Source organism: Seriola aureovittata, chromosome 10, assembly GCF_021018895.1.
Source record: "Seriola aureovittata isolate HTS-2021-v1 ecotype China chromosome 10, ASM2101889v1, whole genome shotgun sequence".
In the NCBI taxonomy this organism is placed as follows: Eukaryota; Metazoa; Chordata; class Actinopteri; order Carangiformes; family Carangidae; genus Seriola; species Seriola aureovittata.
This window is the reverse complement of record NC_079373.1, coordinates 637,351-781,529: the sequence shown is the minus strand read 5'-3', so window position 1 is coordinate 781,529 and position 144,179 is coordinate 637,351. Positions and strand designations below refer to the sequence as shown.

General features: G+C 40.1%; 3 protein-coding genes across 3 annotated transcripts in view; 2 read left to right on the top strand and 1 right to left on the bottom strand.

The window, feature by feature from the left end:
• Positions 1–479, bottom strand: part of LOC130175730 (olfactomedin-4-like) — a 5,749-nt gene extending 5,270 nt beyond the window's left edge. Inside the window, exons 1-2 of the mRNA XM_056386245.1 lie at positions 349–479; positions 97–222 (exon numbers count right to left, since the gene is read on the bottom strand). Coding sequence (XP_056242220.1) covers positions 97–222; positions 349–402 — 180 coding nt within the window. The 5' untranslated portion in view covers positions 403–479. The remainder of the gene's footprint in view (positions 1–96; positions 223–348) is intronic.
• Positions 480–13,700: 13,221 nt separating this feature from the next.
• On the top strand, positions 13,701–17,909 carry LOC130175729 (olfactomedin-like). The gene is made up of 5 exons (XM_056386244.1): positions 13,701–13,840; positions 14,048–14,206; positions 14,557–14,769; positions 14,987–15,119; positions 16,877–17,909. Exons 1-5 carry the CDS (start codon positions 13,808–13,810, stop codon positions 17,722–17,724), a joined length of 1,386 nt encoding a protein of 461 aa, XP_056242219.1. The 5' UTR covers positions 13,701–13,807; the 3' UTR covers positions 17,725–17,909.
• A 34,230-nt stretch (positions 17,910–52,139) lies between these two features.
• On the top strand, positions 52,140–135,756 carry smpd3 (sphingomyelin phosphodiesterase 3). Its single transcript, XM_056387261.1, has 10 exons — positions 52,140–52,419; positions 88,272–89,023; positions 98,078–98,329; positions 98,459–99,416; positions 117,622–117,697; positions 121,034–121,195; positions 121,951–122,040; positions 126,696–126,759; positions 128,200–128,368; positions 130,103–135,756. The coding sequence occupies exons 2-10, from the start codon at positions 88,722–88,724 to the stop codon at positions 130,202–130,204; spliced, it is 2,175 nt and encodes a 724-aa protein (XP_056243236.1). The 5' UTR covers positions 52,140–52,419; positions 88,272–88,721; the 3' UTR covers positions 130,205–135,756.
• The last annotated feature ends 8,423 nt before the right edge of the window (positions 135,757–144,179 follow it).

Here is a 144,179-nt window from a genome sequence, read left to right as displayed (position 1 = left end):
TACATACAAGAGTGTAGGTTGAGTCAGTTTTGCAGCAGCAGAGGAGGGAGGATCACTTCTTTACAGTCAGGATTAGAAAATAACATTACTAGTTACCTTCTGGGGGGTGATCTTGCTGTTACATTTTGATGCATTGTCCTCTGCTGTGCTGAGTTTGCCATGCGGGAATGCCTTCTCAGAATTAGTCAACTCACACACACACTTAACTTCACGTGAAGGTGCCTGAAATCAATGAAAAACATATATTAATTCCACATGTAAATATATCTACAATTGGCATGGGCACTGTATGGTATAATACAATCTGAGGAGCTAAAAGTCATTTTAAAAAAGGTTGTGTTTTCTTACCTGTTGGGTGAAAGTGAATAGAACACACAGTGGAACAATCATATACAGCATCATCGTGAATCAAAGAGCAGTGATGAAATGAAACTGTCCCTGACCACAGTTTTAATTTCACTGCTTCTCACTGTAGCAACAGCATCTAACTTGTCAAGAAACCCGCTCATTCCTGCAGAAGTGAATGAATGTGCGATGTGTCACATCAACTTCCTCCTTGTGGTTGGGATTACAGAAACACAGAATTTTTACACCACAACGGGAAATGGAGTCAAATATAGATACTTACAGATGGTGCTTAAGTAAAAGTTTAAGACTCCTGACAGGTTCTACGAAATAAACACATTTTTTTTTATCTATAATAAAAATACTATATAAGCAAACCTGCATTCATAGTTTTACTTAGGTAAATGCGGCAGTATTATTCGCAGCAAAATGCTGCCTTCAATTGTTTTATATAATTGGCAGATCAAACGAATGTGTGTAATGTGACAGATGTCATTCATAGTGACTGTTCCCTTATGACGCCCCTTTGTATCTTCAAGATTATTGTTTTATAACCAGCAACTTTTCATCGGTCTCATTTTCCAGCAACATTAGACATCTGACAAGACGTCTTTACCCTGGTGCCCAATGTATGTTTTCTAGGATTTTAAATAACATTTGGACTGAACTTTATTGGTAATTTTGTTTGTTCCGTTTTCGTTTTTTTTGATTGCATGTAGCCTATTGAGGCTAAATCACATTTGAAATTACTTTTGCTTTGTGTGGGTTGCTTTGCATGTTTTCTTTTTTTGTTTGATTATTTTTGGTTAGTTATTAGTAGTAATTTGGTTTAATTGTTTTGCATGTTTAGTAGATTGATCATATCTAGATTACTTTTGAGCAATTTTGTTTCTTTGTCAGTTTTCTTTTGTTTGCATTTGTGTGGTTTGCTTAGCTATATGTGTTTAATTGATTCAACCCAATTTTGCTAATTGCTTTTCCTTTGTGTATTTTTTTTGGATTGCCTTAGGGATGTGTGTGGGTATGAATGTGTGAGTGTGCAAAACATTTTATTGAGAAATTGTTAAAACAACAGACTGTTAATAAAAATTAATTGAATTTGTACTCTGGATCCAGTCTCAAGACCTCATTAGCAAACAAACTTGTGTGTTTTAATCAATGTGTAAAGGGTTAACGTAATTCTCCAGGTGAAATTCCTGGAGTAGCGTTGTTGTAATGCCCCCCCCCCCTTCCAGAGGCTGATGCAGCGACTGTTCGGTGACCAACAATGTCAGTCGCTGCTCCTTTACCTAGATGACATTGTGGTTTTCTCCTCCACAGTGGAGCAACATCTGGAGAGGCTGGAGGTGGTGCTGGGGCGGTTACAGGAGCAAGGCCTTAAGGCCAAGCTCAACAAATGTGCGTTCTTCCAGCGGGAGGTACGGTACTTGGGTCATGTGGTCTCTGACCAGGGGGTATCCACAGATCCCATCAAGATAGAGGTAGTTGCCAACTGGCAGACTCCCACCACCATCTCTGACCTATGCTCCTTTCTTGGTCTCGCCAGCTATTACCATCGCTTTGTGGAGGGTTTCGCCAAATTGGCGGCTCCTCTACATAAGCTGGTGGCAGAACTAGCTGGTAGGAAGTCCTGTGGCTGGGCATTGGTCAGAGGAGTGCCATCGGAATTTTGAAGCGTTGAAGACCAAGCTTACTACTGCACCTGTGCTTGTCTATGCCGACTTCTCCTCCCCTTTCATCCTGGAGGTTGATGCAAGCTATGGTGGCCTTGGAGCCGTGCTCTCTCAGGAACAGAATGGGAAGGTCAGGCCTATAGCTTATGCCAGCAGGGGGTTGAGGCCCACAGAGTGTAATATGTCAAATTAAAGCTCCATGAAATTGGAGTTTTTGGCTCTCAAGTGAGCTATGTCGGAAAAATTCTGGGAGAACCTGCTTGGTCACAAATGCATTGTGTACACCAAAAATAATCCACTCAGCCATTTGTCTTCTGCCAAGCTCGGGGCCACCGAACAGCGTTGGGCAGCCCAATTGGCAGCTTTTGATTTTGAAATCAAATACCGCTCTGGGAGGAGCAACAAAAATGCCGATGCTCTATCTTGGAAGCACCCACCTGGGCCACAGGATCTAGAAGCGATGGTTCCTGGTACCTCGCTTCCCGAGCCCTTACGGCAAGTCCTGCAGTGTGAAAACACTTCCGCCAATCAAGCTACCATTGCTGCTTTGCCCCACCATGCACCTTCTGACCTCCAGGTTCTCCAACAAGCTGATCCTGTCCTCCGGGAGGTTTTGGTGTTCTGGGGGCGGCAGCAGCGTCCAAACTATCAGGAACAGAAGCGCATGTCCCCTCCAGCACTCACCATCGTAAGCCAGTGGAGCCGACTAGTGGAGCAGGATGGGATCCTCTTCTGGCGCATCTTGTGTCCTGATGGCGCTGAAGCAGTGTTTTAGCTTCTCTTGCCTGATGCACTAAAGCAAGAGGTGCTAGCTCAGGTTCATCCAGGACATGGGCATCAGGGTGTCGAGAGGACATTGGAGCTGCTGCGTCAAAGGTGTTACTGGCCAGGTATGTCCTTAGAGGTGGAACAGTGGTGCAGAGAATGTGAGAGGTGTCAAGTTGCCAAGGACACGCACATACCTGCTCCTAGTTTCATGGGGCATTTGGTGGGTTCCTGTCCAAATGAAATCTTGGCCATTGACTTTACCTTGCTGGAACCCAGCCAGAATGGGTTGGAAAATGTCCTAGTCATGACTGACATTTTCAGTAAGTATACCTTGGCTGTTCTTCCTGGGACCAACTAGCCCCCACTGTGGCTCAGGCTTTGGTTTCTGACTGGTTCTATAAGTTTGGGGTCCCTGCTCGCATACACTCTGATCAGGACCGCAACTTTGAAAGTTCCCTCATTCAACAGCTCTGTGTCCTTTACGGTGTTGCAAAGTCTCACACCACTCCCTACCACCCAGCCGGTAACGGCCAATGCGAACGCTTCAACCGCACTCTCCACAACTTGTTGCGCGCCTTGCCTGTGTCACGGAAAAGAGACTTGCACTCCTCTCTGCCACAGGTGCTCTACTCATATAATACAACTCCCCATCGGAGTTGATAGACAGACAGACAGACAGACATACAGAGAGAAGTACTTAATTTATCCCCTTGGAGAAATTCATATGTTCAGTAGATCATAAGTAATAATAATAATTTTAGTTAATAATACATAATAAACAATAATAGTTAAATTAGGCATGCATTAGATCTAACAGGGTTTTTCCTGCATAGAGAATTTGGAGGCAGAATGTGCTGGATTTTCTGCCTGCAGAAGGAGGCGGTTACCTAATTTTGTGGTTGTTCAAACAAGTGAATAGGGTTGCCACCCGTCCCATATAATATGGGATCATCTCGTATTTGAAAATGAAATGCTGCGTCCTGTATTGAATCAATACGTCCCGTAATTTTGTTATTTCCTCAAAATGATTTGAATAATGTAATATCAAGTAAAACCAAACCAGCTGCTACCTTTTCTTTTTAAATTTTTTTGCAGAAATGTCTGAAATCACAGATTATTTTGAAAAGAGAGTTTGTGAGAAGGAGAATCGCGAGGACAGGTGAAAGTTCAGAAAGTTCAGACATCATTAGTTCTTCTAATATGGGAAATAAAAGTTAATTCATGTTACTGATGAGATACGGTTAATGTGTCAGGACTGACAGTAGGCCTGGTTCTCAGCCACAAATGGAAAGTCTTTAGCAGTGTAGTAACAACTGTATTAAAGCTGACGTTTACATGATTTTGACATCAGCTTTTCTTAATGTAGCAGCATAGAGGGCGCTGCTCTTGATTGCCAGCTGGTAGCGGATAATTGGTCCAGCTTGGTATAAAAGTGGTAGCCTGTCACCTCCTCTTTGTCATGCGCTTCCCCTCCATTTCGTCATTTCCGGACCGGACGATTGTTTGCTCTCAGAGCGACGACGGTGGGCTGTGCTTCTGTTGTAGTTGGCGTCTTCTGTATTGGTAAGTGTCCTTCTCTCTCTGCCATTGTTATTGTCTCCGCTGGCTAAACGATGGTGTGGTTACAGGTAAATGCCGTTAGCCGTTAGCCTCACTCCCCATATGCCTGTGGGAACTTTTCAAAAGGTAGGCATTTGCTATCACTGCTTCCCGAAATTTATTCAATTTTAGCCTAGCGATGCTAATTTAGTTTTTTTTAATTAGGAAGTCTCATCAGCTTACGGAGTCCACCAGTGGTGTGACGTCACCATCAGCTGATTTGAGCAGCTGCTGTTTCGTCTCCTGCTTGCTTCGTCTCCTGCTTGTTTCGTCTCCTGCTTGCTTTGTCTCCTGTTTTCGTGCTTGATGTCTTGCTCCTCTGCTCGGTGTTTGCTGCTGTTTGTCTGCGCTGCTGCTGGCCTCTCCATCCTCGCTCAGTTCCTGGCTCGGCCTTGGTTGGTCGACCGCTCCACGCTCTCCCTCCTGCTTTTGCTGCGGTGCTTGCTGAGGGTGGCTGGCTGCTGCCATACACAGCCATTGGGTGGTGAACAGGACTGGCACTAAATGTGGTAGCAATACTGTGCAGAGTGTTTGTTTGTTTTTACATTGTTTGTTTCATCTTGAGCATTTTTAGTTTGGTAATTACCTGCCCATTTTATTCATTTTGTATGTTCATTTTGTGATTATTTTGTAGTAATTTGTTTTTTTCTTTCTTAAGTTGTTGCAGGCCGGTGGTGGTGCTGGTGACTCGGGTGGTGGTGTCCTTCCCCTCTGTGTGCTGTGTCCTGGGATTGTGGGTGATTTCACATTGTGTGTGTGCTTGCCGCGTGTGTTTGAGTGTTTGATTATTTTGTCCTTAATATTATTTCGTATTTGGTAGACCCCCCACTCCTCACTAGTTCCTGCTCACACCTGTAGGCCTCAGCTCCTGAATCTTGTTTTCCCTTTTTCTTTATTGTTTTGTATGGCTGAAGTTTGTAGCCTTTTTATAATGGTATTGTAATAAAGTAAACCTTGTAAGTACTTTGAATCGCGTCTTGTGCCTGAGTATAACGAACCTGTGTGTCCCATTTACTGATAATGGTGAATAATTCATTGGGTGAAATTCCCAAGGTGGCGTTGTCAGGCAATTAAAATAGAATTTGGATTGGTGTGACCCACTGCTCGACGCCGCGACATTAATATTCCCAGATGTTCTGAAAAGCATAGAGTGACTGACTTTGACCCGGAGTGACTGGAGAAGTAATGAAAATATAATTTTCCCGCCACCCCGGTCATACGACTTAGTACATTGCCTACTTTTCGGCCAGGAAAAACCTTGATCCAAGTAGTGTTTAAGTATGTTACAGCTGAGTTACTTTATATATCTGAGGGTAGTTTATCTTCATACTTTATGTTTAATATGCTTATATGTAAAATCTTTAGAAAGATTAGATAGACTTAACAAGAATGATCTGGCGCATCAGTTTTATGTATCATAAAATGAGAAGGTGTGTATAGTATACAGTGGTGGGAAAATGATGAAAAGTATACATTACTGTTCTTCTGAAAACCAAATGCATCATCAGAAACAAATGCTGAAACAAATTTTAAGGAAATCAAATGAGGAAGGGAAGCAGTGACTAATATGTGCCTTTGGGCTGTTATGACTCTGTGGTTACAGGATTCAGGAACAGAAAGTGACAACTTTGTCCCTAAATAGTCACTGAGGAAATCACCCATTTAAATTGAATGTTTTGTTCTGTGTGTTGTGTTATACATGTAATATTCTGCCCTAAATAGGATATAGGTATGATTTCTGGCTTGGCAGATAGCTAACAGGTCCCTAAATAAACATCCAGGAGACAGCATTTATGATATTTACTTTCAGACACACTGTGAAACTGAAATACAGAAAATACAGGTGTGCGCTGGAACTCCTTTACCAAGACTGTTTCATCCAATGAGTCATTTGTGTTAGCCTTTGGAAAGTGATGAAGAAGCTCTGGAGCATCAAACTTCTCTTTGATATGGGGGCTATTAATGCAAGGGTCAAACAGAGATGAACGGCCATTACTTAGCACATTAATTCGGTAAACATTGACGCAGTCTGGCTTGTGTGCTCTTCCAAGGCAGACCTCTCCCACAATCACCCAGCCCAGGCCCAGTTGCTGGCCATATGGGACTCTCAAACTTTGTGGGCCCATGGTATGTCTTGGCCAAGGAAGACAAGGATGGCTGCAAGAGGGATTTAGAGCTGGGATCCTGTCCGCTACACGCTTGAGGTGGGTATAACGTCTTTCCTAGAATTTGTTGCTCTGCTTGTCAAGGGCAGCATAGGTTTTGACCACGCTCCCCTTCTGGCCTGCTGGATAAACTATAACAAGACAGATTTTTGAGCCTGACCTCGACCTGACTGAAGTCCCACAAATGTCATTGCATTTTGACATGATGGCTAGAGGAACGCCTTCTCTTTGCTCCTTGCCTTGATCTCTTGTGGTTACAGATGCCCCAGTTATCCATGGTGCCGGCACTGTATCTAGTGCACTATTGCACTCTCTACATTGCGCATTTCATTCACAGTTTTTAGCTAGGTGGTTGGATGATGCACAGCACCTATAGCAAATCATCCAAAGACTTACTCCTGAAACCATGGCATTTTCTCAGGGGGTGTGGTTTGTTGTGCAATGGGCATTGCTTGTCTGGGTCGAACACCCTTTTTTCTGTGGAGTTGTCATGGCTTCTGTTCGAGTCCATTGAGACCTCTGTCTTTTTGACAGAAACTGGTGTTCTCATGTTGTATTTAACTGCCTGTGAGTGGAGCAAAGCTTGGGTCATTGAGTGTCTTGGCTTGTTCAGAAACAAAGTATGCAATGAAGGAGAAAAGGGGGTAAGATATGCTGTGATTTTCCTTCTAGGGAGATGCTAGAGAGACCTACTTGTCATGCAGGGAGTATGGCAGCTTTAGAACAATTTAAATAATGCGATGAGATGTATCCAGGTAATTAAGGCCAGATAGAAATACATCTGCTTTGGCAGCTTCTTGCTCCAGAAGAATGTCTCCCAGCTCTCTCAACTGTTGATTTTCTCTGTTTGTGATTTTTGGAAAAAATTATCAACCTTCTTAAGGAAGGTTGATGTTTTCTATTGCCTCTGGTGGTCCATAGCAGTCTTCAACCCTTTCCCATACCATGCTCACACCCACTACTGCATTATGGATGTGGACTGCCCTTATTCTCTTTGCATGTTCGGAGGATTTTGGCCTAAGCCATTTGCACAAAATCAAGCTCTTCCCTTGGTGTCAGATTTAAGCCCTCTGTAGAACTGTGAAGAGATGCTGGGATACCTTCCAGACCCAATAATTTTCTGGATGGTCATCGAACTTTAATAGCCTGGAGCTCAACATTTCACAGCGTATTAAATACTTGGCAAAATCTGTTGCAGTTGATGAACCAGACTCGTTGGCTCTGGGAGCAGCATCAGAATGTGGCTGAGGAGGTTGATAGCTGTTACTGAATGGCATTGTATTGTATGACTGATGTAGATGACTGAAGGTGACTTTGGTTGGACTTAAACTGTGCGCATACTCTTGCTTGAGATGGGTGTTCTTGGATTAGCTTTGAGCATGAAAATAATGCAGGGTGGCATTTATCTTCTGTGGGAATGTGTGCTGAGCAGGTAATCTGCAAAATTCACAGTTGCTGATCTCACTTGACTCCACATTACCTTTGCCCATGTAGTTTTCAGTTGGCTCCTCGTTGTCCATTGCTGTCTGGAGCACTGTTTCAGATGTAGGTTCTGGTCGTCTCTTCACTATTCTACCCTTACTAAGATGTAGGTATGATTTCTAGCTTGGCAGATAGTTAACAGGTTCGTCAATAAACATCCAGGGGACAGCAAGTAGGTTTACAATGCTTACTTTCAGACACACTGTTAAACTGAAATACAGAACTCAAGATAAAGTTACTATTTATATGCGTTTACTCTTATTTTCTCATTAACACTCTTATTTTTATATTAACAAACACTGAGTTATTATCTGGCATACGCAACATAAATACGCATCCAGTGTTGTGCAAGTTCACACTTAAAAAGAACTAGCTCAAAGTTCACTTCATACAGATGAAAATGAACTAGTTCACATTCATTTGTTCTGTTTTTTTCAAATAAATAAAGGCCGATATTCTTTTTCAATAGAACCTCCTTCTACCATCCATCACCAGCCCCAAACATTGCCACTTTCAACTAAATTAATTATTGTACACCACTCAAGAATCACAGACATTTAAAATACATACATACATACATTTAAAATCCATATGCGAATATAATCCTTCTATGTCTTCGCTTGTTTGTTCATAAAACTGCTTCAAATGCTCAAACAAATTGGCTATAGCAGTACTAGATGTGTCTGTACTGCCTGTAACAGTAGCACCAGCCAAGCTGGGCCATGTTTATGGAGAAGTTCACATGCATAACACCGTACGCATCAATATGTACTATAATATTCACAGATCAACTAACGGTTAGCTAACGTTTGATAAGCTTAATGCTAACTTAACATTGGAAATTCATAGCCAGGCTAACACAGTGAGGAAGAATATACATAGTCTTCAGTGTATTACCCTACTGGGTTGGCCCCTTGATCCTTTCATCAAGGAGAACACCCCTTCTTCCCTCTTACATCACAAACACTTTATCGTCTTAACAACAACTTACCTATAGATATGTTGATTCAGTCTAAGGGCCCTTCCTGCCGTATCTGTGGATATGCCAATCCAGCCTAAGATGCCTTCCTACCCCCTTGATAACTTGAACCTAGGTGTTACACTTCAAGACCTCTAGAGAACGTTACCTTTTGTTTCTAACAACAACTTACCTATAGATATGCTGATTCAGCCTAAGAGGCCTTCCTACCCCATTGATAACTTGAACGAGATGGCGCCGTTGTGTGTGGCTGGCCGTCTACCTCTGCTACCTTTTTTGTGTATTGTGCTGTGTCTATCACTTTTATCACAAAAAGTGTCATCACTACTGGTGTTTGATCGCCTGAGTCCGCGTAAAAATCTGCGTTTCTGTGGATAAACTACTGATCCAGGACTTTAACGTTCAGACAAAGCCACCGCCACCTGTTCTGGCGTCTGTACCCTCTTATCTGTGGCGTCTTCCTGGTCGGTTACCATGCAACAGCCGTCGTCGCAGAAGACGAGGAAAGAGAGGTGGAGTAATATGCCGACTGAAAGATCGCCTGGCTTCATCCTCCACGTACAACGCTCGCCATCCGCTGTTCGGTTCCTCCAGTGACTCCGCCAGTTACAACATCCGAGGCTCCGTGGTTTACTCCTACCGATGGCTGCTGCCGGTAGTACCGGAGGCCTCACAACAGATGGACCGGCATCTGGTTCGCATGGCTCTTATCAACACCACATCTGTTGCAAATAAGACGTTTATCCTAAATGACTTTTTTACTTCACATTCCTTAGATTTTCTCCTATTGACTGAAACCTGGCTGAAACCAGGTGAAAACAGCGCCTTCTCCGAGCTCCTCCCACCCAGCTGTTCTTTTTTCAGCTCCCCGCGGCTGTCGGGGCGAGGGGGGGGACTTGCTGCTGTGTTTAATGACAATTTTAAATGCCGGCTTCTTCCCACAGGTACATACTCCTCGTTTGAACTGCAATTGTTTGCGGTGGAGTTTGCAAGTCCTGTGTTGTGCGCAATTGTTTATCGGCCTCCGAAATATAATAAGGGTTTTATTCATGAGTTTTCCGAGTTTCTGGCTGACATGCTCTCAAAATATGACAAGCTCCTGATCTGTGGGGATTTTAATGTTCATGTTTGTTGCCCATCTGACCAGCTCGCCACTGACTTCAAAAGCCTGTTGGCAACTTTTAACTTGATTCAATCCGTGGATAAACCAACGCACCATCTTGGGCACACATTGCACCTTGTTATATCTATCGGGCTCTCAGTTTCCCTTAAAGAGATTTCTGAGACTGCAATCTCTGATCATCTCCCTATCATTTTTGAAGTGTTAGCCCCCCAACCGGCCAGCAAACCTCTTGCTTCATCTTGTCAACGGCGTATCTTCACTCCCTCTACGCCTGCTGAATTTACTGCTGCCTTCAATGACTCACAGTTCCTTCCCTTGATCAGCCTGGCTCCCCCTCTTTGTCCTGATCATTTTCTTTCCTCCTTCCACTCCACCTGTGCTGGGATTCTGGATGCTGTTGCTCTTTTTAGGCAGAAATCTGCCAAGCCAAGAACGGACCCCTGGCTGAACACCACCACCCGCACCATCAGGCGACTTTGCAGGCAGGCAGAACGGAGATTTAAGAAGGACAAACTGCATGTGTCGCTGGAAATGTTAAAGGACTGTGTCACTGATTATCATAGAGCTGTACGCGAAGCAAAATCTCAGTACCTCTCTAATATTATTTCTAGCAGCAGTCATTGTCCTAAGGTGTTATTTGATACAATTAACGCTGTTGTTAACCCATGCACTTCTGCTGTGACTGATGTATCAATAGCCACTTGTGAGAATTTTCTTCATTATTTTGTTGACAAAGTGGAGTCTGTCAGAAAAGTCAATAATGAGAGTGTTATTATGAGTACAAATAAGGATCTACCTGTTGCCCCAGCTCATTCTGCCGTGTTTGATCAGTTTGAGCTGGTTTCCTTTTCTTCTCTCTGTGACGTTGTGAAATCTCTGAAACCTACAAATTGCCCAGTGGATATTGTCCCGGCCAAATTGTTGAAAATGGTTTTTAATACTGTGGGACCCAGTCTCATGGTTTTAATAAATTCCTGCCTTAGATTAGGAACTGTCCCAAATGCCTTTAAACATGCTGTGGTCAGGCCCCTTCTTAAAAAGCCTAATCTTGACCCCTCAGTTTTATCAAACTTTAGACCTGTTTCCAATCTGCCCTGTCTTTCTAAGGTTTTAGAAAAAGTTGTTTTTATGCAATTAAAGTCCTTTCTTGAGGATAATTCTGTTCTTGAGAAGTTTCAATCTGGGTTTAGGGCTCGGCACAGCACCGAGTCTGCACTGTTAAAGGTGCACAACGACATTGCTCTGTCTGTGGATGCCAAGTGCCCTGCTGTCTTGGTGCTGCTTGATCTCACAGCAGCATTTGACACGGTGGACCATGCAGTCCTCCTTTCACGTCTCAGTAACTATGTTGGCATCCACTGCACTGCATTGAAGTGGTTTTCGTCTTACTTGTCCAGTAGAACCTTCTCCGTTATGGTTGGTGACCTTGCCTCTTCCAGCGCTCCCCTCTGTTCTGGAGTCCCACAAGGATCTATTATTGGCCCTTTACTCTTCTCATTGTACATGCTACCACTTGGGTCAATTATAGCCAGGCACAACCTTTCTTTTCACTGTTATGCAGACGATTCACAAATCTACCTGCCAGTGAAGCCTAATAGTAACAGTGCACAATGTTTTCTGTTTGACTGTATTGCTGACATTAAGGAGTGGTTGGCACAAAATTTTCTTCATCTAAATGATGATAAAACTGAATGTATTGTGTTTGGGGATACTGTGACAGCTGGCTTTGGCACCTTGTCTTCAAAGCTCAGTCCAACGGTCAGAAATCTGGGAGTGACCTTTGACAGTCATCTGAGGTTTGACAAACAAATTAACAATGTTGTCAGGACTAGCTTTTTCCAGTTGCGTCTCCTGGCCAAAGTTAAAATGTTTTTAAGCCGTCACGACCTTGAGAAAGCCATCCATGCACTAATAAGCTCAAGGTTAGACTACTGCAATGCGCTTTATGTCGGTGTCTCCCAGTCTTCTCTCGGTCGCCTTCAACTTGTGCAAAACACTGCTGCCCGTCTTTTAACCAACACTAACAGACGGGTGCACATCACTCCTGTTCTTAACTCTCTTCACTGGCTGCCTGTCCGTTATAGAATTGATTTTAAACTTTTATTGTTTGTTTTTAAAGTTCTCAACGGCCTTGCCCCATCGTATTTATCTGATCTTTTAACTGTCCGAAATCCTGGTAGACCTCTGAGGTCAACAATTCAACTTTTGCTGGACGTGCCCAGATCCAAATACAAACACTGGGGTGACCGAGCCTTTTCTGTTGCTGCCCCTAGGCTCTGGAATAAGCTCCCCACCGAGATTCGTCTTATTCCTGACCTGGGCCGCTTCAAAGCTAGCCTAAAAACCCACCTATTTAGGATGGCCTTCAATACACAGTAGTATGACAACACTTTTCACAATCTTATCTTAATCAATTTTGTTGTATTTTATTGCTCTTATTGTTCTTTTATTATTATTATTTTTATTTTATTTTTTTATTTTTATTGTTTTTCATTTATTTATCTCTTCACTTATTATCTGTTGTAAAGCACTTTGGTACACCGAAAGGATTGTTGAAAAGGGCTTTATAAATAAAGTACATTTACATTTACATTCTAATTTCCTTTCCTGTCTGACCAAATATCTGTAACCCCAGGTATATGCACATACAGTTGTCCATCCCATTGTCTTGAACTGTATAACTGTCCCCCTGCCCTACACTTTGGGTCAGTCTACTGCCTCAGACCCGCTCTGTGTCAGTTGGCTCACCGTATCCTGGGATACCAATAAACTTGCATCAGTTGAAACAGACCAAATCATATTTAACTGAACAAGAGACAAGATATTATATTCCTTCCAAAGAGACAAAAAGGTTGCGAATGTACATGAAAAACAGAGGTTTGCATCAAATCGCCCAACGGTCACATCTGGTGTCAACATGGAGGTCTACTGAAGAACCACTTTTGTGAAAAAAGAGACTCCTGAGAAATATGTCAGGCTTAACTACAGCAGTTAGTGAGGCTTTTCACAGAATATCATGGACTGCTCAAGTTTCCTGCCATTAAACTGTTAAAGTAACTGTTAAACAGTTCCTTAAGAATTTAAGCAAGAAGGTTCTGGGTTCGAATCCGGGCCTGGGGCCTTTCTGTGTGGAGTTTGCAAGTTCTCCCTGTGCCTGTGTGGGTTCCCTCTGGGTATTCTGGCTTCCTCCCACAGTCCAAAGACATGCACATTAGATTGATTGGTGACTCTAAATTGCCTGTAGGTGTGAATGTGAGTGATTGTTTGTTTGTCTCTATATGTCAGCCCTGTGATAGACAGGCGATGTCCAGGGTGTACCCTGCCCTGAGACTGTCTTCTTAATTGATTTAACTTTTAATTTAGGTCTGCTGCCATCTCACATATTCAGACATTACAGTGTTTTATGACACCTACTTGCTAACATTGGGTGTTGCAAAGCATTTTTTTAAACGGGAAATAACACTGTAGAAGGTATTGCAAAACCCTTCTGGTTGACCACAAGGGTGGTGAAGTTTTCATATTTTTAGAGTTTCACATCCATGTGAGTGGTTTAAGGCTGTGTCAGCAAAAGGTGTGCTGTAATTAAGTGTATTAGAGGAAAGAGGATGGCTGGTAATTCCAGTACTAACAGTCTGTCATTGTCAGTCCACTGTTCATTTCTCCAGCTCTAAATATGCTGCTGCTCCTACTACTGCTGTCATTTACCGTGAGTTAATCTCGATATCCTTCTAATACAAACTAATGATAAAAGTGGAAGATATAGCACTTCATTACATTGGTTTAAGACTTTTTTGGTTCTTTTTTTGTTGCAGTCTCTTTACTAACCTTTACCATTTGTAAATCTATATACAGCATCGGTGTTATTTTATATTATTTGATTTATTTTATATATTTTCTACATGTGTGACTGCAGGATGATGGCCAGGCTCAGCGTCTGTGGGGTCGGAAGAACAATGACTCATGTGTGTGTGCGGTAAACTCCAGCATGTGGTCGTTCCCTGTTGTGAAGTACGAGGCCGTGCATCAGCAAGTTCTGTCCTGCGAAGGATCTTTGAACAACCTGCAGGAACAGGTAGGAACCAAGGTCAACCAGCATCATTTTACATTGTGGTCTTTAATACAGACTCGGTCCAGTCCAATTCGACCTCTGACTTGATTGGTTATATGGATACACTGACAGATACAGTACTGTGCTGGTTAGAATAATATATTCCAATGTGACATTTTGGATTCAGTAATTGCAATTATTATAACTACTATCAGAATTTCAGACTCTTCAGGAACTGTCTTGTGACTGTGGGAAGAAAAAGTAGCTGATGAAAACGAGGAAAAGAACTTATAGGAACCTATATGAACTTGAAAGTGGAATCCTATAAATACACTGACTTGTCACGAAAGGTCACAGGAATCTGTGCATTGCAGGTGAAGTTGTCGAGTCAACGTCTCCCTCAGATCTATGCTCTGGTTGAGAATGTGACGGCTCGGCTAGAGCCCTACCAGTATCTGCACGACCAGGGCGTATACACAGCCTTGTCTTTGCGCCTGTTAGGACGGGAGCTCAGTCAGCTGGAGACAGACATAACTGCCATCCACAGCCAGTTAAACAACGGCCAAACACGGAAACTCTCCAAAGAGGTACAGCACAAACAGCAATAATAAAATAATATAATAGTATGAATAACAATCCTTATAATTATGTTTCGTTATGGTGTAATTTCATCAAGCTAAAACATAAAATACCCAACTGATGTTTTGTGATACATCAAGAGAATACATATGAAGAAACATAACTGAGAACATATGCACATATGTGCTCTGCCTGTATGCAATGTTGTGTGTGTGTTTGTGTTAGGTGGTTAAATTGCGTGGAGATGTAGACAGGATGACAACGTCAGACACAATTAACATGAAGACTGTTAAAGACAAACTGCGCTACCTGAAAAACAGTGCTGAATACTGCAAGTCAATCCCCAAAGACTTCAAAGGTAAGTGTGTGTGTGTGTGTGTGTGTGTGTGTGTGTGTGTGTGTGTTGCAGTGTAGAGAAATTCCCCTTTAAAGAAATTGAAGTTGATTTGGCTGTATCTCTGTCCATTAATCACATGAACATTCAAAATATTGTCCTGCCATTAAAATGTTACAGGAACTGATTATTTTTTTAAGATTCAAAGCCAATTCAAAAGTCATTTCCATCCATAAAGCTGACTGAAAATGTACACCTGGCCAGGTGTGTATCCTGTGGTCCATACCTGGCACCTCTTATGACACTGGTTCTCAAATCAAGGTCTGAAGAAAATTGAGGCTTGATGCCTGACAGCCTTTCAAGATTCAGGTCATCAAAAAACTTATTCAACACAACAAGTATAATATGGACAGATGTTTGACAGGGAAGAAAAGGAAAATGGGTGCTGCCTGTCAAAAAAGCATGATTGGAATTGTGGCGGGAGAATCTAAGGAAATATCTTCTTTTTTTTTTTGTTTATTCTTGCGGCATGCAAGAATAAACAAAAAAAAAAGTCACAAGAAATCACAACATGTGAAATAATGAATGCGATAAACCTGTAAATATGTGTATGACAACTTTCTGCAAATGCTTAGAAGAGCTTTATATCTTTTATGTCTAAGGACTCTGACATCTTCTGGCTTGGATTTGTAATTTCCCCAATATATTATAAAAAAAATTTACTGGTTTACAAAGGAGGCAGGGGAAACAAACTTAGTGGTTTTTATTCAGGCTTTCTTACAAGTTTGAACCAAGAAAACCTCCATATTTAATTTCTTGAAAATCATCACTGTGTAAGAAGCAGGGGCATAATTTCCACTTTAGACTTACTTTTCTTTCTAAACAGTGTCCTTGGACTGTGTGACTGTGCCAAAATCCAGAAGAGAGAGGAGAAGAGTTAATAACTAAAAATGTTGATATGCTCTATCTGAGTCACCATCAGTTATTACTGTACACTCACAGCAGCAAGCGTAATGAGCAGCAGCAAGTGCTGCATCCAGTGCTCTGAAGACTTTTTGCTGACAACCTGTAGCCAGTAATCAGGGTGAAAAAGAACATCCACCTTAGCTGTGTGTTTCTGTTGAGAAAAGCATTTCGTCCATGTTTTCATTACAGTTACAATTCTCTTATAAAGATGCTAGAACACCAAAAATGGGCATAAAGACAAAGAGACAATAATATTTATCTAGACCTGCCTAGAATAGAGTCGAATAGAATGCCTTCATGTGTCACTGCACAGCTGTACAATGAAATTTAGTGTGTCTCAGTGGTATGACAATTAATAATATAAAATAAAAATAAACACACATGTGGCACATTATTCATCACATTAATAAGATACACTGAGTATAAAACAAGTCTAAGTGTAAGAATATGCATATAAAATAGTCTATTGCACTAGTTGTGGTCAGAGTTCATCTGTACATTATTGCACTTGGCCAGGATAATATTTCATAGATTTATTTGACAGAGTTCAGTTCTTTGATGGGTACAATTTGTTCAGTGTTTTGGAAGTGCGGGTCTTAATAGACCTACAGCGCCTTCTAGAGGGCAGCAGAATGAAAATGTGGTTGCCAGGGTGGGATGTGGCCCATGGTAGGCATCAGGATCTGTATGAGGGCAGGTCAAGTGAAGGTAGCAATTAGCGGTAGTGATTATTTTGTGCTATTTAATGATTCTCTGCAGAGCTGTACTGTACATCACCTCATCCTAAGTCTCTTCTCATCTCTCTCTGTTTCCAGGACAGCAAAAGTACTGCCTCAAAGGTCTGATGACCAACATCAGCGATCCTGTCATGACTAAGGTCAGTCCCTACGGTAAGAGCTACATCTCTGGTTCATGGGGAAAACAGGCCCAGATGGACAGCTTGGCACAGATGAGCAGCTACTGGGTTCTGCCTCTGCTCAGCGGCCACATCTGGGGAAACTCTCTGCGCATGTACCAAACCTACGAGGACTTCATGGCCTCTGTCAACAACAAGGACTATACCTTTGCTCCATCATACACCCACGCCGACGCCATCGAGGGTCCCAGCGCCGTCCTATACGGGGAAGCACTGTACTATCACTGTTACCGCTCTGCAGATGTTTGCCGCTATGACCTCAACACCAACATCGTTAAACGTGTAACACTTCCAGGCATCGGAGTGGGTTTCAACAACAAGTTCCCCTATTGCTACTATGAGTGCCGTGCCAATAGTGATGTGGACATAGAGGCAGATGAGACAGGACTATGGGCCATATATGCCACCGTGGGTAACCATGGTAATCTAGTGGTGAGCCGGCTAGTTTGGGACAGTGAAGGTGAGGAACTCAATGTGACACAGACGTGGGCGACGAGGCTATTCAAGAAGGCAGCAACTAATGCTTTCATGGTGTGCGGCGTGCTGTATGCCACTCGATATGTGGACGAATACCGTGAGGAAGTTTTCTACGCCTTCGACACAGCAACGGGTAAAGAGGACAACTCACTAGCACTGCCACTGGAGAAGGTTGCTAAAGGAGTGGCCAGTCTGAGCTACAACCCCACCAACAGACAGATCTTCATGTACAATGATGGATATCTACTGGCGTACCAGGCCCACTTCTGACATGAAGGCGTTGTAATAGGCCATTTGTTGCAATTTCAATGTTAGCCATATTTATGTAAGACTTACAACAAGAAAAGGGCAAAGATGGAAACAGTCCATGAAAACCAATGTAATGAATGTAGCAACACTGAATGGTATCACAATGAAAATTCAATAAAAATATAATAATATGATAAAGACTTCAATGCTGAGTGTCCACTTGGTCGCCTCTTTATTCTTACCATATAATAAAGGTGTGTAACGATGGATGGGAATGTGGTTCTGAAATAAATAGAAAAATAAAGGGACTATAAAGCATATATAACAATTGGTAATACTAATACATACATTACAGAAAAAAATATACCCTATTATTATTAGGCAAAATGATGAGCATAACCTATAGCAATGAATAGTTCAACAGCAACTACTATGAACAAAATTATATTATGCTGTCACTTATCCATCATTACTACTATGCACAAACATAAAGAAATAAATTGAGTGGTTTATAATGACTATTACCCCTGCCTGGGGAATTCCCAGGATGGTTTTTAACTTCTATAATTAAGGGCCCATGCATGCCAAGGCTTAATTAGTAACACTTTCACAGTCATACAACTCTGCCCCACCATTCGCTGTGAGCAAAGGCAATTAAAGGCACTTTATGTAAGAACATGAAGCAATGTATTAATTGCTTTTAAAATTATTTTTTAAAATAATTTTTATCATTACCTATTCATATTTTTTTTCATTATTTATTATTATCTCTCTGTCTGACTCTACACATACAACCTATGTACTGATCTATTCCTGAAAGGAGCTGCTCTATGCCTGTAACAATATTCCTCCTCAAACTTACAGCAGATCTCACACAGACATGATAAATCATTTGTTCAGTGACTTGCTGCTGCTACCTCTTCACACTTAATGCACAGGTTTAGTTTCCACACGTCTGCATATGTGTATAATGCTGCAATGTCAAAACTGATCTCAGAATGGTAGAAGATCCCAGGATTATCATCAATGTGCATTCCCCACAAAAAGGCTTCTGTGCTCTCTGCTTGATAAGATCCAGCCTTTATCAACAAGACTCGGTCACACACACAAAAATGACAGAAACTATAGATACAACAGCTGGAAGTGAAGCTAGCTTCAGAGACAACACCCTGCTGCCACCACAAGAGGGCAGTAAATCACATGACGAATGCAAACAGGCATCAGATCCTTAATGAGACAGAATGCTGTTCTGAGATCAGATGTAAGGAGAGATATCACTTCACTTCAGTATCATTCTAATTGATCTATTTATCTATATAAAATCAACAGTCCAAGTGAGTGTGTGTGTATCAGTAAGTCGTTAGACACAACACAAAAGTGTTGAAAATAAGCCCAAGTTAGTAAAGTAATAGACAGTAGTTTTCCTTAGCTGTGAAAAAAAGCCTTACAAGAGCTGTCTTGTGTATTCAACTGGCAGAGAGTTAGTTGTAGGAGCAGTTAGCTTTAGAGCTATTTCATGACCAGCAATTACTGGGTTTACAGTTTACAAGCAAAAGTTTCATTTAATATGGTTGCCAATCAACAACTTGTGTTTTAAATTAAAAATGTGTAAAAATGCGGTTTTTCCACTTAAACAATTTTCTCTGATAAAGCCAAACTACTCCAAATTCTGTCCTATGGACCTTTCAATATGGGAGGTATTGAAACTATGACTTATTTTTCATATTGATCATACAGTACTACAGTATTAGGTGCATGTGTATGGAAGCAGTTTGTAGTAGTACTGGTTGTATACTGTAGGGGGCGGTGTGATCTCACACTTAGTCAGTTCGACAGATGTTTCCCCTGCTGTGGCCTGGTTTCCAGTTTCTGGCTGGCTGCCTCTCAGACACACCCAAAGCCCTGCTCACATAATGACAGACCTGCTGCCCTCCAGATTTACAGAAGCCAAACAGCAGCCGGCTGGATCAAGACGAAACTTTACTGCCTGCGCTTTACCACATATGTGGTCAGGCTGATTTCATGTTTCTGCACAGGGAAAATAGGCTGGGGAGGATCAAGATGTTCTGTAATGATATACAGGGATAATGTAACATTTTGGTAACCTTCAGTCATAATTTATCTTCAAATCCTCTCTTTCATCATTGCTACTCAGTCTCCTCCTGTAGAGATGAATGGATCGATTTCTGTAAAATTGTCAGACAGAAACATGGTATGAAATGAGTAGGAAGTGTGGTAATAGATTTAGAAATGCAACAATAGATGTTATATCTGAGTTCATTTGAACTCAGAGTGAGTGATTGATAGCTCATGAATCGGTAGCTCTTTTTTTTCATACCATCTCTGTACCATCACTGCAGGGCTGAATTAATCCACTAAAGCACCATGGATCAAAAATTATGTGTGGGTCCCTGTTGAGAAACATTCCTCCAACTAATTTTGCCCAGAGAGCAACCAGTATTTGTAGACTGGAAAACCAGCCAGTCTCTGGTTTTTAATCACATATTTACTGAAGATGCATCATGTACACCCAAACGTTAACTGAAATAGTAAAGGTATTAAAACTAAATTTTGACTCAGGGCACTTCTCTAAAACAGGGCCTTTTGGTTTTCAGATTACCACAAAGTGATGCAACACAGATCCACTTATGCTTGGTCATTTCATGCGCCTAAGGTCCATCTTTCTTAAGTGTAAATGTATCCTAGAAGCATTCACTATGGATTGAAATCTGAGGTGTATTCTAGCCATATGTTGAAATAGAGTAAATCCATCCATCTCTCTAGGATGCACTCATAACGTTTACTCCACCCATAGAGTAACAACATTACATTTCTTAATAAGTCTATGGTCTGCCTCCTCTGTTCTTGTGATAACGGCAGCTAAAGTTACACTAAAATGACACTGAAGTTAAGCATCTGTGTCTGTCTCAGTAGAGCAAGATGGAAAAAGAATCCAGTGATTTTTACACATTCAATCAAATACAAGCATTTCAAATACTAGTGATCACCCACAAGAAGTTCTGTTTGAGTGAGAGAGCACTGATCTGTATGGATGAAAGAATGGTCTGAGTTTGAGCCCATGAAGATGAAAAAACTTTTGTCTTGCTCATAGTTCATGAATATGATTCCTTCATGGGTTTGTGTTAGATTACGGGTATCTGTTAGTTATCTAATCCTGGCTAAATGGCTATTGTAACTAACTTTCTCAAGTGCAGACGTTACTCTTCTTCTGGTGTTTCTGGCAGTTTCAGGTGCATTACCAACTTCTTCTGGACTCCAGGAGGGCCGGCCTTGATTTACATGTAGCACATCAGATTTCTGATGTGGATTTTGCACAGACACTTGACATAGTCTTAATTGGGCCACAGACAACCTGGCACCTTCTGGGCCCCAGGGCAGTTGACCCTTTGCCCTGTGAGTAGTGCAGCCTAATGCCACCGGGTCCTGCCATTATGCTAAAACATATTTGTCTCATTCTGGCAAAATCATCACCTATTTACATGCACGATTTTATTTTAGTGTCTGAATTCTGAGTGTGTAAATTTAAGAAACTCAAAAATTCATTGTGTCCATGGCATGTCCATAGCATGTAGACTGCTTTTTGCTGAAAATCCAACAATGTAAGTCATGTCACTCTGAAGCTGTCAGTGATGACACAAAATAGCAAAAGCCCAAAGTGTATTGTTTCTGTATTTGCTTTTGTAGATTTTGAACTTGTATCCATCTTAACTGTAAAAGTATGAGAGCTGCAGAATTAGGTTCAAAGACTACAGACTACAGTACGTAACAAATATTGCACCAACTCCTATGGAATAATTGTACTGCTCCTTAACTCAACTTCAACCGAAGTTAAAAAAGTTTTAAAAAATTTAGCAGTCTTTATCAAGACATTCCTCTGTTAAAATGAATTATCACTGAATGGTATGGCTGAGCCTGAGTGACCACTTACAGTACATCCTCATAGCACATCCTCATAGTCAATGCCAGGAAGTCCATCCTGTTTTGTCTCCGAGGCAGGATGATACAATGATGATAGCTTGACAGCTTCACCTTTACACACTATCATTACCCATAAATACGTAATGGTCACATTAAAGATTCAATCTGATACACACAGTCATTATCACTTGCTGCTGGTATCAAGTACAGATGATTACGAGTGATGACTGACATCAGCTGACCCTACAATAAGCTGTCAGCCCATCTACCCTGAAGCTGTACCAGGCTGGGTTTCATGTAAAAATAAGCCTGGTTTATCCGCTTAAGTCCAGAAGAGCGGGCCCTGTCCACACACTCACTATGTACATTCTCAAAACCTTAATTTTTTGCCCTTATTTTAAAAATGAGAATATTCCTACTAAGCTGTTTACATAGCTAATTAAAATGAATATTCCACTAATATTCTCATTTACATGCATCCGTGCATACTCTGATTAACTCAGATTAACAGGTTGCGTTGCAGTATTTGCACATATGCAAAAAGCTGTTGATATCCAGGTCTTTCAAAATGCGTAAAAACAGGAATGTTTCTCCTTCTGTCCAGGACTTTTCTTTTGGGCATGCATCTCCACCCCAACCTTGCAAACTGAGCTGACCACAAATAGGCAACAGACATTGTGTTGCAAACTGCTGTACAAACTGCAATTGAGATGCATATTCTAGATGCGCTGAATGCATGTCCAAAGAATGCTCCTAAAACCCAAGTAATATTGGCATATCCCACGTCTTGAAGGCCACATTTGGAAATCATGAACTGTATCAAATTCAGAATATTGTCAACTTCGTAATAACAGCGGTATTAGTATGTATGTAAATTCTCAGAATGAGAGATCTCTTAAGTTTTATTGACTTGATCCCAGTTTTGCACATTTTATTTTTATATTTATTTACATCTTTTTGCACTTATTTTAGTGTAGCCTCTATATCTCTTCATGTGTGTGTATACACATATACACATATATACGTTTTATTTACCTGTTTTATATGATTGCATGGTGTTGTATTTCACATTGATTTTATGTTACTTGCAAAGGGGATCAAGTTCATGAACTCAAGAGAGATAGGTGTGACTAATGTCGCTGACACCCCCTGGCTGACCCTGCTGGTTGCTAATGGTTTGGAGATTCCCCATGTGAGCTATGCTTTGGTTGACTGTACAGTAGGAAGTATTTAAGTTCCTGGAAAAGGAGTGATAATTCTTAATGATGAATGCCTAGGACCAGATAAGGGCTCCCATAGCAGGACAGGTCTAGGAACAAGCTTTCACCGAGTGCCAGCAAGTCACAATCAGAGCTTATCATTCCACCTCACCCAGAAATGATCTTGTGGACACAGGTGTTTGAAGGTGCAGCTAACCCCTCTTGGAATGTAAGACTCTCTCCAACAGTGACACAGAATGGCGTGGTGGACCCTGGCCACACAAAATGGAGGAAAGTTCCTTGAAGGACCTACAACCCCAACCTTACCAGCTGGAAGTGACTCAATGCCAGCAATTGGCCCATGTGACAGAGGTGGCAAGGGCCAACATACAGAAAGAACAAGAGCTGCTTCTCAGTAGTATGGTGCCTAATGTGGTGGAAGTGACAGTAAGGCAGGTAGGGGTTGTAGAAAGAGTCAGTGGTATCTAGTCACATCCTGTCATGCCCTTACAGGGAGACAGGCTGACCCCTGACCAACAGGGAGCAATGACCAGCCTGTTACGGAAGTGTTTTCGAGCCATGGTAAGGACACCAGATACCAACTGGTGCAGCACCTCCAAGTCTTGAGAGGTACCAACTGGTTCCTCCATGCAGCTAGGCAGCCCCTATCGTGCTTGTCAAGAAAAAAGATGGAAACTGGTGGTTGTGTGTGGACTACAGGAAGTTAAATGCACTCATGCATAAAGATACCTACCCCCTACCCCGTATCAAGGAGTCATTGACTGGGCTCAAAGCAGCCAGATGGTATTCCACACTGCACCTGGCAAGCATCTATTGGCGAGTGGAAATGGATCCCTCCGTCAGAGAGAAGACGGCCTTCACCACACCATTTGGCCTCTAGGAATTTGAATTGATGCCATTAGGCCTATGTAACGCTCTGGCTATGTTTCAAAGGCTGATGCAACGCTGCTTGAGAAACCTGGCAAATGACTCATTGTTGATCTATCTTGATAATGTGGTTGTTTTTTCCCCTGACTTTAACAGCCATGTGCGTAGCCTGAAAGAGGTGATCCAGTGACTCCACCAGAATGGGTTAGGTGCAGCCCAAAAAGTGCCACCTATTCAAGTGAGAGGTTACTTACTAGGGACATGTCATCAGTGAGAAAGGTGTGGCTTCAGACCCAGCTAAGACAGCAGCGGTGAGAGACTGGCCAGTGCTTCAGACCTTGAAGCAGGTAAAATCTTTCCTTGGCTTTGCTGGTTATTATCACTGCTTCGTAACCTGGTTTCTCAAAGATTGGAGCACCATTCAGTGCACTGTAAAATGCACCTGTCCTGACTTATGCTGTCTTCTCTTCCCCCTTTAAACTTTTAACAGATGCCAGTTTTGAGGGACTGGGAGCTATACTGGCATAGGCACAAGGGGGTAAAGAGCGGGTAATCGCCCATGCCATCTGTAGCCTCCACCCAGTGGAGTGCAACAACCAAAACTATAGCTCCTTTAAGCTGGAACTGTTGGCCCTGAAATGGGCAGTCATGGAGAAGTTTAAAAACTATCTCAATGTCTTTATAGATAACAACCTCGAGAAAGCCTGGCTTGCAGCAGTGAAACAACAATGGGCAGCCCAACTGGCAAACTTCATGTACACCATCAAATACCACCCAGGTACACAAAATCAAAATGCAGACAACCAGGGCATGAAATAACAACAGTGCATGCAGACCAGGTCCTGGTTGACGGAAATTAAACATGGGAACAACGCCAGGCCAGGAACCCAGACCTTTCTCAGGGACGACAATGGAAAGGCTTGAGGTATCAGGTTCCTCTTCACCTTTTGTGAAATAACTGGTTAGAGAATGGGACAAAATTATGCTCCAGAATGGTGCACTGGAGAGATTGTTTGGTGGTGGTTCTGGGCACAAGTCTTGCAAAGTGATTGTTACAAGGGAGAAAGCATGGGCAGTATGGACAGTATATAATACTTATAATAGAGTTACAACAACCTCCTTTTGCGGAATTCGCCACGCCACCAGACCCACACCCTTAAATGAAAACTCACAATTTTCACAATAAAGCATCAACAAGGCCTGAAGTATTTTCTGACCATGTTTGAAGTGGGTGTGGTCAACCTACAAGGAGGGGTACATAAAATCTATTACATTACATTTTAAATTACATTTCCTTTAACCACAAGGGGTACTATGATTATAACTGAATATACAACACACAAACATATCAAGTTTTATCAGTGTTGACAATTTGGGATAATAATAATAAATACTACAATTTCACACCCTTTGTTGCTCGGGCCCTTGTCAGTACTTGCTGCCATGCCACTAGCATGGCTAATAATTTGTTGGGTGTGGTAATGAACAATTCAACCTCCATAGGTCATTAATTACGGCCTGAGAACTGATCAGCATGGTGAAAATTTACATGATTTATGGGTCTTGAACATGGGTATGGTAAAATGACTTGATAGCACCCTGCAGACAATTTTGAGGACCTGGCCCTTGCGCTGCGTTTCACCTACATGTAGGATATTCCGCATGCACATGTAATATGCCAAGAATTACAAAAAGGCCTATTAGTGTTTTAAGATTCACTGTGCTGCCAGAGCCAGGCCCTTAAATGACAACTCAAAATAATAGCACCAAACCATCTTCAAGGCCTGAAGTAATATATTTAGTAAATGAAAGCGTAAAACATGATGTTTCATTTTGCCATTAAGTGGCGCTATTACTTTTACTAAATATGGGCATATAGATGTGTTCAGGGTGGGACTGTTATCAAATATGTAAAGGGCCATGTATGCCATGGTCAGGCCATTTAACAAAAACTCACAGTTTTCACTATAAAGCATCAACAAGTTATTAAGCATTTCCTGACCAAGTTTAAGGTGGGTGTGGTTAACCTTCTAGGAGGAGTAAATCAAAGTGTAAAACATGGTGTTTCCTAATGCCACAAGGGGGCGCTATCACTAAATATGGGCATGTAGATGTCTTCAGGCCAGACTTTTATCAAACATACTGCATATAGTTTGGAGCAGTTTGGACAATGCATGCTGGAGTTAGAGTGAGTTGGTTTTTCATGGTGAAACATCGAAAATTACCAAGATGCCATGGGTGGGTCCTCCAACGAAAACTCAAAAGCTTCACATTTTAACATCACAAAGGTCTTAAGATAAGATTGACCAAATATGATGTCAATCTGATGAATCCCCAGGGAGAAGTTCTTTTAAGTGTGACATCTTTAAACCACAAAAATGGTGCCAAAATTGCAAATTAAATTAAAAATGGTGGACTTCCTGTTGGGTTTAGATCATGGGTGCAAGACGCTTGGCAAGTTACATGTGCATAAGTTAAACCGTGAGGATAAGAAGGGCTTTGTTGTAATTTTCTAGGTGGTGCTATCAAGCCATTTTGCAACACCGATGTGCGAGACCCATATCACATGTACATTTTCAGCAGGTCTGAGGTGTGTGCAAAGTTTAGCAAAGCATGTTTTGGCCCTCAAAAGGTGATTTACTTTCATGAACCAGGAAAATAACAATAAAAAGAGCAATTGCAACAGGTTCCTTGCACCTTTGGTGCTCAGGCCATAATAAACACAACAGCTTTGCCCCCTTTGGTGCTTGGACCCTAAAATAGAATTAATTCTCCAACATAACAGAAATAACAGGCTGGTGTTAAAATTTGCTTGTATTCAAAACACTGTTTGATGTCTGAGTGGTCCGATAGCTGAGTGGTTGGGGCACATGTCACAAGGCCGTCAAATTAGTAGCGAATACCTGGTTTGACGCCCGATTGGCTACACATTCTACATGCCATTCCCCTACTCGCTATCGTTTCCTGTCGCTTTTCACACTCCTATCAAAAAAAAAACCTGTCCCAGATGACATTCTTCTGCACAAGCTTGCTACAATAGTAGGCCCTATTGCTTTTGGGGATGGTCGAGGAGCTAGGTGGTCTGTTATTTTAGTGGTTAAATGATCCTTGGTCTGAAAAAGTTTTAGAAACACTGTCCTAAACCCATCAGAAAGTCAGCAATTTTGAATTTACTCAATTATGCAATTTTGGTGCCATTTGCACATATTGTCCAAACTGCCCCAAACTTTAAATTTTTGATAAGAGACATCTACATGACAACGATTTATTATAATCATAGCGCCACCTAACGGCAACAGGAAATTACTTGTTTGACGCTTTAATGCACTGCTCCCAGATCACAACCACCTCAAACTTGGCCAGAAAATGCTTAAGACCTTGATGATGCATCACTGTGAAAATTGTAAGTTTTTGTTTAATGGTGTCATTGTGGTGGGAAGACAAATTTCAATGTTTCGCCATGATCAGGAAGTTGTTATAACTCAAGCACACATTGTCCAGTCTGCCAAAACCTTAAATGTTTGATAAGAGTCCCAGACCGAAGACATTTGTATGCTATGAAGCCATAATGCCACCTACTGACAACAGGAAGTAACCATTTTAAGTGACAATCATCATCAGATTTATATAAAATTTTCATGGTCTAGTTAACACTTGATATAAAGAGATATAATGCATGTTGGTGCAAGTGGCTCCTCAGTCCCCAGTTAGGGTTAGGGTTAAAAGTCAACATCAGCTGACTGAGGAAAGTCATAACTATAGCTTACCATTATTGTTCCGTACATATATGTCACATCAATTATAACATTTGTTCAATCAAAGACACTTAAAACATAACACATCAATTATGACTGAACATGTTCTTGTACTGATGTTAAGATAAGATAAGATGAACCTTTATTGATCCCCGTAGAGGAAATTCAAATTTACACAGCAGCACAAAAGAATAGCAGCACAAGGGGGCAAATATAATAAAGAAATGAAATAAGAATAGAAACCAAATCTAGAATAAATAAGAGAAATTAGAAATACTATATACAATAATATACAAGTGCAGTTGGCATTGCTGTACATGTGCTAATATAAAGATAGACATAAAGAATTTAGAGGTTGGTGCAGTTTGTCTGGGTTCTATTGTTATATACACATTTGAGTCTTTAGACTTGTGGGTGCTATGGCATTGTTTAGTCTGATGGCCGATGGGACAACGGAGGCACCCAGGCGCTTGGAGGCACGTGGCTGGATGAGTTTGTGGCTGAACGACCTCCTGAACTGAGCCTCCTAAGAAAGAACAGCCTGCTCTTTCCCTACCAGTCCAGTTTATTGTTAAGTTGCACTCTGAGGAACTTGTAGCTGTCCAACATCTCCACCCCTTACCCACTGACCACAGGGGCGGGGGTCTCCTTCTGTGTCGGAAGTCCACCACCAGCTCCTTGGTTTTCCCAATGTTGAGATGAAGGTGCTCTCGACCTGGTCTCTATACTCCTCTACCTTGAATTTCCTCTGTGGGGGATCAATAAAGGTACATCTTATTTTATCTTATCTTATCTTTTACAGTATTTGCAGGCTTGCATCTGAATTGTAAGGGAAAGATACCTCCCATAGTAGCTGTTGGAAGAATATATTACAATAATTAATTAATAAATACATTATGAGACTTCCTGTCCACAGACTAAATGCTTTACAGTTTCCAGTCTTACCCCAGTCAGCAGGTCGACCAACTGGATGTTTGTGTGAATGTGTGTGTTGGAACTTAGCAGGCACTAAACTACATTAGTGATGCCAGTGAATTTTTTTTTTATACACATGCACTTACATTCAATATTCATATACTGTACAGTATACAGTATCTTCGCACCTCAGCTAAAGAAGAAGGATTTCCAAGGACACTAAATGGTGTCTCATTCATATTCATGTTTAAGTTAATAAAAAGAGTATGTATATGTCATGAGCATGGTAGGATTTGTTGTTATGTCATTAAGTTGTGGGAAGACCTATGTGAAAAATTGAATCAATTTAGTGCAAGTGAGTGCATCATTAATGTTTCTTGGCATGGCTAGAACTGTTAATTAACCAATAAGGTAAGTGTCCTCTGCCTCCAGAGAGAATCTGCCTGCAAAAAATATTGGTGTAACTAAAAGTTCCAGTCTGGCAGAAGCATATCAGTGAAAACAGAGCAGCACATGCTATATGATGGCCTGCCATTGCTGCTGTGTTGTCCCGCTACTAAAATATTCTGGCAGACTTATTTAAAAATATAATCTTACAAATGTCCCCTGGGGAAACAAAGTGATTCATCAGTCATTGTAACCGTGGATGTGATAGAATGGAGATGTGGAAATGTGAGACAAAGAGCACTGTTGGAAGAGGTGTGAAGGGAGTTGAGAACAATAAATGAGGGGGGGAAACAGAAATGTATAGCTATTATTTTTTGCACAAAAAGCACTGAATCACTCCAGTCTTTTTTCAAATTCAGTATGTACCTACTGTACGTTTAGCTACTAGTAATGTACTGCTGCTGGGAAACAACAAAGCCTCTAACTCTGAGTCTGATAAAAGCTTCCTCCTTCTCTTGCCTACACAGGTTTTGTATATCACCAAGCTAACTGCCAGAGACTGAAGCATTACCACTTTAAAGCTGCACTGTTGCTTGTAGTGATGAACCCATAGAGAATTTATCACCTGACTGTGCAGCGCCTCTCAGCTCTATAGAGCTTTATAGGATCTTTCAGGCCTCCAACTTTATTGTTTTGTCTCAGTCTCACCACTCTCATCAACCGTGTTTTCAGTCATAGAAAGCAGTTGTTTTCAAGGAAAAAGACTGGTAGCACCAAAGTAGTGAATATAGTGGAGTTTTTAGAAGCTTAAGAGCCAAATATTTTTCTCACAACTTTGTGGAAACCAAACTGGAGCTAAAAGGAGCGTGAATATTGGACTGACTTTGGCAAACAGATATTTCACAATAAGAAGGTTCTCTCTGCTCTTTGATGATCATTATACTATTTTGTGCTACTGAATTGTTTCATTTGTTGTGAAACCCTATGTCTGTTAGGAGATTTCACTAAACCAAGAACACTCTGCTCATTGATAAAACACATCAAAATCGATGCCACTTAATTCCTTGTCATGTTGGTAAAGAGCCCTTGAGATGCAGATGTCAAACCCTGGGATCATTGTGGCCACTTTGTAGACACTTTGAGCATCATGACTCATGTAACTAAAAGCCACCATGGTAGTTTATAAATGAAAATAATGTAAAAATTTCCATAGCATAATGGTCAGCTCACAGAAATAATTTCTGCTAAGCTGTAGGGAGAGGAGGGATGAATTGGAAAGGAGTGGAGTTGGAATACTGGTGCAGACATCAGACCCTAGTAGGAGGTTGGCAGCACTGTTCTCCCCTCTAATTTAAGAGAGTAAGAGATAATTACACACTAATTTTACCTCCACCTCCTCCCTTGACTACTGTAACTCCTCCCAATCTTCTTCCTCCTCCCCCCTTCACCTCAACCCATCCTCGTCCTGCTCGTATCACATCCTCACTGACATTGCACCTTCCTTCATGTTTATAACCTCCACAATGCATTTCCACTCATGTTAGTTTGGTTAAGTGATGAACTTGCCCTGATTTAAATGAAAAAATAAGCACCTATTCTAAATAATCACTGGATTCCTGGTACATTTGAAAAGGTGCTTTCAGTTTAATTTTGGAAATCATCAGTATTTAAGATTTTTAAACTATGACAACAAACTAGTGGATGAATGGTTGCACACCTTAAATGAATGTGGAAATACACGAGTCATATACAGACTTTGATCATGTCAGACAGTGACACAGAGAAATTCATTTGTGTGGTCCCTGTGAAAACTGTGGTGCTGGAAGCTTCAAACATTGAGGGTGAAAGTGAAACTGGAACTGGAACTTCAAGGTTCTGATCCAGAAGAAACCCTCATTCAAAATCCCACTGACATGTGTAATGATGCAAAGGCAGATGAAAGAAATGCTAAATAAGAGATAACACTGAAGGTAGAGGAACAGAGGCGAGCCTGGATATGATGTCCTGACTTTTGGCTTTCCATAGCCTCCTCCATTAAGAACTGTCCAGACAGTCTGCACGCAACAGCATGAATTTGTATTTCAGAATTATGACATAACAGGGAGTCTACCACGTATGTTAAAACACTAATCAGCAACAATGGATCTACTGGGGTCCTTATGGGTCTCTTTTCTTGAGACAGGCCACAAAATCAAAATGGAGAACTAAAAATATAGCCAGTATATATATGTAACCTTATGGAGTTAAGTGGGTTTCAGTGGGAACTAGATTGTGAATGTTGCTGCCTGTTTAACACACTTTAGATTCATGAGGGACACAGCCAGATGTTTGTTACCATACATAGTGGCTGCAAAGAAATTATATGAAAATAAATTTAAGAAATTACAGCAAATATTGTGTCTGGCTACACAACATTCATCGGAAAAAGTCTAACTGAAAAACCACAAAGGTTTTGGCCTCGATGAGAGAGGGAGACGTGTGGAGGGGTGTGTGAGTGGCGTTGTCATGGGTGGAACCAGCCTTGTTGCTATATGAGGCCTTCTAATGACAAGGCATCTTGGAGTTTGAAGGTATAAATACTTTAGAAAAAATCTGTTCTAAGCAAAATCTGGGAAGAGTCCACCATCCCTGCTTAAAATGACAGGGTGGATGGAAAGGGAGTGTGGGTGGGAGTGTGTGTGTGTGTGTGTTTGTGTGCGAGTTAATTCACTCACTGGGTGGACATTTTTACTGTTTAACTTGTTCTGTCTTCCACAATGTGCTACTGTGGGACAGATGTTTCTCATGTTTAACACCCATTAAACACACACAAACCATCTGCTGTATAATTGTGATGGATTTACATTTAAAATGTGTGGTCTTACATGTCTTGTAATGCTATAAAAATAAATACTGTAGTCTCAAACACTTTTAGTGTAGTTCATAATTCATAATGTTTCACAGATGTTCACCTTCTGTTGACATAAGACTGGGCAGACTCTGTAGTAAATGGAAAAAATAATAACACCACATTTAGACGGATGAGACACATTTCTGTTAGACACAAACATTCTGTTGGAAAACAGGTTTGGTTTGGTCAAACCCAAAAAAGAAAAAAATCCTTTTGTCTGCTATTTTTTTTGTTTTTCATTTCTACTAACATCAGCTTTTTTATTGAATTAATTTCTACTAACATCAACTGTTTTATTGAATTCATAGGTTTACTTTTCTTTCTTTTTTTTTTATCACCCACTCGTAGCTTCTCCTTTCACCTGAACCAGCTATGGTGTGTTTGGTTGGTGTTAACAAGTCAGATTTAGTGGGAAATGCTCCTGGCACAGACATATTTGTGTACTCACTGTGTGAGGACTGCTCTGTGTGTGTGTGTGTGTGTGTGTGTGTGTGTGTGTGTGTGTGTGTGTTGTGTGTGTGTGTGTGTGGTTGTGTGTGTGTGTGTGTGTGTTGTGTGTGTTGTGTGTGTGTGTGTGTGTGTGTGTGTGTGTGTGTGTGTGTGTGTGTGGTTGTGTGTGTGTGTGTGTGTGTGTGTGTGTGTGTTGTGTGTGTGTGTGTGTGTTGTGTGTGGTTGTGTGTGTGTGTGTGTGTGTGTGTGTTTTGTGTGACCACATTTATCCCTGGTTTTAGCAGTATGCATTTGAGTATGGCAGCAGCAGTAAGTTTTACCCACAGTGACAGCGTTACTACTAGGGGTGGGCGGATCGATTTAAATATCGATAGTATCGATACTAACGTTGGTATTGGGTATTGATCGATACTTGTGTGATGAGATCGATTCTTAAGTTTCAGTTTATCTTCTGTAGAACTCCAGGCATTTACAGAGTGACCGACTGGCCGTATAACACCGCTCTTCTCTCTTCACTCATGCTCAATTAGCCCCTCCCCTTTCCTCCGCTCCGCGGCTTCCACTGCTACACTCACTCACTCACTCACTCACCACCCACCCACTCACTCACTCACTCACCCACCCACCCACTCACTCACTCACTCACTCACTCACTCACTCACTCACTCACTCACTCACCCACCCACCCACTCACTCACTCCCTCACTCACTCACTCACTCACTCACTCACTCACTCACCCACCCACTCACTCACTCACTCACTCACCCACCCACCCACTCACTCACTCACCCACTCACTCACTCACTCACTCACTCACTCACTCACTCACTCACTCACTGCCTGTGGCTTTTTATTTGCCTGAAAACTTTGTCCTGTGTTTTATTATCATCATAAACATGATTAATTAAAGGAAAACTTACAAAATAATTAAATAATCATGAAAATTCAAGTTTTCATTCAAATTTGCATATTAATGATGCATTCACTTAATAAATTATGATACATTGCTCCCCCCTACACAAAAGTACATGGTAGTAGTAAAAAGTATCGGTATTGGTATCGGCAATACCGGCCCTGTATTTACTTGGTATTGGATCGATACCAAATTTTGCAGTATCGCACAGCCCTAGTTACTACCCATGGCAGTACCATTGCTCTCTGTGCTGATAGTAATTAACTGGATTTTTGAAGTAGGAACTGCTTATTTTCTGCACAGACAATATCAGGTGGAATCCCTACTCTGTGTGGGCATTAGTGCTGGCTGAAAACTACTAAATCACAAAACTTTTGACTGACAACTCTTGTGTTAAATTCTGGGTCTGTACTGGTAGGTACTGCCTCCAGGAAAAAGCCATGTGCTCACAGTCTGAAGTCCAACTCAACATTTGTGAACAGGAGTTTGCATTTTGGCCGTCGCCATCTTGGTTTTTGGAAACCAGAAGAAAGCATATTTGTCTGAGAGGGTGGAGCTGAGGAGGGATGAGGATTGGATCTGACCCCAAGAACCGAGGACACTATGCACACCTGCCTACACCGGCTACCTGACCACAGCAGGCTCCTGGATACGCGGTACGAAGTCGCTGCTAACACAGTTAGCATTCATAATTCTTTGTATTTTAGTGTTAAAATAATCTTAGTAGCTAATTGCATACATGTCCACATTTGGTAAATATCACATATATGAGGAGAAACCTTGTAATATTAGCTGAAGTTACTGTGTGTAAGCTAACTGTGTGGTTTAACTGCTTGTGTTAAAACCACAGACCAAGGGAAAACATGTTATAACGTGTTTTAAAATGAGTTCTGCAAAGCGAAGGTTACGTTACTGAACTCAGTGTTAACAGTGACAGCGGGTTGTCAGTGTCAGTAAGTCACGGTCACTAAACGATCCCGTTATTACAGTGAACTGTCGTGTCTGGTCGTGCTGTTAAAGAGCATGGCAGCGGATGTTTGTTCATATTAAGTTTGGTTCAGTGTTAGTCGGATAGTTTTCAGCTCTAGTTCATTTCATTCTTGATGACAGGAGTCAAAACATCTGTTGGAATGATTCTGTCTCTGTCAGAATAAAGAACATGACTGAGAGCTGAGAACCATCATGACATGTTCACCTGCACAATGACACCAAACTGAGTATTAGTTTCTATTCTATTGTTATTTAATCTAAAACGGTTCAGCAGACTGTTTATTACAACTAAGCTGAGGGAATAATGTATTTTCAGATATCTGTGATCATCTAATCAGAGTGCTGTTTCTTTTTTCTCTTTCTCTATACTCTACAATATGATTTTGATATGATTTCTTTCTTTTTTAATGTTTTTTTCCATCCAGCCAAGGTCTGGATCTTTGGGGACACCTACAACCTCTTGCAGCAATGATGTAGGCCTTGCACCTCCTCCACCTGTTGTGTCCACACATGAAGATCTTCTCTTCCCAAACATAGACACATAGTATTATTTAATGTAACACTAGTGACCATAACAGTGTTCAGTCTGATCAGCTCTGCTCTTCCTTGTTCCCTACACCCTCACTGTCTTATTACACTCTCTGCCCCATGTCAGACATACAATCAGATGACTTCTGGACTCCACTCTAGCTGTACAAATTGTCAATAGTTTAAAACATTAGAGTCCATTTTGCATAGTGCTCAGCCATTATAGTTAATATCAGTGTGCTGCTCCAACAGAATTACTTATTTAGAGGGAGATTGTTACTACAGAAAATAAATATTAACTGTCTCACACATTAGGACTCTGTTGCACTGTTGATTCAACTACTTCTAAGCAAACTTACATATGACAGTGAAATTCAGCTTTAACTTCATACACAAGTGTATTTTTTATTTTTTATTTTAAATAGTTACAGTTGATTGTAAATTGTACACTACAGTATTTAATTCATCCATTTATTACAGGTTTCCAGTGTTGTAAATTGTTTAAATTAATGTTGTTTTTTAATGTCCGATAAAGTTATTTATGAAGCTCTTGCTTTAACTTTGTTGATGGTTTTTATAGAACACATCTGGTATGAATTTTCACAATAGTAACACATACAGCATTGTGTGACTATTTCTATGTTAGCTTTAATTAACAACATAAATACTAGAAATGTTTAAATGTTGCTGTCTGACAACAATGACAATGACGGATCAAAAAACATGCTAATGTCTATTGGTAAATACTTTCACCTGCGGAGGTGGTGACAGTGCTAGAGTTGATCCAATCACAGTTTGATATTTATAAATTATGTTCTTAAAAGTGTTACTACCATCACCTGTCAACAATAGCAGAAATGAAGTTGCAGGTAAAAAACTCAACCTGTAAATACTGAAGACACAGAACAATAAACTCATCAGCAGTTAGTCTGTCATTTCTTCAGAGGAAGCTGAGCTGGGAGTAGTTTTCTCGCATCATCATCGCAGCACATTTGAGAACTAAGGATGTCCATGCAGTACCTTCTCCACAACCAGATGGATGGAAACAAATAGGCTGCTCTGTACATGAGGTCTTCCTCCTGTTGGCCCAGATCACTCAGTTTTCACAGTGTTGAAACCTTTCAAATGACAATAAATGACAAACACTTGAGTTAAGATGTGGTGGATCACAGTTCATTTCATACAGATATCAGCTGTCAGGATAGGTGCATGAATGTCTGCTTCAGCTGAGGACTGTTTTGAGTATTAAAAAAAATAAAATTAAAACAAAATGCACTTACCGAAAAACATTGAACCGCCTACTCCTCCGATTGTCTTTTAGAATAACTGAACGCCAACAAAACATTTTCAGGCATGTAAGATACACAATGACAAGTCAAATGTCTGACACATTGCTCTGGCCTCTATCCAGATAAACAGGCAGGTCCCCCTGTGTGTCAGTCAGCGGTAGCCACGCCCTAAAACCACTCTGCTTTAATGTCTCTTTTCTTTTAAATAGGACCGTAATTTGAAAAATGAACATCGTGGTGTATTGATGAAAACTTCAAACTAGCGATTCAGACCATAAACACATATGGAAAACATTTTCTGAGGTAATAAATCAAGTGAGAAGTAGGGTCATTTTGCCATAGACCTAAAAACAATCTGACTTCTTTTTGCGACCAGTGGAGTCGTCCCCTGATGGTCATTCGATAGAATGCAAGTTTAAGGCACTTCCGCATTGGCTTCATTTTCCAGACCCAGAGTCAACGTTCATTTTTATATACAGTCTGTGGTCCCAACACAGTTTCCTAATATTTTACTAATTCAAAGGGCTATAACCTGATTTCAATGTAGAGCTGTGAGCAGAGCAATGATTCACTTGACCCCTCCTTACCCTGCTGTCTCTCTCTTTCTCACACAACACAAACACACTGACAACAGACCCATCTGTCTGATTGGCTAAAAACACAAATGCATACCTTACTGGATACTTCCATTTTCCGGGCATGTCGAAAAACCCACACCAGAAACTCTGTCTCTTAAACTGACTTTTTATCTAGTTTTAGCCACATTTTTACATCACACTTTAAAGATTGTAGACAATCTTAATCAAGTCTTTTAACTGGATCAGGATTTTAGCCAATAGCGATCTGGATGTAAAATTAACAAGGAAACAAACTACATTTGTTCAAGAAGCCATGTCTCCACTTAGACCACCATCTGGCTTCAAAAGCTGCATCTACCTCAGCAAGAAGATCGCCAAGCTGGAGCAAAGAATTTCCACTCTCTACAAAATCCAGGAAGTGGGGAGACAACTAGACACTACCATCTTGGCCCGGTACAAGCCAGTGCCACTGCTGCTGTGCTGGCCACTGCTACTCCTGAACCAGGTGTTATTCCTGTCCCCACTCTGGCTACGCTTACCCTGGCTGCCACCCCTTCTACAGCCACTGCTCCAGCTCCTGTTCCAGCCCCCACATCTGAGGACCCCTGGCTCCAGTACGGGGCTAAACCCAAAGCCCCAGTCAGCTCTACTCCATTGGTCCCGGAACCCTGGGTTGGGGTTGGCAACGACAGGAGGAGGGGGAGACTCTCCTTTTGTACTCCCTCAACCCATGACATCCAACCGGGGAATAGATACTACATACTACTTATATGATTTCCCTCCTCTGACTGGGAAACCACAGTCTCCCTCAGGTGAATCCATTGGCTCTCCATTGTCTCCGGTTTCCCCACCGAGCATACCTGGACGATCCTCCTGCCCCACACAGAGACCACTCAAAGCCAAATTTTAATCCGCAGGTCTCCTCATCTTCATCCATAATCCCTCTGCTCGTCTACCTTCATCTGCCCTCTCACCACGAGCTCAACCTACACCATCACCTGCTGCTTCTCCCTCCACCTTTGTTATTGGTGATTGAATAGTAAGGCACATCAGGAGAAGATCAGCTGTGACCTACTGTTTCCCAGGCAACAAGGTGACTGACATCCTGGCGAAACATCCTACTACTAGTAATGTTATTATCCATGCCGGCTGTAATGATGTTTCCAACTGGTCCTCTGATTTTAAAATGGGCTCCTTCACTCGCTTAACGATTGTGGCAAGCATGTTTTTATTTCCAGACCCATTCCTCCACTTGGCTATGGTGTTGGTCATTTTTGCGTCATCCTTAAACTTCACACATGGCTCCAGTCTGCATGTAAAGTGCATAGCTCAGTTTTATTGACACTTTTAACCTCTTTTGGAATCGACCATCCTTTTACCTGAAGGATGGTGTACACCCAAGCAGACTGGGGGGACATACGTTAACACAGGATATATTCTACACAGTTTCTAACACTCCTACAGTCTAACTATCCCCTACTACATGTCCAATCAGCCAGGTGTGCTCGACTTTGGTCACTTCTGGTCTCCAATGGCAAGCTGACTCCTTCCTCACCTCCCTGCCATCACCTCAACCAGGCATAGACTCAATGGCTCCCCCTTGTGCCCAGACGCCCTCAAAGCTCATATCCAATCATTGCTCAGAGACCACAGTTTAAGATGAGACCACGTACAGAGGAGAAGAACCCCAGAAACCCAAATAATATCATTACTGTACTTTGCCAAATTCAACCATGGCCTAATATTAAAAATCTGACTTCTGGCCTCTCCGTTAACTTTGGTCTGCTTAATGTAAGGTCCCTATACAAGAAGTCTTTCATATGCCAGAATCACCACCAACAAAATTCACTTTTTTATGATATCAGAAACCTGGCTGGTGACTCTGTCCCCCTGATAGAATCGTCAACCCCACAATGAGTCGGAACAGACTGGGGACAAACAAACACAAGAGGGAAGGGAACACAAAACAGGGCCAACAGGACCTAATCCTAACAACAGAAATTGTTAGGATTAGGCCTTTGAGTTAAAACACATGACTGTTTTGATGTTGCAGCATGTTTTAGATTAATTAAGATTCAATATGAACATTGTTCTTGTTCATCTGAAGATTTTATGAACCTGTCATTAGCTTACATTTGCTTCACTGTACAACTCCATTCCACCTTCTCTTGTCCACAACCGCCCCTCAACAGCTTTATGAGCTTCCGCTATGCAAAATACAGTAACAGACGCTTATCTCCACCATAGTGTGAAAGCTGATACTATGCTGTTTTGGATTTGTTCTGGTTCCTAGCGGCAGCAGAAACAAGTCAAGACCCCCCCCCCCCCCCCCCCCCCCCCACCTTGTATGGATAATGATGATGGATTACATTTAATTTTTAAAAGGTATGTGGGACCCATGTGTTAAACACCGCTATATGGGTATGAATGCATGTTTGAAATGTACAGAATTCTAATGTTTAAGTTCATGTATACTTGTTTTTCAAATGAATGTTATATTTCAGTTTGATGTTGAAGAAAACAAGCAAACATGCAATTATCAGTCAAGATAACTTATACATGCAAGTTGAAACAAATTTAAAATTTTACATTGAGACACAGACTGAGTGGACTGGTTATATTTTACAGTGAGACAGACACTGAATGGACTGGTTATATATTACATCAACAGCTACTGTGCTGCCTTGCAACGTAGCATTTTGTCAGTGTTTGCTTCCTATAGCTGCTGTGCAGGTGAAGTTGTTTATACACCTCCACATGTTCTCTTCCTTTGTTATGTTGTTCCTTCTATAAGAAATAGCAGCTGTTGATCTCAACAGATTCCAGTGGTGGAAACACAGCCAAAGCCCACCAACCTCACCTCTGAAGATTGGTTTAAATTCAAATTCTGGACTCTCACTGTGTTTTCACCGGAGCCCACTTCCTGTGACACAGCTGTGATGTCACCCAGGTAATAAGAGCTGTATGTCCCATGCCTGAGTGCCTGAGTGCCTGATTCACTGCTATAGCTGACTTCAGGTGCTGAATGGGAGCATCTTGCTCAACTGTTTGAACTTAGCTATAGACCTATGCCGCAAGTCTTTACTCATGGGTCAAGTAAACAGATACACAGTTCAGTCAGCATCCAGATGACCACACTGCTTCTTTTGCCAAAGGTTTTTCAAACCAGAGAGGGTCAGTTATGTGTGATAAAATGTAGCAGGCAGAAGAGGGAAAGCACGTGGGGAGTACATCAGCTCAAAGTCTCTTTAATCCCATAATCTTTAATAGAGTAGCACTTGTTAGCTGGTTTTTAGGCAGACTCCTCCCTGCGCCTGCTCTACTGTTCTTGCCCATTAGCATCAAATCAACATACATGGGCGTGGTCTATTGACATCAACACACACTTCACATATACTGATTCTGACACCTCAGTCTGTGTCTCACTGTAAAATACCTGATAAAATGAGACAAGTACCAGCTAACAAACTCCAGTTGCATACTAAATCTAAAATGAAAAGTGTGTGACTTAATTGATTACTTAGGCATCGACCACAAATACGTTAACTTTGTTCACTTTTGTAACACCTGGAGATGACAAAAGAAAATCTGTGAAAAACATAAGCAGTTTTTAACCGAACCAACAACTAAACACTTGCATCACAAAGCATTTTATCTTAACACCAAGACTTCTCCTAAGTCAGACTAAAAGTTTCTAACTAAAAGTTTTCTCCTAAATTACAAATGACAGTTTACACAAACCTGTAGTTGTGTCTGTTGTAATGTAGCTGTGGGTTGACGTGTGAGAAGATACCCACCAGGTGACATCCAGTTGGAATCTGATCCTTCAAACAGCTGCCTCAGGTCACTCTCCATTAAGATCTGTGACTCGTGTGTAGATCCTGGACACTGTACAACAATGTCTATAACTGCATAGGTAGCATCAAATACAACCTGTGTGTTGATGGGATTTTTTTTTTAACCTATTTACAATTCCTTCCTCATCTTGTGATGGTGCAATAATTTTTACATGTGCTCTATCTCTGGCTCCGATCACACCGGATAAACCAACCATGAAGCCGCTTTTTTTCTCTGTTGAACATCTAAAGGAAATGATATGAACTGTCCTATGACGTGGATCTATAGATACATCTATTTTTTGATGAATAGATCAGCTTACTGACGGCTGGGAGATCTCCAAGTTGTCAGCATTGTAAAGTTACATTTTCCCAGTTGGCAAGTAGCTGAGCGTTGCCAAAAGCTTAATTTCCACACTCATCGGGTTGTTTCAGTTGGCAGGAGATGTTATTGCCCCTTCACAAGCTCCACAACGATTATTATTCCCTCGTGGTTGAGTCAGTATCTTTTAAGTAATTGAGCATCGTGATTCTTTGTGCTTTGGTCTTAGTGAGTTAGGAGTCCTCTCAACTGCTTCTAACTTCTCCCACACTTAGAAGCTACTTTTAAAGTTACGACTGACACGCACATTATTTCTACTAAATTGGCAAGTTTGGAGCTACTTTTAGCTTTAAGATGCTTTGTGAATATGGATCCAGATTACTATGAGGATCGTTAATTAACAATTTATACTAAATTTAATTATTTAGAATTGCTGCCTTGTGATTGTATGCTTCCACCAACCAGTCAAGTTGCCATTTACATGTATGGCTTTACAGACTGATATAATATGTGTAGTGATGACTTCAAAGGAAATGAATGAAAAGGTATTAGGTGTATTGTATCATAATTAGTGAATGAATGAACTTATAGCCTAAAATGTGTTTTTTGAAGTCACAGTGACCAAATTCTAATCAGTTCATCCATCACTTTTTGAATTTGAAGATACGTATTCCCTCAAGGCGTTCCTGAGAATGAATGGAGATGAACAACCTGACAACCCGAAACCATAATACCTCTAGCTACAACTGTCATAAAAATGGAGGCATAAAAATCTGTGATGGTGTATGTCCCATACAAACTGTGCAGATTCTTCAATAAGCATGTAACACAAAGGATTGAATTAGTCTCTGAATATTGTGGCTCAGGAGTCCACTGATTGCAGGGTTGACTGTTCAGTCCCTGGCTTCCACATGTTGTATCCTTGGGTAAGTGTCACGAATTTGCGAGATAAGTTGAACCCAAATGCAGTCAACTCTTGGGAGACGGTGAACGCAGGTTTATTTAACAAAAATTCCACACGTGAACGTGACATGAACAGACATGAACAAACCCTGAACTAAACAGACGAACTAACACAGACAAAGGGAAGCACAAGGACTATATAGACAAGGGAGGCAAGGGTGATTGAACACAGGTGAAACGCATTCAGGGTGGGGCAGACAATCACAGACACAGGACCAAGACAGGAAGCAAAAACACTGACACACATGGAAACCAATTACAAAATAAAACAGGAAGTGCAAAAACTCCAAAACAAAACTAACAAAAAGTGTCTGCCATAGCAAACCATGACAGTAAGACACTGAAGCTCAAGTTGCTACCAATGGGCAGGCCATGCTATGCATGTCAGCTCCACCACCATCAGTGTGTGGGTGTTTGTGTGTGTGCGCAAGTCAATAAAGGAGAGGCAAACTGTAAAGCTTTTGTCCATTGTCCATAGAAAAGCACTATATGAGGGCAGTCCATTTACATAATAGGCATCTTAAAATTGTATTATACGAATAGAAGACAATAAAATGCTACTTGTTGTTAGCATTGCACATTTTTCATTAGAAATTGCTGCAAATTATTGCTTGATGCCACTTTGTGAGCCCACCTTTTCTCCCATTTTCAGCAACATCAGTGATTGCTGCTTCAATAATCATCAGGCTAACTATTAATATATCTACGGTACATACCAATATCAACCCATTAATTGTGCTAGCAAGTTGTATTCTTTCACCTTTATTTCAAAATATTTCCCTCAGATTTCTTTCTTTCCCCCTTGTGTCTTTCATTTGCCTTTTGGAAGCCTGGTGTCACTTATAAACCTTCCACTGACCTTACATTGGGATGAAATTGTGACAGTTTTGTAAGTTTCCTTGACCTGAAAGCAGACACAGACAGAGGGGAGGGTTGAAAAAGTGGTTTTAACGAAAACAATGGTGAGGGAAGGGAAGGTCTGTGGCTGGTGTGTGCTGGAGAGTAGCAGAGAGGGGGGTTGAAGGCAGTGGCAGAGTTTGGCTGGTGGTGTGACTGGAAAGGAGGCTGGAGGATCTTCTGGTGAGATGGTGTGACAGACAGAGACCGGCTGGAGGCCGGCTCGAGCAAAAACCTTCGAAACAAACTACCACTGTGAGATCTTCACGGGAGTTAGAGTGTCTGAGAGCACGCTACCGTAATGCAGACTGAACAATCTGACGATGAGTAGATAGTCAACCGAGGTATTTGTACTGGAGGCTTGATGAAGTGATGAGTCACAGGTGTGGAGATGAGCGAGGAGAGGGAAGCCATACCCACACACACATACACAGAAACATGACAGGGGAGGGGGAAAAACAAGGGAGAGAGAAAACCACCTAGAGATACAGCGGGGCCATGACAGATATGCACACAAAAGTGCGTTCTGGAAAGGTTTTACAAATGAAACTTTCATGGAGTAAAACTTGTACAAAAAGTGGATCTTGAAGGCTCTCCTCACAATGAAGCCTTTGGGTCGTTTGTTACATTATTCCCTGTACTACACCTTGCAACCGTTTAAAGTTACAGATTTCAGCTTCAAGTGGATAAAGTCAAAGATTTTTTTTCATTCATTAACTCATTCTGTAGCTTTATCCAGTCAATAATTTAGACACCGCTCAATCTACTTAAATCACTTTGTTAAAAACACTGTTTAAATCTATGTCAAATTAAGTTTACATGGCCACACTTTACTCACCTACTTGGTTATTTACTTCATTCACATCCCATGACTTCTGCAGATTGCTGAGTAGTGTGTGTGTCTGTGTATGTGTACATGTATATGTATGTGTGTGTAGTTGAAGTTGTGTGTAAGAGGATCAGTGGCCTGTTTACAGAGAGCGGCCAGCAGCAGGGCACTGACAGCAGCTTTGTGGACTAAATGACAGCACATCAGGTAGACAGACTTCAGTTTGACAAACTCCTGTGTAACAACAGCTCAGGCTTTCTGCAAGCAAACACTGCTCTTCTTTACAGCAGAGAGTTGATGTTAATCTATATCACTAAAATGGTGCTGGGGGATAACTCCCTTCCACACTCTTCTTCCAACTCTGTGGTAGCTATGGTGAATGCTGGAGAACATCATGCTTTTTCAGCCTGCAAAATTTTGTTTTCAACCAATCACAAAGTTATAATAAATAAAAAAGGTTAATTTGCTAAACCTATCCCCTGAACAGTCGGTCTCTAATGATAGTTTGGCAGTGGCAACTAGCCATGGGAAGTCAAGCTTAGAAACTCTCCACATGTTGAAACCGTGTACATAGGGCTAGAGTGAGTCAGCATTTGAGGGTGATGACATTTTAGCCTTTCCAAAACAAAATACACAGGACCAAAAGTGTAAGGAAAGGTTTTTTCTGTTTGAACATTAGCTACAACCGTTACCATGCCCAGCTAACTACCTTACTGCATACAGTAGCAACCATTAATTGTGAAGGCAAACAGCATGTAGTTAACTATGTATAGCAGTGGCTATACATAGAAGCCATAATTATGGTGAACTTAAAACTGAAACTAACTAACAGCAAATCTGTCAGTAGAAAATGCCTTCTCTGCCGACAAATAATGAGAAAATAACAGAAATTGTAACACAACTGTAGTGGACATACCTGGCCTGGCATCAGTCACAAGCCATTTAAGAAGTTCATTGTAAGGACCTGCAGAGTTACGGACCCAAAATTGACACTTTGTTTCCTATCAATTTGATAGTTCGATGGTGGGAAGATTAACAGAGACAAAGGACCCTCCTCTCACAAACAGTCCATGCTTCTAGCATGTCAGAGAGATGCTCAACCAGACCAAGGGTCAAAGGATCAGCTGCAGAGGATCAACATATGGACACCAGGCAACTGGAGAACATAGGGAAAATCTCCAGTTTGTAACAATAAGACTCTGTCTTTTGATATTTGTTTGTTTCTTATATGAAAAGTAACATCAAATGGATTGATTATCACTAAGCATGAATACACACACACACACACACACACACACACACACAAACCTAGCTTTCACTCTGTCCCCCCACACCATCACACTACCACCACCACCCTGGATTGTTGACACAAGGCAGGTTGGTCCATGGATTCATCCTTTTGATGCCAAAATCTGACCATCTGCATGCTTCTGGTGTTGTCAAGATACCAAAATCAATTACTAACATGCCATAACTGTCTAAATATCTCTGTTCTAATACTGAATCAATACCATGAGCCTGTCATTCATTGTCATTTTTAAATAAAATTTGATCAGATATCACAATTGCAATTTTTAATAAGACTCAATACATACACTTATACTGAGGTATCCCTCAAACAAAAAGCCTCAACCTAAGTTTGTATGGCTGAAATTTTTCACAGTGAGTGAGACTTTGCTGAAGACGTACATGTGCCATTTGTGTAGTTGTGTATAATGACTGAGATATGGCAGTTTTTCAAAAGTACCCAGGTTTGTTCTTTTGCTCATGAGAGGCCATAGTCATTTAACTATGGAGCAACTGAGGCTCTTGATGCTCAGGGTTGACAATTCAAAACCCATAACTTCTATCACATGAGTAGTCACACTGTGTGAAAGAGTAATTTGTCTACAATCTGATGTATGATTAGATTACAAACTAGAAAAACAAAAAAGTTAAAGTGCAATTCAAAAACTGTACAAGATGTCAAAACTACCTGAAAGTAGTTTTAATAGCTGAAAGTCTTGTGACCCTTAAAATGCTTCTCTAGCTGAAAGTATGCAGAAGTAGTTTCATTTGGAGAAAGCAAGTGGAGAAAGAGAACATTAGAGGATCTGAACCTTCCCTCCATTCATTTCAATGGCAGAAGTGTTTCAGAAAAAGCAGAATATTTAAAAAATGATAAACAGTAGAAGAAATCTAAATGTTAGCAAAATATTCCTGAAAAGGCTGCACATGTTAATGGTTGAATGGATTCTGTAGCTGACAGTCTGCAGAAGCAGCTACCAAAAAAGGGGAGTGTTTACAGCCTGCAGTGTTTCCAACTTAGCGCATTGTTGCTAGATTTAGAGACTTTCCTGTGTACTTTTGCTCCACTTTTGGCTGATCAGAGGACTTGATTCTTGCATGAAAACTGTGTCTAGCACAGCTTTGACGAGAAAATGTATAAACCAAATACTATTCTTTACAACTGTGTATCATCTGCCATCTTCATTTTAACAACAGTGAAATTGCCACACAGTTGTGCACAGTGTATGAACATTGGTTGGTCACACCCGTTAACCACAGAGAATTTTCATAAGTTTTGAGAAAACAGGATTTTCATTGACAAAGCAGATTCTGCTGCGAATGACTATCCCCTCAGCCATTCACTGAAACCAGGTGCTGCTCACATACTGCATGGCAATGATGTAAGCCCCCACAATCCCTCATGTTCCTAATTCATGGTTACAGCACTCTTTCACTGCCTCTCAACCCTCTCTTTTGCCACTATTTCTGTCTGCAGAACTGCTGAAGGCTCCAGAGGCCATGCTTTAGGATCACAGCTCAAATATCACATAGCAACAAACTCTCAAGGCCTTTGTCTTCTCCTCTTGGTCCAACCAATACGTCCTCACTTCATTCAGGTGTCCTGCTGCTTGGTCAAACTAATGATTTTACTTTATGGAAATATGAGGTTTATTGCAGAATCAGAGCATTTAGATTTGTGTGTGCCATTACTTTGAGAAGATAATTATGCCATATTCATGTCACATTAGATTTATCATAATTCATGACTCAGAAAAACAGTTCACCAACCTTTAGTTGGGTTACTTTGAAAACTCTGATATTAACCATAGGGTCCTGAATTTCAACAAAGTTGCATGGGTTGTCCCTGCATATCAGCTAAAGATATCGTAAATGTTAAGTAGAAAACACTACACTGTCTTTCCATCTGACTTTAGTACCTAACCTAATCTAACCCTTCATTAGCTCTGATATTTTCCCAGGTGAGAATGTAACGCTGGAATATGTGGTCAGTTTATCCAAATAATGTCTGTTTGAAAGTTTGTTTGGAAATGACTGATTTCAAAGTCCATTTAATCTGTTTATATTTCACACTTTAAAACAGTGAAACACTTCACCATCATCACGAACAACGTGCAAACCTGCTTTTGGCTTTTCCTTCCCTCTCTCTTATCTTTGGCTGCATTCACTATCTCACAGCTCATTTCAGAGGTGCTTTATTGGCATGAAATAAAGGAGATGTAAAAACATGATTCAGTTCACAACAATGAAAATGAAAGAAAGAAAAATAAATTATCCCACTGGATAAATTTTCTCTCTGATTTGTTAGTGGATATTCATGTGGCATTTAGATTGCAACTTGACAAATAAATGTGAAGTATTGCAGCTATGTTTTAATGTGCAAATAACATTTTAATGCAAAATTTAATTTTACCATAGTTTAGTATTCCACTCATAAAGAGTCAAACACCATTTTGAAATGTCAAAAAAAAAAAAACTACTTCTTACAAAGACTCAGATTTTCTTTGTATTGGACCATAGAGAAACTGTATCAGTGAAGTGATGTCTGGCCTTCTCACTGAAACAGAGAAACAGCTGGCCTCCACCAGTGTGCGGTAGCTACAGATTTAGAGTTGCCACTGTCACATCTTAAGCTCACAAATGAGCATCTTGTTGGTTACATTCATAACTGAAGCATAAAAACTATAATTTGTAGTTTGACAGGTGTTATGTGCCGGACTATTTCTTTTTCGAGTTCAAGTGTCTTTTTTCAATTGCTCCCATTGAGGAGAGAGTGTATGTAGCTGATATGAAGGAATTTTCTACTTTTTCCACAGTTTCCAGGCTCACACAAACTCTTCAAGGGCACAGGTCATAGAGACCTCATACTGTTAAGCAATACCTCAATGTTTTACTTCTATTATGACTGGTAGTGTCCAGGTGGCCCCATTCATAACCCTGCCTAGAGAACAAGCACTGCACCCAGCATCTTCTTTCAGAACGTGGTGCCTTTTTTGTGCAGTCGGTCTGAGTGCTTCTAGTTATAAATCTCTTTTCAGAATGTCGCTGGTGTCGTCAATTCTTCTAGTTTGAAATGTTTGCTGTGTTTACCACAACCAAACTTCATCACGGCCTAAAGAGATTTGCAGTTGAACTTTTAATTCCAGAAAAACTTTTAAACACACAGCTTGTAGTAGCTCCCTTTTTTTATGTCAAATTACTTACGGCAATTCCCATAGGCTTTGTATCATATTCCATGAGCTTGTTATTCTACAGGTTCTACAGTCAGTCAGTCAGTCAGTCAGTCAGTCAGTAGGCTGTTTCAGAGTCATTAGGCTCTGTAAATGTGGAATAATACAATAATGTGTTGATATGAAAAATGTACTTTTGAGTATAAATTTCACTTGTATTGCAGTAATATTTGAGCAGGAGGATCTATACTGTGACTCCAGTAATGGAGTTGTGTACTTTTCCACCTCTGATTGTGGCCATATTTCCTGCAACGTGGCTGGTTGGTGGAGGCATACAACCATGAGGCAGTAATTCTAGTTTATTTAAAAACAGCTCTACAGTGCTACACCACAGTATTTTTATTTTATATTTTAGTGTGCTTTGTTCTAAGTGTTTTATTTGTTTCTATGTGTTTCTGTTTGAGCCAATTATAAATATATCTTTCTCAGCACATGATGATACACTGACCTGTAGTGCCTTATAGAGCTGCTCTTCCCAGAGAGCCAATGGAAAAAGTGTGGTTCAGCTTTGCAGACATGTGATGTGCAACATGTAATTTTACAAGACTCATTTCACAAGGATTTATTCTGAGTGTTTTTACGTACCAATGCAAAGTTTTCTCTTTGTCCTCTTTGTAGTTTTCTCATTGTACTTCTCTTTGAGAAGTACAGGAGATAGCTGGAGTGGAAACTCCAACAGTAGAGGATATGAAAGCAGTGTGGACCGGGCGAACGAACTGAAACTGTTTTTTTTTTTTACAGATTTGACACTTCTGCTGCCTACCTGCAACCAGCACCTACCCCACTGTCTCTCCCTCCACCTTCCTGCAGCCCCTCATCCTCCTTTGATGGCCCCTCTGACACCTCCTCCCCTAGCTCCCAGGCTGACTGCACTCTCAGACACAACACCTCTACCCCTCCCCCACCTGTCACCTCCACACTGTGCATCACTGCTGATTATGTTAGGAGACAGCTGAAAAGACTCCATTCAATCAAGTCTGCAGGACCCCAGGGTCCTCAAAGCCAGTGCCCCCCAGCTATGTGGAGTGCTTCACCATGTCTTCAGCTCGGAGTCTTCAGAGGGCCCCTGTGTTGTGGAAGACATCATGCCTTGTTCCAGTGCCGAAGACGCCGCGTCCCAGTGGCCCCAAGGACTATAGACCCTTAGCACTAATGTCACATATCATGAAGACCCTGGAGAAACTCATCCTGGATCAGCTCCGGCCCATGGTCTGACCACTATTGGACCCCGTCCAGTTCCCCTACCAGCCCCAACTCAGAGTTGAGGATGCCATCATCTATCTGCTCAACGGCGTCTACACCCACCTGGACAAGCTGGTGAGCACTGTGAGGGTCATGTTTTTTTGACTTCTCCAGTGTGTTCAACACCATCAGGCCGGCTCTACTGGGTGAGAAAATGACAGCGATGCAGATGGATGCCCCTACTGGATACTTGATTACCTGACTGGCAGACCACCAGTACGTGCGCCTGCAGCACTGTATGTTGGACAGAGTTATCAGCAACACTGGGGCCCCGCAGGGGACCATCCTCTCTCCCTTCCTCTTCACCCTCTACTTCAGCTACTGCATGGAGACCTGCCACCTTCAGAAGTTTTCTGATGACTCTGCAGTAGTTGGATGCATCAGCAAGGGAGATGAGGCTGAGTACAGAGCTGCAGTGGATAACTTTGTCACTTTGTGCGAGCAGAACCATCTGCAGCTCAATGTGACAAAGACAAAGGAGCTGGTGGTGGACATGAGGAGCACTACGCCTCCGGTGACCCCTCTTTCTATCCATGGGGTCAGTGTGGACATTGTAGAGGAGTACAAGTACTTGGACAATAGACTAGACTGGGCCAAAAACACTGACGCCCTCTACAGGAAGGGCCAGCGCCGTCTCTTCTTTTTGATACGGCTGAGGTCCTTCAACATCTGCCGGACGATGCTGAGAATGTTCTATGAGTCTGTGGTGGCCAGTGCCACCCTCTATGCTGTCGTATGCTGCAGCAGACTGAGGGTGACGCCAACAGACTTAATAAACTCATCCGCAAGGCCAGCCACGTTGTTGGAGGGGAGCTGGAATCTCTGACAGCAGTGTCAAAGGAGATAAGGACAAGATAAGGACAATACTGGACAACCCTTCACACCCTCTCCACGATGTGCTGATCAGCCACAGGAGCAAGTTCAGCCAGAGACTCATTCCCCCACGTTGCACCACAGAGCACCACATGAAATCATTCCTGCCTGTGGCCATCAATCTGTTCAACTGTGTTCAACTGAGAATCGATCAGTCAACCCTGGACAGTTCAGACAAATTCACTGTTTACTGTAAATGAAATGTAAATAATTAATAACTAGGTATTCATTTTTTTTTATTTCTGACAGGGTATATTTTTTATATTTAAATATGGGGGGTTATATTTATATTTTATTATTTTTTCTTATATGTGTATGTGTGCAATGGAGCATTGCAACATAAAAATTTCCCGCAGGGGATTAATAAAGTATTTCCGATTCTGATGCTGATTGTTACTTTGTCAAGCTGTGTCTTTCACTGAGACAGTTACTGCTGCATCATATACATTTTAATTCTGTATGCAAGTGACAAATATTTTTGTTATATTCAATATCTCACTGTAAGTTTTTCAATTCAAAAATCCTAAACTGTGACATAGTCTCTGTATTTTTTTGCTTCAAATACACTACATTTTAAAAGCTAAGTTACGTAGCAGCTTATGACAGACTATATGTTTATCTATCACTGACATACTATACAATAGTTTGAAAATTGTTATTTTGCATACAGAAAACTATGTTATAAGCACACACGGTGGGGGAACTGACTGGAGCAGGTGAGTCTTGCCCAGGCAGAAGCAGCTTATTACTCACTACATTTTAAATCATATCCGTTACTGAGTCAAAAAAATTTAAATATGTAAAATGTAATGTAAAAAAAAATTTAAATTAAAAATGCAAGGAAAAAAATCTCGCCCTGGAAACTAATGCAGTGAATGATCGGCAGGAGAACAAACTGGTGCTAAAATCCCTGCACATTCTAAAACGCTTTTGTACGTAGTTATATTATTTTTGTGTACTATCTTTTTCATTGCTTTATTTTTTCTGTATCTATGTATATTTATCTTTTTGACTGTTGCAGTATTTATTGTTATTTCCTGTTAATATGTTTATTGGATACTGCACCAAACACCAAGCCAAATATTTCGTAAGTACAAACCTACCTGGCAATAAACCTTATTTTCTGATCCTGCCTTTGTGATGATGTCATCATCCCTTCCTCATGCTGCTGTAGTCTGACACCCATGTGTCCTGCAGTACCCCCCCCCCCGCCTTCATATTTTTATTGGTAAATAAAAACATACTGTTTGTATTACAAGTACTCATGATTTGTTTCAGTGCTCTCAACAATTTTAGCTATCAACAATACCTGCACATATAAATAATAAATTATAAGGAACATGGGGGAAACAACAACATGATTAACCGGATGGGGGCGAAGAGGTGAAATGCTGCCCCCCATGAAAATGGAGTAAGTACCACAATCTTACACATTACACCTTTAAACTTTGGCGAACAGTAATAGATTTCTTCATTTTGTGGAATACACATTAGTATGCAATAAAAGAGAAGAAACTGAATTTTCCTGCCAGTCTCTCCCCTGTGTGGTTGGATTGTACAATGTACATGATGCATATTTTTTATATTGAATCAATTAAGGTAAAATCCAATGTAACAATCATGGTTCATTTTATTTTCATTGAATGGCTTCTTTTTTTCAGTTTTTATAAGTCCCAATTTAATTTTAGACTATTTACTGTTTACTATACGTTGTAACATTTTGTAAATATGTTTGTATTTGGAGTTATTGCCTTTCCACACAGCCCCATCACACCTTCAAGCTTAATTACTAGCACATACGGTTTGTTTCAGCATCACTAATGCAATAGAATACGAAATGGATATTAATGTATATGTGGCCTGAATATGATGATGATTCCTCAGTGAAAACTTTGAAACACACACAAAAAGGGAAATTAATAATTCAGTAATTAGTAGGTCAAAGAATGAGTCACTAGTTTGTGCTGTTCAGCAGCTGATAGTTAATTAGGAGGGATTTATACAGACAGTGATCGTCACTGTGTGTCACAGATAAACTACTTATCATCTTATCATTCACTAATGATTCATTAATACAGAAACTCCCGGTCCAAGATTGAACCAACATCCTGCTATAACCATCGATGCTCCCAGGATGCACTAGTACTGACCATACAGTAGTCCAATGGGAGATGTACTGTTCCATACATGGACCCCAGCATTGCTCTCTCTCTCTCTCTCTCTCTCTCTCTCTCTCGCTCTCCCTGGAGAAGTGGGCGTGGCGTCGTAGCTAGGCAGTGACGTCAGTGGGAGCTGTTCAAAGTGGTGTGGTGCTGAAGAGAAACCTCTTCTCCCCGCTCAGTCAGACAGTCAGTCGCTTGATCGCTCGCTGGCTCGGTTGGTCCGCAGCCATCAGCCATTCCCCCAACGCCGGATTTCGTTGATTAGCACTCAGCACAGAGGGATACAGAAAAAAACCAACTACCTGGACCGTTTACATATCACCTGAAGCCCATGTGGGAGGGATTTCCATCAAGTAAGTCGCCTCTTCTTTCTATCTCTCTGTCTCTAACGTGTCTGAAAGCAGCAGGCACGGATACATCTTTAGCCACTGGGTTAGAAACGCTAATATATCACAGTGTTATCCTTCTCAGTGAGATCATCTCACTTATGGTTGTGTAGTACAAATATATCCCCGCTGTCTGTAATCCACAGCCCTGAGTGTCCACTGAGGCAAGTCTTCCAGCCGCGCCTAAATGTTACCCTGTGCTTGCCTGGGGTAAAACATTTGACTCATATTTGCATGAGCCAATGGTCAGAGATGAACCCCACCCCCCACCCCCCACCCCACCCCACCCCCGCTCACTCGCTGTTTTCTTTGCTTGAATGCCTGAGATCAGAAAAGCAAGCTAATGCAACTGAACACTCCACTATATCTCTCTCTCTCTCTCTCTCTCTCTCTTATATCAATATAGATATTATTGCTTTGCTGTTATTAGTATTATTATCATTAATATTATTATTGTGTGCGTGTGTGTACCTCAGAAACACACTGGTTAAAAGTCAGTAAATACTACTCTTCTAGACTATAACTGTAAACTCAAATAATTTAATTCAGTTGTGTCTCATCATTCAGTTTGCTGACCCACTACCTACACCTAGTAGTTTCACTGGTTTACACAGAGACATACAGTCAGTCAGTTATTGTCCAGGCTGCTACTTTATTGCTGAGATCATCACAGCTTGTGGGAGAAAGTGGAGCTGGTGAAGCTGCTGAGAGATGTTGCTTTTTTGAATCCAGAGTACATTTAGGTGTGGCCTGGCTGGCCTCTCCTCCTCTTGCTCTCCTTCCCTCTCCTCCCCCTATTTTCCCCTTTTTGTTTCCTCCTCTCCTCTTTCCTTCCCTGCTCTCTTATACCCCCACCCCCACTTCTCTCTCTTCATACATTGAGGGGAAAGTAACTGGCAATAAGTTTTATTGTCTCTTTGATTTAGCTCTGGCACTATAACACAGTTATCGTTTTGGCCCCTTTTTTTCTATTAAGTCATTGTCAAAAGATCTTTTTCATCTAGTTGTTATCTTTCATATCACATTATACCATGAAGTGTCAAAAATGTCATTTTCCTGTATTTCAGACATTACATGCACATTTCCATAAGAGACAGGACAATAAGAAAAAATAATTGAAATTTGAAAAGCAGCAGAGGTCAAGATATCCTGAGTTTTCGACTTGTTGTTCCTAGAATGGGTCAGACTTCAAAAAGGCTGGATCCTATATTTCCCATAATTCAAGTCAGTAGTGCCTTCCAGCGTGTCAACTTCTTCCAAACCACACACCTCCAGTTTGTGATGCAGGCTGAACTGAGACGGAATTGCAACATGATGTGGTGGCAACAACCCTATTTTCTTGTTCCTACGACATGGTTGTTTTACTAAAGCTGGAAGATTTCAATATTTGTGAAGCTCAGCATTATGGACAAATTTTTTTGAGCTTTCCACTTAGCTTCCACATGGTACGCACAGGCCATCTGGGTCACTCAGAGGGTGCAAGCTTGAGCTTTCAGCACTTCCTGAAATGAACACTTCTTGACATTTTAAAACACAGGCAGATAGGCAAAAGGATACATTACTGACATCATGACAGAATTGCAAAAATACACAATATACATTTAGAGTGTCAAAGAAAGATCTACATATAAGTAGATGGAGTTTAGATCTGGGCCTTTCACCCAACTCTTCTACAATTTACCCAATTATCTGTGTGTTAGAATAATCTTGTGCATTTAGTTAATACACCATATTTACTTGTGATTTTGTGAATTGCTTAATACAGTTCTTGGCTTTAATCCAGCCTGCAAGAGGAGCAGAAGGCGTCACAATATGTCCACATATTGAAACATAATCTTGAAACTAATCTTTTCAGTCATGACGTCTCCTTGTTTGCTTAAATCATCACCTTATGTTTGATATTTTTAAATCAAAACTGTGTTAGTCATAAACCTCTGTGTGCCTGTGACGTATTTGTGTGAGTGAGGTTTTTAAGTGTGACTTAATCTGTAATTTATAAAAGGCCTGGTGTCTTTATTAAACCCAGTGGATGCTGAGAGCATTGAGGCTCCATATCTCAGAATAAGCCTGAAGGCAGACAAATGTTTTAATTCAGGCTCAGAACTGATCAGTGATATTTTCATTTTTTCCTGCCAACCAATAGCTTTTCCTTGGACCTTCCATGTCCAGTAGCGTCTCTGGTGTTGGAAAAAAGGCAGCAATGGGGCAAGGGTCAACCGCCAATCCCTCTCTCTATCCACATCCACCAAAAAGGCTCCTGGGTGTTCAGCAAACTGGCTTTCTGCTTATGAGAAAGCAGGCAGGTGGTTGAGTGGAGCTGGCAGGTTGATAGGGCAGGCAGGTGGGGGTGTTGGGTGGGGCTCCCAGAGTTCAGTGACACCTGATAGTAGCAGATCTAGTTTCTCTACCTGAGTGCAGGCGGAGAAACATTGAGTAATTGGATAAGATGGTTAATACCAGCATCAGATATTTATGCAAAGTTTGTGGTGCTAAATGGTGCTGACATGGTGGGGTTTTTTTAGTTTTCTTTTTGTATCTTTTTCCAAAAAAGACATTCTTTGTCCCTGTCCCTCTTCACAGAAAAGTCAGAGGTCAGAGACTGCCACAGAAAAGCTCCTGCATTGGACACTTCAGTATGTTCATTATTTTGTAGATGATTTACTGCTACTGTCAACACCCCTACTGCCTATCAGGTGATAACATGCTCTTTCAGGCCATTGAAATCATTGTTATAAGCTGAGGACTTTTATACATCACTAGGGGAATGCCAGAGGCATCATACAGAGGTGAGGTTGTGAGTTTGTTTTCATGCTGCATGGTCAAGGGTTGATTTTACAGTTGAAAAAAAAAAAACTTATAAAAATTATCCTGGCCAAAAATCTCTGAAATAATAATAATAATAATAATAATAATAATAATAATAATAATAATAATAATAATAATAATAATAATAATAATAACAATAATAATAATAACAATAATTTGCCTTTCAGGGCTTCCATAGTGAGATTATAGCTAGGCACAGCATTGTTTTGATACTAACATCAGAATGTGAACATGCTCACAATAGAAAAGCAGTAGAAAAATGCTACCATGCTGATGTTTAGCAGGTATAATAGTTACCAGGTTCAGGGAAAGAAATCGAATGTGTTGCAGATCATAAACCAAACTTAAGCCAAATTAAAATTTTGGTTACATGATCACCAAAGTTGTTACAAATTTCCCCTAGTGGATAAATAAAGTATCTATCTATCTATCTATCTATCTATCTATCTATCTATCTATCTATCTATCTATCTATCTATCTATCTATCTATCTATCTATCTAAATTATCCTTAAGGGAACATGATATTTAATGGCTGTCAATCCATTAGTAGGCTAGAAATGTCACTCAAAATCACAAATGTCAACGTCATAGTGGCACAAGAGGGAAAGTTAGTGGGATTCATCCCCTGTGTAGTGTCTGTACAAGATTTAATGACAGTAAGTTCACTAGTAGAGTAGATATTTCAGTCTGGACCAAAGGGGTGGACAGACTTATCAAACAACAGAGCCATGCTTACAATCACACTGCTAGTGTGGCTTTAATATACCACTAATTTAAAAGCAAGGTGCTTTTCTTACTGGTGGAGTCTTTGTCCCCTGTGGCCTCCAGTCAAAGCCAAACAGCTCTTCCTTTTTCAGGGATGATGTAATTGCTTTTGGTTCTTCTGTGTTAGTCCAAGGTTGTGATTTTGATAGGCTAGAAGATACCACATACTTTTTTACTCTTTATGTATTGGTTTTGTATGTACTAAATTACATTTCAATAAAATAAAAATATGCATTAATTCACCATTGGCTGAGAACTCCTGGAAACCCCCTCAAGGACTCCTGTAGCTTTTTTTTGATATTCGGACCGGCCGGGACTTCGTGCTCTATTGCATCTTATTTCCTCTAACCTCCTCCATTAGGTATTCTCATATGAGTCTGAATAGAGTTTATTGTCACAACCACTGGGAGCATGGGAGGGCTGGGTTTCTTGCTGAGATCCATGGTCAAGCAGCGTGATCCACAGAGGTAGTTCAGACTGCAGAAAATCCACAATCTTTTTCATATTTGATTTTCCATCTGTCCTAATGTTGTCGTGTGCAGCAGTTGTTGTGAACAACTGAGTGGAGGCTTACTGTCTTTCAAATCAGCAACTGCAAACCTTGAAGGATGTGTGATACCTGTGGGTTTATGCTGGAAATTTCAACTCATGAAGTTACAAACATGGTGTGAAATGTGCCTGCTGCGGCTGACTCTATTAGAACAGACTTTCTCAATAAAAATGTATTGTAGTGTATAACAACACTGTGTCAATGATAATTTGAGAAAACAAGGTCAGAAGCTGAACTTCTATACACTGGCAGCTTCATGTTAGTCTGCTAAAAAAGAATGACTTTGTTTCACTTCACTTCACTCCACCTGACATCCATAACATCACCAGACATCCGTAACATTGTTTCTTTACCCGCGGTTTACCGATCAAGACTCAAAACTCATCTGTTTCAATCTGCATATTCACCGTAATTTCATTGTTTTCTTTCTAACTGTCTGTTGTTTTTATTATTTTTATTGTGTTTTTAATCTTCTGTAAAGTGTCATTGAGTGCTGTGAAAGGCGCTGCCAAATGAAATGTATTATTATTATTATTATTATTATTATTATTCATTCATAATGTGTGTAGGAACCACTGTAGTTGACTCAGTGTCCATTACTGACAGACTGCATGAACTGATCTGTTATATCAAACCAAACAGAAAAGAATAGAGTGGTATTTTCTTGTCCAGTCAGCCTCAGACCTAAACACCACTTCTCTCTCTTTATTCACACATCATGACAGAAGTTAGGAACTGCTAGGAGCCTCAGAGGTCGGGTGTAACTGTTCATAAATCCCACAAGACACCATATGGTGAGCAAAAACAAATCTGCCTAATTAGCAAGTCACAGTCAAGTCAAGTCAATTTTTATTTGTATAGCGCCAATTCACAATATACTTTATCTCAAGGCACCTTTCAAATAGAGCAGGTCTAGACCTTCTCTTTATAAAATCATTTACAGAAACCCAACAATTCCCACTAAGAGCAAACGCAAGGCGACTTCCTTTTAAGAGGCCGAAACCTCAAGCAGAACCGACCTCAGGGTGGGCGACCATCTGCCTCGACAGGTTGGGTTGGGAGAGAGAGAGAGAGAAAGAGAGCGCAGAGGAAAAGAACAACAACATACAGTGATAGCAATATTAATAATAGTGATAGCAGCGGCAGTAACAGTAATTGTAATGTAATGGCAAATGTAATGCTCCTACTGATAAAAGTAATAATGGACACTAATAATAGAATAATTATTGTTATTAATTATAGGCTTTCAGAAGACAATTTCTCAACAGCTGCCATACATGGACTGGTGATATGACATTGGTCAGCTCCAGCGCGGAGCGGATCATATTGGCAGCCATTCACTGAAAGCCCATAGGACTGTCACACAGATCCTATGGCTGTGTACCCACTGTCAAAGAAGTCAATCAGTCTGTATAAAATGAAAGGTTCTTAAGGTCTGTTTGGTTTGGACAGAATACCTAAGTAAAGGTGCATTAAATGAGCATTTGTGTAGAACTGTGAAACATAGTGCATAAAGAATCACCGCAACAACTTATTTTTATGTTGAACCCTTTTGTTGAGTCTCCGTGTGACAGATGTTTCTTGACCTATTGAATCTCTCCTCCACCAATAAGATTGTTCCTAATCAGCAACTCTTTATGACATGAAATGTTCAGTTACGTTATAAGGTTGAGTGTTGTGATGGGGATGTGGCCTACTTTTATAGTAACATCATCTTATCCCAGAAAAGGAGACCAGAGCTGAATAAAAACCACAATATTAAACACTTCTACTGATAGTGTCTTGGTAGGACTTTAAGGTTACCGCTTTCAGATTGGTGGATCAGGACATCATCCCAAGATCCTCTAGCTAAAATGAGCTGAGTTTTGATTGTTCCTCTCAGTTGGAGAAAGGCTAGAGCTGGTATAAGCAATGACATGTTCTTTGTCACCTTGTTCCTCAGAACTGCATCAAGCCTCTCTAGGCTTGTCTCTACATAGATAGGAAGGCAGCAGGGATGGCCTAGTGAAGTTTTTCACTTTTTTAGTTTGAAACCGAATCAAATGTCATTGTCCTTAAAACTTAACGTCTAACTAACATATACAAATACAGAGCACCGTTGCAGAGCAAAGTGTAGTCCCCTTGACATATTTTGCAAAGTACTGGGTGCGCCCATTAAAGCAAAAGCTATTTCACACTTTGTTCATGTCCAGTTCATCAGTCAGGTCTTGGTCTTTGTAGATGAGCAGGAAAAGTAGGTTGTGTTTTCTCTGTCATTGTGGATCTAATACAGGTCTTCAAACAGCAGATACTTGAGAAACTCTGCTCAGCTGTGGCGCACTGAAAATCGGCACAGTGAGGTAGAGATGCAGTAGCTTGTCCACCCCACTAAAAATACCTACTGCCAGTGAGGTCAGGTTTTTTTAATACCTCCAGAACTGTTATGACAGCAAATCCGCACTACCCGCTTGTGCAGAGAAAGAAATGTAAAAACAGTTTTTGTGGTTGAAAGGAAAGTTACATATGGTTTTTCTTGGTGGACACAGCTAGGCACAGTAACTGTGTGCTCACTGACTATAACCTGTGCTCACTGACTGTAAGTCAGTGTAAGCAACTCACACTTGAACCAGAAATACTGCACGGACAGATAAACTGTTGTTCATCAAAAATGGCTCCACACATACCTCAACCTAAAATCAAATGGGGCCAGTCTTTATGCTAAGCTAGGCTGAACATGTCCAGTGCAATTCTTAACTCACAAACATGGGACTGATATTTACAGTGGCAAGAAAAAGTAAGTGAACATTTTTTTTTCTTCTTTTATTTTTATAATTTTGTCCTAAAATATGATCAGATCTTCATCCAAGTTAGAATAATGAACAAACACAATAACTAATACTTATCATGTCAGCTAATGGCAGCAACAAAAGCTAAACCTTGAGTCCAGTCAATGAAACAAGATAGTAGCTCTGGGTTGGAGCTAGTTTGACTCACAAACCAGGCCTGTGTGTTAACTGTTGATCTGCATGACACTGAAAGGGTCACACAGAGTCATCTCAGAGAGTTGAGATCTTCCTCAGTCCACAGTTAGACCAACTGTCCGTAAATGGAGATGATTCAGTTCTGTGATTATTCTACTTAGAAGTGGACATCCAGCTGAGATGACTCTAACAGCGCAACACAGATGATCAGTAACAAAAAAGCTGAGAGTAACACCTGAAGGCTTTAACCCAGCACATCACCTAAATCTTTCACATGTCTCAATAGGAATATAATTCTGGGAGAAAGTACGAGGTTAAATGACTAAATAAGATACAGCTCAGGGTCAGGGAGTACACCCACCCTAAGCCAACATATATAGGCTGTGTTTAACAGGCAGCATACTGTGTGTATACTTATACACACACACACACATATATATATATATATATATAGGTATGTATATATGTACATGTATGATTACAGAATGTGACTAACTTAGCTCTAATTAGACCCTGTAGAGCTGATTAGAGACCAGCCCATGTATCAACATTCACTTACCAATCTCTTCTCCACCCTCTTTCTTTTCTACTCAGACTGTATGGCTGCGTCTTTTCATCTTTTCATCCTGCCTTCATGTGGGCGCGTATCCTTGACATCTCTCATCTCTCTCTCTCTCATCACCCATTACTCTTGTATATCTGCCATCCTCACATCTTTTCTGTATCCTCCATCTGTCTATCTGGTTCCCTACATCCATGCTGGCAGCATGGCAGCATGGATGTCTGCTGACCTGTATTGCTTTTTGTTGCACATTGTCTAAAGAATAGTAGTCTAATGCTGAGAGATGGATGCAGCCTGACACCCTGTTCTCATGAGATATTTAAATATGTCATCATCAAAATGTTGTGCTTAGTTTTAGTGTCAAACTAAAGTTCCTACAAAAAATACCAGTTTGTATCATTGAACTAGAAGAACTCCACTCAGCAGATTATTCTACATACATGGACATCCTGAATGTTTCTCTTGATTTATCAAGGATTAGGGCCAGGAACACACTGGATGTGTTGCGTGTGCGTGGCAGCTGCTGAACGTCTTGGTTTTCATTCGCTGCACATGTTAATGGGTTAGAGCGACACACTGCCTGTGTGACACACGTGTGAGATGTCTCGTGGCTGTTTTGCTTGATCTAGGGATTCAGTGTTTCACCTATTTTTCACATGTGGCGCATGGCACACTTACCATGTTTTTGGAGACAGGCTGCTGTTGAGAGAAAGTAACTGTGTTTGTTGTGTGACACCTGTTCAGGTGACAATGACTTTGATATCTCATTTCATCACCCCAGTGAACAACATTTTCACGTTCATGACATTTTCACGTCAGAGCAACAATAAGTAATAAGCACACAGGCCACATGTCATGTTTGCTGACATCATTGAACATATGGAAGCTACAGATTTCAGAATAGTTATATGTAACTTTCCCACATTAAAATGTCTACAAAGGAACGGATTCATTCTATTCATGTTGTTCCAGAATTCAGTTCCAGCTTTTTAATACATGTCAATTTCTTATGCTATTCAGATCTTCTAGTTACTTTAGCTTAGCAGCTAGTGATGGCTTCTCTGTCTCCCTCTGTCAATTATCACTGTTGTGATAATGTGGAATAAATGTAGTGTATTTGTCAACATCAAGGCGAGGCTCAAATCTGTGGCTGCACCTAAAAAGAGATTGTCTTTCAATGAATTTTACAATTTTGGATTGTTGAACATTCATTTAAAGTCTGTGCATAATATGAAAATTTACAGAACAGTACAGAACAATAATATTACTCCTACTCCTGAATAATACATGATGACACATCAAGGTAGTCAAGTCAAATCAGTTTTATTTGTATAGTCCAAAATCCCATATTTGTCCCAGAAGGCTGAATAACACACAACAACCAGTAGTCCTAGACTCCACGGGTCACTGTGAGGGGCTTTTGCCATCAAAATCAACTTAAATACATGTTTCTCAAAAACATGTGTCAGGTGTTACATAAATACAGATAACTACTGCATGTTGCTATCACATTCAGTTGTATAAAAATCATACCCCACCTGAACCCTCCTGGGTTTTCACTGATTTGTAACTCTCTAACCTTTTGCTCTGGTATCCCAAAATAAAGATGACAGGGTCAGCAGATCCAGGATTACAGTGCAACACAACTCTCAAAATGTAATGATGTGGAAATCACACTGAGCAGGATGTGTGAAAACTCAAAACAGTCTGGACAGGGGCACTCCCAGTCTGCAAAGCACGTACATTTTCTCTTGACTCCTGATATAAGTTGATTCTTCCCCCATATACTCCCATTTCTTTTAATAGAGAAATTCATCATTACAACAATTTTGGGGTCAAAATATCAACTGCGTTATTGGAATTTTGAAGTCACAGTATATAGCTATAAAGAATAGAAAGCAGACAACCTAATGAAGGTCAACTGTCCACTGCAAGGACTGCACACACACAGACACATACACTAATGTAGTGGATACACATTAACCTCGCTTGTGCTCGGTAACAGAGGAGATTATATAAATCATCTCGTGCGTCAGACACACACACACACGCACACACACACACACGCACACTGTCTCTCTTTTCTCTTCAGCTGTATTATAAATCATTCTGTTGTTATAATCTTATATCCAATTGGCAGTGGCATGGTGACCATCATTTGAACTGGTGTCCCTCCTCTCCTGCTGTGTGCGTGTGTGTGTGTGTGTGTGTGTGTGTGTGTATTTCCTCAGGCATGTTAATACCTTGCCATTCTTTTCCTGAACATCTGTAATATATTATAAGGGAATCTAACCCCTGAAACTAGTTTTTTATATTTAATTCTGATTTTTACTTAGTCAGAAGAGAGAAAATAAATGAGTCTTAAATCTACTAACATGACAGTTCATGTCTGATTTATTGCGGTGCAGAGATGGTGCTACTCCAAGATGTGTGTGTCATAAATCAGCAGTGACTCTTCCACACTGCTGTTACAGAGACAGGATTAAAATACAAAACAGATCAAGGTGATTGATTGTACTGAAACAGAAACTACTTCTTTACCAAAATCTCTTCATGTTTCCAGCTGTTCCATGTAGTGTCATAAAGCAGACTCGTATTTATATTATTGAGGGTTTTGGGAGAGCAGGGGAGGATCTTTTTATTTATTCTATTATTTTTTAATTTCTTATTTATATTTTATTTAAACCGTTCCTTGTAAGATTGTTTTTCATGCGTGTCATGGGTCATAAAAGTGCATTATGTAAAAATACGGAGGAAAACAGTCTTGTCTATGTGTCATAGCTGAGGGCTGTGTCAATCTTATTAGTAATGAGTGAGTGAGTTCCAGCAAAGAGCACTTCATGTTTAGAATGGCAATTGCTAATTTCACTAATTTCACTTGAAAATTATTGTTTAATTAATGTTTAATTAGTTTTTTTAAGATATTTGGAGTTTAAATTTGGGTGTATAATATTATTTTTCAGTTATTTACTTGGTTAAAGGAGTTGTACCAGTATTGTTATATTATTTTGATAAGAGGAGAGTCCATGCTTTCCAGAATAGTTTCTTTCCAGGACATAATCATTTGGAACTTTCTGTGTTTTCCATCTCAGCTGTGGCTGCAGCTCAGGAGGTAGAGTGGGTTGTGCACTAATCAGAAGGTCAGCGGTTCAATTCCCAGGCCACATGTCAAAGTATCCTTAGATGCTAAACCCCAAATTTCCTCTGATGGCTGTTCCATCAGTGTGTGACTAAGTGTGATGTGTGAATAGTTGAATGTGGCAAGTAATGTAAAGTGCTTTGAGTACTCAGTAAGACTAGAAAAGAGCTATGTAAATCCATTTAATAGTAAATGAACTTCTTTAAAGAGACTTTGTTACAGATGCTAATCTTCAACCACTGGCTTTGTTAAGTGACTACTTTATGTTCACGAATGTAAACTTAAGAGTCTAAGATTATAGTATAAACATGCTCAAATTGGGTTTTCTGGGGGAGGATTTGGAAAGGGAACGGTTCCTCTTTGTAATCCATCTGAATGATATTGGCTGAATGATATCTTACACTGGATTATACTCATTTTGTTGAAATATGTACATCTCACTAAAGCTACATTTAGAGGGGACAGCTGTGGAGTGTGAGCTTGTGTGTGTGTGTGTGTGTGTGTGTGAGTGTGTGTGTGTGTGTGTGTGTGGGGGGGGTTGGTTGCCTGCCTGCTGCTGTTGGCAGGTCAGTGTGAACAGACTGTGTGAACATAGAGGGATTATGTTTTCACCGCTGGTTCTGTCTTTACCTCAACCGAGAGGACGCAGAGAGCAGGATTTGGGTTTGGTTGAGTTAATCTTCCAGTCTGAGGTTTATATTTGGAAACTGTGTGAGTGTGTGTGTGTGTGTGTACTATCAGTCATCTACCCCGTGAACTGATTAAATCATAGACACCCACATCATTCAGACTATCGACTATGTCAAGTGATATTTGGCTCCATTCCTTTGCAGTTTTCATTTATTCTGAAACTAAAATAATTCTGTTTCTATGGTGCACGCATCAGCTGCAGCTGTAATTGTGTTGTTCTGTTCTTTCTGGCCTAGAGGTGGCCTCCTGTTCTTTCTCCCAAAGACCCTAATCTACTTCTCATATGAGGTCTGAAAGAGGTACTTTGGGTGGAGTCGTGTGTGTGTCAACCACATCTGACACTCACATCTGGCTTTAGAAATTCAGGGAGAACCAACCACACACTGAAAACAGGAGGATGAAACTCAAACTAATGAGTACATGTGAGGGCCACACAGTATCCATCTGGAGATACACAAGCAGTCTCTCATTACCTGCACTACTACATGCACAGACTACTGGCCATGTTCTGACCTCAATGAATGTGCATGTGTGTGAGAGGTTGAGGGGTGGGGGAGAGAGGATGATTGGCAGCCCTGTAGGGTAATTAGTGAGGTACTAAGGTGAAAGATGACAACAAGGAAGGGTGGGCTATGGCTCTATGCTGCATGTTAACCTGTTTTTCAACTTCCTCATTCTCTTTCTAGTCTCAGCCTCCTGTGGTTCAATCCGGAGTATTTCTATGGCCGAATGGTTCACAATACAGAGTTACAGATGCTCTAATCGATGCTGCAACTGGCAGCAATGATTAGGTTAGGTATGTTCAGATTCTGTTGCAACCAAAGGAAGGAATAGAGACAAATGGACGGGCAGGAACCAGAGCTGGTGTCATTTGACCACAGCTGGCCTGTTGCTCAGTCACAGTCCACTCAGTGTCTGTTTTACTGCGCTCCTCCAAGTTTTCAGACACTGAACTGAATGAGTTGCTGCGCACCGTAACGGTGAAAGTGAACGTAGAAGTCACAGCTGAAGGATCCACTGTGAGTATTTCAGCATTTGGCCAGACCCAGCATGCAACTTTCAACATGGCAGGTGTGTTTGATTTTGGTCGTCGGGTGGTGCATCAATCAACAACTTCTCCACTGCTGCAGCTGCTGATTTGACTGTTTTCATTTCTTGTGTTCTCACATCGTTAATCATAAGGTCATCATGTGACCTTTGCTTTTACTGTTACCATTTCGACCTTTGATATAGCAAAATAGTTTAGTTGAAAAATACTTAAAAATACTCAAAAAAGAGCAAGTAAAAACTACTTACTAGAGTAATTGTAACTTGTTACTTACACCTCTGAATATTTGTAATTGCCCTTTTTATACTTGCTTTGTTAATTGACACTTTGTCTCCTTTCTATGTTTCTTTTAATGCATAATGTTTTTATGTATGTACAGTATTTTGTAACTCTGTTTTGAAAATGCTTGAAAGCTAAAGTTATTATTATTATTATTATTATTGGAATTAAATTCACATGGTGAACTCTCAATGAACGCTGTTGTTTCTCCATGTCTGCTAGATGTGTAAATAAACTTTTGGTGATAACATCTCAATGTAGTGTTTGCAGCTTGTTGCACTAACCCAAGTGGCTATACTTGTGCAGATAGGGAGTATTGCGGCTCTACAGTACACTACACTAACATTTCAAACTAAAATGTAGCTACTGGAATAGTTTTGTTGTGTCAAGGACAACTTCAGAACTAAAACTACACAAAAGAATCTCTGTGATTACAAATGTGCACTTCACCAGCCCCCTGCCTCACTCTCTGAGAGTTGAAACAAGCTTCTAATATCACACATATGTAAACGATCATGTGGGAACAAGATAAATATAGGGAACCTTGCAGTAAATCACAAGCAGAACCAACAGGATTATATGTTACATAAACTCTGACAATCACAGTCTTTCATCCAACCATTGAACTAAAGTGTGCAAAACCAAAACCCATTTCAATGCAGATTGCAGATCAGGAGCACGGCACAAAATAAAGCACAAAAATTCATTTTATTTGACTTATTGAAATACATTTCAACATAAGACATGCTGTGGAAGACATTTTAAGAATTCAATTTCATGACAGGTTTGGAAATGAACACACACAAACACAAACACAAACACACACACACACACACACACACTATTACAAACTAATAGTTCCTTATTGCCTGTTAAAAGGTCAGTTGATGGTTTTATTGCTTTCCCCTGGCAGATGGAAAACAGTCATGTTATACTTATGCCCATTAATTATTCATTGTACATTTTTTATGAATATTTTACATCGTGGGTATTATTTTGTGAGGGATGACATCAATGATGTGTTGATTCATATGTTGTCAGTGTGTTTGGAATGAGTTTGTCCATAATAATTGATCCACAGTACTGATATATAGTGTGTAGCTAACAAATTAGGACCTGCTGCAAAAAAAGCATTAATGGTTGAGTAGATCATTTGGGCGATATTAGCCTGAGTTAGCTAGATTTCAAAAGTATCCAACCGAAAAACTCCACCCCCCCCCTTCAGGTATCCCTCCAAAGCCACTCCCCTAAAACACACGAACGCACATTGCTCGAGTGGATGAGAGAGAGAGAGAGAGAGAGAGAGAGAGAGAGTGGAGCGCAATGTAGCGTAGCAATTATTATCATTGTGATATCCCAATACAGAGTGACCCATTCACAATAAGAAAACATATATGATTACCATAATGAATGTAAACGACCAACATGACTGTTGCTTGTACTCAATGCTGTCAATCTAGTATGTTTGGTCTTTTTTTTTTTTAAATATAGTTAGATGCAATAACTTATCGCCGGCTAGGTAATAGCCACCTGCGGTAAGGTTGTTATATCATGCAAAGCTAGAAACATCAACAAAATTGGCTACACTTCAAATGCTAAGTTCTTCTAATGCTAAGTTAGCTGTACAACTAGTACAGCTAACATTTCTTGAGAACCTTTACCTTGAATTTTCAGCATCATGTCTATGAAAAAACTGTAGCACCTACCGAATTAAAGTGGCGTCTTTTCTTTTACTATTAGTCACACATTACGTTGTTTTGCATGTTAGCATTTCCAGGATGAGAGCATTGCTAGCTCTGACCCCGAGTACACTCCAGAGCCAAGCACTTGATATCAGAGGGCCGGGCTTTGGCTCCAAGGCGAGGTTGAGGCTGAGGAGGTCATGTGAGAGGGAGAGTAGGTGTAGATGAGCAGGTATCTGTAGTAACAAATTATTCTCCCTGTGTCTGCGTGGGTTTCCTCCCACAGTCCAAAGACATGCAGTTCATTGGTGACACTCAGTTGCCTGTTGAGTGTGTGTGGTTTTTTGTCTCTATATGACAGCCCTGTGATAGACTGGCGACCTGTCCAGTGTGTACCCCACCCTCTCACAATGTCAGCTGGGATTGACTCCAGTCCCCACCCCTCCACCCCCATGACCCGAAAAGCATAAGCAGTATGGCTAATGAATTAATGAATGTGAAATCAGATTTATGACATTTCTTTCTCAAATAATTAATAATTTAATATTTAAGAAATGGGATGCTGAGCGGACACTGATGGCTTTGAAAAGAAGAAGTAGTAGCCTACCTTGTTTGGTACAACAATTAGACATGCATATTCATGACCCAACATGTCCTGCACAGCTGTGGCGTATGCTGGCTTTCACAAATAGGTATGCAAATTCTGCAGATAAAGTCAGAGATTCCTCCTTGTCATTATAATTTCGGGTTCCTTGAAAGAATTAGAAGCCTCTCTAAGTTAATAACAGAAGACCTAGTATTGAGCCCTGTGGTTCACCCTTTGTGAAAGCAAGGAAACATGACTAATAATGAAGTTGGGTATGCTTTGAATTTTATAGATTCTGATTCCGCTCATCAAATAGTAAATACAATTTACTGAATAGTATTTACTAAATACATACAATGACCATGTATGATCCACAGACAAGTGCATTACGAACAATCTTTAATAGATAAAGATCAATCTAGAGATCAATCTTGGCATCTGCATGTTTGTGTGTGGAACAGTTTAGTCACTGGAGAAAGACAGAGAGCTGAAGAAAAAGTCTGCATGTAATATACAATGAACACTCTTTTGAGTGAGGGAATACAGGCTGCTTGTGCAGACTGTAATTTGCAGTTTTTACAGTTTACAATTACAGTAAAGCACTTCGACAAATATGGAAGGGTGGACCGAGTCAGAGAAGGATTTATTTTCGGAGGCACGATAAAGTTAACCAGGACAGATGTTTCAAAATAATCTTCAGCTGCAACTGGAACCACTCTGCGTTCAGTCCTCTCCCTACCTCTCTTTTCATTTCTTCTTCATCTCTTTCTCTCTTTCTTTTACCTTCTCCCACCCTCCCTTCTCTTGCGGTCCATCTTTCACACTGTTGTTTTAATATTAGCCATGCATGCTAGCTTGTATCTAAAAAAATGGACACACTGTTGCATTGATGCATACACTATAAAATGTGACAAGTTCATCTTACTTAAAAAAAAATCTAGGAAACCAATTGCCTTGAAAAAACTAAGTAAATATAACTATTAGGTTTAAGTTATGTTGACTTCATATCCATGTGTTAAGTTTTACTTGAAATGTAATTATGTTTACTTCATTTTATGAAGTTGTTACAACCTAAAAATGTCAACCAAAGTTAATTTGCTCTTAAGTGGTAGCAACTTAAGTAAAACAAGTTAGTGTGACTTGCGTGAAAAGTTGTGTTTACTCAGTAGAGTTTAGGAAACCGATTGCCTTTGATAAGTCAAGTAAGCACAACAAAGGATGATAGGTTCACAGGATTATTTCTACGTTTGTATTTCTATGTTTGTGTTGTCTGTAAGAGGAAACAAAGAAAGAGTATCCAATGAAACGAGTCCATTGCTAATATCTATAAAGTGATTTCATTAAGAACTATAATTATCTTTCACATTTAAAGAGATTGCTCAATTTATTGTACAACTACTCGTGCTTTTCCCTAAAAGGGATTTGAAGCTAATAGAAACAATGTAGAGTAATTGTCAAGAACAGTAATACAAGTCACCATGCACAGTTACCATCCAGAACATAATCCACTCAATTTCTGCCTGCAAACACATTACCCCAGAGCATGCTAGGAAACTCCACGCATTTCTGGATGTGGCAAGACTCAGAGTTGTATATAAAGTCTGCCGTATACAGGGTGAACAGGAACGGCGCCAGAACAGATCCCTGTGGAGCCCCAGTGATGGTCATCACTGTCCCTAAATGTCACAGTAATCAAGATTTACTAGTATTAGTAACTGTAATGAATTTGAAATTCAAATCCCTGACGCTAATCATTACTGAACTAATCACATTAACACGTTAGTAAGTTGCCCAACACTGAAAATGGCAAGCTGTAGGGGGATACATGCTGTAACAATATGACTTTTAATTTTTACAATTTGTTTTTAGGTACAAATTAAACAAACAAGATTCAATATTTTAATTAGTGAGTTTAGGGAGCTGTTGGTAGGTCTATCTTTCAACCTTACACAGAGCAGGGCTGGTTGTCCTTATGTTAAGCTAAGATAAGCGCCACCTGTCTTTAGCTTCATATTTATTGGAGACATGAAACTGGGATCAGTCTTTTCATCTAACTTTCTGCAAAAAATGAATTAATGCATTTCACAAAATGTCAAACTTTGGTTTAATTAGACTTAACTTCTTCATACATGTAAGATTAAACTCTTCAGGGATTATAGCAACAGAGTTGTTAGTCAAGAAAATGTAGCATGCACTGTATGTGCTTATATACAATATGTTCAGTGTATAGTTATTTTCTTCCTTCATGAAATTCTTTTCATTCTCCATATTTATATGTACATTTCTATTCAGTTTTCCTACAGAAAACATTACAGTTGAATCTTGTCTAAAATAAAATTTCCAAATGATTTATGGAACTGTATGGAGATGTAAAAGGACATTTTATTTTCAGTCTCACTCTCTCTTACCCAAACACTCATTCCCCAGAGTGAACTTTGGGCTGTTTCTATGGCAACATTCACCACTGGCAATGGTGATGGTGACAGCCAGCCATATTACATCGACCAACTATGTCCTTCTCTCTCTCTCTCTCTCTCTCTCTCTCTCCTTTTCCATTTGTTCTTTTCATCACCATTCCACTGAGCATCTATAGAGTTTGATGAGGTGAGAAAGTCTTCATACTGTAGTTTAAGTGAATCCAAATTTGTCTGGGTTAGGGTTCTCTATGATGATGAGGGGGAAGAAAGAGTCTGTTTATTTATTTAAGCTAAATCGGGTAATGTTGGGCAACATTTAGGACCCAGAGTTCTCTAAAGCTGATGGCTGTAGGGTGTTAAGAACCCAAATACATGCTAAAGCTTCAGTAAGAAAGGAACCTGAGTCCCAGAGTCTTGCAGACATGTGTGACTCAGATGTGAAGTATATATAATGCACAAGGCAGAAAGTGCTGTGATATGATAAATAATAAGAGACTAGAAAAGGAAAAGGCTTTGGTTGTTAAGGGAGAGATCAGCACAAGCCATAATAACAACATTTACTGTAGAGATAAGGAAGAAGCACTGACAACAGAAAAACAGTGTGGTGCTGGTCCTCCAGTTCTGAGGCCAGGGCGTTGTTCACGAGCCAGGGCACATGCAGGTAACCTCTGTGGAGAGAGGAAACCCACAGGAACAAGGGGAGAGCATGTCAACTCTACTCAAGTTATGCTTTAAGAGTGTGTGCAGCTTCCCCACATGAGAGAGACTTGGATACATCCACCCAAAGGCTTTTAACTGGATTCCAATCAATGGCCAAACAGCTTTTCCTTTCCCATCATTTTATTTTGGAAGGTTCAGCAATTTAGTTTGATCGTTCAGTTACATAGTTCCATTAGTTACATAGTTGCTCGTAGCTATTAATCAGTGGTCATTAGTTGTTGGCAGAAAAACCTTTGAAAAAAGGGACAAAAACATATATATTTACTGCTGCAAATATATAGGCAATAAAAAAAGTTAATGAATTTCCCAGTTGTGGGATAAATAAAGTTAATCTAATCTAATCTAAAACATTTGTAGATATTGAAAACAACATGTCTTGCTTCATGTGATTTGTTTTCTTACAGTAATTACAAAGGTGATGCTGTCATCACCATCAGTTTATATTGAAGTATGCAGGTGTTTTAAAACAGCCCTTCCAATTGTAAGTAAGGCATGAAGGTAACATTAACCCTACCTGATGCAGCATTGATCAGTCTCTCAAATTATGTGAGAGTCCAGCAGGCATCTTATCGGCCGCCTCTCCAGACTTTGTAGATGTATCAGTCCTGCACAGTCTTAATGCAGATCACAACAGCGTCTTCTACTGTTTTTGTTGTTTACTCCCTGAATATCCCGTCTGCCTATGAGTTCTTGTCATTACTTTATCTATTTACATATTTCTATTTATTCTAATAGGTTTTTAATTATTTATATTTAGTATTATTTTTCCCCTGGGTTCTTCTTCCAGTTCTTTCTCGAACGCTAGTTTTACTTGTACACAGTAAGGCCTCACAGGTCCTGGTTTAAACCCAGGAACTTTTTGTCAGGCAACAGTGCTAACTGTGGACTCACTGTGGCCAGACCAGTGGTCCAGTTGCACTTTGTCTGTGACGCATGAAGAGTGAATACGGCTCACAGTCTGTCTTTTTAAAGTGCTACTTTAATTGTATGACACTATTTCTGGTTTTTAAGAGAAAAAAATAACATTTTTAGCCGTGTTGTTTCAAAATTTATTTCTAACACTGTAATAAGTAGAATAAATGCATATTTGAGATTGCATTAATAGATAATAGATGGCCACATTGGGGTAATGCAACAACACATGTACATTCACATGTAATTCACTATAAAAAGTTGTAAAGCTGTTTACACACCCAGTAAACATGGAACAAGATTAGAATTAATTTGGAATTGTGTTTCAGGTTAATGAAAGTCAAATATTCATTCTCCTTTTAGCTCCTGAGAAAATGTCAAGCTCTTTAGCTGCAAAATGCTCCACTATGCTCTGACTTTGTTTTGATTCTGCTTCTCAAGAAAATAATGCATCATTGCTCGAGTTCCACACTTTCATAGCATGCTAGGGAACAGCCAGCATGTCTGTTTGACCATAATAATGTCAGAGGGACATTGGACTTAACTGGTCAGTCACTGACATTTTTGTCTGAGGAAAATTCAGCAAAAGTTGATTCATTGTAGGTCTATTATACAAGAAAGAATTAAATGTAGTTATATAAAAAATAATTCTCATAATTGTGGGTAATGCTAAGTTAGATTCCATAACTAAACCTAATCTTTGAAATGTTTAAATAAATAATTTTTAACACTTTTCTCTAAGTCGGTCTAAAAGTACACAGACTTCAGTATCCTGGATTCACCATTGTACCTAACTGCATAGGGAAATACTTTTGAGGCAATATGCCTGCTAATCAGTTAGCTACTTATTGCTGCACTGTAACTGTACCACAACTGTATACCTCTTATATTTTTTTTAAATCTTTTTCTTGCCTATGTAGAGCATTTTGCAGTATAAATAAAGCTGCTTTGCCTTAATACAGATCGTTGTTCTTCTTTTCCATTTACTCTACATTTTCCCTCCTTTTCTTCATCTGTTTTGGTCGTTCTAAATTGAGTTCGAAGACAACCACTTTTTTTCTCTGGTTTGGCTTTAGTAAATACACATTTTCCTGCACAGTGCAGTCAGCAACAAGTGAAGGCATATTTTTTAAGTTCAACATTCACAGAAAAACCCACCTGCTTGTCAGTGCATACTTCCCACCATGTTTTTAAAATGTGGCTAAGCAAATGTACAGGATTTTAGAATATGACATTGCTGCTGGGAGCATGTTGGGGAATGACGACAGACAGTATGCTTTTTAATTTAGACCCCATGATGTTCCTCTGTTTTTTGGCTCTTTGGGCAGGAAGCTAAACTCAATTAAAGTCACTGTTCATGTTGATAAATAGTGGAAATGACCTGTAAACTTGAGAGTGTAGAAGCCCATGTGACAAGTGTATATAAAATACATTTCCACGGTTTGACTGGGAGTGAAATTGTTCTTGTGTGATTGTGTTTTGACAGTGGTTCAGCTATTAGCTGTAACAAATGTAGAGCAAATCAATGCTGAACAATCTATACTGTTCTGTCTGCAGCCAGGCCACACAGCAGAGCACAGTGTGAGAGTGCATGCAATTGATGTATGTATGAGTGCGTGTTTTGGGGCTGGCATTGTGTGTTTGTACTTGTGTGCACAGATAATGTGAATCTTGATGCTCCGGTCAAGTATTGATGACTTAATGTACCGAGAGTGAAAACTCATGTTTGTCTGCCGTCATGTCTCCTGCCTGTTATTGGTTGTCTGTATCTTTGTGTGAGTGTGCACAGGCTGTTAGGCTGACATGGGGGGAGGAGACAAGGTCAGAGTTCAGTAGGACAGAGAAGCAGAGATTGAAAACAAAATGAGAAAAGGAGAAGAGAGACAGGATGAGGAGGGAGAAAGGGCAAGAGAAAAAAAGATGGAAACAGAGAAAAAGAGGGTATAATGCGTGTAGAGCGCCATGTTTGTGGTTGTTTCTCCACCTACGTGTCCATCAGCTGCTCTACTGTCATCATTGTTGCTTTGACTATATTATTCTTGTCTATACTGTATCTCTACCCATCAATTGCTTGTGCATACAGCTGGTACACAGGGTTTGCTCTTTATGATACATATCTCTGGAACCATTTGACAGGGAATCCACAACCATAGATACAGTATATAGCAACCAAACCAGTCAGAAAGACACCTGCATAAGATTGTGGTGCTGGGAGTCAACTGACCGTGTGTTCTTCCCCTGTCCCCCATTGTCTACATCCAAGTAAAACATAGAGTTCTGCCTTTAATTACAACACAACAGATACAGTTCATGTCACTGCACTCACCAACATGATTTGACAGAGACTGTTCAGGTTATTTCTTTGTGTTTCCAAAAACACAAGTTTTTCCAAAAATCCTAATTTATTTGTGGGTCATACCAAAATCACATTTATGTTGAAGGCAACTATTTCTTAATCAGATTCTCAGCAATTATTTTTGAAGTAATGAATATTATTGTCACCATCTCTAAAACGCACCCCTGTAATGCATGATAATGTATTTTTCTGATCCCACCCTATCTCAAAGTGCTCTGCAGGTGTGCCAGGTGTTCCTAACCACAAAAATGTGTGCATGGCCCACTCCCAGCGCACAGGGCAGGGTGCAGTGTTAACTAGCTAAATACCCAGAAAACTGCAAATCAGCTACTAGTCTATTTAGCACATGGCTACAAGCAAATGATGATGATGATTATGCTTTTTAGCTACATACTTTAGACAGCATACCATAGGAGTGCCTTATGTCCTGTTGCCACACTGAAATCCCTCAGTGTGAGGCACTGACTCACTACACACCTGCTCTGGAACAACAAGAACAAACATTCACACATTCATGCAAATGTACTCACAGGCAGAGGATATGCACACAAGAACACACACAGACACTCACATTGTTCATGTGAGCTCCAGCGATGCCTGCTCTGAGCCTGTATGGATGGCTGCCCTATGGTCTGATGGGTAATTGTTAGTCACAGATGTGAATGTAGCAAGTAAGACTGCGCTTTTCAGTGGGCAGGTCTGAATGGATGGGGTTTTTCTTATAATGGCTGTCAAGTGATGACTGAGGAGAGAGAGAATCATTTGTAAAATGAGGAGACCATTAGTAACTCTCGTTAGTGTTATTTATTGTGTACTTTACTGTACTTTGAGGGTTACTTTTTAAACTCTCCCTGTTCAATTTTGACAGCAGTTAGTGTTGAACAGCTAGTAGGTAGAGAACAGAAGGAGCAAAGCAAAAAGAAGCAGAGATAATTGATGATCATAAAACAGAGGGTTTAGGAGAAGTAAGTGAAAAAATGAATGGCAGGTGGAGGATAATTGCATGTGGTTCTTGTGATGAGAGAGAAAAGATTAAAAAAATAATAACATATTAAGCCTTTTAGAAGAGAAAGCTGTTATACAGGATAAAATGAAAAATTAAATCTGTAATCTTTGGTCTTTTGTAGAACCAGATAATATGTGAACACAAACAGGTAAAACTAATGATGTAGCTGAGCTTACAGGAGGTTTGCATCTATATATGATCATAAGGCCATGAAACACTGGAATCATTTTGAGGATGTTGAGATGACCTATAGCTTGGCACACTCGCAGTGGCACAGTAAGTTTTTTCTGTCTTCATTCTAACTACTCTCATCAGTCATTTTGTCCAGCTGTTGAAGGGAAATGTTTTTTAGCAAGAAAAAGCTCTAAAGACCAACTGTATCCTGCCTGCCCAGCACAAAACCACAACGTTAGCAACTAGCTGGCGAATGTAGCGGAGCATGTAGCAGCTAAAGAGCCAGACATTTCTCTCAGGCGTTGAAGTTGGTAGAGACTAAAGACAGCTTAGAGGAGAGGGAATACTGAACTTAAATTCAAACAGACATGACTCCAAATGAATAGTCCTGGAATACTGGATTAGCCTTATCAGTTTTATTCTTGTCTTGAATGCAGCTTGTTTCTGCTGCCCACTCCCAAAGAAGAGCTGTTTTTGTGAATTTAAGGTGTGGTAAGGTTTATACTTTTAAAATCTTGGTTATGGTTAAGTAAGGTTGTACAGGATAAACACTTGGGGACCTGTACAGGCTGTGGTTAATAAAAAGGTAAACATTAGCAGGTCTGTGACTTTGCAAGCTCTGATCTCCTGTATGAAAGTCAGACATACTGCATGCCCATTCACCGCCCCCAAACCGCCACAGCCTTCATGCAATATCAGTTTTCTGACCAGCACTCACGTCAACAACCAAGTCATAATTACAACTGGGACAATCACGTACCTTCTGCCTCAGTGAATAAAGGATACCTAAAAGATGTGGATACAGCCAATGCTGGGAGCACAGAAATATCACAGACTTGACAGCGTAAAGATGCTCTATTTTACTAACTAGCCCATTGTGGCTGTCATACACAGCTGATGACATAGTAGGTCCTAAATCAAAAGCAGGTTAATAGTAGAAAGGCTTTAATAGTAGCCTTTGTGCTATGTAAAAGAACAGGGGTGATGCCGTGCTGCTATCCAGAGTGATTTATTAGATCATGTACAGGGAAGAGAGACAGTAAACGTAGGAGAGAGAGACAGTGAGCCAGACAGAGACATAAAGAAGGGGACAACATGAAACAAAAGGTCATGGGTTAGAATCAAAGCTATAATGTCACTCAGTTAAAGGACTACTCTAACCCATTCAGTCCAAACTATACATACATTTTATGATACTTCAGACTGTTTCCTAAACCAGACCATGTATTTTCCTCATCATCCATCACAGTGATCATGTCAGCCTTTATTTTCTCAAAGCTATGATTCAGTTACACTTTAATGCATTTGACAGTGTGGATTATCAGAAGAACTTTCCTATGGGGGGAGGGGCTAGTGCTTTCATGTGCTTTTATATAAATCAGTAAAATTACTTTTCTCCTCATATCAATTTTTGTATATCAAAAACCAGTTGCAGAGTTTTTAAATAATTGCCACCTTTCCATCCAAGGATGTAGGTTTGCATATGGATGGTAGGGACATGTCCCTTCCAATATTTGAGTGAACTTGTTTGCACCAAGTCATATCATCATCATCATCATCACATCATTTAGGCATGCTTAGCATTTGAGTGGCTAAAAGGGGTCATATAGAAATGCGGAGGCAGGTGAGAGTGGATCAATGTGCTGACAATGGCCAGTTATCAGTCAGTCCAGACTTCAAGCATTGGCAGAAATATTGTAATGCAGACGACTCCCTGTCCGCTCATGCAAACATGTTTTGTACTTTGTAGATAACATCAGGAGCTTCTTCACCATTCAGAGACAGGTAGTAAACTAACTAACACAGCCAAATTGATTCAAAATGAAAACCTCCTAGCTACCTAACATCACCAGCCTTACATTATGAGATTGTTACAGATCACTGGATTAGCAGCATTTTACTGTGGTTTTACATGTGAAATCAAGGGGCACTGGTTGGCCTAATGAAAATGTTGATGTTGATGCAATTTGTTTTTTCTTTCTTTTCTATTAACTAGTCATTTCCTACAGTGCACTTTCTTCTTTTCTAATCCTTGATTTGTTACCTTGTATATTTTTTTAATTGAATGTCAATATAGGCAAATACATATTTCCATGTAAATACAGATCATATGTTAATAAACTATTCTGTTGACAGCATTGAAAAGTCCTCTTAATTTTGAAGGGGTTGCTGTGTCCCTACAAATGTTGAGCCCAAACTTGCGCCCTTGTTTCCATCACATGTAAGCTACAGACCTGCAAGTGTAGCAAAACCTTGGTGCATTCCCTTCTCTGAATGTGCCTTGTACCATTGGTTGTCATGAGAGCAGCAGTGTTGCTCAAGAGCAGGTGGCAGCAGGTCCCGATGTGATCGAATTTACCGCACTGATTACATTGTGTATCATAGTGATGGTATTATACGCTATCAGTAACTATGTTATACAACCACAATTACACTGATGAAGGAGACAGAGAAAGAGAGGAGGACGGTGTGATCTCTTGATAGCTAAAGATACTCACAGATATTTTAGGGTAGGATCTATCTATCTATCTATCTATCTATCTATCTATCTATCTATCTATCTATCTATCTATCTATCTATCTATCTATCCTATTAGCTGCAGACTGTCTTCCAGCTGATGATAAATAATTTGACACTTTATCCAGTCCAGTTGAGAAGCCAGAGTGCTCATGGGAGTTGTTGTTCTGATTTCAGGCCTGATTTCAGCCCACTTGTTGTTCATGGCAATGTGTGTAGCCATCGACAAAGCCACAGTTGTTACTATAATTGAAAGGAAAGCATCCAGGGAAAAACATGACTCGGTATCACTTGTTTCAAGTACAGCCCCTGAGCTAAACACCTGACATGCTTCATTGCAGCAGCATGCACTGTTTGTATTTGTGTGTGTGTGTGTGTGTGTGTGTGTGGTTATTTGTGTGTGTTTCTCACCATATGACACAGACACACTGCAAACACATGAGTATGTATGTAGGAGCTGAGCTGTACCCTGACTGTGCCTGTGTATGTTCTCTGTAGCAGGTTCACTTGTACAGTAAGTGCATGTGACTGGGTTGCCATGACAACAGAACTCCCTGGAGCATGCTGAGAGCACAGTGACGTTACTGGCCTTGCATGTGTGTGTGTGTGTTCGTGTGTGTGCAGTATATGGCATTTGCTGAATTAACTGCTGTTCCTGCAGAATCTATTGGAGTACACTGTGTGTGCAGAGCAGACACAGGAAATTAAAAGAGAAGAAGAAAAAGGGAAGGGAGAGAAAGTAGGAAAAGCAGAAACAGAGGCAAGAGGAGACAAAAGACTGACAGAGGAAATTTAAAAGATGCATTAGATGCAGACACGGTGTAAATACTCTGATGTGCACTCCAGTGCTATTTTAGTTTCTGCCAGATGGTCTTATTTGTCCTATCACTTCCCTCATCATAGATTTATGAGTCATGTTGCGCTGTGTGTGTGTGTGTGAGTGTGTGCACGTGTGTGTGTGTGTGTGTGTGTGTGTGTGTGTGTGTGTGTTACTCAATGCTCTATTCTCTCCTACAAAACAAAAGGAGGGCATTGATTCCTGTTATTCTCCATGCTGCCACTGGACTGCAATGTACTGACTAACACTCACATACATGCAGATGAACACACATACAGGTTTATGCCTCACACGGTGTGCATATAGTTTACACATATACATACACATACATAGATGTCATACACATCGACATATGCTTACAGAGTAAACGCAAATGCTATTACCTAACCCTAACCCTCAATACTTGCATGCATACACACACACACACACACACACACACACACACACACTGGATCTGTCAGCGCTCTCACACAGTATTGATTGAGGCTGAAGGGGAAATTCTCTGAAACGGATCTTTGGGAAAACTTTAACAAACTACAGCTCCCAAGCTGACAGTCATTTATCACTCACTTCCTGGTTGTCGATCTGTGCATCTCTAATGAGAGTCCCAGGAATGAAATGTGCATCCTTATAGGGGATGGGTTTGGCTGCGTGTGACATGTGAAAGCGTTATTGTTAGTTAGCCAGCTGTACTTAAATGCTACATTCCTGTACAGTTTCTTACCACATAGACTCTTACAGCATACTAGATTAATGAAATACAAACCAAAAGACGGGATTTCCAAGAACAGTATAGCATAAAAGAAAAAGAAGGACAATGGGAAGAAGGAAATTTGACATTTATATTGTTACATGTACCAGCTTCTGTCCGCCACAATGTGTCATATATCATATTTTGTGTCATTCTATTCACCTTGTTCATTATGTGTGTAAATGAGGGAAATGTGAGTTTGAAGTGTCATTGTTTTTGCTTTATTAGGAGACAAACGCCCACACTTCCCTTTGATTGAAGCACCTCTCTTCATATTCTATTCATTTTGGACTCTAGCTGTGAGTTTTCATCTGTCTGATGTAAAACAGGGCACTCTCTCCGTATTCATTCATAACAGGAGGCACAGAGCTAACTACAAATGAACTATTTTAAAAAGCCACTTCAGGAAAAATATTCACAGTGACTTTGTGTGTCCTTTGGCATCTCTCCGAATGCAATAGAGTCATTTTGGATGAAGGTCTATTAAATGTGTGATTGAACATGAACATAGCTGTTGGTTTGCAGTGTATTGATAGAATTAACTGTATTTCATCATATTGTGTTGCAAGCTGGTAATGGCAAGCAGAGCCTGAGAGCTAGTAACTTTTCTTGGCCTGAATCAGAAGCTAAAGCCAAGCAAGTGTTAAAGTTTGTCACAAATGTACACAGATGAAATCTTTAAACTATGCATGGCCCAAATATGAGGAGGGCCCACCAAAAAGCCTGAAAAAAATGTTTTGCTTTAAGTGCAATTTTGAAAATTTACATTATGATATCATAAATGAATTATTATCAGTAGATTAATAAAAGGTGTAACAGACAGGACAGTACTAGTCAGTAGAACTTTACATTGACATCATAAGAGTTATCTTGATGACAGAAATTGGTGACTAAATTATATCTTTAACTAGAAAATTCCAGGGAAATTTTGAGTGCCACGGGGGCTACTGCCGGGATGAGTACATGATTTATTTCCAGTGTTCAAAAGTCACCCTGATCATATTCTGGTTTTGAGAAATGTCTTGATATAAAAGACTCTGATATAAAACAATGTCACATCCCTCCATCATGTATTATGTGGGAAATATCTCATATTCTGTGTTGTTTTTTTTTAATAAAACAAAAGGGAAGATGTCTTCAAACTGGCATTTAACCCTCCTGTTATGTTCGTTTCTCAGGAACAGCAATGATGTTCCCGGGTCAATTCGACCCGGGGCATGTTTAATTATCCAGAAGTGTCAGAAACCAAAAAATCCCAATAAACATTGTTTATATCTCATTATTAACTCCATTACTAACCATTTCAATCAATATTTAGTGTAATGGTGTTCTTTACCTCTCACAGATCATGGTTCAATGAGGATAATTCACTCGTTTTTCATTAAAAATGCATGTTAAAACTTTTTTTAATGACTTTGGAAAGACCTACATATAAAATACAAGAGTTTTACATGACATTAATTTAAAAAAAAATTTATTTTACATTTTTTAATTTTTTTATGGAGTGATGTTGATAAATTAACACGAGACACCTCTTCTGTTCATCCAGTGTGACATTAGGGCCTGTGTTATAGAGTAGTGGAAGTTGCTCTACCCACTTGTCCTACACTGTCCTGATAGCTGCCAGCTTGTCTCTTGTCTCTCTCCCATCTGACAGCCCTTGTCTCTCGATTATCAAATCGGATTACTCTGGAGAAAATATGAAAAGTCTCCAGAGACATTGTGGCATGAAATATAGCCCTGCCTGTCTCTGCATCCCACAGACTGGCTGTTAATTCACCCATTGACTTATAGACCCCAGCCAGGATGAGGACCCCCAGATATGCATGTAAATGCATTTTATCCTGTTCCTTCCACTTTCATTTCGAGAAAGATTTTCTGTATTGAGTTGGGCATGACCAGCTCAAAAGCTGACTTGATGTCTGTCACACGAGTCACTGTCATCCTAGTGGTCCCTGGCACTGTCTTTATTATGTTTTCTGCAGACAGTTTTGCCTGAAGTATATTTGGAGATGAAGACCACTGTATTTCACCATTTTTTGATGTGAATGCCTTGCTTGGAGGAATATGAATAGCAGTTTCCTCATTTGGTTCATAATCAGAATCATCAGACTCAGAATTGAGCTCAAGATGGTCTTCATCTTCAGAAACATCCTCCTCTATTTCACTGTCATGATCAAAGATGAGTTACAGAGCCTCCAGGGTTGTCACCTGTTTACCTCTGCTGCTCATTTTGTAAAGCTCTGACAGAGAGTATATCATATGTAGCTGCAGAGTGTAATGTTGGTAGGACTCCCTTGCAGAGAATATTTATATGTTTTGCCCCTCCCCTGCTGAGTGTCCACTCAATGTGGGTGGAGTTTGCCCACGGCAACAGAAAAGGTTCCCGTCAAAAGTCATAACAACACCTGCATTCTCGCACTTTACAGATGAGGTCAAGAGAATAGGGAGTGTGTGTGTGTGTGTGTGTGTGTGTGTGGTGTGTGTGTGTGTGTGTGTGTGTATGTGTGTGTGTGTGTGTGTGAGAGATTGGGGTGAAATATGTCTTACAGTTGCAAAGAAACAAATAGTATTTGACACTTTTGACCCCTTTTAGCCTCCACTTTGACTGCCGGGTCAAATTGACCCGAACAGTATCTATGTAATATAAACATGCAGGGGGGGGTTGCAAATATTCGAAATGAACCATTTTAATTTTATATGTTGATTACACTTATTAAGCCAAGCAGAAGAAGTTTCATACCCAAAAAATACTTTTAACTATTTTTTTTTACATCTTTTAACTTTAAAACGGGTCAATTTGACCCGCAACATAACAGGAGGGTTAAAGGGTTAAAATCCTGAAAACCAAACAAACATTTGGTAGGTTTGAGCAGAACTGAAGTGGTTTAAGAGATGTATGCAGAAAAAAAAAAAAAACAAAATAACAAAATATTGATATATGATGATTTTATAGCATTTTCTTTATGTGTCCTTTTTTGGACGCGAGGAACCCCAGAGGGTACAAAATGTGTTACCAGTGTATAATAGACCTGTAACAGTAACTGACATTAGATTTTAAAAATATGTCAAAAACAACACTTTCTTGCAGAAATCCATACCTTCAGCTGTAACACAGCCAAAATGATCAGCAAATCAAAAAAGAAAAGTGAAGAAAATGTCCAAAAAAGGACAGAGGACCCCTGAGGGTTAATAAATCCCATGAACCGCTATTTAAATTATCACTATTATGTTTTTTTCTGTGCTAAATTTAACATTACTGGGGAGGAGAGCAACGCGACTAGAAGTGACAGGGAGAGAGGGCTAGTAGCTTCTCCTCTCCTCTGTCTCAGCGGAGACCGTCACAACTTCATTCACTCTTTTAACAAAACAAAAAAAAAAGCAACGAAGGAAGCAGTAAATGGACTTACATATTTAAGACCTAACTAAATGTCATTTAAGACCTAACATGCGGCTAATGTAAAGCTAGCAGAGCTTGGAGAGTTGGTTATCTGGTTGCTAGGCGCACACACGCACACAGGTCAGGAGCTGCCGTTGCCATGGCAATGTGAAAATCTGCCCAGAATTTGGCTTCTACATGACTTCAAACAATTGCAAATTATGAGAAAACCGTTACTTCTTTTCAAAAACCGAAAACACCGTGACAGACACTGAAGCCAGAAGTTTATACAGTCTCTATTTTATTCAGATATTCCTTAAAATGAGTGAGTAAGCTCAGTGCGAAGACAGAGTGAGATTCTTTTGAAAAAAAAAAGACGATTACATTAGGTGTCAATGAGAGTGAGACAGGTATTGCTGCCGGACTCGGCACCCCCGTTTAAATTTTGTGCAGACCCTGCCTGTCAAAGTTACATTTTATGAATCCCAACAACTATGTCTACATTTTGAGAAAGAATTATTTGTCTCCTTTTTACGGTTTGGCCGCGAGCTCGAGTTAAAAATAAAAATAAAGGTTATTTTTTACTGCTTCACGCACTCTAGCCAACTGACGCTTTCACTCTAACTTTGAAGAAAAAGTGATTTGCACTCCTCCTTTGAGTGCTCACAGTTTGAAAAGTTTACATGTTATGTAAAACAGTTGTTGTGTTTTGGAGAGAGCAGAAGTTTTCCTCCGTTTTATAGTTTGAATCACATTTCTACGTGCAGGTATGAGAGAGCTGGGTGACTCAGAAAAAAGGTGAAATTTTGTTAAAAAAAAGGTGAAATTTTGTGGGTTTTTAAAGAAAATTCCAATGCATTCCTAATGCATTATTTATTCCCACTATTTTGGGAATAATTTTGGGAAAAATTGGAATTTTAACACCAAAAGTCATAGCACCTCTTTTGGGATCAAGACGCACGTTTTGATGTATATATTACCGGGGTTTTCTCAAAGCTGTGGGATGAGTTACTCGCCAAAATTTGGCGGAAGAATAATAATAAGCCTGAGGAATATTAATAGATGCTCCCCCCCGAGCCACTCCTCTCAGCTATTCTAGCTGTAGAGGAGTGGCTCGGAGCTGAGCACCCGTGGCACTAAATTAACCATGTATTTATTTATTTTAATGAAATTATTACTACAAGTATGGCTATTATTATTATCATTATAGCAACCAGTCTGGCAGTATATCCAGCTGTTCCTGGTCTCTCTTCTCTCTCCACAGCTGAATTGAATTGAATTGAATTGAATTGAATTGAATTGAATTGAATTGAATTGAATTGAATTGAAACGAATTGAACTGAATTGAATTGAATTGAATTGAATTGAATTGAATTGAATTGAGTGTGACAGGCAACTGTTTGTGGTTTAAAGTCAAAGGAGATGATGTTTGCTAATTATCCTGCTCCAATCCAACCTCATAGCAAAAATGTCATTTTTTTAATCTAATATTATAGTAAATGCATTATTAAAAAAGGCTATTAATAAGCACTGAAGTTAAGTTATTGTTCAGTTATCTGTACATATGTGAGAATTAATGTATGAAAAGATGAAGAAGGCCCATTGATACCACACCTGCACACCTAATTTTCCGGTGGCATCTTTGTCAGTCTGAAATGTGAAAGGCGTCACTCGTAGTGACAGATTCACAGAGAGTTATCACCCCACTCTGCATGCAGTTCCTGCATGTTTTGGTTTTCCAGCCAGCAAACTCATTTCTTTTCAATCTCATTTTTAGCCGATGCAGGCACCTGTTTTCAGTATAAAAACCCATTGTATAGTATCTACTCGGGTCAGAATGGCAGGCTGAAGTTAGCAGCTGGCTGTCATTTTAATAATATTTAAATAAACAAAAGACTGTTGTGTCTGTGTCTGAATGTGTATGTGCCTGCTTTTGCCACTAAAATGTCTACCAACATACTCCTGGATCTTGTGCCGTCGTTGTTGATTTTTTGTCTCTCCTTAAAAGCTCATGTATTTGGATATGAATTGTGCACTGCTGCTAACCCTGATAAGTTTGTGCCAGCACATTTTCATCAATCAGCTGTGATTGCTGTGTCTTTTTCTGGGTTTCTGTGTGGATCCAGCTGCATATCCAAACTGAAAAGTCTTCACATGATCTGAGACAAACAGTCTTTTGAAAAGTGGAAGCCTTTTGCGGGCGACTTTAACACAACATCATAAAAGAAGCATAAAATGAACAAAGCCTGTATTGCAGTTAAAGGTAAACGTCTCCCTTCTCAGTTGGTCAGCTTCACCCTCCACCACTTGTCAATCATCTTAGTGGTCTCTGTGCCAGCATCCAAGGATGAAGGAAAATGCAGCCAATCAGCAATAATCAAAGCAGTGCTGATATTTTACTGAAATCAGTGGTTTTCTCTTTTGTACCACTTTCCTCCTTTGTTGACACACAGTTTCTCCAAACCTTTACTTTGAAACCTGCTCACTCCAGGCCATGCCTCTGTGGTGCAAAAAATATATGTAGAGAATATATCTTGAGCATGAAAATTAAATCTGTTGGAAATAGGGAGTTCCCAAAAAGATATAGATCAACATTTCGGGAAACAGACTAATTCTTGTCAAGAGAAAGATGAAAATATTGATACTCCTCTCATGCCTGCCTAGTAAATGTAAAGCTAGTACCAGTATCTTAGCTTCGTTTAGCTTAGCTTAGCTTAGCATAACTTGGTGGAAAAAATGAAAGCAGGGGAAAACAGACTGTATCCAAAGCTACTTACCAGCACCTCTAATTACGTGTTTCATCTCATGTTTCTAATCAGTGCAAAAACTGAAATGTTAAAATGAAAAACAATAATTTCTTTTGAATTATTTAATAGACCCACAGTGAGCCATAAATAGCTCCTTTTAATGCCAGGCAGCAGGCAATGAGAGAATTTGTCTGGATTAGTGTTTATGTAGGGAGGTCATGATCACTGAGTTTTTCTCTGTCTGCTCAGTCCTCTGTTTATGCCAAAGCGATACCAGAGTTTCGTTAGTTAATAGGCAAATCAATGCTTCACTGATTACCATCACTGTCATATTCACTTTCACATATTCATATTCACTTTAATACTGGTCACAACCTCAGTCCTTAGTATAAATCACAGACTGCCAATGCCATGCTGCATTTACCTAGTTAAGAGTACTGTCTGTCAACCTGCTAATCTGCCAGACAATCACACAAGTCGGAAAGCCGTTCAGACAGCAAAACAGTCTGTCAGTCAGTCAGCTGGAGGCACAGCAATCATACCAGTCGGGTGTAGTGGTGGGTCAGCAGATCATCTCCTCATCTCTCTCAACCAGACAACCAGCACAACAGGAAGTCAATCAGTAGCAGGCATCAAAGTCATCTTACTAAACAGGCAGCTGTTCTGTCATAACATGAATCGTTACTGTACACAAAGGTTTTCACTGTACAGAAGAAGATTACTAGGATGGAGGAGTCAGTGATTATGGTTATTCTGATCGAAATGTGCTTTTTCAGAGGATGAGCCTGTCACACAAAAGAGTCTCAATTTTGAAGAAAATAGCGTACTGACAAATGGCTCACGGTGCTGTTGTGGTAAAAAAGTGTTCTATCTTGAAAAGAAAAAAGAACAGACCGTGGATGCAGAATTAATTTATGATGACCGTGTGTCATCCTTGTCCTGTTTTTTTTTAATTGGGAGAATGTGTAGCTAAAGTGTGGTCAGTGTATACAGTCAACATTGAGGTTGAAAGAATAGATTGTCAACCAATTATTGAAAATATATAAACACATATGACAGCATTATCTTTTCTTTAAATTTCACAGGTTTGTTTACATTGTTAGTCAACTGGATGACGACTATATTGCAAACTATCATAATATTTGACAGTTGTTCCATTAGTACAGTTGATAGTGTTATTGGAGACACTGCTAGTGCGTGTTTTAATGTGGTATGAGCATGTAACATGTATGAACGCGATGTGTGTACAACATATGGTGAGTTTCAGCTTGGTGTGGTTTGATGGATCGTGGCGTCACTTTGTCATGCTATAGATGATACATTGTGTTATGGTTGTCCAACTCTGGTGGTCCGGGTGGGGTGCATGAGGTTACGTTAGGGTCAGCACTCTCTCTGTGTCTTTCTAAAACCTAGCTGTTGACATTAATCAATTAATCAATTAATTATTTTTTAATACTGAGGGAATGGATTTACTTCCCACTGTGGCTTGACATGTTATTACAGTCAGTTGAAAAAACATGCATGGACTGTAATTTCTGGTTAAGTCATCTGTGAGCAGGAGGAAAATGAGATCTTTTGAACAGTAGTGGTTAGTGTCACATTGATAGTTATTCTCTTTGTTGCCTTATTACATCTACTTCTAGGAAGTGTTTCCACATTTTCTATTTAAAAAAGGACCTTAATTATTAAAATGTGATGGATGCATAATTTCTGTTGCTACTGTAGTGGAACAGCTTTTACTTGTATTTGTGCTCTAACAAATTAGCAACTGTTTAATTACATTTATCTATACACCCAGTATGTTACATACTTTGTAATGAGACAATAAGCTAAACTAATGTAACATGAAATGTTCTTTAATGAAACCTTGCACCCACTTAGGTTACAGTTTTGTTTTGTGTTGTGCTGAAACTAGAATTAGACTTCAATGTGCTGTAAGTTTTTGAATAATACCAAGATAAAATACATTTCCGGGCCTGATCTGGGCCAACTATCGCACATACAGCTCAGTTTTGGGAATGGCAAATGTCATATGGGCCAGATTTGGCCCATATGCAACAAACCAGTTTTAGGGTGAGTTTTATATTATGACAACAGGACCAGGTGTGTTGTTTTAACTTTCTGTTTTTACTTGTTACTTTTTATTATTTTTTCTTTTTCTGTTTCTATTAAAGTCATTGCAGGGTGAAAGAGCTTGAGGCTATTTTGGTGCTCTTTTGCATGTGTGATTTAAAAATCGACCATTTTAATGCTGTAGCCACAAATAGTGGATAGTGTGAACATATTTCAGTAAGGAAAAGCAGTTGTGTCTTCCATTTTTCCATGGCCTGAATCTGGACCATATAAGGCATAATTATCAGATGATATTGGACCAATTCTGGTGCACACACGAAAAATATTCAGTCAATACCAGAGAATAGCAGAAGTATATGGGCCAGACCCAGCAAGGGACTCGGGTATATGTTGGGTCAAAGGTTTCATTTTGCTATCTGGTGTATTCCAGTAACTACATGCTATTAAATATTAATGCTGATTTTTTTTATATAGATCCATTATAATGTTTTTCATCCCTCTCTTAATTTGGAATGGTTTTATTCAGTTCACAAAAGGTTAAATTGGCAATATCAATGTTGAAAACCTGGATGTCTTGTAATATATAAGAATAAAAATAAATCACACTTCAAAAGAATTCTTCTGTTCAAAAGACATTTTTGCCAGTGGACTCACAAGCACAGCATTTGAACTTACAATTATCTGTCTGCATTCACAAACATTAGGACATTTATGACGTCCATTCTGCTCCCAGCATGCTTACATCTGAGCGAGTTAATCACTGTCATCCATTTCTCTCTCTCTTTGCCCCTCCCTGTTTTCTTCCTGTATTCTTCTATCGATCTGCTCACTTCCTCCAGGTCTTGAGGAAATGGTGATGTTTAATGGCAGCCTCCGCCTGAGGTTGTTGGAGTCCTAACAATCATAGAGCCATCATCAAGGGAAAATCTCTCATCATGGCAACCTCCTACCTCCAGCCTGCACTCCTTGACCCCTCCTTTAGAGGCTGTAATTGCTGAGGGAGGGTTAGTGAGAGTAAGACAAGCTTGCCTGTGAAGACAATCTTCCAAATCATGTAGTGTAACTTTCTCCAAGGAGGGGGGAGGGTCTACAATTGAGTCTGATTTATTTTTTAATTATTGCTGTTTATCTCCGGAACAGATTTGTACTTGGTTAAAAAGTTTATGTGTGTGTGGATGGAGAGTGCGAGGTGAGGAGAAAGCGACAGAGGAAGAAAGAGAGAGAAAGAAAGAAAGAAAGAAAGAAAGAAAGAAAGAAAGAAAGAAAGAAAGAAAGAAAGAAAGAAAGAGATGGTCCTCCACACCACCCCTTACTCCAGTGCCTGTTTGCACTTCCTGGATGGCTTATCATGGAGCTTGGTGTTCCCCTGCTACTGGCTCCTGGACCGGCTCCTGGCTTCATGTGTGGCCACCTCACTGGAGAAGCGCCAGCGCTCCCAGGACCCCTGCTCCTTCCTCACCCTGTGTGTCCTGATCTCTGCACCCTTTTACCTGCTCCTCCTCCTCGCCTCCCTGCCTTTTGCCCTTCTGGGCTTCATCATCTGGGCTCCCCTGCAGGCCATCCGCCAGCCCTACTTGTACACCTACCGCAGGTTAGTGTTGATAGTGAAAGTGACTTACTACTTCTAAAACTATTTCTTGTTGTCAAGTTACATATCAAATAAGACAATTGGAAACATTTATGACAAGACTGTGTGTTGTTAGTGCTAGTGTTTTTCAAAATTCAGACTGCATGCCACATAAACCCTACAATGTCTCATTCTCCTCCCTGGGTTCTTCTGCTCCACTAGGTATATATACTATATGTGTTGTGTGTTGTGCCAGTTCACACTTAAAAAGAACTAGTTCCAAGTTCAGTTCATACAGATGAAAATTAACTAGTTCACGTTAATAGTTCATTTTTAAAAATTTTGAACAGTTCAAAAAATGAACTAGTTCACGTTCATTTGTAAGTAAATAAAGGCTGATATTCTTTTTCAATAGAACCTCCTTCTACCCATCCATCACCAGCTCCAAATCATTGCCACTCCCAAACTAAATGAGTTATTGTTCACCACTGAAGAATCACAGACATGAGTTACATTTAAAATCCCTGTATAAATATAATCCTTCTATGTCTTCGCTTGTTTGTTCATGAAACTGCTTCAAATGCTCAAACAAATTGGCTTCAGCAGTAGTAGATGCGTCTGTACTGTCTGCACTGTCTGTACCGCTAGCACCAGCCAAGCTGGGCCGTGCGGTGTGCCGTAAAACTGTCATAAAAACGTGTCATAAAACTCCAGTGAGAGGGAGAGAGAATTTGTAAACTGATTCGTTCAGTTCAGGCACAACGCTGTATACATAAATACATGTATACATATATATAGTGTTGAGTGACCATGTTGTACCTACAATGCATGACTGGACACTGAGGCATCCATAGTTTCATTTTGGTTAAGGTTATGAGAGGATTGTGGTTTTAGTTAAATGTTAATAAAGTAAACATGTCATGTGTGGTGCTTCAAATCACTGCTGACTTTTTGTACATTGAGTGTTATGCAGAAACGTTCATTAAAGAATATTCCTCACTATGTTGATAAAAAGAATTATTCAGGGGGTACTATTATAGTATTAAATGTGTTTGCTGTTGCAGTTAAAGTAGTACTATTTTTGCAAAGAAATGTCTGAGTGGATATAAAAAAGGTTTGAAAAAAACAAAATGTGACAAAGTGCAATAAAAATGGACGTAGCAAATAAGTCATGACATACACAAAGCATGTGACTAAAACATCACGCATAACTGAAGAAAAAATGGTGGTACATGAAAACATCAGATATTGTATACTGTAAACTTCCTAGAATTAATGCATGAAATAAATATAAATTCCATATTTGAAGATTTGAGTGGGACTCACACAAGTCGGAAAGCCATTCAGACAGCAAAACAGTCTGTCAGTCTGTCAGCTGGAGGCACAGCAATCATACCAGTCGGATGTAGTGACTCTGGAAATTAAGTTGGAAATTGGATTAATGTTTGGTGACTTTCATGGCCATTCAAGCCTTAGTTCAGTGACTCTTGATTTTATCATCAATAAAAACGATGTCTGTCTTATAAAAATATATGGTTCTATGATGGAAATTAAAAAGTTTGTGACTGTCTACATCAAATATATGAATAGACATTGATTATGAATCCAAAAAATTGCTTTTCAGTACAAAAAATCAAAATTCAGTTAAAATAGATCAAACTGATGGTAATAAAATAAAGCTATAGCCTTGTTAAATTAACAATGAAACTACTGTAATATGTTGAGTGACATTGAGGATATCATATAAAAAAAAAATTCATATAGGAATTAACAGTTTGTAAAAAATACTCCTGTAACCAGCATTTTGTTTAGATGGGAATGGACATAATTTTAAGTAGGCTTTAACAGATGATTGGCAATTTACTCTATCACTCAGTCATCAATATGAATGCGTGTTAAACGTGATTGGATAAAAACACCATTCATCAGTGGTCTTTCATTCTGATTTTCAAACTGGCTTTTCTGGAAAGAGCCTGTTTCATTGCCAGGTTTCTCCAGACCTACACATCAAAATGACTTTCTGAATCAATTTGAGATGAGAAATAGGCCATGCAGTTGCAGGGTCATGCTTCATTTGATATCTAGAGAATCAGTTGTTCATATAGTTCGGAGATTTGAGGAAGCAACAAATGGAGTCATTATCTACTGTAAATTGTTTTCACATTGGTCTGGCTCCCAGCTACCGGGGTCAATCAGTTTTCAGGGGGTGTTTGGTTGTTTAAACAACCAATGGCTACCCACCATAACTGCAAACTTTGAAATACTGTATTTAGCTGTTTACTGTGGAGGAGCAGCACTCTCTGCCAGTAACTTAGCAGATTCCCCAGTAAAACACAATGTAAAATTTGATAGGTGATCCTTTTGCTATCTGTCATTGAGACTGTCCTGTGCAAAATGGTGCAGCAGCTTATTATGACCCATAGTTACGTTTTGTTATTGGCCGACATCCAGTGGACATCTAGTGGCCGTAGTAATTATGACACGAGCAAAGGGAAAAGTGCAGTGACGCAGTACATACAAAGTCCGTGTTAGGAGGAGGTTGGGGTGGATGGATGAGTCAACAAAACACAGGAATATGACACAGGAGATCGGTTTTCAATTCCCATGTGAAACCAGTAGTTTACAGTATTATGTGCATGCAATGCAATTATATTCAAGGAATATATTACTATCCTGCATACTTGTATAATGATAGTGCATTCACACTATTGTAATTCAAATCTTTTTTTTATTCTTATGTTTCTTCCGTCCTGTTTTTGGGGCTTAACTTGTCCTGGTGTATTTCCATTCATGGTTCTGATAGGAGTTGCTGTTTTTTCAGAAATATCAGTCGTTTGAGAAATCACGCTCAGCTTGATGTCAAGTTTGTGTCTTCCAGGTAGACACAGCTGTTCAACATGGCTCGTTACGGGACTCTTCGATCTCTTTGATGTTTCTAAACACAGCCACACACACACACACACACACACACACACACACAAACATACACACACACACACACACACACACACGCTATTAACACAGTATCAGAACGCAGGCAGAAATGGACAAAGCTGATTCTTATTGGCTAATTGGATTCATTAACTCTTAACTCTCCCCTTCTACTCTCAAGTAAATGAGCATGTATAGGGCAAATCAGCACTGTGTATGTGTGTGTGTGCTTTTGTGTGCATGTGCTTGTGTACAGTGGTGTAGTCTACTTTATTGTAGTGGGTATTGCTACCCCCCCCCCCCCCCCCCCATCACAGTGTCTAACTATCTGCTGTACATTTAAACTTACACTAATTCTGCTCAAGCACACAGAGCTCTCTGCTCCTTTTAGCGAATTTCACTAACTCAAAAGTTGTTTACATGCTGTTCAGATCTGCTAGTGACTTTTGCTTAGCAGTTAATACTAGCTTCTCTCTCTCTCCCTCTATCTTGCTCGCTCGGTGTGATGTTGTTGTAACTTCAGTGTAGAGGATTGTTATGTTAATTACATCTTAAGCGATGTCTACTGTCTTACTTTGGGCACAGTTCCACTCGCTAACCGCAGCTAAGTGTGCATCCTAACCGCCAGCCCTGAAAATTTTCCTCAATAAAATCTTACAAAATCTTTTAAACACCACAATTTCCAAAATTCATTGACAATTTTTATATCAAAACTGTGATTTTTGTCCTGTATCACCCAGTTTTGGTCTCATTCTGATATCTTTTACGCTTTTCGAGGAAATCCCCCCAAAGTGCAGAGAGGGCTGTCCAAAGCTCCCATAGATGCCCATGATAAACTGAGCTCTGAAGCTCTTGCCTTCAACAGAGTTGAGAGGAGTTTAAAAACTGCGATAAAACCTAAACCGTAAACTGTAGGTACACATATAAGATATCTATGTCTTTACCATGAATCTCAAAACATGGCAGATTGTTGTAAACTGAGCAACTGGCTGAAACAAACCAGAACAATCAATTCAAATCTTTTTTATTTATATTTTAAAACTTTTCTAGTATTGTTTCACATAAGCACAGTGCTTATCCATGACTGTTCGTTGTTATTATTGTAACAATGACAACAAAGATTGTCTCATGTTGAGGAAGTACTTATTTTAACCCAATTCATGATCTTTTCCCAAACCTAACCAAGTAGTTTTAATGCCTAAACCTAACCAAGTAGTTATTGTGCTTAAACCTAACCAAGCCATTACCATTATTATAGTGACCTCGGAAACATTTTCTCACGGCTCTCTTGTGTGTTTATTATGGTAACCATGACAACCGAGGTCCGGTAGGCATGCCGCTGTAGGGGCGCTATTTCAGGAGACACTCCTATGGGTTGTATCCGAGGGTTCCAGGACTTTTTGCTCCTGCCGCTGGTAGGGGCGCTATATAAGGAAACACTCCTCTGGATCGTATTTGAGGGTAGGAATAAATGAACGAAACGCTCTCATGGATTGGAGGACTTGTTGCTGTTATTCGTTTCCACTAACTATAGACTACTTCTGTCCCAACATCAATCTGCTAATGATTTGATGAATTATATTGGCTACTGTCAGTTTTAACAAAATAAGATCAAGAAGCAGTGATCTGTATGGACTGCATTAGCAAAAGCAGGAGAATAGAGTTAAATTTGTGTAGAAATACAATATTAAAAATGAAAAATAGAATTCAGGTTATATGCACTTGATATGAAAGACAGAGACAACTAAAGTGGAAGCTGGATAGATAGATAGATAGATACTTTATTTATCCCCTAGGGGAAATTCATGTGCCCATTAGCTCACTGTTGATAATAATGATAATTAAAACAGTTAATAGTGAATAAGAAATAATAATTACATTAGTCAACTTCCTTTGGCTAAGGCGTTATATAGCATGATGGCAGTGGAAACAAAGGATCTCCTGAACCTCTCTTTTCTGCAGTGCCTTGAGAAGTACGTTTGCTCCACCTGTAGCTGCTTCTCTGTCCTGCCAGAATGTTGTGGAGAGGGTCGTTGGTATTGTCTAAGATGGCCTCCATCTTACATTGCATGCGTCTCTCCACAACAGTCCTGAGTGAGTCCAGACTCCTGCCAAGCACAGACCCAGCCTTTTGACCAGCTAATTTAGTCTCTTTGTGTTCATGTCAGACATGCTGCTGCCCCAGCAGTCTGCAGCATAAAGGAGTACACTGGCCACCACTGACTGATAAAACGTGCAGCATTTCACTGCAGACGTCAAAAGTACCTGAGCCTCCTGAGGAAAAAGAACCAGCTCTGCCCCTTCAGGTAGATGGCATCTGGGTTCAAGGACCAGTCCAGTTTACTGTCCAGTTGAATACCTAGGTATTTATAAGTGTGCACCACCTCAATGTCCTTCCCTCGAAAGCTGACTGGCTGAATGGTGGGCCTAAACCTCTGAAAGTCAATGACCATCTCCTTGGTCTTGGAGGTGTTCAGAAGGAGGCAGTTCTTGTTGTTCCATTCACTGAAGACCATTGTCAGATCCCCGTACTCCTACTACCGCCCATTCCTGATACCTGCCACAATAGCTGTCATCTGAGTATTTCTGGATGTGGCAGGACTCAGAGTTGTATTTAAAGTCCGCTGTATACAGGATGAACAGGAACGGCGCCAGAACAGTCACATGTGGAGCCCCAGTGCTGCTCATCACTGTCCCTGAGACACAGTTACCCAGCCTGACGTACTGTGGTCGTCTTGTCAGGTAATCCACACTACAGGACGTGAAGCAGGGATCCACCCCTATCCCTTCCAGCTTGTCTTTAAAAATGGGTGGTTTGGGGCATCGAGTGGCACAGTTGTTTGAGCAGAGACTAAGGTCCTCGCTGCAGTTGGCCCCGGTTCGAATCCTGCATCGGACGGCCCTTTGCTGCATGTTATTCCACCTCTCTCTGCCTCCCCATTTCCTGTCTCTCTCTACTGTGCTATCAATAAAGGCATAAAAAGCCCAAAAAAATAAAAAATGGGTGGTTGGATGGTGTTAAATGCACTTGAGAAATCAAAGAACATAATCCTCATGTAACTCCTGGCTCATCCACATAAGAATGGGCCCAGTGGAGCATGTAAAGGACGGCATCATCCACTCCAATATGTTCTTTGTAAGTGAACTGTAGAGGGTCTAGTGCATGTTCACCCTGTGGCCTCAGAAGGTGGAGCAGCTGCCTGCTGCTGCTCCAGGGTCTTCATGATGTGTGATGTGAGGGCCACCGGTCTGTAGTCATTTACATGTCTCTCAGCCGGTCTTCCTACCTTAGGGACCGGAACAAGACATGATGTTTTCCACAGGACCGGGACCCTCCCTGTTTTAAGGCTTAAGTTAAAGTTCCTCTAGAGAGGCTCAGCCAGCTGGGCTGCACAGTCCTTTAACAGCCTCGGACACACACTATCCGGACGTGTTGCTCCTCCATCACCTCCTCCACTGTAAAGGACAGGAGACTTGACCCCAGTATAGAGGGAGTTGCAGCTGCAGTGTCAGGTTGTGGAGGAGATGCTGTAGGAGAAGCTGCAGCTGAAGCAGTGGGAGAGAGAACAGATGAGGCTGTGTCAAACCTGTTGTAGAACAGGTTGAACTCATTGGCCTTGTCCACATCACCTGATGTTGTTTGGCTGTTCTTCTCTATAGCCAATGACGGTCCTCATCCCCTTCCACATCTATCTGGTGTTGTTGTGCTGCAGCTTCCTACTTTCTACCTTTCTACCTTTGCCTGCTTTAATCTCCTCTTCAGCTCATGTTGCACACACCTGAGCTATTCCCTCTCCATCCCTGAAGGCCTCCTTTTTCTGGTTGAGGAGGGTCTTGATGTTACTGGTGATCCAGGGTTTGTTTTTTGGAAAGCAGTGTACAGTCCTTGCTGGTATTACAGTGTCCATACAGAAGTTAATGTAGTCCGTGGTACATTCGACCATTTTATCAAGGTCAGGGTCCTTCCGTTATAATTTCCCTGTGACTCCAACAGGACATCCCAATCTGTGCACTCAAAACAGTCTTTTAGAGACTCACTGGTCCCTGGGGTCCAGTTCCTGAATGAGCGGGTGGTTGCAGCCTGCCTCAGTACACAGGGCTTGTAGGAAGGCTGAAGAAGAACCAGATTATGATCTGATCTGCCAAGTGGTGGTAGAGCTGAAGCAGTGTAGGCCTCCTTGACTTTTGCATACAATGGATCAAGTGTCTTATTTTCCCTTGTGGGACAGTCAACATACTGAGTGAAGCCAGTTATGTGAGAGGTGAGAGTGAATCCCTTGATATTGCAATGAATGCATCAGGGTGCTCATGAATGAAGTCACACGTAAACAAAAACGGTGACGATGTGTGAGAACTCCCTCAGTACATAGTACAGTCCAAGACCAACTGCCAACAGTTCAATATCCCAACAGCAGATCTTCTCCTTCACTGTGATGTGACCGGGGTTGCACCATCTATTGTTCACAAGCAGAACCAGTCCTCCATCTTTATTCTTTCCACTTGCTCTGGCATCCGCTCGTCCTGCAGTGAAGCTGGGTAAATCCACACAACAGTCGGGAGTGTTGTCTTTTAGCCAGTTCTCTGTGAAACACATGAGACTACACTCATGATATGCTTGCTGGTTCTTCACGAGTGCCTCCAGTTCATCACACTTGTTAGCCAGGGAGTTGGGATTTCCCATGAGGATTGATGGTAGAAAAGGCATATATCTCCATCTCCTAGCCTTTAGCTTAGCCCCGGCTCTGCATCCACAGTACGGCTTCTTCATCTCAGCCAGTATGGGATGTTTAACTCCATATCTGGTAAACTTTAATACCAGGAGTTCTTCCTTTGTGTACACTATTTTCTCCATCGTCAGACAAAACAACAACGTAGAATAAAAAACATCAATCAACAAAAAATATACTAATATATACAAATATATTGCAAAAAACTAGGAGCTACACTGACTTGCTGCCACTTGTTGCCAGCGCATCGATTACCGGCTTGAGTATCAGTTATCAGTTTGTTCGAGTGAACAAACCTGTTAACAGGCAAATTCACACAGTGTGACACCTGCTGCTCATTTTCATGTTTGCTGTCAGTTATAGGGATCTCATCTTTTAATTGTTGAGAACAGACTTTACTGTCCACAGTACATCCTGAGGAAAACTTACTGAACTGCTTTCATTTTCAAAATAGAAAAGATGCCTGCAGCACATGAACAGGCAACACAAGGCTACTGCATTCCTCTATAACTTATGCACCAACAAATGAAAGACTTCATTCAATATGAATATAATTACTGTGATTGTAGGTCATAAAACAAAAGGATTTATGGCACCTCTTAGTAATAATAAATTATGTAATACAGCTTATCATTTAATATTAAGTTTTCTTTGTCAATTGTACTGAAAAAATAAAATGTGCCATGTTACAGTAAATACAGCTGAAATCACAGCTCAGTCTTTGTCTTTCATTAATGTGTTTGGTGATTTTGTCAGATGAAATTATACCTTATAAAATCAGGAATTGACCAGAGGTGGTCCAGACATATGGTTTTGACTTAGTCTTGTTTGACAGTTGCACCATACACCGGCATCTACTGCAATGTCTTAATTGGTAATGGACTAATTGACAGCTCTACTGTAGACACATTTCTTTAAAGGCAAAACTGAAAGTGATATAACAGCTGTGGATTTTTACACCACAGCTTTTCCCCACAGAGCAGCTGATTAGGCTTCAGCGCACCTTGCTGTGTGAACAAGTGTATTAATGAGAACCCGCGAAACTCATTTAACACTGCAATGCTTCAAGAGATGCAGCTTAACAGAACCATTAGCCTCAATCTGGAACTATTTCTTGAGGAACTATTTTGTGAGGTTGCCAGGCGACTATCTGAGACTCCAGGAAGTCACTTTCTCCCTGTTAAAACAGAAACTTTGTATTTTGTATAGACAAAACAAATTAGATATAATGCGTTAATTAGTGAGCTGTATAAGTGCTTTGGCAGGCTAGCTGTCATGTCTTTATGCTTTGACTTTCATATTAAGCGTGCAGATATGAGTTTGGTATTGATCCTCTCATCTAAATTGGGCAAGGTAGGTATTTGGGTACTCGAGAGCTTCTGTTTGATTTAATATTGTATTTCTTTCTTACCTTGTGCAGACCAGACAAACACCAGATCGAGCAGGGCCAGGCAGGGTTGGGGGGCATAGGTATTGGGGAATGGAGGCCACAGGGCAGAAGCTTCTGTTTCTGCAGTGCCAACGTATGCCTGCTGCCCGACTCCCTGGCCAGGTTCAACAACCTGTCAGACACCCACAGGAGAGCCCACGAGTTGGGGAAGAGGATCCGCAACGGTGCCAGTCGGCCTCAAATAAAAATCTACATTGACTCACCTACTAACACTTCCATCAGGTAAGGAGAGCTCTCTCCTGGGCTTCTGCTGCTCATGTCTTAGCAGTAGTAAAAACATTTATTGCTGTCATAAATACCAATCAAACAAATACATTTTGAATTTGTCTGTCTTTCTGTTCCATTCTTTAGTGCGGCATCCTTCAGCAGCCTTGCCACAGGTTTCCGTCGTACCTCCTCTCTGGACCATCGTCCAGACACCACACACACCACCAATGGCCCAGCGGACACTGAAAACGAACCCCCCACCGAGTGCCCAATTCACCCCTCAGGTGCCACCAACTGCCCTTTACACCCCGCTGCAGGAGACCAGGGCTCCTCTGGATGCCCCCTTCACCCAGACGAAACAGACACCACAGCAGACTGCCAACTCCACCCAGCGGGGGCTAACAACAGCTCTGGCTGTCCTGTTCACACCTCAGGGGAGGCTCCAGATTGTCCCATGCATTCCACAGGGCCTCAGCGTGTCCCTGGCCATCATGACTGTCCCATGCATGGTGAAGGGAACCAGCCAAAATCCTCAACAGACTGCCCACATCACACCTCAGGGGTTCAAATCAGCATCAGTGCTCCAGACCCAGACCCCCAGGAGGAGGAGGCTGAAACAGGGAACCATCGGCCAGGGGATCAGGCAGGAGGAGACACGAGCAGCATGACTGCCTCCAGGGAGTCCCTTGCTCGTTACCATGGAGGTGACAGCGGAGTAGGGATATCCTCCAACAACACACTCTCTCATGTCCCTCGCACGTCAATCTTCAAGCGCCCTGGACGAAAACGCCGCCACGGAGATGAGACATTCGACCATGAGATCTCTGCCTTTTTCCCTGCCAACTTGGATTTCCTGGCTCTACAGGAAGTGTTCGACCACAGCTCGACAACTAGACTGCGGCGGCAATTGCATCGCTACTTTCCGTATGTGCTGAGTGATGTTGGGCGGTATGGCTGGAAAGGCTGCTGCTCCAGGTTCAAATTCCTGAATAGTGGGCTGATGCTGGCCAGTCGATACCCAATTCTGGATGCACGCTATGAGTGCTACCCCAATGGGAGAGGGGAGGACGCACTGGCAGCCAAGGGGACGCTGTTTGCCAAGGTGAGAGGTTTTACTTTACTTTTACTTTTACTGCACTGGCTCTATCCTGTAAAACCTGTGAAGGCCTCCTCACAGTGACCACACAGTGACCACAAAACTTCTTTTCCCAGCTAAGTAATAGTCCAACACTTTAGTTGTGTACAAAATCAGCAAAGCAGATATAACTTTTTAGGAGGGAGCTTTAGAGGTGCTAGTAAGTGGATTATTTTACCTTTAGACCGACACAGTCTAGCTGTTTCCCTCTGCTTCCAGTATTTATGTTGAGCTAAGCTTAAATTAAATCTCCTGTATCCAGCCTCATATTGAATGGACAGACATGAAAGATTATTAAACTAACTAGTGTATTTCCTAAAACTTCAAGCAATTAAAGAGTAACCGCCACACAATCAGGAAAGTAAGGAACAAATGTCCTGAAAATGTCTCATATTTTCAGTCATATTCTACCTACATGAAATAACGTGATTGCTGCTCCAGCAACTTCAATATCAAATTTTGAGACAGACAACCTTCTTGTCATTTTGACACGGTTTCACAATTTAGTTTAATAGTTGAACTTTTCCTGTATGAAGGTAGATTTGTCTCAATATTATTTGTGTGAATAGATCAGTAAACACCTTTCACAAATACAAAAAATACATTTGTAAATTCACAAAAGTATCTTGCAAATATGAAACAGATTTGCAAATACACAAACAAATTTCATAGTAATTACAATAAACTCAATGGTAAAGAAATGTCACCAGTTATCTTACAGGTTAGATGGGTATGAAATGTGATCTGTTTACAATGTGTCTTCATCATCATCACAGTGTATGAAATCCAGCACCCTGCTTTCATTCCCTTAGTCTGCAACATGAATGGTTACTGTCTATGGCAACAAGTGGAGACAAGTTTAGTTGTTAACATTAGCTTGGCATACATATTTGCAATGAACAATAACAGTCATACTATCAAAGACCTTAACCAGGTCCTGTCACTTAATATCATAGAAGACTGCGTGCTCTTACTTTGAAAAGCGGAAATTGCGTTGTCTCCAGGCTACTAGAGTTTTCAGAAAGTGGCAGAGTGATACAGGTCAATTTTCATTCAGACTGGCGGAAAAATTGTCTCAAAACCGTGTGAGTGTAAAATGCAAATCCACAAGTGTAGAATTGAGATCCACAAATGCTTTTTCACTTCACAAAAATTCATTGAGAAATGTCTGAAAGTTATTTCACAAATAGTTTTCATTTATTTGTAAATTAATTCAATTTTGTAGTGTGGTAAAACATCATGAAGGCAAAGATTTCAACATCCAGATTCTGATTCTCTTTGTACTGTTAAAAAGTTTGATACATTAGTGTCTGTCTTCTCTGTCTACTATTGCCACAATGTTTCTGTGATGGAGAATCCACAGATTGCAGACAGTACTTACTTACACCCACATCCATTCACATATTTCACATCTGTCATTGGGTCAGGACTATAATGTGACCCAAGGTAACTTCAGAACACTGCCTTGTTTTCATCCAACCAACAGTCCAAATCCAAAAGATATTCAGTTTACAAGCAGCAGTTCTATATTTAAGAATCAGGAAACAACACACGTTTGCCATTTAGTGTTGATAAATGACCAAAATGATTCATCAACATTACAACTGCATTGAAAACATTGTTAAATTTTGTAACTGTTGACAGTGACGCAATGTTTTTTAGATATACCTGAAATAAAAAAGATTCTGATCAACCACTTTACATCCTAAAATAAACAAAGTCTGTTTATGTATAGAAAATCTGTTACTATAATATATTCATCTATATGTGCTGTACATGGGTTTATTTACAGTAATTCTGAGTTACTAAAATTGATTGATGCCTCCAGGATAGGACTATAATGTAATGTCTGTATGGTAGTGGGACATTTCATGGTATTATTTATTTATTTATCATTATTGAAGTCATCATGTATGCCCGAAAGTTGGTCTAGTTGTTCCACCTGAGAGACATCCTGTCAGTCAGAAGCTGCTGTAAAAGATGTTATTGAGTCCACTAAGACAGATCCCATGTAGATGTGACATCATGTGATGTGCAATTTAATGCATTGTGGTGTAGGCATCTCACAGTGGTTCCACTGCATCAGTCCAGGAAGGAGGATGGGTTTATGACATGGCTACCAGCGCACTAATGTGGTCTATATGCAGAGTGATGGGATTTGTGCGGGCGCTACCAGCGTACATACTGTGGTGACGAAAAAAGCAGTTGTCACAGTGTAAAGCTTATACAGGCGACGTACAATGAATCAGTTGATGAAATGAGCAGCAGTTGAGTTTGACCTATTGTTTTTGTGTATGTGTGTGAGTGCCTGCATGTGTGTATGCCCCTGTGATGAGTGTTCACAGTCTGTGAGTTCATTAATCAGTCATGTACTGTGACCGTCAGGATGTGAGTTTGGCGCTGATCCAGTTCCTGCCAGAACGGATCTGCTTTATGTGACCTGATGGGTACCCGTATGTGTGTACTGTATGTGTGTGAGCATCTATTTGTTTATGTCTGTGCATGCCCTTACATAAAGCAGATCTGGTAAATACACACTCCATCACAGCTTGCCTGCTGACAGTCTCCTCCTGTCAGCCCTGCTGCCTGCTGGCTGTCGCTGTAGCTTACAAGATGGCCTCACATCCCTTTTTCACTACTTCCTTGTATATGAGGTCACTCCAGGTCCCTCTGACATGCTGGCTGTCAGCCAACTGGCATGCATATTTGTCAATGAAAGCAGCTTATGCTCCCAACTGACACACGGAAACCAGACAGTGTTAAACAATATCATTCTCCTCACTGCCAGGAAACAGTTAAACCCACAAGTCCAGAGTGATTGACACACGTGCCCCCTTTGATGTAAAGTCCTCTTTTGTTGGTCATCATACTAATCAAGGACACATGAAGAATTGGCATGCTTGGCTTTCTAGATGTAAAAATGTCCCTCTGTTTACCCATCACAACTTTTGTTTTTCTAGTTTTTTTACTGTTGTCGCTCTGGCTCCAACAAAACACTAGACTGTGGCTTGTATAACAATCAAGCATTTTGTTTGGATTGATTAGTGAATAAGGCAGAGCTTGCTTGAGCTGCTAGAACAGCATGCGTGTGAATTTTTTGTGATGTTCAGTTTTGAAAGTTGCACAACCTAACCCTTTACCATGAGCAAAACAGATCAAAGACACACACATTTGAGACCAGAACAAGAATCACTCTTCGTGGTTGTCCCCTTCCTCCGTTTTCAGGTTACATCCCTATTTATCCGGAGTCATTGAAAATATGAACCATTTGTGTGAAATTTTCTAATCAGTTCAACCTTGAGTCCCGTTGAATGATTGTGCCATATTTGAAGAAGTTCTAGAAAGGTGTTACTGAGATATCGTGTCCATGAGAATGGGACGGATGGACATACGGATGTATGGACAGATGGACGGACAACCTGAAAACAATATGCCTCCAGCTCTAGCTGTCACTGGCACAGAGGAATAAAAACCAGTATAAGAACAAGACTTAAATTCTGTGTAAAGAAATGCAAAAATATGCATTTGGACTCTTGTCCTATGATTTATAGAGCTGTGCTTGGTTAGTGGTAGTTGGTGACTCCAAATTGCCAATGTTCTATTACAGGACATCTGTCAGCTGGGATTGCCTCCAACCCTCCTATGACATTCAAGGTAAGCCGTATGGCTAATGGATGGATTATTTTAGGGTAATAAAGGGTAAAATTGAAAACGGAAGGATTTAAATACATCAGATGAACTGTATCTAAAGAGATGCACCACAGCTGGTGGTGAAGCAAGGAGGAGTGTTGAGAAGTAATGAGTGAGAATGACCAAAGATTCATGAAGGGGAAGCGAGGGTTCACAAAAAAGATGCTGCCTTGGAAAGCTGCCAAGACGTCTGGTGGACAATGAGGGTTGAGGAAAGGACAGCAGGCACATCGAAGTCTGCAGCTGTCTGGGAGACAGGCAGGTTATAGCAAGCTGATAGGACATACTGTAGTAAGAGATAAACTAAACTCTAAAGGCTCTAAAAGCTCCTTCAATACTGAGTGCAAGTCAAACTCAGAAAAACTTGTCCATGGAGACATTTCCCCAATCTGTTATTCTTATAATAAATAATAATAAACTCAAACTGGAATTACTAACATTATGAGTCTATTGCCAACCTTCAGTCACTCCGACTATACACCCATACTAATCTTACACATTGCCTGAATGTCATACTGTTCAAATAACATTGGCTACAGCAACATCTAAGCAGAACTTCAACCAACCAATTAGCCCTGTATGTCTGCAGAGCTTAAGGCTCTTCAACAACCAAAGCAAATACCATATCATTATCTTGGTAAATGGCTTATTGGTTTATTGGTTTATGGTTTATTAAGATGTTGGATATAAATGTCATCACATTGGAAAAGGAGAGGGAAATCGTCACACTGGTCATCATGAACTTTCTTGTGTGTCAAGATGTTTGAACAAACCAATGTAATTTTTATTCCTCCACACACAGCCAGAGCCAGAGGCATATTGTTTTTGGGTTGTTCATCCGTCCATCCATCCCATTGTGATGGTCACGATATCTTGGTAATGCCTTGACAGAACTTCTTCAAATTTGGCACAAACATTCAATTGGATTTAAGGATGAACTGATTAGATTTTGGGGGTCAAAGGTCAAGGGGCGTGGTGATGTATAAACTGGGTTTGTCAGGTTCCATCACGTCTGCTTTTTGATGGTCATTTACAAGGTGGCCACACATACAGTGCTGCTTGAAAGTATGTGAACCTTCCAGACATGGTCACTGTTTTTGTAAAAAGCATTAAAAGAACCTTATTTAACAGACATCCAAATCCTAATTTGTAAAGCACACTTTCCAAATACTGGACACACACACAAAAAGAGATATTTTTCCATTATGTAATTCAACAAATGTGGTTTATTTCACAAACACTGAAAATGTAACATGTGCAAAAGTATGTGAACCCTTCTATTAGTAGATTGTGGCTCCTCCTTTTGCAGCCATTACTTCAACCAAACGTCTTCTGTAACCTCTAACCAGTCTCTCGCATCTGCTTATGGGGATTTTTGCCCACTCCTCCTTGCAGAACTCAGCCAGTTGAGAGAGGTTGGAGGGACATCTGACATGTAATATCTTCTTCAGGTCTCGCCACAACATTTCAATAGGACTTAGATCTGGACTTTGACTGGGCCAATCCAGAGTACGAATCCTCTTTCTCTGAAGCCATTCCTTTGTAGTTTTGCTGGAATGCTTCGGGTCATTCTCTTGTTGCATAATCCATTTTCGTCCCAGCTTCAACTGTTTGACAGATGGCAGGAGATTCTGGTCAAGAATTTGTTGATATGCCTGAGAATTCATGGTTCCTTGGATAATATGGAGTCGCCCAGGTCCAGAAGCAGAGAAGCAGCCCCAGAACTTCACATTTCCACCACCATGCTTCACTGTTGGGAGGAGGTTCTTTTCTTCATTTGCAGTGTTGGCTTTTCTCCAAACATGGCGGTTTTGATTGTGACCAAATAACTCTACTTTAGACTCATCTGTCCAGAGAATGGACTCCCAGAAGGCCTCTGGTTTGTCCAAGTGCTCTCTGGCAAAGTTGAAACGGGCAGCTTTGTTCTTTTTTGACAGCAGAGGCTTCCTTCTAGCAACTCTCCCATGAATGCCATGGCTATTCAATTGTCGTCTGATCGTAGACGCATGCACATTTGTCCCAGATGCTACCAGAGAGGTCTGCAACTCTGTAGAGGTGATGTGTGGGTTGGCCTTTACCTGATTTATTATTTTTCTGGTGGCTCTGGGTGATAGTTTTGATGGGCGCCCACTTCTAGGCAGAGTTGCTGTCATGTTGAAGGCCCTCCATTTGTAAATTATTTGTCTTACAGTCAATGGATTGAGCTGGAATCTTTTGGAAATGGTCTTATATCCCTCCCCAGACTGATGGGCTGTCACTACCCTCTTCTTCATGTCCTCGGATATCTCCTTTCCTCTCGGCATTGTTGATGTGTATGGGACCAAGTTGGTTTGGTTGGTTTCCTCTCTCTTTTAATTAGTGCAGGCCAATTCCTTTCCCAAGGATGTCTCATTTCATTGGTCTACTGAAATGATTAATTAAGCACTCACATGTATTTCACCTGAGTCTGTTACTTGCTTGACTTAACCAATGCAGCTGGGGATTCACTTAACTTTGCACATACACTAATTCCATGTTTCATGTAGTTTTTGGGCAACTTAAACAAGTTCCACTAAACAAGTACAAGCAATTGATGAAACATATATCTGACATTTCATACATAAAAACTGGTGATGATAAAATAAGAAAATCATGGTAAACAACAGAAACATCTGAACTGCTCAAGGCGTTCACATACTTTCAAGCAGCACTGTATGTTGTCAGGACAACATAGGTTCAGACATGAAATAACAGAATGCCTGTCAGGTATAAGTTGGGCTAAGTTAATACTCTTTTTGACTCGGCTCAGGACCAGATAAAAACATGCAACCCTGCCGGCTCCAGTGAATGTGCTAGTCGCACATCTGACTTTCCTGCTGGAGACCATAGTAGTTCTATCATAGACCTACAACTGATGTTCTACTTTTTATTTAACAATACTTTAAGCTTAACCTTTCCATAATCTTAACCACCACTCAATCAAGAAATAGTTTTTCTTTATTCCTTCATTGTACTTTGGGTTACGTTTGCGTTAATATATCTAGCAAATGATTTATGGTTACTGTCATAGTTAATTAACTTTTATTCCAAATTAGCTCATAATGCCAAGGTCTACATCCAGCCATCTTACAGACTGATCTATTCCAACCAATAGCTTGTTAAGTGCTGTTCTTTTGTATGAATTCAGTCACTATCAAAGCTAACTGAAGGTACACACAAGTTTTCATAATTTCTTCATGGATATATTTACCTGGGGAGCAGGAGCAGGTCAGCAGCATACATTTAAATGATCTCTTGTGGAGAAGTGATGCACTAGAGAGAGAGAGGGAGAAAGAGAGAGAGAGGGTGAGGGAGGCAGAGATAGAATGTTAATTAAAAAATGTTTCCCTAAAGAGGGAGCCAGCGCTGGCTCCGTAATTAAAGCTATTCTCAATACTCAACATTTATCCCCTCTTATATTAAACTACTAAGTACATGGTTGAAGAGTTGTGTGTGTGTGTGTCTGTGCGCAAGTGATGCATGACTACAAAACACAACACACGTATTCCCTTCTATCACGATGGCTTATCGCTGTCAGACAATCTACTTACACCAAAATGCTTTTGTCTTTTTCATAGTAAAATGTTAGTACAGTTTTTTTTGTTTTTTTTTTTGACTTTTTTTTTGACTTTTTCAGTTGACTTGAGACTGTACTTGAACTCTCAGAATTTGAACTGGGCCAAGTGACTCACAGCTTTGTGCTATACAGTGTATAATGGGTGTGACATCTCAGAAATGTATTGGACAGGAATGTTCAAGTTAAGTAAAAAATTGTCTAATGCAGTCACCTACAGGTACGATCGTAAGCACCACATAGGATTTACAGCAGCAAAACACCCTTGACTACTAGGGCTGGGACGATTATCCGACGTAATCGGCGTTGTGGATTATAAAAATTATTAGATGTGGAATTTTAGTGTTGACGCGTCGTGTAAAACCACACAGGGTAAATGTTCATAGAACAAAACCGGAACTTTCTAATGGGACCGTTTATATCCAGCGTCTTTGGTTTACCCGGATACAAGCGCAGCGCACGGACTGGGACAACGCAGTGACGTAATTGAAGTCATTGACTACGTGAATGATTTGCGTCTGTGTAATCTATTTGAACAACACGGCGGCGTCTACCGGCAGCACGACGGAGCGTGTGGAGCAGCACGCGGCAAAAAAGGCTCGTACACGGTCCTCCAGAGTTTGGGAATACTTTAATCTTGACACCGACAGTGCGGTAGTCTGCTGACTCTGCAAAGTGCATCTGGCATATCACTCATGCACGACAGTCATGCACGAGCACATAAAGAGGAAACACCTTGGTGCAGCGAGTCAAGATGTTGGACGGGGCAAATTGTTATATTAAATGACTAACTGGAAAGTAATTGCAATAAAATTACTGTTAGGTTAATAAAAAAGTAATCGTTAGATTAGTCGAAGAATTGAAAAAATAATCGCTAGATTAATCGTTTAAAAAATAATCGTTTGGGACAGCCCTATTGAATACACAACATTCCCTAAAGATAAGACTGCTACTGCTTACAGTGAAAAGACTTTAATATAACCTGAAAAGCTCAGCTCATCTGTCACTCTTCTGCTTTCTGACGCCTGTCTGTCATCATGATCATTTGGCTGCTTGATTTCCAACTGAAGTGATCAAACACATGCTAGTGATGCAAGGTGAAATATAGGCTCGCCCCTCATCTGATGGTAAAGTGAAAGTAATAACTTATAGCACCGTTGTAGGTTTCATAATCAGGCTTTTATGACTCAGCTTGGTTTGGTTGGCTTACAGTTCGACCCTGCCGGCCGGCTGGGCCTTTCTTTGTGGAGAGTACATGTTTTTCTTGTGTGTGTGTGGGTTTTCTCCAGCTTCCTCCCACAGTCCAAAGCCATGCAGATTAATTGGCGACTAAATTGCCCATAGTTGTGAATACAAGCTGTTGGTATTGATCATGAATAAATTAATTACAATTGGTATATTAGTACTAAATGGAATAGTTCAAAGCTTCAGAAAATAGTGTATTTGCTTTTTTTTTCTTAGATAATAAGATCACTCTCATGTCTGCATGCTAAATATGAAGTTTTAGCCAGGAGGTGAATGGCTCAGCTTTGCATTAACAATGGAAGCAGGGGGGAATTGATAGCCTGGCTCTCTCCAATGGTGAAGAAAAGTCTACCAGCATCACTAAAGCTCACCAGTTAACCCATCTCTGGTTTGTTTAATCCATGCAAGAAACAAAGTTTGAATGTGTCAAGCTATCGTTTTACAGGGTTATATGTGCTGGTGTATTTCCTGGCTAGGTGCAATGACTTCCTGATCCCCCGTTAAACCACAACCTGTTGTTTTCACACTTCAGTTTTTATACAGATTTTTTAAAAAAGCAACATATAATACATTCATTAGTCAACTTTCAAGGCTTACTTCCCAGCTGTTTCCACCTGTTTCCAGTCTTTATACTGAGCTAAGATAACCCAGCCCTCTCCTGGCTGAAACTTCAGTTTGCCTCGACAAGTTTTATGCGACAGAGCCAGCGGTTTCCCAGCAGTCCTGCTAAACTAAGTTAACCATGAGTGGTAACTGTTTTCTCATTTAACTCCTGACAAGAATGCAATGAGTATATCTGCCAAAATGCCAAACTACTCCTTTCAATATGGATTACTAAAGGTGTGATACTTATATGCATTGAAATATGGAAAACAGAGGATACGCTAAGGTTTCTGGTGCCTGGGTCAGCTCAACCCAGTCTTCTAGAAATCCCATTCAACATAATCAACCAAACATAATCCAGTCGCAATTACATTTCCGTCAAAATGTACACTCACAAACCTTAGGAACACCTGCTTATTCATGCAATAATCCAGTCAGCCAATCATGTAGCAGCAGTAAATCACATAAAATCTTGCAGATCCAGGCGAGGAGCTTCAGTTAATGTTCACATCAAACAGCAGAAAGAGGAAAAATGACTTTGACTGTGACATGATTGTTGGTGTCAGACATTGGTTTGAGTGTTTCTCAAACTACTGATCTCCTGAGATTTTCACACACGACAGTCTCTAGAGTTTTTACTCTGAATGGAGCCAAAAACAACATGCAGTGAGCAAAAGCTCAGTAAATGGACTACAACAACAAAAGACCATGTCAGGTTCCACTTCCTCTCACCAAGACCAGAAACCTGAGGCTGCACTGGACACAGATTCACTAACACTGGACAGCTGAAAACCTGGTCTGATGGGTCTGGATTTGTGCTGAGGCAGCAGATGGTCGGGTCAGAGTCTGAATCCATGGACCAACCTGCCTTGTGTCAACAGTCCAGGCTGATGGTGGTGGTGTGATGGTGTGGGGAATATTTTCTTCTTAATACTATCAGTCATGGTCTGAATGTCTCAGTCTATCTGAGTATTGTTGCTGAGCGTGTTCATCCTTCATGGCCTCAGTTCACCATCTTCTAACGGCTCCTTCCAGCAGGATCATGCTCCATGTCACAAACTGCTTTCATCACCATGACAGTGAGTTGAGATGTGGTAGAACAGGAGATTGGCAGCATGAATGAAATGTTGTGATGCATCATGTCAACTTGGAGCAGAGCCTCAGAGGAAAGTTTCAACATCTGGTGGATCTATGAAAAACTGAGGAACTCCTCAGTGTTAGTGTACTGTTCCTAATAAAGTAATCACTGAGTTTAAATTTAATTTATAAATTGATCAGGTGTTATCAGCTAACCAATATAATCTCACATTGACTCATATCTTATGCAACATTATTAGAGAGTTAACAAAATTGGATGAGTTTTTTCTGCCCATTCTCACAAAACGCTCATTCCATTAAGAATAATTGAATTAGTGCCTCAAATCTAAGGAGGGAAATGTATGGCCTTTGCTGCGAGGTGTATTTACTGTACCTCAGTCTACAATGTGAGCTTTGTGTTTGGCATTGAAATCAGACTAATTAGAGTGATGCTTTATTGTGGCTTTTAGGATTTTTCATTAGGAGCTCTGCACAGATACTAAGCCAAAAAAGCCATCCCATTATTGGCAATTTGTCATTTGTCTAAATGAAAGTCCTCTCCTCAGTGGGCTGCTTTAACACTATGGCTAAATCACCAGAGAGCTAAATACTTATTTATTTCTTTATTATAGTAGACATGAATTGATTAATTTGACTGCATAGTGATCAAATAGGTTAAACCAGTGGGATTTTTCCATGGGGTGGCAAAAGAGTGGCATGTGAGGGTAGTATGTGTGGGTCCCCATATGAAAATAAAATCCTACTTCTATAAATAAACAAAAGACCCACATATTTTTCCAATATTTATTCTTATGTTATATTGATAGACATTACCCAGACTTTCTTAATGATGGACAACAGACCAGCATTCATACAAAAAACTGTACAGCTCTAACTGGTTCTGCACTACTGTAGCGTTAACTCCATATTTTAGGATTTACTGTCGTTGAAATGGGGCACCAGTCCTCTGGGAGGACAACAATGAATTACTTCATTGTCAAATTTATCAATCTCATATCGGAAGCCATGACTTCTCGATTCAATGGATCTCCAGTCTCTACGTCAAAAGAACACAACAGGACAACAACTGGGTGTAAATAAATGAGTTTATTAACTAAACTACTATCTACAGAGTAAATGCAAGGTGTAATAATCATAAAGATGAAAATAATAATGAAATGAGCAGTGTGATGAGTTGGCAATGGTGGGAGAGAATATGTTATGGCTATACAGCTAATGATGCTACATCTACGAATTAGGTTTGATAATTAAATATTGCTATATTTCGACATCAACCCAGTCATGAGCAGAGTGTTAAGACCGGCCTACTGTGAGTTGCGCTGTAGCTGAAGACCCTTGGCTGGAACCTGTGGAACCGGCTGTGGTTGCCGTGGTAACCCTGGAGACGTGGGATGTAGGTGGAGTCTACTGGAGGCCGCGTCCCGTTCTCAGCGGTTCAGCTCTGGTGGAGTTTGCCAGGAGACTTTCTGTCTCGGGAACTCTTGATTCCTGCTCGGCTTCTCTGCAGGCGGTCGTGCAGATGTTATCTGCTGGTGTCTCTTGCGGGTTGATGCGAAATAAACTCTAATGCTCTTCACTTTGGCTGGATAACTTTAGAGGAGACTGGCGTTGACCAGATGACTCTAAAGTTGTCAAAATCTTCAAAAAGAAAAACTTGATGATGATTAAAAGTTACAAAATTACTCTGAGGCACTTCTGTTGCTTTGGTTCAGTTGGTCTTGACTTGGCTTATAAAAATAAAATATCGTGCATGTAGACAAAAATGATGTTACTTGGAGCTTGTGGCAAAGAAAAATAAAAGATGCGAAAAGTGCAAGAATGACTAAGAGCCATGAGTTTGTGGCGAGCAGCTTAGAGCTAAGAGTTTACATGGCTACAGAGCCGGTCTTTGAGCCGGGACTCTGAGCTTTGAGCAAAGATCTCAGCTTCTAGTTTCTGCATCGTTTTCTAGCTTTAGCCTTTCGGCCTCTAGCTTTTAGCTTCGTTTCTCGCATCTTCTTCCTTCTTAGCATCTCGCCGAGTTTCTAACTTTTTCGCGTTTCTAACATTTCTGACTTCTAACCTTTCTGGCTTTTCTGACTTTGTGTGAATTGTTCACGACTGTTTTATCCCCTGGGGGCTGGTGCATGTTTCAGGGGTGTCACCCATCTTCTCCTGTGTTTCCACTTGGAGAAGAGAGTAATTTTCCACTGAACTTTTGAATAATTTAATTGTAGAGTTTACTTATAAACTCGCACATCCGTCTTCCACCATGACCACAAAACATTAAGTGAAATAACATAAAACTACTTGCACTAATAATGAGAGAGGAGTAATAGGAGTGTTGATTTCATATTAATCATGATACAAGTGGTTAATTGATCAAACAACAATATACACATTTCCTTAAGCTAATAGTTTATAAATGTGGATTACACAGGAGTTCTTCGACTGTAATAATAATAATATGGACATTCTGGATGTCATGTAGTGTGTGTTACCTTGGTGTGAAGGATGCTGACAGTATGGTCACATGAAGGACATTGTCTTAAAGTCTACATGTTACATTTCAAACATTCTGTGGGATAGAAGTTTGGGATTAAACTATTGCATAGGAACATCTCATGATTTACAGAACAGTTAGATATTTAATTTTACATTCTTCCTCAGATCTGTGTCTGAAGAGAGTTCTGCTGGTCACTACCCAGGATTGGAATGTGGGTTGTAGGGAGGTTGGTGTGTGTGTGTGTGTGTGTGTGTGTGTGTGTGTGTGTGTGTGTGTGTGTGTGTGTGTGTGTGTGTGTGTGCGCGTGTGTGTGTGTTCATGCATGGCACAGAGAGGCCAGGATTCACACTTTAGTGATAATCAGACCTTTTGTTGTTACTTGTCATATATAAGAAACAATCAAATATGATTAGACAGAGTCTTATTGCTACAAACTGGAGATTTTGCCTATATTCTCCAGTTGCCTGGTGTCCAGGTGTAGTGGGAAGAGTCACAAAATGTCAATTGTGGGTCCGTAACTCTGCATGTCCTTACAATGAACTTCCTTAATGGCTTTTGACTTATGCCAGGCCAGGTATGTACTCTACACTACTAATCAGGTCATATCTGACCATGGTTTGTTTAAACAGCTTCATCTGACAGTTGTTATGCTGTGCATCAAAACATTTCATAAACATGTAAAACTGTTTGCACATTGGCTCTCAGTACTGAGAACAGCTATAGTCTTCACATGGTCATCTACCGTGGGTGAGAGCAGGTGATGTGAAAGTTGAAAGGCTGCATTCAAATCATGCACTACTCACTGGAATAACAATTACAGTATTGCACAGAGTCTTTAAAAGGAGCCAAGAACTTCACAATCTCAGAGGCTCTAGGCGTTCACTTCACCATTGGCTTGTTTCTTTCAAAAAGTTGTTCATCTCACTGATCATTGAGTCCATGGTGGGAATGAATATGCTTTTTCTGACCACATCCTTGCTGTGAACATGTGTTTGAATTTTGTTTCCATATGTCGATGTGACAAAAATGTTCATGTACACTGCTTTATGTGTGTTTGGTTTTTGGTTTGACAATGATGGTGGTAATGTTGCTCTCATGACATGTTTCTATCACTGACCACAGCTCATTGAAGCTGTCCAATATTCTTCAAAGGTCTGTCTGAGGTCAATCTTCGGTCTCTGGAGCGTGTCAGATAAAAACACTACAAGAAGCCCTGTGAAATTCAAGTCAGTTTGAGAGCAGGGTCCTCTTGCCTCTGCAGTCTCTTTTGGTTAGTCTCTTATCACAGCATTCTTCAAATTATCTTTAATTAATCTTATATTTATATTATCTATCACTGTTTTAAATCACACATATATAACAGAAACAGATTCACTGGAATTTATATGAAGATTGAACAAAAACATACCATGAGTTCCAGGTGAAACTGCAGCAGGATCATCTGGCTCCATGTCTTTGCGATTCTCTTTTATTCTTGTCTTCATCCCTCACATTCATTTCTTCTTCTCCCTCTTCTCTAGCTCTCATTTCCTTATCTGTTCCCTCTATGGCTTCATCGTTCTCCATCTGTCCTGCTCTCTCCTCCTTTTCCATTTCTTTCCATATACTCCTTCTTTACAGTCTACACAATTTTCTTGATGAATAAGATGGAAATGCCTCAAGTTTTGAAATTCCTTATATTTGGTTTGCACTGCAGGCCACATCAACATCTCTGACCTACAAAAGTATAGGTGTGAAAGGATCTTATTTTTTACATTACTCTATAGGAGCATGTAGGTAGGTAAGTTGCAGTGAAACTTTTTAAATGACTTAATCCCATCTTGGCCAGTGTATTCCCAGTGTGACAGCGAAGGAAGCAGCCTGTATTTTTTTGCTAATCAAACCAAGTCCTTAAACGTTATGGATTCAAACACAAAGCAGTAGTGCTTGTTTAACTGTGGAACGGCGCACCAACAGTTGATCAGTAAAAGGCAAAATGCTCTTCCAAATCACATCTGTGAAATGTGTTTAGTGAGGAACCTTTGGCTACACTGATAACAGACCATCAATGAATGAACTTTAGCATACATAACACTCATTACTAACTTAACTTTGTTGGTTAAAGCTCTGACTTCACCTGACTTCACTTGTTCCTCTCCTCAGTGCTATAGGGAGACTCAGTTAAGACTCAGACTCAAGTTAAATTGAGTCATTTTTAACTGCTGACTTTCTTTTTTTGTTTGCTTGTCCTCTTTGTTTTAGTGATTTGACAGCTTAGCGTGACTCGTTTAACAATTACACTTTCAGGAACTGAAAAACCCTTGAAAAGAAAGCACCTAGCAATGGATCAAGCAATCGGATTTTAACACCAAAGACTTGGGACGTTACTTGGACTTGAACCTTTGTACTTGAAAATACTTGATACCGTCATTTAAAAAGTGTACCACGAATCAGTTCATTTATGAATAAACATCATTATCAATATTAACACTATTCATTCTTGGCAAGTCAGTACTTCATTACCCACATTCCCAGTTGCATCTACCACCAAACCCCATCCCCTAGTTTTTCTGTACTACAGGCTCTGTCTTAGCCATTGTACAGCAATGATCTGTTTAAGCAGACGAGAGTGTTGCTTTGTCTTCTAAATAAGATGGCCATGTGAAGCAATCTGCTAACATTACAGTACAGCAAAATAACATTAGTCCCTTCACTGAAAATGAACAATTTCAGCCGGAAAAAAATACTCAATTACCCAAGTACTCAATGCAGAAAAATATCCTGAGAGCAAAATGGAGCACCATGCAAGCAGAGGGATAATAAGCAAACGCCACACAAAAAGGCCAGATGTTCTCCTGTTTAATACAAAAAAAAGGTGAAGTACTATGTTTGTCAGAGGATTATTCCTTGCCAGACAGCAAGCTTTTAGAACAGCAAATGTAAATGCTTTCATTAATTGAATAAACAGCATGTTGAGTTGCTGTTGTGTGTTGTGTTGCAACCGACAATGGCCTGTAGCATGTATGTATATATAAAAATGATGCAGTGTGAATTGTTACTGTAGTACTGAACTAAATTCATTCCCTCCTTGAGGATGGAGCTATGTCAAGAGCTGTTCACCTCCTTTCATGGCTGTATTGTGCCTTGTTATAGATCTGCTCCACCCAGACGCTTTCCCACTTCAAACTAAACACCCCACAATCACTATCTCTCTTTCTCTGCAACCATTGATTCCTCCTCCTCCTCTTCTTCATCAGTCTGCATCCACCCACAAGCATTTCAGAGCTGCCAGCCTCTGCCTCGCTCCATGTCTTGTCTCTGTGATGTTTCTCAACACTGGTGCTGAAGGTGTCTGATTAACCAGCTTTGCTCATACTCTGCTGCTGAAGGAACAGAGAAATTGAGGTCAGGAAGAAGTATTGAAAAATGTATAAAGTGTATCAGGACATGTTGAAATATCTTCAACTGTGTTTAGCTCACGCTGATTGAGTCCACAGAACATCTGAATTGGGTTACTTGACATTTCAAATAACAGTTTCTGCTCTTTACTGGCTTAAATCCTGTGTTGTCCAATATAACTAAGAGTCAGAACTAGCCATGCTAACAGCTCTGTGAGGTTGTACTCATCTGCATTTGAGCTAAATGCTAACATCATGCTCACAATGCTAACACACAAATGCTGATAAGGTATCATTTTTACAATGTTCACTGTCTTAGTTTAGCATGTTAGCATGGTAAACATTCAAGTATAAATATTACAATTCATCCTGAGGATAAGATTAATTTGTGTACAAATGATAACTTTCATGGCACTCCATCCAACACTGAAGTTATTATATATATATATATCAACCCTATGAAGGCAAAGATAGGAGATGACCAAAATCTGCAAGATTCTTTCTCTGGGAACTATGAATGTCTGTATAAAATTTCATTGCAATCCATTTTATAGAGATCATGTGATCATTCATTTTAAATGATAGCCTGTTTCTTTTATATTTGATCCACAGGAGAAGAAGTGGGGATAAAAAATAAGCCTCAATCAACAGGAAATTCAAATAAAATGCCCATGCTGGACACGCAAAATGGAGGCATAATTATAAACCATGGAAACACTTTTTAAGTTAACCAGGATATTTTTGTAGCGTACTTGTGTGTCTGTAAGTGGACACAAGAGGCAAACACTATCTGAATGTTGAATGCTGATCAGTGGAGGGAGCACAGATCACAGCAGACAGCAGGTTTCCAGCAGTGTTCCCTACATCTTGCACAGTTACACCTACAACAGTCTTCAGCTTCTAGAGATTGCAGTCCAGTTTTTGTTTTCAGTTATAAAAATACGTCTATAGTTTTGTTTATGCAGTACATATATGGTACACCTTTCTTCGTACATAAAAATGGACCGTACATGATCCGTGCATTGTTTTCTCCATACTCTCATCCTGATCTTATATATGATTTTTTATTTTATGATAATCTTTTTTCACTGGTGATACGTCTCTACTTGACGGAAGCACACTGCATTCAGCAAAGAGTGGAGGAAATGTCTTATAATCAATAATAATTCAATAATTTTTCAAAAAAGGTCCCATAATAACATAAGCCATACGTCATTTTAAAGAGATCTCAGAATTACAAGAAAATGATTTTTTTTATAAGATGTGAATCTTGTTATTACAGTAATTTTATATTGTAATTATGCCATTACATAATTAGTATGTAAATATTGCAATATTCATCCTATACCTATACCTATAACCTCCTTTTGAGGTTGCAGCAATCCCAATTGACACTGGTGTGCACCTGGACAGGACACTAGACTATCACAGGGCTGACATATAAAAACATTCACACCTGGATTGTGGGACTGCAGGAGGAAGCTGGAGTCCCCAGAGGAAACCCATGCATGAAACCCATGCGCCCTAATAAGTAGTCCTGGATCATGTCATTAGGGGATATGGATCTCAGAATTCAAAACATATAATAATTGCTCAATTTTTACAAAATAAGGATATTATAATAACAACTTGTAATTATGAAAATCTAATCTAATAATTATCCAATACCTTTTTTTATTCTTAGAAGATCCTTATGCCACCTTAATTATGAGGTAACACAATACTATGTAATTACAGACATATTCATAATAGCATTACATCATTATTGCTCAGTTTATTTTTTCACAGGTAAATGCAATGTTCTTCTGTATGTTTACATATGGTACATATTTTTCATTCATTTCCTTTCTCCCAAGATGCTGCTGTAATGTCGCACACCCAAACTGCTGTAGTAATGACTCTGTTTCCCTTCACAGATCAATAACGTTTCACCTTGCCTTTTATGATCTAACAGGCACAGGTGTTGTTATCTGGCATGTTTTACATACTGTACATACAACCACTTGTTAAATAGGCTTTGATGTTGCTCGTTTGAACACGACAAAGTGACATCAAGTCATGTTTGTCTCTGGTCCCCTGCAGGTTCATGTGGGCACTACCCATCAGGAGCAAAGGGTTGTGGGATATCTCACGTGTACACACCTCCATGCCATAGAAGGTAAAGTAACATACTCTGCATTGTCCAAACTCTCTCTGTCACACTCTTTCTGTTTCTCAAACACCAATATGCGCACATGCACACAGGAATGCATTCATTTGATTTCCATGACATTGCCTTTCACTTTTTAAGGCTATTTGTACAAAGAGGGGAGAACATCTTTGCTTTATCAGTGTGTGTGTGTTTGTGTCTTTGCGATTGTCTTTCACTAGAGCAGCCAGATAGCTACACTACACACTAACTACACACACATACACACACAGTGTATGTGTGTGTATGTCCATATAGCTAGATAAATGGGTGCATCAAAACCCCTGCGTGCCTCCTCCTGCTGTTCCCATGGCGACTGGCTCAAGCTGTTTAAGGCGTCACAGCCCTATTTAAAGCCTCTGCTCGATGCTTCCCTCATTTTTTACAGAAGACACGTGTCCCCCTTCGCCTGCTATTCTGAGTTCCTCCTACGCTTTTCACAGGACTAAATATAGCAGAGTCAGAGATGTTTCTAAAAATACATTACACATGAAACTTTTGGCGGGGAGGGGCTGGAATGTGGGCATAGTGCCTACATTTTAAAAAATTTACAACATATTTCAGATCAAAAAGTATCATGAAGTGCATTCAGAAAGTCTTCAGACCCCTTCTGTTTTTTCACATTTTGTTATGTTACAGTAGTATGCTAAAAGAAAAATCATTTTTCCCTCATCGATACCCCATAATGACAAAGGGAAAACTGAATTTTAGAAAGTTCTCTAAATTTATTAAAAATTAAAAAGTGAAATATCAATTCTACACCTTGACTGGAGTCCATCTGTGGTAAACTCAGCTGATTGGCCATGATGTGAAAGACACACACCTGTCTATATCAGGTCTCACAGTTGACAATGCAGATCAGAGCAGAAACCATGAGGAGGAAGGAACTGCTGCAGAGCTCAGAGACAGGACTGTGTCGAGGCTCAAAAACATTTCTGCTGCACTGAAGGTTCCTGAGAAGAACAGTGGTCTCCATCATTCTCACATGAAGAAGTCTGGAACAACCAGGACTCTTCTAGAGCTGGACCTGGACTAACTGAGACATCAGGGAGAAGAGAGGAGACCAAGAACCTGAGGTCACTCTGGCTGAGCTCCAGAGATCCTGAGTGGAGATGGAGAAACCAGAAGGACAACCATCACTGGTCTTTGAATTCAAAAAGACTGCCTTAATGCACTATTTAACAAGTTTTAAAATGCTTAGTGCAAAAGATGCACAATTGCCATCCTTCAAAGTTGGACAAAAGAAGGCTGCATTCGCTATTTCAATAGGATTTTTGTTGAATTACAAATATATAAATTGACATCATCATCCACACACAGAAAGTCAAGCTGAAACAAGCAAACATGCAGACACGCAGATACACACAATATTCAAGTATTCATAAACTGTAACTGTACAGCAAACACGCCCCCACAGCCTCTATCTCTAAGTGATTGAGTAACAAAAAAACCATTACATTTCCATGTACTTGAGCTCGGGCTGAGAGTAATCAAAGCCAAAGCCACCCACTCACCCACCAATATCTTGACACCTCTTTGTTTCTCACACTCTCCACTATTCAGCTGTTATATCTCTCACACAATCTCACCCACCATCTCCCTCTAGTCACCTCTTCCCTTCTCTCTCTCTAACGCCAATATCTCTGATTTACTGGTAGGAATGGACAGAGAAAAATGTTGCCAAAGCAAAATAGCACCAAAGGGGACTTTATATTATGTCACTAAAATTAGCAACATAATAAATTCATGCAATAACTTAGTAAACAGATGTCATTAAGTATGGAAAGAAAACACAGTCAGTAAAATCAGGGACACTACTGTTTTTTTGCAGTATGTACTTGTGTCACATGGCAAAACAGTAATTCTAAGTTTAATTAATTAATTATGAGTTGTATGCACATGCTGCAAAGTGCCTGACTGGAATTAATTGGTTGATTTTGCTGCTGTTCTCACCTGTGAACTGCATATATGCATTGAAATACCAATGCATATACACCTACATATTTGCCTGGTAGCTTCAAGATGCTCTTCAATAATAATAGTTTTATCATATATTATTATTATCACCATATAACATGTTTTACCCCTCCCCTTTTAAAAATGTAACACGTTTACTCAGAGACATTTGAACTGTCTTTCTTCACCTGCTGCAGTTAGTGTAGTGTCTCGTCTCCAATCAGTTTCTGTTACTGGTACAGTTTATTGCTGCTTTGCCTGAACACAGTTAATGTTCCTGTTTTCTCCAGTTTTCCCTTTTCTTTCACAGTGTCTAATTACCTGCTGTACATTTAAACTTACACTCGTTCTGCTCCAGCACCCAGAGCTCTCTGATCCTTTTCATGACTTTCACTAACTCAGCAGCTACATGCTGTTCCAGTGTGCATGTTACTTTAGCTTAGCAGTTAGCACTGCCTTCTCTCTGTCTCCCTCTTGCTCGGTGTGTCTTGGACCAACAGATGAAGTTATTCAGTGTAGAGTATTGTGATGTTTATTACATCTTCAGTGATGTCTGCTGTCTTACCTTCGTCACAGCTCTGCTCATTAATCGAAGCCGCTCCAGTCTGAGATTGTATGTGTACAAAGCAGCCTTCAGGGTTGATAGACTATTACTCGTGACATGTAACCAATCAGATGGTGCTGTGGACATGACACTGCAACGCACGTTTGTTCATTTTACTGTCAGATCTGTCAGTGTAAGTCCTGTCATAAAAGTATGTTGTTACATATCCTTGAACATTTTTAAGTGGTTATATGGAAATTCTGTAGCGTTCTCAATGGGTATATAGCATATACCTGTGTATCACATAGACTACACCACTGATAAGCATTCATTTGGAGTTTCTTGCTACCTGGTGAAAGTCCAATATACACTCTCCTACTTTTATCTCTGTTTATGTTTTAGCTTGTTTAGCTGCTAAATCCAACACAATGTTCACCAGCCCGTTGCTCACTCCATCTGTCTACTGTTTGGTGCTGGGCAGGTTCATTGGGTTTATCATAGCTTTTTCATTAAAAATGCTGCTGATGGAAACAAGCTTGTTGAGAGTGGTGAGAGTGAACCACAAAAGTAAATTTGCAGACCATAGAATCAAAAGAATGTACTGAAAGACAATTATTCACCCACAATGGCGATACTAAATTATGTTGTGAGGTCTTTGACTGTCCCTCTCTTACTCTCTCTCTTTGTAGATCAGTTCAGGTCAGTTTCATTCAGGCAAGCTCAGGTCACTTTATGGAAAGGACTTTGCATTCATTTGCTTCCTCTCTCTCTTCACTATACACACATGCACATGCACCCTCCACCAGGTGATGCTTCTGTACGATGTGAGCAGCTGGACCTGTTGCTCCGCTGGGGGGCTGAGTTTCGTCATTCCTCGTCCCAACCACCTGAAGGAGAGAAGGTGCTTGAAGACCTGGTGGCCTTTGATGTCATCCTGGGAGACCTCAACTTTGACAACTGCTCTTCAGGTATCCAGTTGTCAGGGCTAAACCAATATATTCTAAACCAAACATGATTTTATGCCAGTCAGTTCGCACACCAACCTGATGGAGGATTCATCTTTCCCAAAACGCAATGAATGTCTGTAATGTATAGTTAATGTAAGTATATGTAAAGCCTTCTATAAGTGTGCTAAAGGGTAGTTGCATGGTGCCAGGGTCTTGACAGTGGAAGCTAATAAAATAATATATAATATCTTTAGTTGAGGTGTAATATAGAAAGAAATGACTCATCAGTAACATATTATGGGAACATTGCTTTTCCCTTATTAAGATGCAATTAATTTCTGTATCAGTATTAATATCACAGTTACTAAATAAGCTATTATCCGTCTTTCTACCTCATTGAAATATGATTGATGTTAATTTTTGAAAAAATATATGACTCACCTGTACCTTGATTATTCTTCATTATATGATTTTCTGGTCATTTACAGTTACTTATAACTGTGTGTTGAAAGAAAGTTATGTTTGATTTCATTTTAGTAAATATTTGTCTTGCATCACAAGGCACAGTGTTTCACGTACACAACAAAACAAATTTAGCCAGCCAACTGCTGTCATATAATGGAAATCAGACATATTGAAGTATACAGTGAAAAAGTCATGTAACATCTTCAACAGAAATGTCAGTAATATGTTACACTTTTGTCATATTTAGACTAAAACTGTGAATGTGTAACCTAATATTGTTATTTTGTGTGTGTGCTCTTGTGTTTTTTCAGAGGACAAACTGGAGCAGCAGCATGCACTTTTTACTCAATACAAGGACCCATGTCGCCTTGGGCCAGGAGAGGACAAACCATGGGCTCTAGGTACGTATGCACACACACATACATAAACACACACACGTTCCTCTAGGGACACATCACATATACCATTACTTATGCACATAAAACATCTAACTCAAGCTTTCACAGATGCAAACTTTCAGAAACTGATCCTTAGAAAATGATGTTATACAGATATACAGATGTTGCTATACATACATAACCTCAGTGGCTCAGGAAATGTGGTGATCTATACAGTGCATGCAGAGCAGTGCAGACTATAATCTGGCTCTATCTGGCTAAATCAGGATGGGTGGGTGCACTGTGTGAATTAAAATACACCCAGTACAGTGTGCTGATACATGGGCATTAGTGACGTAAATACTGGAGGGTTTTGGTCTGGATATGAAGCGTTATTTAGGCCAGTGGTATTTTAGGGACAGTGTGGGCAGGACAGAGTGAAAGGGCTCGTTTAGAGAAGGGCTTATTTATTTGTACAGGGACATTTTGCACAGCCAGCCAGGGGAGCACATCCTGTTTGCTTGCTGTGGATACAAGGATGGGATGGGGGGGGGGGGGGGGGGGGGGGGGGGTTAATGGTAGTATAAATGAGGGGTGTTATTATTTACATGATATAATACAACATTAAATCAAAAGAAAGCCAAACAAAGCCACCCTGGGACTTTCACCTAGAGAATTATTATTTTTACCAGTAGGGCCTACTAATAGAGAAGGCACTCCTTCATTTTACAAAAGGAGCCAGGGACATGGTTCACGTTAGTTTGTTTGTTTTATTAAAGATATCAAAAATAGTAAAATTTGTAAAAAAAAAAAAAAAAAAGACATTCACACCAATACTTAATTAATGGGAAGGAGGGGCTAGTCAGAGCTGAGGCCCACCGGTAGGTTGTATCCCAAACAAAGTCACTCCAGTCACCCGTATCACCCACACACCCACTAGTGAAAATCAAGCCTGAGGTGCATGACACAGCACCCAAGGAGATACCGCCATCGGAGACACCAATCCCACCACCTCTCAGCTTCTGAGAAGGACAGAAAAGAAAAATCAGTCAGTGGGGTTACAAAAAAAAAAAAAAACTAAACTTACAGAAAGCTGAATAAAGCAAATTTATCACTACAGGAAAATAAACAGAATAGGGAAAAAAAATCAAGTCGAACTAAACTTGAATCACAAAGTAATTACAAAATCTCAATGATCTGCAATTTGCTCAAAAATAACCTCAATAAACTTACAAACAACAAACAAAAACAAAAACAACAAAATACTAATTGCAAGTTCCAGTTCAAATTTAGTTTTAACCAACAAAACAAAAAATAAAGTGAAATGATAGGCAGCTAGGCAACAAATTAATGACATAATTGGGTCAGGTTGCCCAAAGAGAAAACAGAACGAGGAGTGTAAATTACCCCCATCGTAGCTTTAGAATGGCCCAAGGCAACGGAAAGCCGCATCCATACACAGACACACGACCAGAAGTCGAATGCTACAGCCAAGCAACACAAAGTAAGCAACATGAAGCAGAGCAGAGCGTGAAGCAACTAGAGCAAGCCAAGCTGGAGAAAAGCCCAAGCGAGGTAGGCAAGGCAGACCATCCGAGACAAGGCAGAAAATCCAAAGCAAAGCAGCAGCGTTTCTGAAGGTGGGTTAGCGTAGCCGCCACAGCTCCCCAATGAACCAGTTACCTGTATACCCTGTCATACGTAAAGGGAACTTAGTCTTAAGAATAGTGGCTAGAAAGAACAGAAACTGTCGCTATATGGCTCACATACCAATCAGACAGCAGAGGTTTACACACTCAGCAAGAGGGAAGCATTTAATGCCATACCGCTACAATTACCCCTGTAAACAAAAACGAAAGTGTCGGCCACACGTGCAGCATCGAAACTGCTAGCAAGAGCAAGACCAGCTGACAGCTACTAGTATTTCTAGAGTGCTCTCCCGCAGCGATCGGCTACTGAGAGCCAAGTAGTTGAAAGCCACACAATATATCACATTCGTGTCAAACAGGGATGCAGCATTTCTTGTACTGCTACATTGCTATGAGAAGAGGGGAAGAGGGAGGCAAAAAGAGAAGAATATATCAATGAATCAATAAAAAAAAAGGGGAAATTATCCCATTTCATAAAGCTTAGTGCAGAGAGCCAGGCTGCCAGCTATTCAGATGTACCAACAGTGTGTCGACAGATTTCCTGAAATGTGCTGAACTCTGAGAGCTCCAGGAATCTTCCACTGACGCTGCCCTGCCAACCAAATGCAGTGACAACCTACAGAGCTTGTGTTGTATCTAAATCACAGGCAATTATGACAAGCCCATTCGATAGTTAAAAAGCAGTGACGTGGAAGCAAAGTCACACAATTGAAGCTCTTAAAATTCAAGTACTCAGTTAAAACATCATGCCATTGAGCATCTGTACTATTAATATGTATTTCTTCATGTTATGTCTCTCAGTTCATGTGTGATGACAGATTAAACATGTCAACCACAAACCAAAACCCCAACAAGTATAGTAACTGTGGCTTTCCATGTATTTTAGGAGTTGTGGTCAAAATTTGTGTGAATGAACTTTTTTTTTTTCCCACACACACACACACTACAGCTTGTGGGTTACATCAGGACTTATGAGGACAGATAAACTGGAGTCACAGTATATCTATACTCAAAGGAGCTGGAAGCAGCATAGCAGACAGGCAGCAGCTGAGTATGTTTTCTTAAACCTGCTTTTAAACTTGTGAGAAGTGCTGGCTGCAGATCTGATGCCTACTAGGGCTCCCAACAAGAGTGAAATGACTGGAGTAACTTTAAAGTGCGCCTCTTTCCACATGCTGTATTTTAAACACTTTATCATTGGCCTCACATCCTCATTGTCAAAAGGGTGTGTGGGTGCTTGTCTCTCTGGCTGCCGATGATGATGTATTTCAGTGGTTTCCTACAGTGGACTGTGTTCTGAGGACCATAAAGCAGAGATATATGTTCTCAGTATTAAATTCTGCTGACACCTCCTTTGCTACGTCTAAAAAAAACAAGTTGTGCTTTAAGAGCAGCGATATGTTGTTTGAAGCATATACTAGATCAATGAGTAGGGTACAGAAAATAACTGTGGCCATATTTTCAGATATGTTATCGCGAATGAAAAACTTTCTCTCACCTGACCAGGTTACTGCATTCTGTAAATTTACACAACGGTGCAGCAAGATGATGTCATACTGTATATCCACATACATACTGTGTGTCCTCTCACCAGTGCATCCCCTTATTTTGACTCAAGCATTTCAATCTTTTGCGTGATTTTACCTGAACATCTACAGAGTTCAACATGTTGACAGTTTATTCAATCCTGCCTCCTAGAAATGACACTTGTATACAACTGAGCTGTAAACACAAAGAGAAAACATAACCAAGACTGGATTAAGTTTTCTAATCAGGATATGTTGTTAATTTAGGTATTTGACAAGTCATAAATACACTGATGCTATAAATGTTCACAAACACACACAGTCATTGCTAGTGGATGTTGAACTGCGAGATCGGATGTTTTTGCATTAAACGTGAAGTGAACAGAACATGTTAATTTTAGAATAAGAATAATTTAGTATAAATTATTAGTACAAAGTATAGTTTGGAAACCAGCCCTCGTGTGGTCTCTTATATCAAGGATGAAGATGTTGAATGGTAAATGGTGTACCAAAGTTACATAATAAATCACTGAACATCCTTTGTGATCACATCATCTGATAAGTCATGGATATCTAAAGTATTCCACTAAGAGAAAGAAAAGTGTGCCACCAGTACATGGTTAAAGCTTTGCAATCTATCTAGATTTAGAGATTTTTTTTTTCAAACAGACTGGGTAAAATGGTTCAGGTCTTGTTACAGACAGTCCACTGAGCTGCTCTGGTTTCCCAGCTGGAAGAGGAAAAGAGCTTCCAATACACGGAGCCTCATCTCCATTACAGCAAATAAACTACTTTCATTCCATGTATCATTATTACTAATGGAGGCAGAGGAATAACGAAACATAAGACACAGCGAGCAGAGAGAGCAGGAGAGAGGGAGGGAGAGAGAGAAGTCATCCGTAACAAGGTTTCGTTCTAACGACTATGACCAACTCTACATATCAAACAGAGGGAGTTAGACAAAAAGTCTGTTATGTTCTGGAGTTGAAGTAAATAAATACTAAATTATTGTGGATCCAGACGGAAGTTTTGGTCTGTGTGAGAGACTAAAAAGGAAAGACAGTCTGTCTCAGGCCCACTTGGTGGTTCACTTGATGGAGTGCATGTCAGGGCTTAGTCCTTGCTGCGTCAGCGCGAGTCGCTGCTCTACTAAGTTTCTCTCTCAGTAAACATGTTACAGTAAATCCAGCTGAAATCACAGCTGTCTTTGTCTTTCATTTATGTGTTTGGGGATTTTGTCAGACAACGTAAGAGTTATAAAATCAGGATTTGACACAGGACAGATACTAGGTTTAGACCTAGTCTTGTTTAAGACAGCACTTCATTTCTTTGTGGGATAGTCGAATATACTTCAGCCACAAGCTATTAGAAAAATGAAATAAAGTAGAAGAGTGAGTCTTGTTTTATGGGAGTTTTAAGGGAGACACCGAAATGATGAGTAGAGCAGATTTGTCAGTTGAAATGTGTATGACTGTGTGTGACTATCTGCCCTGTGATTCAACAGGTACTCTTCTGGATCCCAGTGGCCTATATGACGACGAGGTCAGCACACCTGAAAGTTTACAAAAGTGAGTTACACACACACACACACACACACACACACTCAATCAAGCCCAAATCTTTACTACAACCAATAGAAGCTAAAAACCAACCCATACCCTTACTAGCACTTACTCTGCACTTTCACTGCACTTCTTTACTTGAGCTCCTTGCACTTGTATAGAGACAGGCCGCGTTTTGACCAAAAAGTACCTGGAACTTTAAGTTCTTTTTTTAAGTACTTTTCTTCTGGAACTAAAAGGTTCCTGTGGCCCATTGTTGTCTGCGTTTCCACCACGGCTTTCCACCGGGAAAATTATTACTTGACATTACATTATTCACAGCTCTTTGAGGACATAACATGACAAATTGCATCCTGTATATATTATATATATATATATATATATATATATAATCCCTAGAACACCAATCCCTAGAAGACCATGAGAGAGGACATCACTAGTTGTCCAAAGTAGAGACATTTCACGCAGCATTTTATTTTCAAATACGGGACGATCCTGTATTATACCTGACAAGTGGCAAACCTTAGCCACTCTGGTTGTTGTGGTCCTTTATTTTCTGAAGTCCTGTTTCAGTTTTTTTACCTTCTCCCAGACCTGTTTCGCGGTGTGGGAAATGTGTTTGCTCACTCAACTTGGTGCTCGGTCACTGCGGAACTTTAAACATCGTGGGTGAAATAAAATGCAGTTAGTACTCAGCCAGTCAGAAATGTTCAGCACTGCAGACCACACACCCCAAAATTCTTAACCTTTGGAAAGTACTACCCCCCGACCAGGTACCTTTTTAGGGGTCGATCAATTACCCCGGAACTAAATTTAGACCCTGGTTCCTGTGGTGGAAACACACATAGTTCCTCAAAAGGTTCCTGGTTCCTGGGGAAAGTTCCTGCAGTGGAAACACGGCTATAGATTTAGTACTTAGTACTCACACCAAGGTCTCCTACTGCACTGAAGCTTTAGTGATGTCCCTCACTTGTAAGTCACTTTGGATAAAAGCATCTGCTGAATGACCAAATGTAATGTAATGTAACTAAAAGTCTTATTCCTAAAATGAAAAGGTTTACCTTAGGGCTAAATGAATGTTGAGCCCCCATAATGTAACTCTTTGATTGAATATAAATAAACATTTGTCCTGCCATACTTGTGAGGACTGGCTCATTAAACATGCCCTACCCTGATTGCCGGTGTACCCAGCATTAACCCGGCACCATAAAAGGCTTATCACTCTATTGACCTTTGACCTGAGCGCTGCACTCCATGATTTGTGATTCTGTGCTCTCACTCTTATGATTTTGCTTGTCGCTGTTGTTTGTCTTGTTACTACCTTACTTTTCCTGTGTTTGGACTGTGAACGTTCAGGGCTACATCCTCTGTCCTTCTATGTATTTGTCTGTTTCTCAGTCCAAACTTCAGTCTACTGATCCTCTCCCTACACTGTGTGTCTGTCAGAGTGATGGAAAATGAGGAGGGGAGGAAGGAGTACCTGGTGTTTCCTCCCAGTAAGAGCCAGTGTCCTGCCAGCAGTCAGAAGGGGAGGAAGATCCCGCTGAAGGGCAATGGACGCCGCATCGACTACCTCCTCTACAGCGACGAGGGCCTGCAGCATGACTGGAAACTGGTATGGTTTATGGAAAATCTGTCAGTATTCAGTTCTTTTCTTATTGTCAGCAGAACCTATAAAAAGACAAACACCAACAATGAATTGACATGATCTGTGTATCCAAAGCCAGATAAATGTTATTCCCCTGTGCCATAGTGCTCCATTATTAATCAGAAACTATTAGCTGTCACCGAGCCACACTGCTGCACTGGGTGACATGATCTTCTCCAACAATGAACAGAGGTACTGTAACAACAACAATACAGATATACCAAGTTAAAACCAAAATTGTTTATCTGTACAATTTCCCCCGTGTTAAAGGTTTTTTTGTAAAGCAGATATGAAAGATGGGATAGCTATATAACATTATTTAAATTTGGTGATATCAGGTGAAAAGTTAAATAAAAACATAAAATATATGAAGGTGGGTTAGGGTTAGGGAAGTCAAAGTCAAATCATTCAGTCCATCACAATAAAAAAGATTTAAGATAAGGTAATTTTTTTTTTTTTTCCCTGCTTTCTTTTCTTGTCAATCATCTCACTATCACTTATGGGGGTCTCAACCCCCAGATTGGAAACCACTGTTCCAAACCAATAACAAATCTGCAATATCACTGACAATGAATAACAGATGTTCCAGCGGGCCTACTTCAACCAGTAAGTCAGAATCTTCCAGTCCATACAGTATGTGGACACAGAGACATGTAGACATGTGAATTCTACTCTACTGCAAGAATTCTGATAAACTGTGTGCTATTGTCTTGCCTTTTGTGATCTGCTTTATTCTGCCATGAATAGTTTCCTAGCTACAAGTCACTCTTCAACACTTGTTTTCCTGAGCCATGTGAAACATAACTTGAAGCCACAGGAGAATGTTTGACTTGTGAAACAGATTCAAAAAAAGAAAAGAAAAAAAGAAATCTGAAGACATAAAAGCTGGAGAGGGGAAAAATGATACACAACAACACAAACTGGGAAGGAAAGGAATGAGGGCAGTGCTGTGATGGCTGCCTGTCTGTGTGAGGGATTTACATAGAACAGCTTTCTCTCTCCCTCCTTGTCTGTGTGGCTCGCTGTGTCTCTCACACCACAGTCACTGTATGCCACCTTGTGGCAGAATGTAGTAAGTGCTCACATAGATTGTTGTTTTGCTTCCTCATAAACAAACCTCAAACCTCCTTTAATAGTTTTCACATTTCTTCATCATGTTGTTGTATTCTATGCTTGTTATATATCTTAAAAAATATCAAAAATTAATTATAATAAATACATCAATACATCTCTGAATATAGTAACTGATAACGATGATAGATTTCCTTTTTTTTTGTAACTGTAGTGCCAACACTAGAAATAAGTTGTAGTAATAGCAGTATTTGTCGCAATAATAATAGCAGCAGTTGTAGAAATATAACAGTAAGTAGTAGTACTGTTTATCATGGTCTGGATAAGTCCCCTCAGTTCCAGTGAAGGGGAATGTTAACACTACAGCACACAGTGACACAGTGTTCTTGTTTGGGGAGGTCTGGTTTCAACATAACAACATCCTGAGCACAAAGTCAGTCCCATTAGAAACAGTTTCCCAGTTTGGTGTGGGAGAACTTGACACACTGAAGTAGTAGCTGCTGTAAAACATGGAGGGTAACACTATAACACCAAGTGGCTCACAGCTTTAAAGTTCTTCAGAATAAAAGCTGAGATTGTTGAAGTCATGATGATTCGATGACAATGTTTCTCATCTATTCCCCCCTGCAGGAAATCGAGGAGTTCAGCTTCGTCACCCAGTTGGCTGGCCTCACTGACCACCTCTCTGTGGCCATGCGACTGGCTGTGTCCACCGGGGAAGAGGAGCCTTAGGTAGATCGACCACTTGAAGCTTTTTAAAAATACTGCCATGGAGGAATGACAGACAACCAGGGAGAGGAGAAGAGGTTAAGAGTTTACAGATACGGAGCTGCTTCTGAGACACACAAAGCAGGGGTGGGAGAGGATTAAATGGACAGAGAAATGGACGCATGAATTAACGGAGGAGCACTCAGTGGATGAATGGATATAGCGCAGGTAGATAGAGAGATAGCAGGAGCAGAGGTGTGACATGAAAGACAAAGGAGTGGAGAGATAAGCAGGAAAATTCAGTGTAGAAATCCAGAGAGATATTAATTTTCCTGGGTAAACCACACACACACACACACACACACACACTCACACACACAAACACACACTAAATATGTTACCAAACACACAAACACAAGTGATCAACATTGTGACTGTTGAACGTCACCTGGCCTCTCCGCTCCTGTCCTCAAACACTCCCTGAACCAAATTTGGAGATTTTTATTTACAGTAAATTGTTTCATGTAGTCAGTTTCCACACACTCCTTGTATTGGATCTATTTTAGCTTTAGTGTAAGTCAGCTTTTTTTTATGATTCTACCTTCAGGGACAGCTGGATCCTCATCCTTTAGTGACTGTGTCCAAAAGTGATGAGAGTGAAATGTACAGCTGCTGACTGGCCTTTACACTGACCATTTGTGTCCTTGTGTTGTGCACCTTTCTGAAAGGCTATTGGTCAGTTCTGCTGTCAGTCATTCACCTTACTACTCCCACATCAGTCCCAGGAACCTCAACAAGTGTCTTTTTTTTCTAAAAAAAAAAAAAAAAAATGAAAGAAAGAAAGAAAGAAGAGAAAATTCACATTAGTCTTTCTAAAAGGTGAAAATTAATATGATACAGTTTCTATTGTCGCCACATTACTTTTTATAGGAAGTTTAATGCCTGTTTAATACTATATTGTATGTTTCTAAAAAGAGGGAGGCTATTGTATAAAGGGATGAAACTGAAGAAAAAAGTTGTTTGATCCAGTGAAATGCATATAGCATGTTTTTCATGATTGATGACAATTCTAAGACTAACGGACATTTTAGTGGGAACCGAGGCTTTGCTGATGCATGATGGAAATGGTATCAGTTTACAACTTTAATATAGCCACTTGATAAACTTGCTTGCTTGAATCTGGATGCCTGATGAGTCTGAAACACACACCAATTGTAGGCCAGTGTGGCATATGTGCATGTGAGACTCCACCCTGTTGATGAAACCTAACACATACAAAGGTGTGCACAGAAAAACATACTCAGTATTTACTTAAAGTAGAAACAGATATCATGTACAGAGCTGTCAGGTGTTGTAACATTCCCTCTCCTCTTGAAATGACACCTCAGCCGTCTCCAGGAGAGAAGCTATTATCAGCTTTTTAGTTAACAGACCACTGTACCTATCTGGTCAGTGAGCCATTGCTGTGTTGTTTTTGGTGTGAGCACAGCCAGTTGTCCAATGGATCACAATTGATGGCAACTGCAAAACCTCATAATACAGACTATGAAGACCTACAAGCTGCACACACCTGGACAACAAGTTTATCTAAACACATTTTATCAAGTTCCCAAACTGACAGCCCACCCGCAAATATACAGAATTCATGCAGCGAAAGGCTAATAAATAAACACACAAACACACAAAGCAGTGTAATAACAATGCAACACAAAAAGTGTGTTCAGACTGAAAGCAAGAAAAACTTTACAGACAATGCAATTGGATATCAATGACTTTTGAAGATGTGGTTGAATGAGACAAGATGCATCTGACCAAGTTATCAATTTTTCAACTTAAGAGAAAGGTTTGCATTTATCCCAAAACTTCATGAACAAACAGGAAGACAAGGAGAACAGAAACAGCTGGGGTTGAAGTTTTGAGAAAAGTTGTATGTATGTTGCTAGTGTACACATAAACCATAGAGGAGAAGTTTTACTTGACATTCAGTCTAAACACACCTTTAGTATTTTGCCCCTCTCACCTGTCTGTATATTACAGTACTGACATACTGCTTCTGCTGCTGGTTGGACAACAATATACTGTACAGGAGGACGCACACCATTCAAGAGATTATAACCTTTAACTCATAATAATGCTATTAGCATAGCATTCACATGAGCATTCAACTCCGGATCTTTAACGGAGACACACAGACCATGGTGTCAAACAGGAGCTGGAACTTTGTAAAGAGCAGTGTTCAGTCAGTGTCATTGTTAAGAGACATGATGACGGTAAAACCTTCTTTGTGTCCCCTATAGACCTGTTGGCTAAGAGTGTGGAAGCCGGCATGACGCTACATTATTAGTAAAATCTGAAGTGAGATGCAGCCAGATCTAAGAGTTCTGTTTGGAAAGAAGTTTACAAAGTCATCAGACTCACTCAGTAAATTAGCCGCCATAATGTACTGGTCATACCAGACCAATTAAGGTTGTTGCAGCAAAACCTCTGAAACAACGAAGTGTGTGTTTTATTAATTTACTGAATTCAGCTTTTAGTTTGTAAGAGGAAGGTTAAGTTATTTTTTATTGAATATGTATTGGTTTCAGTAATGGTAGCCTCCCTGTCATCTAAACACTATGTGTGCTCACGTGTCAGGAGGAAACTCCGGATCACTGATCAACCATACAGGGAACACATGGATCACATCTGTGTCGATGTTGTCATCAGTCAACATGGGACATCTACCAAAATCATGCTGTACATTTCTTTTAAAGATGAGTGTAAAAAATTAGTAGAAAGCTTTCTTTGAATAAAACATGCATTACAGTAACAGTTTTCAGTAACAGGGTTTCAGATACAGTTTGAGCTCCATGGTCTACATGGTGAACAAAGTTTACAACAGTTTTTGACCTGTCTGTTTGCACAAGAGAGGAGCTTTATATGTGCTTGTATGATTGGGCGGCTCATTGTGTTATCTTTTTCAATACAAATGTGCAGTGTGAACACACTGTGCTGAAATGAAACAAAATATAGGCAGTAGAGTATGCATCATACAGGAGTATACAGTATCTCATACTCTTGCAAGTCAGTGTATATGTATGGTTTGTGAAAGTGAATGCAGGAAACATACAGGTAGTTTTGTTATGTATGTGAGTCCACAGATCACCTGGCTGCCCTGACACCCCCTCTGTCTCTTTATGACTCACTTTATTATGATTATTATGACTATGACTAAAATATTCTTCTTATTACTATGTTTTGTTTCTGTTCTTTTTATCAACGCAAGCTTCGCTATGTTTTTTTTTCCACTTGAATCAGTGTCAGACTTTTGCCAGTCACCACTTTTCAGTTCAGGGTGAAATTCAATGAGATCAAATCCTAGAATATGTTGTTTACTTGGTAAATAGTCATGTAAATACACTAGAGGTCAACAGTGAGTTACAGAAAGAATTGCCACATTTTATCTCAGAATGTTCTCGTAGCTTAAATAAGTAAAAGGTTTGATGAAAGTGTAAAAGTTTATTTAATAACATTTTTGCCTGTCCTGTTCTGTTACATGGCACCTGAATACTGCTGAACATTTCATTAATAAGTATGGAGAGACTTGCTTGGAGAGCAAACAGTAGGAGTTGTGTAGTGCTACATTTTCATGATGAAAATACACTTTTGTGTTATTTTTAAATGTTTAAGAATTTGAAGTGTTTTTTGTTTTGCTAAATTTTGTGGGTTTTTTCCTATTTTTAAAAATAAGAAACAAAAAGACTGAAGAAAGTGATTGGTTGATTTAAAGGTCAGAGGTGATGGTGTAAAGGCAAAGTTCTGGTTCATGTTGTTGGAGAGCCATAGAAGGAAGTCTATGTGGTAAATCAGTCAGTGAGGCATATTCGTTACTGGAGGAAACCAGAACTCACTAGATGGCGGGCAATCTCAGCGCTTTCTTGGGTGGTAAACAAACAAGTCAACAATTCAAAACAATTCAATGAAGAGAACTACAGAGTCAAATCATTCAACTTTAAAGTCAAAGACTGCACAGACTCTCTCACTGACTGCAGTGCGGTTGGAGGCTGCTCACCTTAGCAGTTGCGGTGTAGACTGTTTACCCCCGTTACAAATGATATGTATCCCAGAGTAACTGAAATGTCCAGGCTCTATCATGGAGCCATTAAGATCCATGGTACATGTTTATGGCAAACAAGAACATCACAATGTTCACACAACTCACAAAATCTCATCTGCCTCATCACACTGTTGCTAATGACAATCAAGCAACTAGAATTAAGCATTCATAGCCTTTCTGAGCCATCACAGCAACAAGTCTTCAAACTTAAATGACCATCTGATGCGACCCATAGGACTGCCTCCTGAAATAGTGCCTCTAGGGCAGCAGGCGTGACAGACTTTCATCATTATGGTTTCAATAATAAACACATAATTAAACTTATGGAACAGACACCATTTGTCAGATTTTAGATCAAAAACTACATGGTCAGGTTTAGCAAAAGGTCAGAGTTTGGGTTAAAATATGTACTTAAGGTTAGAGGACTGTCATCATCATGGTTACAATAAAAATGATCATGGTTGAAAGAAACAATGGTGATTATTGGTTCACACAGGAAACAAACACCAGACTTCTGTCATTTGTTCTGTCGACCTCCCCCATCTTTATAGTACGTCACTTGACTTCCTCCTTGGCTCTCGTAATAATGACCTCAGCTGTAGAGGTCACCTGACAATAAAACAAAACTGGGTTGTAATCAGTTACTTGCAGAGACGACCTTTGGGGTCATTTTTTTACAGACTCTGTGAAGCTACACGCCCACCACACTGACCCTCTGTAAACAAACACACAGTGTGAGCTGAGTCCAGCAGGAGTAAACACTACACCCCACAGAGGGCTCCTTTTCTAACTTGAGCTTTTCTTCAAATCATGTCAAAATAGAATGCACACATGAATTACATTTTCCCGGTGGTCATCTGATTTGTTATTATGTGATGAGAACATAGACACCAATATAATCTATGTATCCCCAGTGCTGAAATCAAACCAGTCAGGAAATAATATATTGATTGATAATCAGGATTGAAGATTATAGATACTGTATATCAAACGAGCACTATATACAGCTCATAATAAGAGAGAACTCATGAATTATTTTGGTGTCTAAATTCTAAGGTAAGCTAACAAATGGGACCTTTTGCTGACAAACTGCTGTATCTTCTGAAACATTTGTAGTATTTGTAATGTTTCTGTTCAACAAACAGCATCAGGTTCAGGACAGAGTTATTACACAGCAGGTCCCAGTTGAGCTTGAAGCTTTATAGCTGCATCTACTGTAATAATGCTTAATGCTTGTAGTCTGAGTAGAACCGATGCCTCACTTTGCTATCCTTTTCTGTTCTTATTTTCTATAATTTGTCTCTGTTCACGTTTCTTTAGTTGATTTTTGTCTTTGGATGGGGGGTGTGTCTCGATGGGCTCGTCTAGCTTGGTCTCAGTAACGTAGCTAGGGGATCAATAGCTTTTCTCTTTCTAAGCTTATTCAACAAACTGCTTATTTTCTTCTGCTTTTATAAAAAAACAAAGGATTTTCCCTCAATCGGTGTCTGTGTGGTTATTTGAACTCTGGACTGCTGTCAAAGCCTGTGGAAATAATCAAAGGGGAACCCTCTGGGCCTTCTAGGAACAAACATATCAACATTTAAATGTTGCATTTAATCTCTTTTATTTTATAATCATCCTCTTCTTATTCAAACGTTAGCCTCATTTTTAATGAAGTCTGCTTCAGAAATGAAAAGTTACTGTCATGAAACCATGAAAACAGAGTTATCCAGTCAGATTTTTCTTTTTCATTGCTTATGAACAGAAAAGGTTAGCTGGCTCCCTTGTTGGTTTGGACTTCATAACCTTGACAGAAGACCTAAACCCCCCCACAGCCATGTGTTTGTTTAGAAAGTAGCAGGTGAAATAACCAGTCACATTATGATTTATGGTGGGTGGGACCAAAAATCTCTGCACTATAGGCTCCTTGAGCCTATAGTGCAGAGCTATCTCACTTGCTTCAGTCAGCCAGTCAGCCAGTCAACCAGTCAGACAGACAGATAGACAGACAGACAGTCAGTCAGTCAGTCAATCAGTCAGTCAGACAGAAAGACAGACAGTCAATCAGTTCGACAGCAGTCACAGCACATATGGCAAAGGCCTCCAGCCAGAACTTGAAAATGAATTTGATGTTGAAAGAATTGACAATCTGCAACATGACAATATTTACAACTTTTATGAAAAACATCTGTGAGGGGGCATAAATGATCAGGGCATAGACAGACAATCAGCCGACCTCGCAAACCACAACAGAAGTTATCTCAAGGCACTTTGCATATAAGGCAAGCCTAGACCATAATCTCTGTATAGACCGAACAATTCCTGCCTGAGCATGTACTTGGTGACAGTGGCAGAGGAAGAAACCTCGAGCAGAACCAGACTCAGGATGGGCAGCCATCTGCCTCAAGAGAGAGCGACAGAGAGACAGAGAGAGCAGGGAGACGCCCGCCATGCAATGATAATGATAATAATAATTTAAAAGAAAAAAAAACTATATTAGCAATGATACTAAAAACTAATAATAATAACTAGAAAATTCCAGGGAAATTTTGAGTGCCACGGGGGCTACTGCCGGGATGAGTACATGATTTATTTCCAGTGTTCAAAAGTCACCCTGATCATATTCTGGTTTTGAGAAATGTCTTGATATAAAAGACTCTGATATAAAACAATGTCACATCCCTCCATCATGTATTATGTGGGAAATATCTCATATTCTGTGTTTTTTTTAATAAAACAAGAGGCAACATGTCTTCAAACTGGCATTTAAAGGGTTAAAATCCTGAAAACTAATAAACATTTGATAGGTTTGAGCAGAACTGAAGTGGTTTAAGAGATTTATGCAAAAAAAAGCAGAACAAAATATTTATATTTGATGATTTTATAGCATTTTCTTTGTGTGTCCTTTTTTGGACGTGAGGAACCCCAGAGGGTACAAAATGTGTTACCAGTGTATAATAGACCTGTAACAGTAACTGACATTAGATTTTAAAAATATGTCAAAAAAGACACTTTCTTGCAGAAATCCATACCTTCAGCTGTAACACAGCCAAAATGATCAGCAAATCAAAAAAGAAAAGTGAAGAAAATGTCCAAAAAAGGACAGAGGACCCCTGAGGGTTAATAAATCCCATGAACCGCTATTTAAATTACCACTATTATGTTTTTTTCTGTGCTAAATTTAACATTACTGGGGAGGAGAGCAACGCGACTAGAAGTGACAGCGAGAGAGGGCTAGTAGCTTCTCCTCTCCTCTGTCTCAGCGGAGACCGTCACAACTTCATTCACTCTTTTAACAAAACAAAAAAAAAAGCAACGAAGGAAGCAGTAAATGGACTTACATATTTAAGACCTAACTAAATGTAATTTAAGACCTAACATGCGGCTAATGTAAAGCTAGCGGAGCTTGGAGAGTTGGTTATCTGGTTGCTAGGCGCACGCACACACACACACAAGTCAGGAGCTGCCGTTGCCATGGCAATGTGAAAATCTGCCCAGAATTTGGCTTCTACATGGCTTCAAACAACTGCAAATTATGAGAAAACCGTTACTTCTTTTCATAAACCGAAAACACCGTGAGAGACACTGAAGCCAGAAGTTTCTTACAGTCTCTATTTTATTCAGATATTCCTTAAAATGAGTGAGTAAGCTCAGTGCGAAGACAGAGAGAGATTCTTTTAAAAAAAAAGACGATTACATTAGGTGTCAATGAGAGTGAGACAGGTATTGCTGCCGGACTCGGCACCCCCGTTTAAATTTTGTGCAGACCCTGCCTGTCAAAGTTACATTTTATGAATCCCAACAACTATGTCTACTTTTTGAGAACAAATTATTTGTCTCCTTTTTACGGTTTAGCCGTGAGCTCGAGTTAAAAATAAAAATAAAGGTTATTTTTTACTGCTTCACGCACTCTAGCCAACTGACGCTTTCACTCTAACTTTGAAGAAAAAGTGATTTGCACTCCTCCTTTGAGTGCTCACAGTTTGAAAAGTTTACATGTTATGTAAAAACAGTTGTGTTTTGGAGAGAGCAGAAGTTTTCCTCCGTTTTATAGTTTGAATCACATTTCTACGTGCAGGTATGAGAGAGCTGGGTGACTCAGAAAAAAGGTCAAATTTTGTGGGTTTTTAAAGAAAATTCCAATGCATTCCTAATGCATTATTTATTCCCGGTATTTTGGGTCTAACTTTGGGAAAAATTTGAATTTTAACACCAAAAGTCATAGCACCTCTTTCGGGATCAAGACGCACGTTTTGATATATATTTTACCGGGGTTTTCTCAAAGCTGCGTGATGAGTTACGCGCCAAAATTTGGCGGAAGAATAATAACTAGAAAATTCCAGGGAAATTTTGAGTGCCATGGGGGCTACTGCCGGGATGAGTACATGATTTATTTTCAGTGTTCATAGTTCCAGTGATCATATTCTGGTTTTGAGAAATGTGTTGATATAAAAGACTGATATAAAACAATGTCACATCCCTCCATCATGTATTATGTGGGAAATATCTCATATTCTGTGTTGTTTTTTTTAATAAAACAAGAAGCAACATGTCTTCAAACGGGCATTTAAAGGGTTAAAATCCTGAAAACTAATAAACATTTGATAGGTTTGAGTAGAACTGAAGTAGTTGTATGCAAAGAGATGTATGCAAAAAAAAGCAGAAAAAAATATTGATATATGATGATTTTAAAGCATTTTCTTTGTGTGTCCTTTTTTGGACGTGAGGAACCCCAGAGGGTACAAAATGTGTTACCAGTGTATAATAGACCTGTAACAGTAACTGACATTAGATTTTAAAAATATGTCAAAAAAGACACTTTCTTGCAGAAATCCATACCTTCAGCTGTAACACAGCCAAAATGATCAGCAAATCAAAAAAGAAAAGTGAAGAAAATGTCCAAAAAAGGACAGAGGGACCCCTGAGGGTTAATAAATCCCATGAACCGCTATTTAAATTACCACTATTATGTTTTTTTCTGTGCTAAATTTAACATTACTGGGGAGGAGAGCAACGCGACTAGAAGTGACAGCGAGAGAGGGCTAGTAGCTTCTCCTCTCCTCTGTCTCAGCGGAGACCGTCACAACTTCATTCACTCTTTTAACAAAACAAAAAAAAAAGCAACGAAGGAAGCAGTAAATGGACTTACATATTTAAGACCTAACTAAATGTAATTTAAGACCTAACATGCGGCTAATGTAAAGCTAGCGGAGCTTGGAGAGTTGGTTATCTGGTTGCTAGGCGCACGCACACACACACACAAGTCAGGAGCTGCCGTTGCCATGGCAATGTGAAAATCTGCCCAGAATTTGGCTTCTACATGGCTTCAAACAACTGCAAATTATGAGAAAACCGTTACTTCTTTTCATAAACCGAAAACACCGTGAGAGACACTGAAGCCAGAAGTTTCTTACAGTCTCTATTTTATTCAGATATTCCTTAAAATGAGTGAGTAAGCTCAGTGCGAAGACAGAGAGAGATTCTTTTTAAAAAAAAGACGATTACATTAGGTGTCAATGAGAGTGAGACAGGTATTGCTGCCGGACTCGGCACCCCCGTTTAAATCTTGTGCAGACCCTGCCTGTCAAAGTTACATTTTATGAATCCCAACAACTATGTCTACTTTTTGAGAACAAATTATTTGTCTCCTTTTTACGGTTTAGCCGTGAGCTCGACTTAAAAATAAAAATAAAGGTTATTTTTTACTGCTTCACGCACTCTAGCCAACTGACGCTTTCACTCTAACTTTGAAGAAAAAGTGATTTCCACTCCTCCTTTGAGTGCTCATAGTTTGAAAAGTTTACATGTTATGTAAAAACAGTTGTGTTTTGGAGAGAGCAGAAGTTTTCCTCCGTTTTATAGTTTGAATCACATTTCTACGTACAGGTATGAGAGAGCTGGGTGACTCAGAAAAAAGGTCAAATTTTGAGGGTTTTTAAAGAAAATTCCAATGCATTCCTAATGCATTATTTATTCCCGGTATTTTGGGTCTAACTTTGGGAAAAATTGGAATTTTAACACCAAAAGTCATAGCACCTCTTTCGGGATCAAGACGCACGTTTTGATATATATATTACCGGGGTTTTCTCAAAGCTGCGTGACGAGTTACGCGCCAAAATTTGGCGGAAGAATAATAACTAGAAAATTCCAGGGAAATTTTGAGTGCCACGGGGGCTACTGCCGGGATGAGTACATGATTTATTTTCAGTGTTCATAGTTCCAGTGATCATATTCTGGTTTTGAGAAATGTGTTGATATAAAAGACTGATATAAAACAATGTCACATCCCTCCATCATGTATTATGTGGGAAATATCTCATATTCTGTGTTGTTTTTTTTAATAAAACAAGAAGCAACATGTCTTCAAACTGGCATTTAAAGGGTTAAAATCCTGAAAACTAATAAACATTTGGTAGGTTTGAGTAGAACTGAAGTAGTTGTATGCAAAGAGATGTATGCAAAAAAAAGCAGAAAAAAATATTGATATATGATGATTTTATAGCATTTTCTTTGTGTGTCCTTTTTTGGACGTGAGGAACCCCAGAGGATACAAAATGTGTTACCAGTGTATAATAGACCTGTAACAGTAACTGACATTAGATTTTAAAAAATATGTCAAAAAAGACACTTTCTTGCAGAAATCCATACCTTCAGCTGTAACACAGCCAAAATGATCAGCAAATCAAAAAAGAAAAGTGGAGAAAATGTCCAAAAAAGGACAGAGGGACCCCTGAGGGTTAATAAATCCCATGAACCGCTATTTAAATTATCACTATTATGTTTTTTTCTGTGCTAAATTTAACATTACTAGGGAGGAGCTAGAATAGCTGAGAGGAGTGCCTCGGGGCGGAGCGAATTGCGCACCAAAATTTGGCAGAAGAATAAGCCCGAAGAAATATTAATAGATGCCTCGGAGCTGAGCACCCTCAGTTTTCCTGTCTATTTGAGTAGCATTCATGAAGAATATGATGGATTTCATGTTTACATGTCATAATGTTATCAGATACACCTGAGAATGCAATACTGTTCAATAGCGCTGTTAAGCGTCAGGATCGGCTCTAATTCCTCGTTAGAAGCGTTCTCTGTGTCTCCAAAATCTCAGCATTCACATTAAGTGTATTTTCTACACAGAACACTTCAGGATAAGTTTTCCTGTCTATTTGAGTAGCATTCATGAAAAATATGATGGATTTCATGTTTACATGTCATAATGTTATCAGTTACACCTGAGAATGCAATACTGTTCAATAGCGCTGTTTTAACGCTTCCAGCGCTTGGATCGTCTCTTTTCCTCGTCAGAAGCTTTCTCTTTCTCCGCAAACTACGTTTTTCTCACTCGTTGTGCTGTATGTTCAGTATACTTCAGGGTAAGTCTTCCTGTCTATTTGAGTAGCATTCATGAAGAATATGATGGATTTCATGTTTACATGTCATAATGTTATCAGTTACTCCTGAGAATGCAATACTGTTCAATAGCGCTTCCAGTGCTTAAATCTGTTCTTTTCCCGTTAGAAGCTGTCTCTGTGTCTGCAAACTCTCAGCTTACACATTAAGTGAGATTTCTACACAGAACACTTCAGGATAAGTTTTCCTGTCTATTTGAGTAGCATTCATGACTAATATGATGGATTTCATGCTTACATGTCATAAAGTTATCAGTTACACCTGAGAATGCAATACTGTTTAATAGTGCTGTTTAATCGCTTATTTCTTCCTCGCCAGAAACTGTCTCTGTGTCTGCAAACTCAGTTTTTCTCACTCGATGTTCTTTCTTTCAATTTGAGTAGCATTCATGATGAATTTGATAGAAAGAACTGAAGCAGCTGAAGTCTGTGGTGAGGATATATGAAGAGTTGTAGCTCACGCTGGTAAACGCATCTGTCTATTGAAGTCCCGGTACTTTCAGGAACCGACGCTCCATCTTCTCGTGTGAATCAGCAAGTCATTTATTTTACGTTTTCTCCTGTCACACGCTTCTCCAGTGATCGCGGTTCCTCTGTTCTTTTCCTGGTCGCCGCTCCTTACTCTGAACTCTTGGCCTCGTTGGCGTTACGTTTTCACTGTAGCTACACTGGTTCAACAATGATGGCCACGTTTGATACAGATGTCTTTCAACATTTATTTCTCTCGACAACATCAGAAGACATCGACGACACTGTGAAAACAATAAAAAATAAAACATAAAAGTACACGTCTCTCTGTTGTTTCAAATTTACGTTAATGTCCATATAAACATGTTAATTACAATATATACAAATATAAATCTAACACAATTACCGTGTGCTCCTCTTGAACCATGTGCAGAAAAAAGGTCAATTTGGAGCTATATATTCCTCCCCTGCCACCATGATGCTCTGATCCACTGCGCTTACCCACAATGCCACGGTTATGCACCACCAAATTCTGATCATGTGACTCTTACTCTTCAAAATAAAACAAAACCTTACATGAAGGGCATTCAATTAACAACCAAAATTATTTTAAACTTGTGTATTTTTAAACAAATCCATTATCCATATTACCCTTTTACTATACTATTTATTCCAGTTTTAATCATTTTAATTACCATATGAACTTAAATTGAATTTTTATAACACATGTGGAATATAGAAAATGAACAATGAAACCTGTCTCTCAGACAGTTACACTCCCACCAAATTACTATGATTTATGATACCCTTTATGAAAAATTTGAATAAATATAGTAATTTCTTGAGCCATAGTTAATATTGGTAAAGAACTCTGTGATAAAAATTCACATTTTGAAACTCTTAACACAGGTAAGTACTTAGAGACTAGCTGTATAGGAACACGTTTAGTTGTTTACTACTAGTACAACTAATTTATGAATAAAACGCTCAATAATGGTTGGATTTATAAGTTGTTTTCCCTCTTTCCCTAGTCTCCTGTTTCCTATTTGTATGGTGACCTTTTGCACCAGACCATCATCATCCTTGCAAACATCAAGCACTCTTCCAAGTCTCCATACATTGCGGAGGATCCCTTCCTCTTTGACAATGACAATATCTCCAATCTTAACATTTCGTCGGGAATAGTGCCAACTTTGTCTGAGGGTAATGTTTGCCAGATATTCCTTTTTCCATCTACTCCAAAATTGCTCTGTCAAATATTGCACTCAGTGCCACCTTTTCCTAGCATACAGATCTTCAGCCACAAATTTTCCCGGAGGAGGCAGTGGAACAGAGGTTTTCATGGTAAGTAAATGGTTTGGGGTGAGTGGTTTTAGGGCTCTGGGGTCATTGATGTTGTTAGTAGTGGATGGGCAGCTATTTATGATTGACATGGCTTCATAGAAGAATGTTTTCAAGGAACAATCATCTAGTCTTCCAGCACTCTTCAAGAGGACCCAGCTCAGAACACTCTTCACTGTCCTGATCTGCCATTCCCATACCCCTCCCATGTGACTGGCATCAGGTACATTCATAATAAAGTCACATTGTTTTTCTGCCAAGTTTTTCTCTAAGCAGTTAATCCGTCTTTGTTCACTTCTTCTAGAGCCTTCGAGAATACATTTTTTGCTCTGACAAAATTTGTCCCATGATCTGATCTGATTTATCTGACAGCCCCATAGATAGCTATGAAGGAGCGCAAAGCATGAATGGAGCCATCAATTGTTAGATCTTCGAGCATATTTATGTGACTTGCCCTTGAGGATAGACAGGTTACACTGTTTTCGTCCTTGCTTAGTGTGAAATAGTCAAAAACAATCCATCCCACAGTAGGTGAATGGTGGCGAGGGGTCAATAGTTAGCTGGTAGATCCGCCATCATTGTGTTTCTGTCGGCCTACGAGCTCTCCTGCATGGGACACATTGTTTAATGTGCTAAAGGAGTTTTTAAATCGAAAACAACTGGACTTGATTATTTGTCTGGGAAGACGTTTCACCTCTCGTCCAAGAGG

What these genes read in the sequence shown, in the direction of transcription:
- LOC130175729 (XM_056386244.1), top strand. Translation starts at nt 13,808, where the DNA reads ATGCTGCTGCTCCTACTACTGCTGTCATTTACC. An exon ending in TACTACTGCTGTCATTTACC is followed by an intron (nt 13,841 to 14,047) that starts GTGAGTTAATCT and finishes GTGTGACTGCAG; the next exon opens with GATGATGGCCAGGCTCAGCG. An exon ending in TGAACAACCTGCAGGAACAG is followed by an intron (nt 14,207 to 14,556) that starts GTAGGAACCAAG and finishes TGTGCATTGCAG; the next exon opens with GTGAAGTTGTCGAGTCAACG.
- smpd3 (XM_056387261.1), top strand. Translation starts at nt 88,722, where the DNA reads ATGGTCCTCCACACCACCCCTTACTCCAGTGCCTGTTTGCACTTCCTG. An exon ending in CCTACTAACACTTCCATCAG is followed by an intron (nt 98,330 to 98,458) that starts GTAAGGAGAGCT and finishes TCCATTCTTTAG; the next exon opens with TGCGGCATCCTTCAGCAGCC. An exon ending in TGCAGCATGACTGGAAACTG is followed by an intron (nt 128,369 to 130,102) that starts GTATGGTTTATG and finishes TCCCCCCTGCAG; the next exon opens with GAAATCGAGGAGTTCAGCTT.